The sequence below is a fragment of the Dipodomys merriami genome, unplaced genomic scaffold (assembly GCF_024711535.1).
Source record: "Dipodomys merriami isolate MVZ:Mamm:240054 unplaced genomic scaffold, mDipMer1.0.p SCAF_353, whole genome shotgun sequence".
Lineage (NCBI taxonomy): Eukaryota > Metazoa > Chordata > Mammalia > Rodentia > Heteromyidae > Dipodomys > Dipodomys merriami.
In genome coordinates this window covers 984574-1128752 of record NW_027205082.1, presented here as the reverse complement: position 1 = coordinate 1128752, position 144179 = coordinate 984574, and the positions used below count along the sequence as shown (strand labels likewise).

Here is a 144179-nt window from a genome sequence, read left to right as displayed (position 1 = left end):
CCTCACTCTTAATTTTGCAGCAGATGCATTGGATTCTTGACTGCATTTCCCCCCATTTTGCTATTTGTTCACAATTTTCCTCTTGACTCCACCCATTTTTTCCAGTACCTGCTTCCTAGTATTTCATTTTGCTAAAATCTGGCTATGCCTTTCTAAGGAATTACATATTTGAGTTCTCCCTTCAATCCATCATATTTCAGTGAACACATTTGTATATACATACATACCACCAACCATATTTACTGATGAGTTTACAAGCTAAATCTACCATCCACAATAGAAGGGGAAACATGCATTGACTTTACTAATTTTTTTAATGTAACTTAAATCTCAATTTTGGTGACATTAGATGGCAGCTCACAAGGAGTTCCCCACCTTACACACACACTGAAACAGGAATTGACCAGAGTAAGAATCTCTTCTTCAGGTCTGAGAAGGTGGCTCAGTGGTAGAGTGCTTTCCTTGCATGCATGAGGCCATGGGTTCGATTCCTCAGCACCATATAAGCAGAAAAAGCCAGAAGTGGGACTGATGCTCCAGTGGTAGAGTGCTAGCCTTGAGCTGAAGAGCTGTGGGACAGCGCCCAGGCCCAGAGTTCAGGCCCCATGACCGGACCCAAAAAACAAAACAAACCAACAAAAAGAACCCATAATCTCTTCCTGCATTTCCAGAGTAAAAGACAATTGCATGATGCTCATTTTGTCTTATTCTTAGCAAAGGTAGCAAAATGATCTTTGTTAATGCAACCTGCAAAAGCAGATCTGTGCATCAGTAGAGTGCAGCATTGAGAAATGGTTCCATGTACCTCTGTGACATTCCAGCTCCAAATCTCAGCATCCTAGCTTCAGAAAGCTCCATGAACTCATCTCAATGACACTTGGGATTGTTCAGCTGTGGAAGGAGGACAAGCAATGAGTTTGGGGGCACTGGGAACACAGGAGCCTACTTCTTATAATGAAGGGCACGGTGTTTAGAAGAAAAGAAAGGGGAGAGTCAACCAGCATCCAGGAAATCAAAAATGATTAGGTTTATGGGAATAAGGGACAAAAGGAGCAGACAAAAGACAAATAACTCAATTGGGGTTGAACAATTTCACTCCATATGGTGGAACATTTTGGGAAATGGTTTTTTCTGAGGGCACAGCTTGTGTATCAGTATTCCTGAGGAACAAGTGGAAGACAAGAAATGTAAAAAAAAAAAAAAAAAGCAAGCATTAGCCTGTATTTCTTTTCACCTCTTCAATTGCTGCTTTTTGCCACTAGAACAAACATGGCCCCTTGGGCACTGGCCACAGCATCTATATCCACACTGGAGGCATGAATTCTAATTGAGCTTTGCCACCTATGGGAGAAGGTTGCTCTGGAAGCAAACATATGGGTAGAAAAAGCCTGATGAATCCAGCAAAGATAAAACTCACAATCAGTACTGTCATCTTCCCAGCACTCTTTCCATTCTCACACACTTTGGAATTCTTTATTTGCTTTTATGCTTTATCCACGCCATCACAAAATACCACCTGTTAGGCTGTTAAACTGCATGCAGAATATACCACTGTGTCTACCTTAATGCAATCCACATGAATGCAGTGCATCCTTATTCCCACACCTGCAAACTACAGTCCCTAAATAGTCCCATTCCTACTCTCATTCAAACACTATCACACTAAGAAGTATTTCTTGCCTGGAACTCCACAATGGCTTTCTACTCATTTCAGAAGGAAAATGAAATGTCTCTGTGTTATGATACCCTTCCTTACCGCCAGTTCTCTTGGTTATTCTCTTCTAGCTATTCCTGTCTTCTTAACTGAGTCACCCACACCCCCAGCACCCATCTCAGGGCCGCATACACTGGCACTGAATTTTCTCCTAGATAAAATCATGTCTCTTTCTCCAAACTCTGGTTTCAATAAAACAACCACATAGTTGAGAGAGTTGCTCCCAGATGAAAACCTTGTTGTTTTTCTTTAATAACATTTCTCATGACCTAATAATACTCTGTGTGTGTGTGTGTGTGTGTGTGTGTGTATGTATACTAGGGCTTAAATTCAGGGCCTAGGTGGAGTGTCCTTTAGCATTTTCACTCAAGACTAGTGCTCTAAGCCTTGAACCACACACGCCAACATTTCTGGCTTTTTGATGGTTCATTAGAGATGAGAGTCTCAAGGATTTTTCCACCTGTGCTGGCTTTACACTGGGATCCTCAGATCTCAGCCTCCTCTGCAGCCAGGCAAGGGCCACCAGCACCTGGAAGTAAACATATTATTTTCAATGACCTTTGTCCTCCTGCAGACTGATGCTTCTTAAGGACTCAATTTGTTTTCTACAGTGATTCTACATTGGTACTCAATGTGTCATGGTTGAATAAAGACCCACAGAGTGTTCAACACTGGTGGTTCATGCTTGTAATCCTAGCTGCTCAGAAGGCTGAGTTTTGAGGATCATGCTTAGAAACCAGCCTGGGCAGACAAATCCATGAGACTCTTTATCCCCAAGTAGCCCACAAGAAAAACAAAATTAGAAAATGGTCAAATAGAAGAGAGCTGTCTTGACCAAAAAAGCAAATGAGAATGTGAGGCTCTCAGTTTAAGCCCCACAAAAATAAAATAAAAAAGACCCACCAAACAACCTTTATGAATCGAATGTGTAGTTTATTTCTCCAAACATCCAACTTCATCCTCAGAACATTGAAGACCTACCAACCATGTAATGCAAAATTCTATTTTAAAATATGGCTGTTTATTGAATTAACACTAAAATGGCATGCTAAGGAACTGAAATGTTTATGTACAAATCAATGTGAATCAAAGCTATGACATTAAATACATGTTATGGTATTGAGTTTTATAAGACCTATGCTGATTTATTTTTTCGTCGTGGGGCTTAAACTCTGGGCTTGGGCGCTGTCCTTGTGCTCTTCAGCTCAAGGCGAGCGCTCTACCGTCTGAGCCACAGCAGCACGTCCGGTTTTCTAGCGGTTTATCGGACATAAGAGTCTCATGAACTTTCCTGCCTGGGCTGGCTTTGAGCCGCGATCCTCAGATCTCAGCCTCCTGAATAGATAGGATTACAGGCATGAGCCACCGGCACCCGGCTTGTTTGTTTGTTTGTTGTTGTTGTTGTTGTTGATCTTTTTGTCAGTCATGGGGCTTGAACTCTGGCCCTGGACAGAGCTGCCCCTCAGCTCTTCAGCTCAAAGCTGTAGGTTAGATTACTTTATACAAGTCCATTAATTTTATGACTGGATGGTTAAAAACCTATAGCCAAACTACACTGAGATATTATTCTATTTATCACACAGTAAGGAAATGCATTATTACCTTGAAATTAGATTTCTACAAGTATTTCCTTGACTGAGAGCAGCAAGGTAGATTGTTCAGACTGTTCAGATAGTTTTAAAAGTGAATAAAACAAGCAAATAACAGGTGATATTTACTTAAGTTGTTACCTGGATATGTCAAACATTATGAGAGTTGCTTGTGAAGAATTCAAGAAAAGAAAATACTGATCTGTAAACTAGGCATATTAGTACATGCCTGTAACCCCAGAACTTGGAAAGCTGATGATACAGGAGGATCATGTGCTTCAGGCCAACAGAGGTCAACAGGGTGCTATACTATCTGTCAAGAAAGAAAGAAATGAAAAGAGAGAAAAGAGATACTGACATGTATTTCATTTTAGCCTTGAGGCAGTCCTGTGAAAAAGCACTATTAGCATCATTTTTCTCCACAGATAGAGTATTGATACTTAGAGAAGTGAGGTCTCAGAACTCGTGTCATATAGAACTGAGACTAAAATAAATTCTCCTGACTACATATGTGTCACGCTTTCTTCTCAAACGAACCCTACCCACCAAGGATTAGATTGGGATTATCAATTCATCAACCATAACCTGATTCTGGCTACACTATATTTACCTAAGTCTACTCTTGCCACCAATATTTTAGGGAAACCAGTGCACATCTACATTAAAAATAAATAATGTGTTGAGCTTTACTTGAAATAAAGAACCCAGAAAACCAAGCAACAAATGGAGCTTGCATTGAGGCCCAGAAAGGTGTCTACATTCTCTAGAGATGGATAATATTCTCTACATACCAGCTCCAGTTGGGTACCTGACTGGCAGTTATTATAGCTGTTTTAACCTTTGAGACTAATAGGTTATAGGAGAATTATTTCATAGTCAATGAGATCTGGTTCTATTAAAAATTGACCCATGTATCTTTACAATAAATATATATTAAAATGATCCATGGTTTCCCTCATTTTAAGAACCACAATATGTCTATGATACTCTTTAACAATCTCTCGATACCGAAACTGCTAAGTGCATAGGACCATACATAATGAAGCATAACAACATGAACCCCATGAATCAGAAACAAGAGGTTCTTTTTATATCTTGTATGTAGTTATTCTTTTTTTCCTCTTTTAATTTTCTGTACCTTGTGTATGTATATAAGTTATTCAGTCTTTGGAAAAGAAAAGGAATTATATAAATAGCAGGACAAAGGATTAAGTAATGCAACATCCATACTCATTTGACACTAAGTTAGAAATGAATTTTACAACTTGTGGGGAAGGGGAGTAGGGATGGGTAAGAGGGAGAAAATAGGGATGGGGTAACAGTGTTTAAAAACAAATGTACCCATTACCTTACTTATATAGTCATCTCTTTTCAATAAAGATAAAACATTTAAAAATGTTTTCCTAAAAAATAAATTAAGCCAAAGGACAGTGGATGGAATCTGCTCAAGCTAAAGTAACAAGAATATTTCATGCTCAACTCAGTGACAGAGTTAAAACAGGTACTAAGTAAGTGGGGTGCCAGTGGCTCACCCCTGTAATCCTAGCTACTCAGGAGGCTCAGATCTGAGATAACTGTTCAAAGTCAGCCTGGGCAGGAAAGTCCATGAGACTCTTATCTCAAAAAAAAAAAAAAACAAAACACAACAAAAACACCAGAAAATGGGAAGTGGCGCTGTGGTTCAAGTGTTAGAGCCCTACCTTTGAGCTGAAGAGTTTGGGGACAGCACCCAGGCCCAGATTTCAAGGCCCACTACTGACAAAAATAAAAAGGAAAAGAAAAGAAAACAGAAAACTGGTACTAAATAAATGCTAGAGCCCCTAATTCCTTTGATTTCCTCTTGTTACATGCAATCTTTGGGGAATGACACTGTTTGCCAAAACAGTGGCTCATGGGTCACCTAAATCAAAATCATATGAAAAGCTTGTAAAATGAACATTGTCTGAGTCCCAGACAAGAGATGCATTTTCTGAATCTAGAGAAATAACCTCTCAGTAACAATCTGGATCTTAGACTCCCTCTGAGTTCCATTACTTCTTGTTGGAGCTGTACTACAAAAGATGCCATTTGCAGAGCAAGCAATTAAGAAAAGCAATTAAGAAAAGTGTCTTTGAATTCACACTTATGGCTGCCCCCATGAGCTACACTCATATGACTGGGATATTCAGAGGTCAGAGAGTGGCTAAGATACAAAAACAAAAATATTTGTCAGGGAAAAACTCATAAACACACAAAGTCATCTACAGACAGACAGCAGGAAAGGCAGGAAGTGGGAATACTGGGTAGGGCCTTGGTCCTTTGCATCTCATGATCTCTTCCCAAGGTTCATACTTAGCACCATCTCAAATTCAACCCTTCAACTACCTTGGTCACACAGTGAAATTATCCCTTCTGTTGTTTGGTTTGGAAATACGAGAAATAATTTCAATTTGACTATGTATAATTCCAAAGCAAATGAACAACATTTGAAGAGCCAAAGGGGAGAATCTTCACCCACCCTGACTCCAAAGGTCATGAAATCAGTTGTGCCACAGCAAGGAAGAACACAGCCAAATAGACACACAAGTCTATTTGGGGAAGAGAGGGAAGAGAGGCCTCAACCCAGAAGTAAGGTTTAGCTGTGCTCCTGAGACTCTAGTCTCCCATTTTCTATTTGAAAAGTAATTCCTTAAGCCTGAAAAAGAAGAAATTCCTAATGCATGAAGTCTGGTGCTGTTCCTAGGCCAGTCAGGAGCCTTCCATGCATAGATGGGTTTTACCCAACTGGACTCTTAAAGAGGAAACTGTAAAACAGGTCTTCCTACCATGGTGCATGATGTCAGTGTCAGCTCTACTAAACTGAACCCAATTCTCAGCCTCACTGTTTAAATATTCAGCAAGAACAAGAATGCAATTAGTGTTCTATGCAGTACTTAGAAAGCAATCTCATTCCATACTCATAAGCACCATAAAGACATCTCCGAAGAAGAAGAACAAGCAAACGCTGCCAGAATGCATTGTACAGAATAAAATCAGCTCCGGGCTTGAAGGACCATGCACTGCCACCTGGTGGTCACATGTAGGCAACAACAAACTCCCCGGAGGACCTGAGACAGGGCCTGACACAGGGCTTTTGGTGTGACCTATGGTGCTGCTTCATGAAGCTCTTTTCTCCCTGCTCACCCAGCGATTGCAGGGACTTTGAGTCCTAAGTTGATTTGGCAAAGAGGTAGGTCTCAAAACACATATGCTGCCTTTAAGACATGTACAATCTCTCCTGTGTTAAAACATTCACTTAGTTATATTAAAAACATATATTTAGTTGACAAATATTTTCAAATTGCCTACTAAGTGTGCAGATTTTTTTTCTGGTCATAGGGTATTGTCTATAGCAAAGACAGACATAATCTTTGCTTTCATGGTATTTATTTTGGGAGGACTGAGAACATCTATGTTAGTAATTAGGGCCACAGTTTACCAGAGGCAAGCAAGAGTGCCAGGTTCATACTGAATTATCCCCATAGATGTGGAAAGTAACGCCACTCTAAATAAGATGCTATCTGTGTTGGAAGTGTTGCAAAGGCCATGGAATCAAGGCCTCCATTTGTAGAGGTGACAGAAGGGGGCTCCTGTGTCAGGATGACCCTTTATGTCTATGATCTCTACAAGTGATTTAATCTTTCTGTGTCTTTGGTCCTCCTCCTAATGAACATTGTAAAACTAGTTGTGATCCAGGTGCTGACAGCTCAACCTTGGAATCATGGCTACTCATGAGGCGGAGATACAAGGAACAATGGCTCAAAGCCAACCTGGAAAGATAAGTCCGAGAGACTTAATCTCCAAAGCAACCAGCAAAAAGCAAAACAGGGGATAGGTCTCAACTGGTAGAGCACCAGTCAAGTGAACAAACTGGATAAGCATTTATGAGGACATGAGTTCAAACCGCAGTACTAGCAAAAAAAGAAAAAGAAAAAGAAAAGAAAAGAAAAGAAAAGAACTCTGTGGATTTGTGGTGGCTTGGCAGGCTTGTTTCAGGTTGGCAAGAGAAGGTGGAGTTCATTTAGAGGTGGCAATGGGGTATTGCTCCATAAACCACTGCTCCTTGTCCCTCTGCTTCTCATTTTTATCTAGAGAAGGTAAAATGTGATCTTCACACTGCTACAGAACACATGGATCTGTGTTTTTGCTTTCGGGTTGTTCTTTTGTGTTCTTTTGGAAGATGGCACATTCCACATTGTCACATTTCCCTCTCCATTAGCACATCAAGGAACAAGCTAAGATGTAATTGTCATGCTAAGTCACTGGGAAGGGCATGTGAAGACCCCTGCAACCTGAGTGATAAGGCATGACCGTATCCAAGAAACATTAGTTGTTCATTCAAACATTACTGTTCATCCTTCACTGTGACTTCTGATTATTGATTCATGCCTACTGATTAATAACATAATTACAAGTACAACTACTACTACTTTGTGTGCATTTAGCCTCAGGCAACAAAACCCTAAAACTCATGAGCTTAGTTTACCATGAATCATATGCAAGATATTTGGGATACTGTTCTGAAACTGGTCCTATTTGGAGTCAAGACATGTAATGCAAGTAAAGTGCCCCCAAGATACTATGAGTGACTGAGTGAGGGTTCTGGCACTCTGCTCCCTTTTCCCTCTCCCTCAACAATACTGTTGTTTGGTATGCCAGTACTATGACTTGAACTCAGAGCCTCAAACTCTCACTTGACTTTTCTCCTCACGACTGGCACTCTACCACTTGAGCAATACCTCCCTTCCACATCTAGCTATTTGCTGGTGAATTCAAGAGTTACTTGGGATTTGCCTGCCTGGACTAGCTTTGAACCATGATCCTCAGATCTTAACCTACTGAAATAGCTAGGATTGGCTATAAGTGGCTGGTGTCATCACACCTGTTCTGTTCCTTAAATGTGGGAGATGTTATAAAGATGGAAGGAAGAGGCATCAAATCCCAGGAGCAGAGAGTAAAGAAAGGTGAAGGTCATGGATATAATTAATGAGCCAGGCAGAGAAGACATATGAATGAACAAGTATACCATGGAAGTGATAGAGGCCAGCCCTGAGAGGACAACCACCAATCACAGCCCATTATTTTTTAGTGGACTACACACATGCTAGGACCACCACCAATCACAGTGCAATACTTCTTAGGGCAATGCTTACATGCTGGCCAGCTCTGCAGATATCCCAAGAGAAGCCAAAACTCTACAACTCACACTACACTTCCAATTTCTCCAGCCACGCTTTGTAGACACAAAGCAGGTAAACTAAGACTGTTCAGTCACAGGTTTCCTGTTTGACACTCTCATCTAATTAATCATCCAATTGTCTCTTTTAAATAAATAGTCACTTTTAAAATAAAATAAAAAGGAACATCGAATTTCATAAGGAAAATGACACAGTCAAACAGTTTATAAAGCAGTCTGAAGAACAAGATGCATATTAAATCACAGAAGTGCTAGGTATTTATTTTTCATGTACCATTTTTTAAATTCTCATACAGCTTGCTATAAAGCTGGTATTTGTGCATAGCCTCAACCACAGTGGCATGGCAGAAAATATCTCACATATGATTAACCTCTATAGTTTTCTAGACAGCAAGTGACAATGTCAGAAACAAATAACATAAATAAAACCACAGCAACAATACAAACTGAAGGTGTTAGTTTAAGAAAGAAATACAACCCTGATGGATGGATCAAAAGGCACTGTGGAGGGACTGGGAATGTGGCTTAGTGGTAGAGTACTTGTCTCCCATTCATGAAGGCCTGGGTTCAATTCCTTAGCATCACATAAACACAAAAAGCTAGAAATGGTGCTGTGGCTCAAGTGGTAGAGCCCAGAGAATAGCTTTGAGCACAGCCCAGGTCCTGAGTTCAAATTCTAGGACCAACAACAACAAAAAAAGCACTGTGGAAAAAAACAAAAGATACATTTAAAATGCATAATTATTATTAGTAGTAGTCGTAGTAGTGATTCTACAAGGAACTTACAGATGGAATAGTTATGCAGTTAATGTAATGAGATTTGGGACCATAATTATCTTTAAGTAGGAGAAAGGAATTCTGGAGGAGCTTAATTACCAATCTAAAACTCCTGCTGGGATTGAGGAAGTTTGCCTTCTAGCCCCATCTTGAGAGCTAGCCCATGACTTGGAAAAGTTACTTTGTCTCTAAATTTCCCTGGTTGCTTAATCTCTCCTTGCAGGTTGTTTGTTGGTGGTTGTTTTTCTAATGATTAAAACAAATAGCTAGCAAATCTAACATGTAGAATAAACAAGGAAAAGACTCAGTGTGACACTGAAGAAAGCCAGGAAGGAAGTGACATTCTGCCACTGCCTTCCACCTGGGGTATTGGAGTCCTTTGTAACAGCTTTCAAGAAATTGTCCAGGGACTGAAGACCTGAGGCTGGAGACCAGGGACTGGAGCCTGTTTGCTGAGCCTGTATTTGCACTTGAGGAGCTCATGTGGAGAGAAAGGGACAATTTCCATGAGAAGCTGTGCATTCATACTTACCATCTCATTTAAACTTTTCTTATCATCATGATCATTTTTCAGTACTACAGATGGGATTCAAGGACTCTCCTACATTTCTACTTTGAGCTACGTCCCACAGACCCTTCTGTTTTCAAGAACCTTGCTATTTCTATATAGAAAGGCATCAAACTTGTGATAGTGCTCTCTGCCTGCTGAGTAACAGTAATAACAAGCATGAACATTTATTTCTTTTATGCCTACTGGGGCATAAATGCCGCATCCACCTCGACCAGCAAGGAAGACACGACCCGGGATTCTTCTCAAAGCAGTTTATTCAGGAACCTTGTTTGCTAGCTTCTCCTGCTTCTCCCTCGCCCCGCACCCGCACTCCGGTTATAAGCCTCCTGGATGGCCAATCCCGAAGTGCCACGTGGCAAATACCAATAGGGTCACAAACACAGAAGCAAGCCAGTAGCCAAGCCATAGCCATATAAGGAGTTGTTTTTCACAAAGAGCACTCGCCATCGGGAAGGCGGAAGGCGGAAGCCAGCGCCATTTTAGGTCATGGCCGTGCCATGCGGCCCCGCCATCTTTGGTCGGCTCCCGCAGCTCTCCACACATGAACTCAGAGGTTCATGCCTAGCTTTGTCTGCCAGGTTTAACCCTGAACCGTGATCCTTTCAACTGATCCTTTCTTGCTCATAGCTAACATTCTACCACTTGAGCCAGTCCTACAGCCTAGTGTTTTGCTGGTTAATGGGAAATTGAGTATGGAGGACTTTTCTTTCCAGGTTGATCCTGAACCTCAATTCTCTAGGTCTCAAACTCCTGATAGGTAGGGTTACAGGTGTGAGTTGACAGTCTGCTTAGCTAAATTTTTTTTGGTGCCAGTGCCAGGACTTGAACTCAGGGACTCGGCATAGTACATGAGCTTATTTTGCTCAAGGCTATCATTTCAACCACAGTTTTACTTCTGGCTTTTTTCATAGTTTAGTGGAGATGAGATTCTCACAGACTTTCCTGTCCTGCTGGCTTCGTATTGCAATCCTCAGTTCTCAGCCTCCTGAGTAGTGGGGATAACAGACATGAGTCACTGGCACCTGGCTGTAAACATACTATTTTTTTTTAAAAGAAGTCTGTATCCTCTTGATTTCTGGGTCCTAGGTCTCCAAGCCAGTTCATCACTACCTTTGAAAGAAACCATTTTTTAGACAAAGAATGATGCTTTCTTTGCCATTCTAAGTAGTGCCACATAGAATTTTCCTCTGAGATAAGAGCAACAGAGCCCTGGGAACTGGAAAAGGTGGAGACACAGACACACTAAGCAACATACCCCAATCATGGAGCTAGGCAGATGGCTGCCACAGTCTGGCTGTGACACCAACACCACACCCAGCTCCTCCCTGTCCAAGAGCAAAAACTCCCCTCCATCTCCCTGAGATCAAAGGGGTTTTGGTGTAATTGTTCTAATTTCTCATGGGCCACTTTTCACCCTACTGCATGTGTCTAATTAGGACAAGAAGGAAGGAAAGAAAAAAATGACACTTTGCAGCTGGCGGAGAGGAAGGGGGAATGAGAGAAGGGTTAATTGCCTCCTAGCTGTCAGACCTGTAATTATATTCAGTTTGTGGATTCCAGCCTTCTTTTGATGATGTGAAACAAATCTCCAAATACAGCCAAACTTCTGCTGCATGTGCCTTTGTGTTAAAAGTAAAGTGGCCTCGACACAGCCTGGGCTAAACTGCACATTCTTGGCTAGTGGCCAATTGTAACTAAGTTTCTCATTGCTGGGGTTAAACTGCTTGCTTCAGTGTTCTAAAAGAAAGTGAATGGGGCTGTGCAATTGGGCCATTAGAGTGATCTCAACCCACACCGCAGGAATCAGAACAAAGTTAAGTCCAGTAAACCCACAGAGTCATGAGAAATAGTACTTGATGCTCTAAGAAGCTAAGTGCTTAGAGAGTGCATTGCAAAAGAGGCAAAGATTGCCTCTCAAGGCCATGCATGCTCACCCACTTCTCCAGGCTACTTACATAAGGTGGTGCCTGCACATGTGACTCTAGGTTACATGTAAATGCTGAAACAGCCGAATCCCACTGTGGGACAAGTATAGGCCCCAAGCCCCTGCAGAAGCTGTGGTGAAACAGCTTGGCTTACTCCACTTACTCTACAGGTGGCAAGAAATATCTAGTAATCAGAGACCAAACAAAGGATCACTAAGCCAACACTGTCCACACAAGGACCTGCCACTCCTACGAATAAGAATATATTTCAGGTTTTCTTCCCTCCTGGTTATAGCCAAATTCCATTTCCTTGCCCACACTGTGGAATGTTTTCCAAATTCCTTTATTTCACTTCAGAACTTCCCACATGGTGTTGACCTGACTTCTTTGTTTTGTTTTGTTTTTTAATAAGCTTTTTTTTGTGTGAAAATACTGTACAGAGGTGTTACAGTTACAAGAGCAAGGTAATGAATGCATTTCTTATCAAGCATTGTTGCCTCCTCCTTTGTTTCCCCTTCCAATACCTTCCCATACACCCCCCAACCCCCGTGCCAAAGTTGTAAAGTTTGTTTTTTGCAATAACGTCTTGTACATCTCATTGTTGCAATGGGTCCACCTGTATTATTATTTAAACATTTCGTTTTTTCCTTTCCCCTCCCCAAATTATATCAACATCGAATACAGTGAAAACAGGGGTTATACCATGGGGGAGGAACATACAAAGCAACAAAAAAATCACATGGTACCTTAAACTATGTTAGAAACAATAGCAAGAAAGAAAAAAACCACTTGTGTCCATATCTTGGGGTTCATTTCACTTAACTTCATCTTATCTGGTCATATGTACATAGCTTTTGACCTTTTCTACTTGTCCCAGACATTTACTAGTTATTGTAAATAAGGGAAACCATGAGACCTATGTTTCTTTTGGCCTAGTTTACTTCACTTAATATAATTTTTACCAAGGCTTTCCATTTCCTAACAAATGGGGTGATGTCATTCTTTCTGATGGAGGCATAGAATTCCATTATATACATATTATATATTATATATGTAATATATAATGTATATAATATATATCATACTTTCTTGATCCATTCATCCATTGAGGGGCATATGGTTTGGTTCCTGACTTCTTGTACTATTTTCTCCTTAGGCTACTTGTTCTTCCCCTCATGGTTATGATGATATTCCATTTCCTTGCTCACACTCTGGACTGGTTTCTAAACTCTCCTTTATTTCGCTTCAGAACTTCCCACATGGTGTTGCTCTGACTTCTTGCACTACTTCCTCCTAAGGCTACTTGTTCCCAGTTACTAATGTCTTTTTATCATTTAGGTCTGGATCCTGGCAGCTCATTCTAGCTAATCTTCCCTCCTTTCTCAGTCTGGTGTAGGTGCCTCTGCTATGAGCTCTGGGGTGTCCTAAATTATTCTGTTTCTGTTCTGTGCTATCTGTTCTCTCGGGCTCTCTGCATAACTCTACCAGTGTCTTCACAAGCACATGTGCAAGTGTCCACACCTGGAAGTGAGCATCTCTTGAGGTGGAAGAGGCAGCATGCTGTAGAGTTGGAAGTGCCCCATTCCTCAGCCCCAACTTCTGTGTGTGTGTGTGTGTGTGTGTGTGTGTGTGTGTCTCATACTAAAAGTCAGTATCGATTCTTCACATGGCAAATGAGTAACTTAAGTGGGTTCACTACCTCCACCTATGTTCTTCTGCAACTGATTATCAATGGCTGAATGTCAGGATGATGCTTTATAAGAGCGGTCTTGTCACCACTCTGCTCAAGGCTCAATGGTGTTTTAGTTTATTAGGAGTAATGCCCTCAGGATACCCTATGCCTCCAGGATCCATCATAGCATACTCATCTCTGCCCTCGCATCCCTTCCATCCCTTTCCCCTCACATTCACAGGCTTTGTCCTATTTTCATAAACCCTTCTTCCCTGATAGACACTCTCCCCAATCCAGTAGTCACATGACTCATGCCCCTCTTTTTCATATCTATGATGTGCCTCTCTCAAGAAGCACTACTGATATCTGGCACCAGTGTCTCATGTACCTAATCCTAGCTAATCCTAGGGAGAAAAGCTCCAGAGAGAAGAGTATCATCTCCAATTAGCCAACCAAATGCTGGAAGTGAACATGTTTCTCAAATGCTATACTATCAGCCTTGAGTAAAAAACCTAATGGACAGCACATGTCCTAGTTTTCAAGCCCCCAGCACTAGCAATAAAATAAAATTAAAATAGAAAGCCAGGTACCAGTGGCTCATGTCTGAAATCCTAGCTACTCAGGAGATATCTGAGGATCATGATTTGGAGGTATCTGAGACAGGAAAAAAAGTCCATGAAATAATTATCTTCAATCACCCTCCAAAAAGGCAGAGCAGATCCTCTAAGGAGGATCCATCTCTAAGGCAGAGTACAAGGAGAAAGTTGAGGAAGAGAAGTAAATGCAGCTGGGCACCAGTTGCTCATGCCTTAAATCCTTGTCCCTCAGGAAGCTAAGATTTGAGGTTGACAGTTTGAAGACAGACTGGGCAAGAAAGCCCATGAAACTCTTATCTCCAATTGACCATAAAAAGCTAAAACTCTGCTGTAGCTCAAGTGGTAGAGCTGCAACCTTAAGGAGTGAAGGCTAAGGGACAGCACCTAAGCATGAGTTCAAGCTCCAATATCAGCATGAAAGAAAAAGAAAGTAAAGGACAGGAAAAAAAAAACTGTTAAGAATACCATTATGTGGTCAGCTCTGTGCACACATCATCCACTGACCCAAGGTAGCAGAGGTGGCTTCAGGTTCTCTGTGAGAAAGAGAAAGATGAGCTGGGCACTGGTGTCTCACCCCTGTAATACTAGGAACTCAGGAGGCTGAGATCTGAGGATCACGGTTCAAAGCCAGCCTGTGCAATAAAGTCCATGAGACTCTACAATTAACCACCAGAAAATCAGAAGTGGGGCTTTGGCTCAAGTGGTAGAGTGCTTGCCTTGAGCTGAAGAGCTGAGGAACAACGCCCAGGCCCAGAGTTCAAGCTCCACACCAACTCCCCCAATGACAAAACAACAAGAACACCAACTAAAGAAGCAGATAAGGCCCCTACCACTCTCTGAGACTATTTCAGGGCTATGCAATGATCTGTTGCTTGTGGAAAGCTTGAAAGAACTGTTGGCATTACAGTGATCTCACAAAACACTCTGGGGATAACAATGCAGTCTCTTGTAGAGACCAGAAAAACACATCATTCACAGAGAATAAATGTGCTGGCCTGGTGCTGGAGTGGGCAAGGTTGGAAAGGGTAAGCAGTCCTTCCATCAGCATTAGTCATTACAGAGTAATAATCAGCACCTCTGTCACACACAATGCCATTTCACAAGGAAGCAAAAGATTTTACACTTTCACTTTCATTTTAAACATGACATTCCTGGATCTGAACCCAAAATAACATGCTGGGATTCTATAGACAAATACACACACACACACACACACACACACACACACACACACACACACACACGTATTCAAAAATTACACATTAGGAACTCAAGTTCTTGACCACTTCTAAATTGATGAAGCCAACAAAAGTGACAACCGAAAAACAAAGCTCTCTGCCTCCAGCCCCAAACTGAGCAACCCAAACTGCAAAAGTCCTGGTGTCACCACCAAACATAGCATGTGTGCAGTCTGCATGCCTACCCTCTTACACAACTCCACAGCAAGAGGTGTCAGATTTACAAAGTCAAATTATTTTATTTTATTGTCAGTTGTGGGGGCTGAACTCTGGGCCTGGGTGGTGTCCCTCAGTTCTTCAGCTCGAGGCCAGTCCCCTACCACTTGAGTCACAGTGCCACTTTTGGCTTTTTTCTGCTTATGTGGTGCTGAGCAATCGAACTCAGAGGCTCATACATGAAAGGCAAGCACCCTACCACTGAGCCAACTTCCCAGCCCAAGTCAAGTTATTTTTAAGGTGATATGTCAGCTCTTTTCTTTCAAAAGCTTTCAGTAAATAAACATTCTGGGAATTTTATCAGTTAGCTATATTTTCTAGTAAGATGTGTGTATATAAACACATATGTATATATTTTCATATGTGTTTATGTTTACACATATGCATATATTTACACAAGAACAATTGCCTATAGTTATGTACATATATGAAAAAATAACTGCATATATACAAGCATGTAAACTTACATATAGGTGAGTTTATATATGCGTATATAAATAGACACACATATGAAGAGAGAATAATATACATACCAAGTGAATATTTTTCTATTTTCATCATTTATAATTGATTATTGCGGTATATATACACATCTATTAATTATTATTATTACTCTTTTTTTGGGGGGGATGGTCATGGTGCCTGAACTCTGGGCCTGGGTGGTGTTCCTCAGCTCTTCAGCTCAAGGCTAGTGCTCTACCATTTGAGCCACAGCGCCACTTCCAGCTTTTTTTTTGTTTTTGCTTATGTGGTGCTGGGGAATCGAACCCAGGGCCTCAGGCATGCAAGGCAAGCTCTCTATCACTGAGCCACCTTCCCAGCCCTTATTATTACTCTTTTAGGGAGGTGGTCATGGAGCCTGAACTCTGGGCCTGGGCACTGTCCCTCAGCTCACTGGAGCCACAGTGCCACTTCCAGCTTTTTCTGCTTATTTGGTGCTGAGGAATCCAACCCAGGGCCTCATGCATGCAAGGCAAGCAATCTACCACTGAGCTACCTTCCCAGCCCCTTATTACTCATTTTGCTCAACTTTCTTTTTCTTTTTCCTTTTCATTGCCAGTCCTGGGCAGTGTCTCTGAGACTCTGTTCCCAAGGCTAGGGCTCTACCACTTGTGCCACAGCACTACTTCCAGCTTTTTCTGAATAGTTTATTGCAGATGAGAGTCTTGTGGAATTTTTTGCCTGGATTGGCTTCAAACTGTAATCCTCAGATCTCAGACTCCTGAGTATTTAGGATTATAGGCATGAGACACTGGCACTTGTCTCTTTTGTTTTTGAATTTTGTGCCAGTATTGGGGCTTGAACTCAGAGCCTCATTCTCTCCCTTGGCTTTTTTGCTCAAAGCTGACTCTTACCATTTTACCACCTGGACCATGGCTTCTGAAGAGATTTTGCTTGTAAATTGGAGATAAGGCTCTCACAAACTTTCCTACACAGACTGGCTTTGAACTGCAATTCTCAGATCAATTGTAGCCTTCTGAGTAGTTGGATTACAGGTGTGAGCCACCAGCATCCAGTTTTAGAATTTTGTAAGTATCAATGTTTTCTAGTCATGGGTGCTAGAAAACACTTGCAATCCAAGCTACTCAGGAGGGTGAGATCTGTGGATGTGATTTAAAGCCAGCCTGGGTAGGGAAGTCTGTGAGACTCTTACCACCAATTAACCACCAGACAACCAAAAGTGGCACTGTGGCTCAAAGTGAGAGAGTGCTATCATTGAGCCAAAGAGTTCAGGGAAAGCACCCAAGCTGATTTCAAGCCTCATGACCAACAACAACAACAACACAACAAAAATGTCTAGCTGAAGATTTTGCTCCATGGTAGACACTGATAAATGATGAATCAAATAAATGATGAATCATATAATAGAGCTGGCAGGTGGGTGTATATAGATGGCAGTTTTTATGTTGCTTTATTGGCCTCTCTCTATGGGAAAAGGTTGATGAAGAGATGACCAGTGCAGTTTTCAGCACAGGGCTTCTTGTTGTGGGCAAGGAGGAGGAGGCCTGACTTCGGCCTTCCCAAACAATGACCCTTACTAAGCCTTTATTATGGCTTCCACTTCCTTCTCACTGTCTCCACCTACCTGCTCTGCCTTTAAAACCCATGCCTATGAAAAACTCCTTTTTTTGCTAAAGCAATTTAGACTTGAGTTTCTGTTGCTTGCCACCAATTCAGACCAAGTTACAGATAAACCTACTTTGAAAAGTGTCAGGAGAAGACTCCTATCCAACAGATTCCTAACTTAAAATCTAAGTGTCACTTTCACTGAATTAGTGACTCTAACTACAAAGAATAGAGACTTGGTGATGGAATAATTTCGAGGCAATTTAAAACAACAACAACAAAAACAACTATATCATCTATCTATCTATCTATCTATCTATCTATCTATCTATCTATCTATCTATCTATCTATCTATCTACACATATATATGCTCAGAAGTCATCAGTTGCAGCCAGGCACTGGTGACTCATGCTGTAATCGTAGCTGCTCAGAAGACTGAGATCTGAGGATCATGGTTCAAAGCCAGCCTGGAAAGGGAAGTCTATGAGACTTCTATCTCCAATTAACCACCAGCAAGCTGTTAAGTTGAGTTGTAGCTTAAATGGTAGACCTCCACGCTCAAGATAAAAGCTGAGAAGTGGTGTCCAGGCTCTGAGTTCAAGCCTTAGTTCTAGCATCAAAAAAAATAAAAAAAGGAAGTTAGGAGCTGGAGGTTAAAAAAAATGGAGCTTGGGCAAGAAGTAAATGTGTTCTGAGAAAGCTCTCTTAAGAGAGTAACACATCCTTAAATCTAAAACAATTTTTGGTCATGGGCTGCTTTTTTACACTGAGTGCCCAAGGTCTAATTATGGAGGATTAAGCTTCCAATTTAAAGCAGTGCATTCCACTTTGTGAAAGAAACTGCTGGTTTCTGAAAGACTCACAATGAATAACGCCACGGTGAAATTTTCTTTGTAAGGAAATGCCTGACTCCATAGGGTCCATGGAATAAAATTAATTTCCACAATTGCTACAAGCACTTAACAGACACACCTTTCAAGAGGAAAGTTTAGCAATTATGAAGGGAGTGCCACTTTTATATATTGAGTCTGCAGGTCTGCAAATTTCATGTTGGAAATGTTGACATAATTTTGCACAGATTATAGTTATGTGGCCTATTTTGTTTACAGGTTTCTGGCATAAGAAATTTTAAAAATAGTTTTACATATGACTTCCAAAATAAAATGTGGATTCAAGTATGGTTTTGAGATGGGTCCTCTGTGCAGATTTCTGAAAACAAGATGGTAAATAAACAACTGAACAATTACTTGGTAACTGAGTCAGAACTGAGAACAGGAATGCCTCATCTGAATTCAATGAGGAAGTGCATCATGGTTGATTATTAATATCTGTCATGTCATAGAAATTAGAATGCAACTTAGTTCTTGCTATCCTATGTCATCCACAACTAATAAAGGCTTGCAGGTTCCATTTCTGCACTTGCACAATCACTCTTACATATTCTCAAATAATTACATTGACATTTGGCCATTATTGTAGAAATAAAAAGCAATGACTTGGCATACTTTGAAAAATAATGCTTACTTTCTGATGGCTGTTTTGATTGATACCTAAGCTGCCAGTGACTTTTCCAAGGAAACTGCTATTTACCTCAATCTAATATAGGTCAATGTGGTGGGTGATGACTTATGACTTTTATTCTTAGGGAGATAGATTTTGTGTTCACGTGCCAGTACTAGGGCTTGAGCTAAGGGCCTGGGTGCTGTCCATTAGCTTTTGGTTTAAGGCCAGCACTTTACCATTTGAGCCACAGCTCACTTCCTGCTTTTTACTGGTTAAAGGGAATAAGAGTCTCATAGACTTTCCGGCTCTCGTTGCCTTCCAGCTACAGTTCTTTGATCTCAGCCTCTTGATTACTTAAGATCACAGGTGGAATTAGTCATTAGTGAAGCATTATTGAAGCACTTTTTTCTGAGAAAAACTGTTATATAGACTTTAAACTTCTTAGACATTCCACGTTCTCCCAACCCTTGGCTCTGCACTCAGGTACTAATGATTTGAGCTTCAGTGTCTTCATCTATATTCTGAAGAGACCTGGTAGCTCTGATAACACTCCATTGGAATAATGTATGTTAAAAAATGCGTTGGAAATTGAGAAGTACTATAAATATGAAAAACTTCTGAATGACTTGCTGAATAAAGTTAAGAGATCACTCAATTACAGAGTCCCAAAGCAACATCTATTTCACTTATAATTAAGTGAACTCAATTGTGCCATAGAAAGATGAAAATTCAGCCAGGCTCCGATGGCTCATGCCTGTAATCCTAGCTACTCAGGAGGCTGAGATCTGAAGATCATGGTTCAAAGCCAGCTCGGGGAGGAAAGTCCATAAGATTCTTATCTACAATAAAGCACTAGAAAACCGGAAGTGGTGCTGTGGCTCAAGTGGTACAGTGTTCGCCTTAAGCTGAAGAACACAGTGACAGTGCCCAACCCCAGAGTTCAAGCCCCATGACTGAACAAAAAAAAAAAAAAAAAGGAAACATGAGAACTCAGGTCAGCTTTACACCTTGGACATGCATAATGCCTTCAGCTTGACTATATGTATGGGCTTATCGAACCACTGTATGGGCCTCTGAGAGCACTATTCCTGAAACTTTTTATACTCTTTCTTTTATAAAAATGTTCTTAGCTGAGCATCAGTAGCCCATGGTTATCTCAATAGATGCAGAAAAGCAGTTGACAAGATCCAACACCCCTTTATGATGAGGGTTTTGGAAAAACTAAGAATCCAGGCAACATTCCTCATACAATAAAGGCTGTATATGACAAACCTACAGCCAGCATTATACTTAATTGTGAAAAACTAAAGCCATTTACTCTTAACGCAGGAATGATACAAGGATGTCTACTTTCTCCACTTCTCGTCAATTTAGTATTAAAATGCCTACCTACAGCAATAAGACAAGATGAAGACATAAGAGGGATCTAAATAGGAAAAGATGAAGTAAAACTCATCCACTTTGCAGATGACATGATCTTGTATTTAAAGAATGCCATGGACTCCACTATCAAATTACTCAAGCTGATTCAAAACTTTGGCAAAGTAGCAGGGTATAAAATTAACCCTCAAAAATCAATGGCTTTTCTGCATGCCAACAATGAGAAAAGCATGGGTGAAATCAGGAAAGCAACTCCATTTGTAATAACCCCACAAAAAATACCTAGGAATTAACTTAACCAAAGAAGTGAAGGACTTCTATGATGAAAACTTTAAAAACCTGAAAAAGGAAATCAAAAGAGAATTTAAAATGTGAAAAACCTCCCATGCTCCTGGATTGGAAGGATCAACATCATCATCGTGAAAATGGCAATACTTCCAAGGCTATTTTCAAATTCAATATGATACCTATCAATATTCCAACCTCATTCTTCAAAGAAATAGAAGAGGCAATCCAACAATTCATATGGAACAATGAAAGACCCCGAATAGTCAAAATGATCCTTAACAGAAAGAACAATGGTGGAGGAATATCAATACCAAATTTCATTCTCTACTACAAAGCCATAGTAATCAAAACAGCTTGGTACTGGCACAATAACAGACGGCAGGCCAAATGGAATAGAATTGAAAACCCAGAAATGCACCTACAGACCTATAGCCTTCTAATCTTCCATAAGGGAACTAAATAAATAGAATAAAGACAGCCTCTTCAGTAAATGGTGCTGGCAAAATTGGTTACTCACTTATGGAAAACTAAAACTAGCTCCTTATATATCACCCTGCTCTACAATCAACTCCAAATGGATCAAAGACCTCAAAGTCAAAGCAGACACTCCTAAAACATTACAGGTTGGAATAGGAGAAACCCTAGGTCTCCTTAGCACAGGCCAAAATTTTCTTAGTAGACACCCAGAAATACAACAAATTAAAGAAATGTTGGACAAATGGGATTGCATGAAATGCCAGAGCTTCTGCATGGCAAAGGACATAGCTAGTAAGATCAATAGAAAGCACACAGATTTGGAGAAGATCTTCACTAGCCATACAACAGACAAGGTTTCATATCTAAAATATACCTGGAACTCAAAAAATTAAATCTCCCAACAACAAATCCTTAAAGAACGACTGCACAATATATAAATGGGCTAAAGACTTACAGAGAAACTTCTCTGAAGAGGAAAGAAGGATGGCCAATAGACACATGAAGAAATGTTCAACCTCCCTAGCCATAAAAGAAATGCAAATCAAAACAACATTGAGATACAACCTCACTCCAGTTAGAATGGCTAAAATCAAGAACTCTAATAAAAACAGATGCTGGAGGGGATGTAGACAGAAGGGAACCTTACTGCATTGGTGGGAGTGTAAACTTGTTCAACCACTTTGGAAAGCAGTATGGAGGTTCCTCAAAAGGCACCACATAGAGCTTCCCTATGACCCAGCAATCCCACTTTTGGGCATTTACCCAAATGTTCACAAACAAGACCAAGCTAAAGCTACCAGCACGACTATGTTTATTGCAGCATTATTTACTATAGCTAAGATATGGAGCCAACCCAGATGCCCCTCAGTAGATGAATGGACAAGAAAATGTGGTATATATACACAATGGAATTCTATGCCTCTATCAGAAAGAATGACATTGCCCCATTTGTTAGGAAATGGAAAGGCTTGGAAAAAATTATATTAAGTGAAGTAAGCCGGGCCCAAGGAAGCGTATGTCCCATAGTTTCCTTTATTTGCAATATCTAGTATATGTCTGAGTCAAGCAGAAAAGGTCAGATAAGTTGATGTTAGGGAAATGAATCTTAAGATATGTATTCACATGTTTTTTTTTCTTTCATTCGATTGTTTCTAACACATTTATAAGATTATTTCTTTGTAGCTTTGTATGTCCCTTCCCCACAGTATAACCCCTGCTTTCACTCTATTTGATGTCGGTATAATTTAAATAGGGATACAGGCGGACCCATTGCAACAATGAGATGTACAAGTCATTATGTCGAAAACAAACTTTACAACTTTGGTGGGGGGGGAGGGGAGGATTGGGGGGAGGATGGGAAGGGATGGGAAGGGGGAAAAAAAGAACTAACCAGCACTATGGTTTGGTTGTGTGCTCACTGTGTGGAGGGGGTGGCCTGGCCTTGTGCTCACACTCACTGCCTCTCCAGCGCGGGTGAAGCCTGGATTCTACTCCAACAAAGTGAGAAGGAACCTAGGAAGGAGACAGTACACATCCTGACAGCTTCCTAAGCCAACCCACCCCCTGATGGGCCAGGTCAGTGATGAGAAGGAACGACTGTCCACTGCCTAGCAAGGCAGTGGAAGTGGCTCTTCCCCGATCTCAGCGCCATGGCCAGCATATCATGGGTAGCTAAACCCAAAGGTGAAAAATTCCCCTCATTTGCAGGGAGTAGTTTTTGAGACAAGGAAAGATGGCCAGATGCAAAGTAATGAAGAAAAGATTTCTGCATTTCAATAACTCCCTTTCCTTCTTCTCCTGCCCCTCCCCGAAAGGACTGAAACCTTTCCAACTGGAATGGGGACCTGTCTCTACTCTGAGCCAAGGCAGAATTAAATAAGCCATTGTGCCATGTGCTCATGGGTAATTAGGCATGCAATTAGACATTTCCTGTCTGGGCTGGTGTTGAACCATAGTCTTCAGATCTCAGCCTCTCTGAGTGGTTAGGATAACAGGCAGGAGCCAACATACCCAGCAGAAATATGTTATTTAAAACACTGTGGACAGCCGTTCCTTCTCATCACTGACCTGGCCCATCAGGGGCTGGGCCTCTGATTGCAGCCAGTGATCCCTGATTCAAGCTGTAGCCTAAAGTCTAACCTGAACTGAAGACTTACAGACACTCCCTCACTTACCAAAGCTACTTACCACTGTCCTCTCAGGTGATTCTCATATATAGTAAAGTTAGAGACCTCCTGCCTTGAATAGCAAATGGATGGATGTGGTATTGATTGTGAAAACTGCTCTGAAAACCTTACAGCCCCTATGTTCTCAGTTTTAGCTACACAGTCAAGTTACCTACTGGGGAGATTTTAAAAGCTTCCCACTGCCAAGACCCTATCCCAGGCTGTGTCATCAGAAGCCCTTGGGCTAGGCCGAAGGTAGCTATGTTATTTGAGGGCTGTCTGGTGGATTCCAGCATTTGGCCAGGTTGGGGAGGTTTGGTTTTATACTTGGGTATAATGTGGTTGCAGAAATTGTGTGTGTGTGTGTGTGTGTGTGTGTGTGTGTGTGTGTGTGTGTGTGTGTGTGTTTCTGTTTGTCTGTGTCTCTGTGTTGGTCCCGGGTGCTATCACTGAGCCTCTTTGAGCTCAAGGCCAATGCTCTACCACTTGAGCCATAGTGCCACTTCTGGTTTTTGAGTGGTTAATTGGAGATAAGAGTCTTACAGGGAATTTTCTGTCCAGGCTGACTTTCAGACTTCAGTCTCCTGAGTAGCTACAGGCAGGAGCCAGTGGTGCTGGCTGGCTGTAGAATTTTAGGAAGGAGGTAAGTAGCTTTGGTAAGAACTAATAGTTCTTTGTGTTCCTTGCAGGTCAGTCTACTGCAAATATTTTTTTCTCCTTGTTGAACTAAGGGCAATCTCTGTTCCTTTGCCTCTTGTTGTTGTGGTTGTTGTTGTTGTTGTGTGTGTTGATCCCAGTGCTTGAACTCAGGGCCTGGGAGCTGTCCCTTTTGCTCAAGGCTAACACTCTACTTCTTGAGCTCCACTTCAGGGGGGTTTTGTTTTGTTTTGTTGTGGGATGGGTTTTTATTTTGGCAGTGAACTATAGATAAATGTTTCATGGACTTTTCTAACTTTGAACTCGTATCTTCAGATCTCAGCCTCTTGATTAACAAGGATTATAGATGTGAATCATTGGTGCCTGGGTCTATAAAAACATAGACGATCCTCAATGGATAATGTGATTTTCTTGTCAGCCAGAGAATTCTCCTGTTCTATCAAGGTGGGCCTCTGATTGCAGCCAGTGATCCCTGATTCAAGCTGTAGCCTAAAGTCTAACCTGAACTGAAGACTTACAGACTCTCCCTCACTCCGACCCAGGCTCACTGAGGCCTCTGTCAACTGGAGGGAACTTTCTGGAACTTTCTAGAACATTCTGACATCATCGAGTCTGTGTGACCTGAAGCAAGCAATCTTGAAGCTCCCTTTTCTTTGAGATATGGAGAGCTCTAAACCAGACCAAGGCAGTTTGCTAAGAATGGACTTGCTTTTCAATACTGTAGTCTACAACCAGGCCCCAAATGAACATCCAGCAAATACTTGATGAAAGAACTAATTGAACAATGCAAATATGAATATCATGCCATCATTTCCCCTGGTTCATCTTTTCCCTAAATGATTTACACATTAAATCTTGTGTTCCAAGATTTGCTTGCAGTGAAAATTTTTGGATAATCTTATCCATTTCCAGCTTTAGTCAATGATGGAGATACTTGACATTTATTTTTCATAGCCGGGTTTTTTGTTTGTTTTCTGTTTTGTTTGTTTTTGTTTGTTTTTTGTTTGTTTGAACTCAGAGCATAGGCACTGTTCCTAAGCTTTTTTGCTCAAGACTAGTGCTCTACCACTTGAGCCACATCTCCACTTCTATCTTTTTGCTGATTAATTGGAGGTAAGATTCTCACAGACTTTCCCTCCCAGGCTGACTTTGATGAACCATGCTCCTCAGATTTAAGCCTCCTGAGTCACCAGCACCCAGCTTATACCTTCATTTTCTCTCACAAACATGTGCAGGACTATGATTAGCATAAGCAGGACAGTGGAGGAGCAATCCATTTTCAGTGGACCAAACGTGTCACCTCTGTGAACAGACAAACATGGGATTGTGCCTGGGATATCAAATAGGAGAGAGATGTTGTTCACACTGTCTAATTTCTCTCAAATTCACTTCTCTCAAAAGTCAGCTAGTAACAAAGGAGGCTTCTGAGGTGTGAATGGTTAGTGAGTAGAAAGTAGGGCTGGACTCATTATTTGCTATGAGCTTGATGCAAAGCATCTGGAAACTGTAAAGCAATAATAATAATAATTATAACGATAATAATAATAATGATAATAATTCAATATTTTTGTGTTTAATTCTAGGTTTTATCCCAAAGGAAACTCCTGCAAAGTCCCAGAAGGTACTAGAAGGGAGGCAGGGACTTTTCCTGCCAGCTGTGGTATGCACCCAGGGGCTCTGCTGGCATCTCCTTGTCCATATAGACACTAGCTTGCTGTTGGCTGGCAGTGTGGCAGAGAGCCAATCGCTGCACTTACATAGAATCTTCTTTAAAAATTGACAGAGCAATGAAATTACCACCTGGCTAGATTTCTCTTTCCAAATACAAGACTGACTTTTAAGTACATTATACTGGTGTAATTGAAAATCAGAAGCATGGGAAAAGAGGTGCTCTAATTTCTTCTTGACTGTTGGGTGGGGCCTAGATGATCTACTGACAGAGCAGGGAGGCATGGGAGAAAGAAGGATGCTGGGGAGAATGGAAGGCCAACAACAAATCGGTATACCACATCCTTAAATGGAGCAGAATTCCTAGAAGAATAGTAGTTTACCACTCTGGAAATCTAAAGTCTGTGGGTTTTCTCCAGTGATGTGCATAGTACAATGTGGGTTTCAATTAATTCTGCTATTCCTGTTTCTGTCCCTGTGATAAGAAATTTTCTTTCTCTCCTTCCTTCTTTCCTTCTTTCCTTGCTTCCTTCATTCCTTGCTTCCTTCCTTCTTTCTTTCCTTCCTTCCTTCTTTTCTTTTCTTTTCTTTTTTTCCCCCATCCCAGGGCTTGATCTTTGGGCCTGAGTGCTGTCCCTGAGTTTTTGTGCTCAAGGTTAGCACTCCACCATTTAAGCCAGAGCTCACTTCCAGCTTTCACTGTGATTAATTGGAGATAAGAGTCTCAGAGCTTAGATTATAAAAAAGAACACAGTAAAAGACAGATTGCCCATGCAAGCCAATCCAAGATGGTACCCAATATTAGCACTTGTTCTTTGTTCATTTAACAGTGTCCTGTGGCAAACCTGGCAGCAGGGGGTGCTGTGCCCCTATGATTGGTCTCTCCCTGTTTTAGGGCCTGATGTGAGGATGGACAGAAGAGATCAATCATAGTGATAGATGGTTGGTGATTCTAAGTGGTTCTGAAAGAATGTTAATTTTAGGTGCTGGATCTTGGTAAATGGAGTATTACAGAATATGATCAAGTGACAATTGAGGGCTTTTGTGATATCATGTTCGAGATTTCCTCTGCCTGGGGTTTGCAGTGTAGAATTTTCTCTTGAGAGATTTCTTTAGTCTGATATCATTCCTGCAGATACCAACCAATGCTGCTTCAGATGAGTTTGGACTTCCTTGTCATGTCTATCTTGAGTTGAAGAGTATCAACCTTGGTGCCCTGGTTTAATGAGTCAGATGACACTGGAATTCAAATGTGTGTGTTTTGATCAGGGAGCACATTATACCCATACAGTAACCATGACAGGATATAGCACTTCACTGCCAAATGCCTGTGCTTTAGAATAACCATCCAGGCACAGATGAAGAATCTCCTCCTTACTGTCGGGGATTGAGGCTGGCATTCCAACCCCTCTAAGAAACTCCGAACCTGTCTTCTTCACATTAGGAAAAAAGCACTGGGGACAAATGCTGGCTTTGGTCCTTGCTCTGAGAAGTTCTGACAGGAGTGACTATGTGTCTTAATTTATTCCTCTGTAAATAAGATTCAGAGCTAGGCACTAGTGGCTCATACCTGTCATCCTACTTACTCAAGAGGCTTAGATCTGAGGATGCATGTTCAAAGCCAACCCTGGGCAAGAAAGTCTGCAAGACTCATCTCCAATGAACCACCAGAAAACCAGAAGTGGTGCTGTGGTTCAAAATAGTAGACCACTAGCCTTGAGCAAAAGAGCTCAGGGACAGCACCCAGGCCCTGAGTTCAAGCCCCTGACAAAAATATATTAAATATATAATAATAATTATTATAAATAAATATATAAATAATAAATAAATAAGAACAAAATAAGTAAGGTTCCAGTACAGTAGCATAAGATTTAGGGTTGAAATCTACCTTTAACTTGGATTGGGTAAAACCTGCCTCTTCTTGGAACTCAGCTTCCTAATCAGAGGCAAATGTTGTATGTGTGCCTGTACTGGATCTTGAACTCAGGGCCTGCGCATTGCACTCCACCAATTGAGCCACAGTTCCACTTCCTGTTTCCTGGTGGCTCATTGGGGATAAGAGTCTCATGGACTTTCCTGAACAGGCTGGCTTCAAACTACAGTCCTCAGATCTCAGGGTCTTCATTAGGAATCTGCAGCTAGGATTATCAGTGTGAGCCATCCCGGTGCCTAGCTTTGCCAGGTTCTGAGGTATCTTTTAGACAAATCAGAAGGGCCGTTAGCCACCTCGGATCATCTGAGGTAACAGCAAAAAGCCAGGAGAGCGAGGTGGAGCTACCCAAGTTTGGCAAGGGGGAAACCCCCAAATGGCTTCTTTACTCTGGAAGTTCTCAATATTCCACCATAAATGTTTCATAATTTTCTCATGGATTATTCAGTTGCAACTTAATAACCTTAAATTTTATGAGATTGTAGGGTTTTTTTTTCCTATATGGGAGTAAAACGTTGCCAACCTGGGATCCAGCTGGGAGGAGAAAATGCTGACATTGTCCATTTATTTTCATGATGCAATGGAATCCACAATAAACAACAAATAAAAAAACAAAAAGAAGAGGAGTAAAAATAATCCTGATGTTGCTCTTTCTAAAATATTTCATTTCATAAAACTCTCCCTCTTTGCAGATGACATGATCTTGTATTTAAAGAATCCCATAGACTCCACTCCCAAATTACTCAAGCTGATTCAAAACTTTGGCAAAGTAGCAGGTTATAAAATTAACCCCCCAAAATCAATGGCTTTTCTGTATGCCAACAATGAGAAAAGTGTGGCTGAAATTAGGAAAGCAACTTCATTTGTAATAGCCCCACAAAAAATAAAATACCTAGGAATTAACTAAAGAAGTGAAGGACCTCTATGATGAAAACTTGAAAATCTTAAAAAAGGAAATCAGCACAGAACTTAAAAAATGGCAAAACCTCCCATGCTCCTGGATTGGAAAGATTAACATCGTGAAAATGGCAATACTTCCCAAGGTTATCTACAAATTCAATGCAATACCAATCAAAATTCCAACCTCATTCTTCAAGGAAATAGAAGAGGCAATCCAAAAATTCATATGGAACAATAAAAGACCCCGAATAGCAAAAACGCTCCTCAATGGAAAGAACACTGCTGGAGGAATATCAATACCAAACTTCAAACTCTACTATAAAGCCATAGTAATCAAAACAGCTTGGTATTGGCATAAGAACAGACCTCAGGACCAATGGAATAGAATTGAAAACCCAGAAATGAACCTACAGACCTATAGCCATCTAATCTTCGATAAGGGAGCTAAACCAATAGAATGGAAGAAAGACAACCTCTTCAGTAAATGGTGCTGGCAAAATTGGTTAACTACATGTAGAAAACTAAGGCTAGATCCTTATATATCACCCTGCACCAGAATCAACTCCAAATGGATCAAAGACCTTGAACTCAAAGCAGACACTCTGAAAACATTACAGGATGGAATAGGAGAAACCCTAGGACTCCTTGGCTCAGGCCGAAATTTTCTGAATAGAGACCCGGAAACACAACGAATCAAAGAAAGGTTGGACAAATGGGATTGCATGAAGTTGCAGAGCTTCTGCAGGGCAAATGACATAGCTAGCAAGATCAATAGAAAGCCCATGGATTGGGAGAAGATCTTTACTAGCCATACAACGGACAAGGGTCTCATATCTAAAATATACTTGGAACTCAAAAAATTAAACCACCCAACAACAAATACTCAAAGAAACAACTGCCCAATAAATAAGTGGGCGAAAGACTTAAAGAGAAACTTCTCTGAAGAAGAAAGAAGGATGGCCAAAAACACATGAAGAAAATGTTCAACATCCCTAGCCATAAAAGAAATGCAACTCAAAACAACATTCAGATATCACCTCACTCCAGTTAGAACAGCAAAAAATCAAGAACTCTAACAACAACAGATGCTGGAGGGGATGTGGACAGAAAGGAACCTTACTTCATTGTTGGTGGGAATGTAAACTTGTTCAACCACTTTGGAAAGCAGTATGGATGTTCCTCAAAAGACTTCACATAGAACTCCCCTATGACCCAGCAATCCCACTTTTGGACATTTACCCAAATGTTTACAAACAGGACCACACTAAAGCTACCAGCACAACTATGTTTATTGCAGCATTATTTACCATAGCTAAGATATGGAACCAACCCAGATGCCCCTCAGTAGATGAATGTATCAAGAAAATGTGGTATATATACACAATGGAATTCTATGCCTCCATCAGAAAGAATGACATTGCTCCATTTGTTAGGAAATGGAAAAACTTGGAAAAAATTATATTAAGTGAAGTAAGCCAGGCCCAAAGAAACATAGGTCCCATGGTTTCCCTTATTTGTAATATCTAGTATATGTATGAGTCAAGCGGAAAAGGTCAGATAATGTGATGTCAGGAAAATGAACCCTTAGATGTGTATTTTAAAGTTTTTTTCTTTCATGCATGTGTTTCTAACACATTTATAAGATTATCTCTTTGTTGCTCTGTATGTCCCTCCCCCACATTATAACCCCTGCTTTCACTATATTTGATGTCAGTATAACTTGTGGAGGAGATGGGGAAAAACCAGTTGTTTAAGGATACAGGTGGACCTGTTGCAACAATGAGAAGTACAAGTTGTCATGTCCAAAACGAGCTTTACAACGTCGCTTTGGGGGGGGAATGGGGGGGAAGGAGAAGGATTGGGATTGGGGGGGAGGGGGGAGTCTGGGAAGGGATGTGAACGGTAAACAAAGGAGGAGGCTGCAATGCTTGGTAAGAAATGTACACATTATCCTGCCCATGTAATTGTAACTCCTCTGTACAGTATGTTCACAAATAAAATAAAATAAAATTTAAAAAATTTCATTTCAAACCTGTGTTTGCAATATTTATTTTTCCCTATCACTAAGGAGCTGAGCTAGCTTTTTGGTAGGTAACAGGATTCATTTCTCTTTTTATTCTGTATCCATTAATGAGTTACACAGAGTATTCATTTTGGAATGAAGGCTTCTGTGGTACCTGAGGAGTATTTTAATGTCATGAAAGAGTGACACTTGAAAACTGGAGTCTGACTCGAGGCTGTCATTTAATTTATGCACATACTTCACAATCCCAATTAAGTGTTCTCAGCCTTGGATTCCTTATTATGAATGAAGCAACTTGGTAATACATTACACAAAACATGCAACCAGCACAGCAACCCAGGTAAAGAAAGATCACCTCTCATCCTAGCTACTCAGGAGGCTGAGATTTAAGGATTGAAGTTCAAAGCCAGCCCGGGGAAGGAAAGTCTGTGAGATTCTTATCTCCAATAAACCACTAAAATAAAGTCAGAAATGGAACTGTGTGGCTCAAGTAGCAGAATGCTAGCCTTGAGTAAAAAAACTCAGAGACGGTTGCCTAGGCCTTGAGTTCAAGCCCTAAGACTGGCACAGATAAAATAAAAAATAAAAAGCTGATCTCTGTGAAAGGATGAACAGAAAAATCCAAAGGAAAAGCTGGACATTTCAGACAGCTGCCAGTAATGTCTGCTCCTTTCCGTGAGTTTAAATGTTTTCTAGAAGCTAGAGAGAACAAAGCAAGACCACCCTTTCCTCTGGTGCTTGGTAATGTCATTTTATGAGCTGCTACTAAAGCCCTTTTATTGAACCATGAATCATGAGTGGAGGTGTGGTTCAAGTGGTAGAGTGTCAACCTTGATCAAAAAAAAAACAGCTAAGCAAGAGCACAAGGCCCTCAATTCAAGTCTTTGTACCATCACACAAACACACACACAAACACATAGTACATGATTTCTGTGTGGGTGGGGTGGGGTGGGCAGGAGCTTGAACTCAGGGCCTGAATGCTGCCCTGAGATTTATTTGGCTCAAGGCCAGCTCTCTAGCACTTGAGTCACAGCTCTTCTTCCGGTTTTCTGGTGGTTAATTGGAGATCAGAGTGTCACAGACTTTCCTGCCCGGGCTGGCTTTGAACTGTGATCTTCGAATCTCAGCCTCCTGAGTACTTAGGATGACAGGAATAAGGCACCAGAACCCAGAAATGGGCTCTCTCTTGTTTTTTTGTTTTCTGTTTTTTGTTTTTTGTTTTTTGTTTTTTTGTAGAATCAAAGAAGAGTAGGAAGATGATAATAGAGACTGTGGCAGATGTATTCCAATACACCCATTTTCCTGATGCAAAACTGAGACCTGGTGAAGATGGTAGATGTGACCAAGATTTCCTAGTAGGATATGACAGGACCTGGGACTCAAGGCGAAGTTCTTTGGTTCCTGATCAGAAAGTACCAGAAATGTGCAACCAGTTTGGTGCACATCTGGTCTGAAGGGAACGAGTCTGCACAGGTGCAGGGCAGGCAGGGCTGGATAAGGCAGAACTGAAACTCGTGGGCTTGCTATATATAGGCAAAGGACCATGACTGTGGCAAACCGGGGCGGGGGACGGAGTGGAGGAAGGATGATGGGGGTGCTGAGTTGGGTGCTCCTCAGATGGACGGACCTGAGTCATCCAATTAAAACTGAAGCTGATGCCCCACAGGCTGCACGCAACCCAACATTTGCATTGACTTGCAATAACATTTTATTAAAGAAAGAAAGACAGAAAGGAAGAGAGAAAGGAAGGGAGAAAGGAAGGAAAAGAAGGAAGGAAGGAAGGAAGAAAGAAAGAAAGAAAGCAAGCAAGCAAGCAAGCAAGCAAGCAAGCAAGCAAGCAAGCAAGCAAGCAAGCAAGCAAGCAAGAAAGAAAGAAAGAAAGAAAGAAAGAAAGAAAGAAAGAAAGAAAGAAAGAAAGAAAGAAAGAAAGTTTCAAATATAACAACCTTGTTACAGGCATCCTGACAGCTGTCTGTGGCTCTCCACTGCCCCCTAGTGGCCAGTGCTTTCAAGTGTCTAGAGCCTTGGTTTCTTCAGGGCTCTTTCACAAGCAGCCCAGCGGTTCCTTGTTAATGTCTTTAACAGTATTCAGGGGGACTAAAAAAAAAGTGATAGAGTCTACAACTTTGACCAGGGAGACACCACATATATTTCAAGGGCATGCTGCCACTAAGGACTATGAGATTGCTAATAAGTACTGCTGAGCTGTAAGCTTAGCTTTTGTCCATGGCCTTATGGAACCCAAAGTATTTCTGAATCCATCTCACCCACTATCAGAGAAACATGCTCTCCCCAAGATATGTGCCTATGAGGATATCTCTAAGAACTGTACACATGTGTTCCAAAATTCTTCCAAATAGACACTTCCTTTGATCCAGAAGTGATATTGCCTCTAATTATTTAACTCAGGAAATCCTTTGAGAAAGAGTATAGCTCAAGAACATCCATCGTGGTGTTTTTGTTTTTGTTTTTGTTTTAAATAGGATAACAGACATGGAGGAATTCTTTCCCTTTCCAATAAAAGGAAACTCTCATTGTGTTATGATATTTCAGTCTGAGTGATTCAAATCCACCAAATAATGAAGTACTTAATCACATGAGAAAATATCCCAGTTATGCAGTGATTAGAAAAAAAAGTGAGTTGCCTAACAACATTGTATATAATAGTACATGGGTTTCTGAACAAAGTTAGTGATTGGGGATTGGAAGGCTGTAGAAAGGGCAGGAGATGAGAGGCATGGAGGCTCATGTCTACTATGATCACTCAGGGTGGGTAGACGGATTCATCTGTCTTTGCCTGAGAGAGGATGGCCGCCATGTGTTTGAATGGTCTATGCTCTGCCTTGTCCCAGGTGAGCACATTCTCTGCACTCCTGAGCATGGTAGCTCCTTGGATCCATATGGAAGCTGAGAATTCCTCACTTACTGAGATCATTCAGCACAGGCTGGCTTCGCCAAGATCAAATTACACCATGTCTATGGGTGAATTGAACATGCAAATTAATTCTGTCTTGTGTTCAGGGGGAAATTAAAAAGAAGATCATCTGAGCTGAGAGGACACAAATGGAATCATCACTTTGGTTTACAGGGAAACAAGATGCCATCTCTGGAGAGCCCTAACTTCACCATTTGCTTTCAGTCTACTGATGCTTGATACTTCCCATCCCAGGATGAGGCTTTTGATCACAGGCCAAGCAGGTCATCTGATCACACCTCCTTTAAGAGTAAGTTCTCCCTAGAGGTTCCCAGGCCCTTCCCCACCAGTGTACAACCAGTGTGTGTATGTGTGTGTGTATGTGTGTGTGTCTGTTTGTGTCTGTGTGTATGTGAGAGAGAGAGAGAGAAAGACAGAGAGAGAGACAGAGACAGAGAGAGAGACAGAGAGAGAGACAGAGAAAGAAAGAAAGAATATGCAAGTGTCCCTCTCTATCCTCACCCCCTCAAGTCTGTAGTCAGTGCACTGGTCGGGGTATATGCCAGACCTGAGGCACAGAAGAGCCTTGTTCCTATCCTGGCTTATAGGTTGCTGAGGTCCATGCCCCAGCAGAAGCAGGTGGTCCGGGGGAGGAGCATGTGTCTGGGGGAGGCTTGCTGCTTCTGTTCAGTCTGTGCTTTTACCTGATTGGACGAGGCTTATCCTGCCTAGGGAGCAAAGTCTGCTTTGGAGAGTCTACAGAGTGTTAATCTCATCAAGAAACCTGGATGACAGAATGCTTGAACAAGTATTTGCATTCTCCAGGGCCTGGTCAAGTTAACCTAGCATTAGTCACCACACATGGATTATAGAATTTCCCCAGTGATATTGTGTAAGGTCCTTCTTTCTTTCCTTCCTTCCTTCCTTCCTTCCTTCCTTGCTTCCTTGCTTCCTTCCTTGCTTCCTTCCTTCCTCCCTCCCTCCCTCCCTTCCTTCCATTCCTCCTTCCATCATTCCTTCCTTCCTTGCCACTTCTGGGGTTTGAACTCAGAGTTTAGGTGTTATCCCTGTGCTTTTTTGCTTAGCACTTTACCACTTGAGCAACAGCACTGCTTCCAGCTTTTTGTTTGGTCTTGGGGCTTGAACTTTAGACCTGGGCACTGTCCCTGAGCTCTTTTGCTCATGGCTAGTGATCTACAACTTGAGCCACAACTCCACTTCCAGCTATTTTGGTGATTCATTAGACTTTCCTGTGCAGGCTGACTTTGAACACCAATACTCAGATCTCAGCCTCCTGAGTAGCTAGGGTTACAGACATGAGCCATCAGCCCCAGATTTCCACATTTCTTCCCTGAGAATATTTGTTTTGCTTTGGTTTTTGTTTTTCTTAAGGCTAATGTTCCATCACTTCAGCTACAGCTCAACACCCAGTTTTTTTTTTAATGATTCCATGGAAATAAGAGTCTCACAGCCTTTCTTGCCAAGGCTAGCTTCAAAGTCCAGCCTACTGGATGTAAAGAGTATCTCTCAGAACAAAATCAGTGAACCTGGTAGAGACGTTCTGAAAACGTGTCTTGGGTCATACAAGAGGCACCTGAGGAAAAAGAATCAGTTCAAAAAGTGTAGAGAGAAGAAAGATTCTCAGCCCCAAGATTCTGTGTGGTGGGATGAGGAGGCCAGCATAGCCAGAGCACGGGGAGATGAGGCTCTCAGGAGGAAGAGCACAGTGAAATCATGTCCTAAGGTTTGTCTTGAAGGTGTTGGAATGAGGTTCAAGTCATGTGATCAGACTTCATGGCCTGACCATCACTAGTGACTTGTCTTAGAAATAAGACTCACATGTATCAACACTGCTTTTCAATTGCCTTCAATTCTCCAGGAGATCCTGTATACCATATTTCCCCTCCCCTTTACTCAGTTTCTTTTCTGGGTAGATCTTTTTAAAATAAATTCCTATCTGTAGAGGAAGCCTGAGTGCTAGTCATATGAAAAGCAAATAGACGCTCACGATTGACCACTGAAATATTTTTTTTCAGTTATAAGTGAATTCCTTAGAAATTTTATTATAAATAAATTCCTCATTCAGGGCACATCTGGCTTTAGAAGAAATCCCAGGATAACAGCTCCATTAGGATGATGGTCTGCCTCTTAGCAGACCATCACTCAACTATTTAATAATCAGCCAAATAGATATTAGATAGTTGATTTAATTCTTTTTTCCAAAAGAGCCAATAAAGCTATTTCATTTTTTGCCATTTATTTTCCATTTAAATCTACAGGATGGAGGAGGTGGTAAAGATGAGAAAGTAAGTTTGCTGAAAGATTCTTATAATTTGGATTGACTCAGCTGAGTGGAATGTAGAGATTTTTATTATTGTTAATTTGCTTTATTATTCTTTTAGAGGTGATGTACAGAGGGGTTACAATTACCTGAATCAGGTAATGAGAACATTGCCTATCTTTTTTTCTTTCTTGTTTTTTTTGGGGGTCCGGTTGTGGGGCTTGAACTCTGGGCCTGGGCACTGTCCTTCAGCTCTTCAGCTCAAGGCTAGCGCTCTACCACTTGAGCCACAGCGCAACTTCTGGTTTCTTTCTTTTTGCTTATGTGTTGCTGAGGAATCAAACCCAGGTCTTCATGCATACAATGCAAGCACTCTACCACTGAGCCACCTTCCCAGCCCCAGAACATTGCCTTTCATACAGTGTCTTCTGTTCCCTTTTTCTCTCCCAGGCCCTCCCTCTCATCTCCATCTGTGAATTGTATAGTTCACTTTCATCCGTGTCCAGTGAGTTCTATGGCTGCACTTTTCACCCCTTTTCTCTTGAATTTTGTACCCTCCCCCAACACTTACGAAGTTGTACACTTGAATCCACCATACATAAGATAAAGAATATAGAATCATCCATAATTAAAAACAAAAAATCCTTTTTTTCCAAGTCTTAGAGTTTGTTTCATTATGTATATTATTTTATATAAATATGGAAAGGCACTTATGCATTGTGCCTTTGAGTTTCTCTCCTAAGAGTAGCGTCTTTTGTTCTCCCTGTATGTGCGTCTCTAGAATCCTGTATAATTTGTCATATTCCAGTACATTTTAGGTCTAACTTCAGCATATCAGAGAGAACATGCAACTGTGTGTTGACTTACCTTACTTAACATGATTTGCTCTAGATCCAAAAGACACCTGCACACCTATGTTCATTGCAGAGCTATTCACAGTGGCCAAAATATGGAAACAGCCCAGCTTCCCCACATTAAATGAGTAGATCAAAAAAAAAAACCCAATTGTACTTACACACAATGAAATTTTAAACAGGCCTTAGGAATTTCGAGATTTTTCTGTATGGCCCAGCCCTGGTAAAGAACCATCTGGATCTTGTGATAATAAACCTGTCCTCCATTTGTGGTAGCTTTTAGGCTAAAAAAGGACCAATGTTTACCATTTATAATCCATTGTAGGCAAATATTTTTGTTTGTTTTCTTGATCTCAAATTGAAAAGCCAAGTACTGATTATTTGGTGGTCCCATAAACAGATGGCCTTCCTTGTACTAGTGAATCTTTTGGTGTTTGTTTGCTGTGATTTACCATGGCTCACAGGCCAAGACATCTCTCTCTGGCTTTGCTCCTTTAATAGGGACTATGCGTTGCTCTGAGCAGGACTTCTATAACTCTATATGAATCTGTTTCGAAGAGAAAGATCAAACATTTGCTTGTATATATTTGACACTTTGTAATATTTTATTATATAACTATATATACATATGTATGCATATAATTTATACATAGTAGATTAAATATGTCTGTATACATATATATGTATATATGTGTGTGTATGTATGGTGTATGTGTGCTCATAATAGGACTTAAACTCAAGGGCTATGTGCTTTCTTTTTTCTTTTTTGTTCAAGGCTGGCACTATTCCAATTGAGCCACAGCTCCACTTTTAGCTTTTTGGTTCTTAGTTGGAGATAAGAGCCTCATGGTCTATTCTACTTGGTCTAGCTTGGAACTATGATCCTCATCTTTCAGGCTCTTAAATAGCTAGGTTTAAAGGCATGAACCACTAGCAGCAGTCCTATTATATTTGAATTGAAATATAAATGTAAAGAACAAACACTTGTAGTATTTTCAAATCAGTATTTTTTCTTTTCTTTTTTTAAAATTTTATTTTTTATTGTGAAAATATCGTACCCACGGTATAACCCCTGCTTTCACTGTATTTGATGTTGGTATAATTGGTGGAAGGGAAGGGCAAAAACAAATCGTTTAACTAGGGATACAGGTGGACCCATTGCAACAATGAGATGTACAAGTATCTTTTCATTTACACTAAAACACACTGCTTTTCAAATTGATTTGTTCTGCTATTCCAACTCACTTACCAAGGAAGGAAAGGAAATGGAAAAGGAAACATTGAATACCAATGAACCTCTGAATATACCAAGGCTCAGGCCTGCTAGCTATTATTTCTTTGCTAGGAAATATAACAGGATATAGTCTACAGGTAAAGCAGGAGAACAAGCTCTCCACTGAGGCTGCAGAAAGGCTGATGAGGATGGGGCAAACAACTTTATCTAGGAAGTTTTAAAAAGTGTTGGATGTGGTAGGCTGACTCTGGTGGATGTGTAGTCAATGTTAGAGGACATCCATTGTAAAAGGCCATATAGAGATGAGGAGGATAACTGAAGGTGAATATGTGGTTAGAGAGGCTTGCTTTCTTGAATATAGATGTTTATAGAGTAGGTTTTATACTGTTGAAAATGAGACAGTTAAGGAAGGGATGCTTATTTAATGTTTTAGTTCCAGGAATTGGAAATATTTAACATTATCTTTGAAAATTGATAGTGAGATAAGTGCATTTACAATTTCAATTCCAACATATAGTCTTTCCCAATAAGTGGTTGTTCATTCTGAATCAGTTTAGAAATGAACCACCATAATATATTTGAACACACAAAAATAATGACCTAACAACTTGCCATGCATGGAATTAAAAAATATGTAACAAGGCTCATGTCTGAAATCCCAGCTGCTCAGGAGGCTGAGATCTGAGGATAGCTGTTTGAAGCCAGCCCAGACAGAAAAAAAATTGTGAAACTCATATTACCAATTAGCCTCCAAAAAAAAAGTAGGAGATTGATGTGTGGATCAAGTGGTAGAGTACAAGCCCTGAGTAATATGGTTCAGGGACAGCACCTGGATCCTATTTCAACCCTCCGTATTCATGCAAAACAATAAATTATGTGACTAAAGCATGTGGTGTATATTAGAGTTCTCATTTCTTATGCCATTCGTAGTATATATAACACAAAATTCAGTTTTGTACAGGTATTAATTATAGTTACTATAGTAGTATCAATTATTATAAACATATTATACATATATTACTTATAGATTACATAACATTAATGATATTATAATATATTATTCCTACATTATTAATAGTAATTATAGTAATATCAGTAAAATAGATATATGTTTTAGAAAAGGGAGTAAGTTTTCTTTGGTATAATGAGGAAGTAACAGTCACAAAAATTTTTCCTTTTAGATTATATTTGTATAATTATTTCTTTTGCATTCAAGATGCTGAATGTTAAAAGCATGTTTTCTTCATATGCACTGGTGTCATTGGCATGGAGTTGTTCTCCTAAAGCATTTACTCCAGGCAGCATAAACAGTGGAAGCTTGAATGATGGTCATTCAGGAATTTCTTTAGAAAATTAACCAATCTTGATTTGATTACTAACAAATTTGTACCCAATACCTTTTTCATTTAAAAAATATTTTCCTTCTATAGCAATTTCATTGCCATTATAGCTATAATTAGAAAAATAATGTAGATTCTTCTGTTCCTTATCTCTTAAAAGGTAATGTGACATTCACAGAACATCCTCAGATAAGCATGATGGAAAACTGGATTTGAATTCTAGGTCTGCAACTGGTCAGTCTCAAGTATTTGGGAAATTTGGTTGGCTTTGCCTGCCTAGTTCTTTAGATAGATAAATAGATTAGATAGATAGATAGATAGATAGATAGATAGATAGATAGATAGATAGATAGATAGATAGATAGATAGGTAGGTAGATAGATAGATAGAGCTATAGATATAATGAAGTATTTAATAAAAAGCACAGAATCTTTTCTCAAGTATGTATATTTACATTTTGAAAAAGTAATATAAAAAGGGTAGACATTATTAAATGTATTTCTTTAAAAAAACGAGTGCATGTCAGGAATAACTTCCCTTCAGCTCATATAAGAAGATGAGTAATTGTATCTTTTGTATGTTTGCCATATGGTATTGCATGAATTTTCAAAAATTCATGTGCATTTTAAATAATGGTATTTATTTCATAGTCACAAACCAAATAATTGGAGTGGATGACCCAAATGTCTTATTTCAGTTTCCTGAATCAGATTCACAAGAGTCTAAATTTCCTAGTTATGAACATTTCTCCATGCAAACTTAACAACATAGAATGGAGTGTGAAGGTAGAGCCTTTATATATATTAGAGTAACATGCACCTACACTAGTCTGCACTCATGAAACACTGATATATTACAATTGTGTTCATATCAGAAATATACTTTAGCTTAAAGTAAAATGAGATGGACTGTATACTCTCAACCAAAGAGCAATGATCACCCACTGCAATTTTTCTCAGTGGGTAAACCCTCCCATGTATTTTACTGACTTAACTTCTATTTTGTGCTTTACAATTATTGGAGAGGTCACATTATGTCTACATACAATGCTGTAGCAGCCTTAGCTGACTTTCAGTTGTACCTCCATTCTTACGATCATGGTCAGCTCTGTAGCTGTAATCACATATTTAGTGGACATTTGATCTTGTCAAACCCTGATTTAAAATCCAGCTTTCACGTCTCATTGTCACAGTGTTAAAGATATCCCTCCTGTAGATTTATTTTATCTCCTTGTATTCCAGACACTGCCTTAGATGTTAGATTTTAAAGTAGAATTTTTGTACATTTTTATTGTAAAAATACTGTACAGAGGGGTCACAGTTAAATGACCAGGGTAATGAGTACATTTCCTATGGAGCATTGTTGCCTCGTCTTTTGTTTTTTCCCCTACGATCCCTTCCCTCCCACCTCCACAGCTACTCCCTCCCTCCCCCTCACCAGTTTTAAAGTTCATTTTCAATGGAGTGTCTTATACATCTCATTGTTACAAAAGGTCAACCTATATCCCTATTTAAGCAGTTACTTAATATCATCTTATATGGTCATATATCCATAGATTTTGACCTTTTCTGCTTCTCCTAGAAAGAAGTAGAAATTTGACTTTGCATTTGATCTGTTGAGGTATAGTGATGCCTGATGAACTGCATATATATATATATATATATATATATATATATATATATACATATACATATATATAAATAATGTTAATAATGTGATATTTTGACATATATTTGTTTAATTTTACAATTGAGGAAGTAAATACATATCACTTACAAAACTTTTCATGCTGGAAGTGGCACAGTAGCTCATGTGGTAGAGCGCTCGCCTTGAGCAGAAGAGCTGAGGGACAGCGCCCAGGCCCAGAGTTCAAGCCCCACAACCGACAAAAAAAAAAAAAAGAAAAAAAGACTTTTCATGCACTTTCGTATTGTTTTATTTTACAATTGAGGAAGCAAATGTACATCATTTACAAAATTGCTTTCATGTACTTTGTTATTGCTTTGTTGTGAACTTCCTAAATGCCAGGCATGGCAGCACATATTCAAACTCCCATCACTTCTGTGGCTGAGACAAGGCTGGAAAGTTCCAGGCCATCTGGGACTACAGAGAAAAAAGAGAAAAAGAACCTTCCAAAGGTTTTATTACATACTTTTTACACTTAGCCATTATGACCACCATAATGGAACTCCACTTCTTCACTAAGGACTCACAGGATGACTGCTGATGATTGGTATCTTGCCAGGTGCTCATATATGTTTGTGTATCTTCTTTGATAAAGTGTGTTTCCACCGTTTGTATTGAGGAGCTCAGAATATCAGTTCTGTCCACAACTCTGGAACAGCAGAGATGAAGGGATACCTGGCCAATGAACTGAGAAATTACAGAGAGGGAAAGGAAAGAGGGACACCAGGGGACCCAAAGGCTCACCACCAGTTTTTGGTGGTCCTGCTTAACAAACTTTTTATCCAACTTAATATAGGGGTGTGGCTAAAGTTATTTGCACAAACTAGGTCATCAATCTATCTTGTGGTTACAACCACTAACATGAGGTATACTTTGTATAAATAGTGACAATTAACTCTCTTACTGTTAGGGAGCAGAAGGGAGGAATACATATTTTAGCCATAAAATATCTTGTCTCATCTCCAAGATCTTACTATTTTAGTGTCCTAACAGCTGTATCTTAAACACACTTAAGGTAGTAACTTATAGCACTATCTTGCCTTGATGATTTGACTTTTCCAGGGTACATATCTCAGCCTTCTGAGTCTTGTTTAAGATGGCTTTCTAATCTTTTATCTCTTTCCAGATCTCACTGCTCAGCTCTAGAATCCCTCACAAGTAATCTTACAGTTGTATATTTTTGGAAAGGATTTTTTTTTCTAGGATAGGCTTCACTTTTTAAACTCTTAAGATTCCCTTTCTCTCCCTGTTCCTGTATCTTCCCCTTTGTGTGTAGGTTGTGACTGTGTGTGTGGGGTGTAGTAATGAGATTTGACTCCAGCCTTGAACTCTTGGTGTTTACACTCATGCCTGATGCTATACCATGTGAGCCAATGTTCCACTAGGCCTTTGACTGATCAATGGAACATCAATGTCTCATGGATTTGGCTACCCCAGCAACCTGTGAGCCATGGTCCTCCAATCTCAGCCTCCTGGGCATTTAGGAATAGGGATGAGCCACTGGTATCCAGATCTATTGCCAAGTGGTTTTTGGTTTTGTATTGTTGTTGTTGTGTTCATCCAAAATCTGTAAGGAAAACAAATCATTTATCATCAGGACTATTCACATAAAATATGCAGTGTTGAAAGATTAATTATGTTTGTCATCCTGTATGATTTTTATCAGTTTACAGATACAGTATGTAATTTGAATTTTTGAATTCTATTGTTGGAAACAGTTGAGTCACATATATAATTTGATTGTTCTTGATTTGGTTTTATAATGTGTTGTTTCAGAACAGAGTGTATTAAGGCTTAATTTTGCACTACTGAAACAAGACTTTTATGATTATTCAATGTCTTGTAAATTATAAGTTAATCATTTCTTGGCATCATGTGAGTGCCCGGTAGTTTCCTGTAGTCTTTCCAAGTGTTTTAGGACACAATGCCAGACACTTTTCTGAAAACATTTGAATTTACTGTTCTGACAAATATGTAAGATTGTACTTTATAAATCTCCTGGGATTTTCACTGTACTTCTCTGTACTCTCCAGTGATAAATTCATGTGACAGTTATGTTGATTTTCTCCCATGTTACATTCATCATTGCATCTTGGGAACTACTAGAATGCACTCCTGTTCTTCAGTCCATTCACGCCTTGGCCTGTATCCCTCTCACAGCAGAGAGCCATAGATTGGGAATATTGGGAATATTTCCTTTGCTGTCTTTATTTTCTAGCAATATATTAATTGAATTCACTCTCTAAAGTCTAATAATGCCTTGAAAATACTGTATTTCCATGGTTTTTTTCTTGTTATTTGGCTTCAGGGAAGAATTTAGGTCAAGCAGATTGCAAACAAGTCTCAATAAATGTTATTCATTAGATAATGTTAACTTGATGGTCTGACTGCCTGCTTCCTTTTCATTGTTTATTTTTCAATGTAGCCGTTTATTGTAGAAAATATTTCTGTGCCTATTTAATATTAATTCCTACTGTATGCAGTAATTAATTTTATTTCAACATCAACTCACAGTACCCTGTGAGTTTCTTCAGGGTATTTTTTTAGGGTACTTCACATTCTTGGATATCTTTTAACCATCAATGCGTCCAATGATAAAGGCATATTGCTTAAATCACCATTTTGATCACAAAAGGAAACCATACTGCAATCTCACTATATGGCAAGCAATTTTCTGGTTTTAAATTATTTTAGATTAAAATTGCTGTTGCAAGAATGAACATTCTGTGTATAATTTTATTATATTTTCCTAATTATTTAGTGTTAGTATATGTTCCAATATAGAAGTATAAAGTTAAAGAATTACTATTACTTTGTTTAGATTAAAATTTCTAAAATGTTCAGAGGAAAATTTCTATTTATTCACAATTTTAAGTCAATAGAGTGTCCATTATGACTAATGGAGAGAGTTTAAATTTTTGTGTTCCTTAAAGGAGTTGCTGGGTAATCAAATCCAGTGATTCATGTGTCAGTCTACTGTGTGCCTATGAGCCTGACGTGGCCTGTTGTTTTATTCTCACTCAATTAGAATAAAGAAAAATTTCAGTAGGAAGAAATTACTTGGTTAGTTTATCCAATATCTCTCATACATACAGAAATAGAATTAATTCTACACTGGCTGAAAATGGTATTCTTGCATTATTTTTATTAGTAGTTGCTGTTTTTTTATAGCCTCTCCCTTCCCCCTTGAACTCCTGCCTCTATCCTATCCCCTCTCACAAGCTCAACTTGACCCACTTCCATTCAGCCCCTCTTTTGAAACCCTGTCCTGCTACACCTGAAATCCCACCCTCAATTAACCTACACCGTAGTAGCCCTGCTATAAACTTTCAAAGCTCTGTTTGCAACCAGCCTCCTTCCTCAAATCCCTGGTCTGCTACTTGGAAATCCCTCTTCCACTCCATCTACTCTTTTCTCTGCCCCAAAGAAACATATCTCCTCCCTCAATACCCAACTTGTTCTACCCAGAACTTCACTTCCATCCGGCTCCTCCCTTGAATCCCCACCCTTATTCTCTGGATGCCCTGCCCCTACCTAACCTAGTCCCTCCAAACCCACCCTTCCCTTTAAGCCTACCCGCAACCAGCCTTCTCCCTCAAGCTCCTTAGAGGCTCCAGGGAACATTTCTCCCCTTTGCCCTTCCCCCACCCCATAACTAGCCTACTCCTACAGCCCAGACAACCCTTTCAAAGCCCTTCCCTGAACTACACTCCTCCCATGAAGCCCTGTCCTGCTACATCAAAATCCATCCGCCACCCTATATTTGCCCTTGAAGCCCTGCTTTGTTTCACTAGAAGCTACTGGCACAGCCCACCTCATCCTTGGAAAGCCCGAGTACTTCACCAGATACCTCCCTACCTTTCCATCTATTCTCTGTAAGTCCTGCCATTCTCCCCCAATAATCCAACCCTCAGCTGAGCTCCTCATCCAACCCCTAGTTGGGGTTCTCTCTGGAATCCACACTCCACTCCACAGGATACCCTGCATATAATTATCCTAAACCCTTGTAGCCTTACCACCTTCTGAAAGCCCCACCTCCAACTAGCCTCATGGCTCCAAGCCCTGCCCTTCTCCACCAGAAAATCCCACCATCCTTGCTCATTCTGGAAGGCCACATTGTTCCACTGGAAACCATTCCACCAGTTGGCCTCCTTCTGGAAGGCTTACCAGGCTTGACTGGAAGCACCTGTCCATCCCTATCCCCTTCTTTGAAGGTTTGTCTTGCCCTACTGGAAACCCTGCCCACAATAGGCTTACTCCTTAGATATCCTGCCTCCTAACACTGAAGTCCCCACTCAATCTTACTCCATCTCTCCAAGTCTTGGCTGGCCTCACCGAAAACCCCACCCTAACTAGTCCTTTGGATCCTCAACGCCCTGTCCTGACAAGGCTCATTCGTCCATTGCTGCCCCCTCCTGCTCTGCCAGAAATCCTTCCATCTTACCACATGCCAGAAAGTATGGGGTTTTCCACCAGAAATGCTGTCCTTTACTAGCCCACTTCTTCATAACACTGCTTCCCTCTCAGAGCCACACCCCTCAATAAGCTTCTCCCCGTCAGCCCAGCCTTCCTCCACCAGAAAGCCTGCATTCCATCAGCCTCTTCCCTCAAATTTCCCACCCTGCTCTACGGGAAATCCCATTTTACATATCCCATGCAGGCCCACAGCGCTCCACCAGTAACCCCTCCTCTAAGTAAACTCTGTGAGAGCTTGAGGGTCCGGGAAGTCCTGCCCCATGCTGATTCCATCTTCATGCACGCCAGGCCACTTGGGGGAGAGGGGTCAAAGGGTGGCTTGGGGGACAGGCCACCAGATGTAGCAACAGGGGTTTCTGGGCAGGGGATGGAAAGAAGGAGATGCCACAAGAGACACATGAGAAGAGACATGGCTCCTGGACCAGAGCTGTGCCCAGCTCTCCTCAGGCTTGAGGAGAATCTGGGATGGCCCGAGGAAGCTGGATCAAGGAGATATCTGGGAAATCCCAGGCTGTCAGAGAAGGCTGGAGGAAGTCCGGTCAGGCAGGGAGACCTGGGGAAGCCCTAGACAGCTGAGAGGACTGCACAGAGTTGAGAGGCCTGTGAGGAGCAGGGAGGCCTGCAGAGAGCTGAGAGGCCTGTGAAATGCGGAGAGGACTACAGAGAGCCCAGAGGTTTGTGAAGAGGTGGAGAGGCCTGTGGAGAGGTAGAGAGGCTTGCAAAGTGGCCAATGGAGAGTGGAGAGGCAAGGCTTGCAAGGAGGAGGAAAAAGGAAAACAACTTGCCCCCTGGAGGTTGCAGTTGCTCCTAATTCTAGTAACCTAGGGCAGGGTTGCAGACACATTAGTAAAACACCTTTGACATCTTTAACTGTGCTTATGTGTATTTTCTCGCTCACAGGTCATTACATCTCCTCGCTTGCAGCCCCATTCTTCTCTTAGCTGGGCCTGAAAACAATATCTTCCCTGGTAATCCTGCCGTTTTCCTCTGAACATGGCTATCTCTGAACTTCCTTCCTAAAGCCTTGTCCTGTTCCACTGGAAACCCCGCCCTACAAATCCAATACTTCCTACCTCCTCCCAAATGTCTCAAAGCCCTACCCAGACTGGCCTCCACTCTCAAAACCCTGCCCTGCTCTACCACAGAGGCTGTGGCAAAGCAAGCTCCTTCCTGGAAAACTCAAGAGGGGTTGACTGGAAATCCCACACCACCTCAACCACGAAGGTCTTACCTAGTAACTGTTTTATTTCAAATGTGATTTTAAGTTGGTATACAATTCATATTACTCAACACGATAAAACAGTTTTACAAAAAGGAAACATCCAACTGTGATAGCTATTAGATGCCTTAGTCTAGTTTGGGGTTATGGTACCAGACAGATACATATTGTGTGAAGGAATTATCTTATATTGTAAAGCTTTCTTTGCAGGTATTATTAATGTTTCATAAGTGATCATTTTATTTCTAGAAAATTTATGCACATTTGTGCCCATTAACTTTAAGAATATTAGTTATTTTGGTTGAGGAAAGAGTATTAGAGTGCAAAATCTGACTTTCACCTCATCTGTTTAATGAATAATTTCAGAGTTCCATTCCATACTATGTACTGGAGTTTTAATAACAGAAGTTCTCTAAATACCAGAATGAACTTTCAGATTCTTCCTTCCACTAAGGTTCCCTTTGGGAAAAAATGAATTGGGATTATACAGCTAAAATGTTAGAAATAAAAAAGTATTATTATATAATTATATAGTTATATAATTATAACAGGTGAAGAACCACCCAATGTGTCTTTCATTTTCTAACAAAAGGAACTTAAGGATATTTAACTATAGACCTTCTGAAGGCTAAAATACAAAAATATAAGATATGCCCTGTGTATTTCTGAAAACAAAACCAAAACAAGGAAAGACAATAATGAAGCAGAAGGGAATTAGGAACGTTGTGTGTGTGTTATATAACTGGAGACTGTAAGAAATACAATGAATCAGGTAAAAATACCTTTGGTCAGAATGTCTGTTTCATTGTAAATCTTACTTTTGTTAACCTCTGACTGAATATTTGTTTCAGCAGTGATATGCCCAGGAGCTGTGTGGTTAGGCAGTTTCATCATTGCAAGATCATCAGAATGCTGGTCTCCCACACACTTTACCATACCTCCTAGATATGCAATCCTGTTGGTCCAACACTTTAAGCCAGTCCTGTGTTTTATCAAAGTATGTATGTTATTGGTTTATTTAGGCTTTATTTTTGTTTATTTAGATGTCCTCTGGTCCAGGAGGAGGCATCAATAACAGTTTGTTAGTGGTGAACACATGTATGTATCCTTGGCTGAAATCTGCTCTTGTTTTATCTAGGCTGCTCCTAGAAATAAATAATGACAATTATATCTAACATGGTACAGTGTCACTATTAACGTCTATCACATGTTGACTATATGTTTTTTATATTTCTTTTTACCACTCTCTCTCTCTTTCTCCCTTCTTCCTTCTTTCTTCCCTCCTTCCTTATCTCCTTTACTTCCTTCCTTCTTTTTTCTTTCTTTCTTTCTTCCTTCCTTCTTTCCTTCCTTATCTCCTTCACTTCTTTCCTTCTTTTTTCTTTCTTTCTTTCTTTCTTTCTTTCTTTCTTTCTTTCTTTCTTTCTTTCTTTCTTTCTTTCTTTCTTCCTTTCTCTTTTAATTTTAATTTAGATACGTTGTTTGTTAGACAGATATTCTACAAATAAGGACACATCAACAATCTTTTTTATTTACTGACTTTGCTCATACATTATCAGTTTTGTTGATGGCAAAACAGAGACTAGGCTAAGCTCATTCTTACCTTGGTCTGCCAATTAGCTGGGATCACAGAATGCATTTCAACCTGCCTGGCTTTAGGGAGATATGGAAATCTTATTACCTCCCTTCCCAGACTGATTCTGAATTGTGATCCTCTCAAATTCTACTTCTTCAGTTAACTATGTGACCTTCAATAGCCTGCCCTCTCTATAGGTGATCCAAATGAATGGTTAAAGGCAATAATAGTCTCTTTGTGCCAGTCTTGGGGGTTGAACTCTGGGTCTAGTCAATGTCTCTAGGATCTTTTGGCTTGACACTTGATCCACAGTGACACTTCAGGTGTTTTTCTGTGATTAATTTTGGAGATAAGAGTCACACAGTCTTTCCTGCCCTTGCAGGCTTTGAACAATGATCCTGGGGTCTCTGCACCCTAAGTAACTCGGATTACAGGGGCAAACCACAGTTGCATGCCTGCAATTTGAGTTTAATCACTGGCATAAATATTAAATGTAGGGTAAGATTGAAAATATAATTACAATAGTCAAATATTTTAGAAAGTAATTTTGTTTCTCATTAGTAGCTCATCTTTACCAGAACTAAGGGATTATTTTTCTGTTTGTCATCTTGTATGTCATTTGGAAAATTAAACTTCATGTCTTCAAAGTGGGATAAAGGATTATGAATGGCCTTATGTACCAGCTCACATCTATGATCACTATCAGAAATCAGAGATCAAGAGTATCACACTTTGGACATAATCTGGACAAAAGTTTACAAGTCCCAATCTGCACAAATAAGTGAAGCATGGTGACTCATGCCATTAATCTCAGCAACACAAGAGACATAGGTAGGAGTATCATGGTCCATGCATTGTCCACACAATAAAGAGATTTTAAGATAACCTAAAAGCACAAAAGGCAAGAGGTACCAAAAGATTAGAGTTATAAACAATAAATACATGTAAAATTAAATGCATATTTAAAATCATTAATTTTAATTGGAAATTTGATTTCATACCTATTTCTCCACCATTTTTGTTATTTATGGGCCTGAATTCTAGGCCTAGGTGCTGTCCCTCAGCCCTTCAGCTCAAAGCACCTGCTCTACCACTCGAGCCACAGCGCCATTTTCTTTTTTTTTTCTGCTAATGTGCTGCTAAGGAATCGAACCCAGGGCTTCATGAATGCAAGGCAAGTACTCCACCACTGAACCACCTTCCCAGACCCTATTTCTACACCTTTTATGTCTTCATTAGTTTGCCTTTCTGCTCTTGATTTCACTTCCACATATGATTACTCGATTCCTGGTGTTTATTTTATTGGACTATAAGTTAGTTTTCCTAATAAATTATATAATTTAATTTCTAATATGAATCTATCATATTTCACTCCTTACAATTATGTGCACCAAGTTTACCCAATTGTCTATTGTATATTTATAGATTAATTCTGTCTTCCTCAGGTGAGAGAAAACACACATTCTTACTTTCTTTTGGCTTAACTTAATCTAGTTTTCACCAGGTCTTACCATTTCTTAAAATGATGCAATATCATCCTTTCTAATAGATAAGTAAAATTCCATTTTGTATATATTCCACCTTATCCTGGTTTATTTTTCAACTGAGTGAAAATGTCTAAATGTCATTTCTTGTATTTGGTGTGATCCATCTCTCAATGTAGCATTTAAATTTGCATAACTTTTGTCTTTTTGTGTTTCCATGTGTTTAATGTTTTGCTTTTTATTCTTTATGCCATTTCTGGCATTTGCGTTAAGGGACTTGCACTCTCCTTTGACATTTTGCACTCAAAGCTGGCATTCTACTACTTGAGCCAAAGTTCCGTTTCTGGATTATTGCTGGTTAATTGGAGATGAGAGTCTTATGAACTTTCTGTCCAGCCTTGCTTCACACATCAGTTCTCAGATATGCATTCAGAATATCTAGGATTATACACAAATGTCAGCCTAACCAGGGAGATTCTCTGTGTTTTACGTTATTCCTGTTATCTTACTGATATTAAGTAAATGGCAGCAACTTGTTATTATTTCCTTAATATTGTGCATGCAAACTATTCTATAACAAAAACTGCCTTTATTCATTCCTTGGCCTGATGCCTTACATTTTTATATATGTCATTATATAAACCATTAGTTCAATATGATACATAAATCTGCTTTTTTTTCTGTCAGTTGTGGGGCTCTCTCATGGACTTTCCTGCTTGGACTGGCTTTGAATTGCGGTCCTCAAATCACAGCCTCCAACGATTATAGGTGTAAGCCACCAGTGCCTGGCTTAGAAGGACTTCTTTTTTTTTTTTTTTTACTCTCATTTTGATTTCTTTTTTTTTTTAATTTAATTTTATTTTATTTGAGAACATACTGTACAGAGGGGTTACAATTACATGGGCAGGATAATGCATACATTTCTTACCAAGCATTGCAGCCTCCTCCTTTGTTTACCCTTCACCTCCCTTCCCAGCCACCCCCCTCCCCCCCACACAATCATACCCCCCTCCCTCCCCCACACCGACATTGTAAAGCTGGTTTTGACATGACATTTTGTACTTCTCATTGTTGCAACAGGTCCACCTGAATCCTTAAACGACTTGTTTGTCCCCATCTCCTCCACATGTTATACTGACATCAAATAAAGTGAAAGCGGGGGTTACACTGTGGGGGAGGGACATACAAAGCAACAAAGAAATAATCTTATAAATGCGTTAGAAACACATGCATGAAAGAAACGAAAACATTAAAATACATATTTAAGGGTTCATTTTCCTAACATCACATTATCTGACCTTTTCCGCTTGACTCATACCCTATACTAGATATTGCAAATAAGGGAAACCATGGGACCTATGTTTCTTTGGGCCTGGCTTACTTCACTTAATATAATTTTTTCCAAACCTTTCCATTTCCTAACAAATGGGGAAATGTCATTCCTTCTGATGGAGGCATAGAATTCCATTGTGTATATATACCACATTTTCTTGATCCATTCATCTACTGAGGGGCATCTGGGTTGGTTCCATATCTTAGCTATGGTAAATAATGCTGCAATAAACATAGTTGTGCTGGTAGCATTTTTCGCAGCCCCCAAGAAGGTGGATAACATGGCAGGAACTCCCAAATACCTCTCAGTCCTATCTCTTAAGGTTAACGGACTGAACTCTCCAATTAAGTGACATAGACTGCCTAGTTGGATTAAAAAACAAGACCCTTCTATCTGCTGCCTGCAGGAGTCACATCTTGCCCGTAAAAACAAACACATTTTCAATGTTAAAGGCTGGAACAAATCTACCAAGCAAATGGCCCTCATAAACAGGCGGGAGTTGCAATCCTAATATCAGATAAAATAGACTTCAAATTAAAATTCGTGAGAAGAGATAAAGAAGGTCAAAATAGCTTTCAAAGGACATGACCCTGTGCTCATTTCCAATCTGTATTGTATAAGCTTTTTTGTCACAAGTCACAGTTTAATCTCCAGCTTTATGACTTGCTTACAAACAAATTATGAGAAAATTTTAAACAAATGCATAAGTAAAGTTGGCCAGGCGCTAGTGGCTCACTCCTGTAATCCTAGCTACTGAGGAGGTGGAGATCTGAGGACCGTGGTTCAAAGCCAGCCCAGGCAGGAAAGGCCATGAGACATTTATCTCCAATAAACCACCAGAAAATTGGAAGTGGCACGGTGGCTCAAGTGGTAGAGCACTAGCCTTTAGATGAAGAGTGGAGGGACAGTGCCCAGGCCCAGAGTTCCAGCCCCATGACAGACAAAAAAGAAAGAGGAGGAGGGCTGGGAAGGTAGCTCAGTGGTAGAGTGGTATCCTTGCATGTATGAGGCCCTGGTTTCAATTTCTCTGCACCACATAAGCAGAAAAAGCCAGAAGTGGCACTGTGCCTCAAGTGGTAGGGTGCTAGCCTTGAGTTGAAGAGCTGAGGGACAGCACCCAGGCCCAGAGTTCAGGCCCCATGAGCGCCAAAAAAAAAAAAGTAGATAGTTGTCTCACCCCCAAGTTTACTCATTACTTACCTTCAATGATAATAAGCTTATCTTGTTTCATTTATAATATACCTCACCTACTCTTCTCCCTCCTTCCCAGTATTATTTTAGAGAAAGTATATGACCATTTTATTCATTAATACTTCAAAATATAGATGTAAAACAATATTACCAAGTGTTGTTTCTCCAGTTTTTTTTATTGCTCAGTTTTTAGATACTGTCATGTTACTCAGACTAAGTAGTGGAGTAGAAGGGTGCTTTAAGTATTTACAAGTACTCTGTTAGCAAATGGAATATTGTCCCAATTCTTTGCATTCACCAGGTAGCTGATTGACTAATTTTTACTTCATCCTACACAAAAAAGTAGAGGGCATATGGCTTCTTGAATAACACTAGTGACTATCAATAGAACAACCCTGTGTCATTTGTTTTTATCATCCCTTCAGAAAGCTATGGTGAAGGTTTTTGTTTTCCTTCTTATTCTAATGAATTGAACTTCACTAATATTTTACCTGACTAAGCCATTCTTTGTCCAGCATCCTTATGTTCATGTGACCCACGCCCCTGTCTCCCTTACTGTCTCTGTCATGTTGGGTCTTCTTTTTTTTTTTTTGTCTTTGGTTGGTCGTGGGTCCTGAACTCTGGGCCTGCGCACTGTCCCTCAGCTCTTCAGCTCAAGGCTAGCGCTCTACCACTTGAGCCACACCCATTTCTGGCTTTTTCTGTGTATTGGTGATGAGGAATTGAACCCATGGCCTCATGCATACAAGGGAAGCACTCTACTACCACTTAGCCACCTTCCCAGCCTTCCTGTTGGGTCTTCTTGAACCCTCCGTCAAATGCCTTGCACAGCATTAACTATTTGGTACATTTATTTTAAAACAGTAAGTTTCTTCAAAATTAACTCCATAACCCTGTCTGGAGGCCTGAATCCTATGTTTGTAAGCATAGTCTGTAAATCTACATTATAAAGGGAAATCTTTAACATTGTTTAAGCAACAGAAATCTCACAAAAAAATTCTCTATCCCTGCCTTTGTCTCTTCATCTGATAGTGCATATCTTTTAGAAGTCAGCTTCTTCAACTATTGGGTCAAACCTTCCAGAAGGAAAACTTGCAGATATTACTTTTGGGCATAATCTAAACTAATCTGCCAGTTTTGTTTAAGTAGTAGGTTCTTCCCTCTCCTGATACTGGACAAGGGTTTAGTTCACTGCCACAAAGTGGTCTGCTGAATCTGCTCTTCTCATACTTGGGACAAGTATGTGATGTTATTTCATGGTACCATATGTCTGTGGAGTGTCATGAAGTAAATTTTCTAAATGTCCTTTTCCTGGCTTTCTAGAAGAATATCACTGAGAAAGATCATAAGCAGTCCCTGCAGCTCACATTCCATTCACTGTTCACATATTTTAGGTAAGTTTGATTCTCCTCGATTATTGAATAATTCTAACCTCTGTAGTTATTTTTCTTTAATTAGTCCTTCCTTCTGTGCTTTTGGAGTAGTGCTTCTTCTACCCAGAATTTAGAGAGTTTCTCGAGTTCCTACTAGGCATGAGAATGACTAAAATAGTGATAGACTGATACTCTTCTCAAGACCTTAATCCAAGGCCCTTATAAGACAAGGTAGTATTGAACCCAGTGAAAACTTCTTCAGACCTTCAGTCTCTAATTAAATATCAAAGACAAAAACTAAAACCAAAAAAGTTTGGGGTCCTCAGTCTTCAATTACAACAACTGAAAATGCAGAGTAGTAATGTGTAGAAAGAAACATTCCAGGAAGAGAGTATATGGAGACTTACAGTCCCATCAGAAAAGCAGATGGGACTGTAGAGTTCCTTAATGGAGGCACAGACTCTTGAAAGAGGGAGGGAACTGAGCATCTGCTTACAAGTTGGACTATCTGGTCTGGATGACAGATTTAGGGCTATTTGTATAAAATGCTTTCAGAATCAGTTAACGAAGATGATGATAGGTCCTGGAGGTGTTGCATGAAGAACATTTGAAGATACAGGGATTGTTAGCCTGGATTGTTGAGTTACCAGTCATGATATCAGATATATTGAACACTGATATCAAGGTAATTTATGTGCCTGTGCTTTTGGAAGGATATATGGACAGACAGTGGCATAGTCCTAGTTGTAACTACGATTTGTCTTCCTGACCCAGACCCCTCTATTTCATAGAACTGATGCTGACACCTCTCTGTGTTCTTTATTTGAACCTGACCAGGAAAAGCCTCTTCCTACAAACAGGTGTGAGTTTGTGTCCTTTCAGTGATAAAGATCCAGGTGGCCTTATACTTATACCTGAGAAAAGTGACCTTGCTGGCATGAACATTGGTGAAGTCCTAGCTGTCATGAATACCCTCCTTTGTGTGGCTGCTCGAGAGGTACATCCTGTTTTCTTCTCCATTCTTTACCTCATGCTTCTTTAAGAGTATTTGATAAGACATTTATTGTAGGGGTTTTTTGGAGGGTGGGTGGGATTGATGGTACTGAGTTTGAAATCACTGCCTCATTCCTGCTAAGCAAGTGCTCTACCACCTGAGCTGTGCCTCCTAGCCCTTTTTACTCCTGTCATTTTGCGGATAGTGTCTCAGTTTTTGCATGGTCTGGCCTGAGATCCTCCTGGTGCTGGTCTCCAAAGTAACTATAGTGGCAAGAGGTACACCCCAAGCTATCCTTTAAGGTAAGATGTAGTGAACTTTTTTCTGAGTGTTCCTTGAACTACAGCTGCGATTATAGCATGATCTACCATACCTGGCTACAGTCTTAACTTTTTTAGTATTGTTTTTGCCATCACATCAGTTTTCTCTCATATGTCTAGACTATTCTGCCCATCTCTGTGTCCTCCTTAAAATTCTCACTACAAGATCATTGATATGTGCTGTCTTTCCAGTTCACCATATCATTCTGATCTCCATTTTTATTTCTGCCATTTTCTATAATTTCTCTTTCTCTTGTAGCACATCTAAATCCTGCATATTCTTCAATCTCTAAAAACTTCTTCAAGCTCTTACCATTCTCAGTCAAAGCCACTGGGTGAAAACTTCAGGGTTCTCACAAGTTGATAGAAACAGGAGCTCAACATGCTGGAACAAAACTGAAACCTGGCTCTTCAACTGGGCCATTCAACTCTGAAATCTCACTGACTGTCCAAGAGAGTTTCCCATAATCCCTTACCACTGGGACATCAAGTACTTGACCTTTCTTCCCTTTCTCTCATCTGTGATACAGAGGACATTGCATATACAATTAAACTTTCTAGGCCAGAGATTATTGCAGTCACTGAATTATCTTCTTGTAAAAGCAAGCATTTATGGTTATAGGGAGGGAGATAGAGTTACATTAGGAGAAAAAAAAGTAAAAATGGTCTAAATTACACCAAGTCTGAGCTTTTTGCTCATGTCTGTTAGCTCAACAATGCCTACCCAATGCCTGTTGTGTTTGAGGCCCCACGTTAGATACAGAGGATACAATGATAGAGGAACCCAAACAAATGTGTGATTACATAGTTTTGTACATAATTCAGGCTGTCAAAGGATGAGCACAGGTCTAGGGAGAGGGAATGCAACTAGGGAAAAGCATTTTGGAAAAGAATTGCTGAGCTCAGGGAAGGACTTTGAATAGGCTTAAACAAGCAAAGAGGAAGTTAGAGACATTTCAAATGGAGGGAGGTACACCTACAATGGGCCTGTGATAAATGGGAAGGAACAAGTTACTAAAAAGGGGATGATAATGGGTAGATTCTGAACACGAGGTATTCATGGTTTTATTGGCCTTAAGGTGGTAAGACCTAGTTGCACTCTCAAGATAGAAATTGTGGCTAAATTGAGCTGCAGAGTTGAGGGATAGCGCCCAGGCCGAGAGTTCAAGCCCCACAACCAGACCCAAAAAAAAGAAAGAAAGAAATTGTGGCTAAAGATTTGTAACCAGTAACGAACAGGAAGTCATGATTGGGGACTGCCTCACATCAGTCATGGGCATCTTGAGCAAATCTACAAGGAAGGTAACCAGGACAGTAGGAAGGAGTATCAGGAAGAAATTCTGGCAGAGAAAGGGAAAGAACTTAAAGAGGGCCAGAGTTTGCAGAGCCTGAGTTTCAGTGGAGGGGCTTTGCTCTCCAAGTGGTAACTGGGGAGTGATCCAATAGAGACAGTAGAATGGGACTGAAGGAAAAGCAAAGCCACAGCATGAAGGGACTATTTCAAAATGTGGTTCACATACAAAAGAATAGATATGGAGGGACAATAAGTGAAAACAACTCTCTGTAGTATCATTCTTCAGTGTGTGTTCACAGGTTCCTTGTTTTCCTTTCTAGTTATCCCTGTACAATGTGTTGGTTATTGCTTGTTTTTTTTTTTCACCTTGATAGCATACAATCTTCTGTGAAATATTTGATTTGTTTAACAATGTTTTGGAGTTTCATTCATGTGTTGTCACTTGTATTCACTGGTGTACCACAATAGTCTCTTTATGGCATACCATAATTATCTGCTTAACTTGGAGAGGCATATGGGTTGATTCTAGTTTAGAGGAATTAATTAATTACAGACAGTGCTAATATTAGCATATTTCATAGTTTTTTGTTTTGTTTTGTTTTGTTGGTTGTGGGGCTTGAACTCTGGGCTTGGGTGCTGTCCCTCAGCTCTTCAACTCAAGGCTAGCACTCTAACATGTGAGCCACAGTGCCACTTCTGGTTTTCTGGTGGTTTATTGGAGATAAGAGTCTCACAGCCTTTCCTGCCTGGGCTGGCTTTGAACCACAATTCTCAGATCTCAGCCTCCTGAGTAGGTAGGGTTATAGGTGTAAGCCACCAGCATTTGGCACTTCATAGTTCTTCTTCTTCTTCTTTTTCTTTTTTGTTGGTCGTGGGGCTTGAACTCTGGGCTTGGGCACTTTCCCTGTGATCTTCAGCTCAAGGGGAGCACTACCACTGGAGCCACAGTGCCATTGCCGCGGACCGGGTTCTGTCGGGACGACGGAGGATACCTAGGGGAGGAACCTGGAATAGGATGGGGAGATGGCAAACAGACATCTCACACACATTAGGAGTGGATGCTGAGTGCTGAGTGCGATTTAATGCAGAGGATAACAAACTTTTATAGCAAAAAGTCTCCAAAAGAAAGGGCAAAAGGTTACATAATCTTGCTGCAGGGCTTCATTCTTGGGCAGTCACCAGCTGGTTGCCTGAAAGGGCAAAAGGTTACACAACCTTGCTGCAGGGCTTCATCCTTGGGTGGTCACCAACTGGTCGCCTGATAGGCACTTGTTTCCGGCTTTACCTCTATTTTTAAGAAATACAATGGGTTTCGATGATTGTCACCAATTAACCACTACTTTTTTCTATAGAGGCCTTAACTGTCCCATTAAGATCTTTCCTGTTTCTTCTTTAATAGTAAACACCAAGGAGACTTAGATTTGGCAAGTCTCTTAGTAAATGAGGAAGTTCTTTCTCCTAAGTAGTTATCTCAGCAATTGCCATACATTCTTTCTGTTCTAGCTGAGCCTACAGCTTCTTGTAAATTTCTTACAATTCCTTCTGCTGAAGTGACTTTGTGAAACCCCCAATACTTTTATATTTGCTTATGGCTCGTCTACTAGCTTCCATAAGAGGGGTTTCAGGGTAGCACTTAACTCTGGTGAGTTAGTCATATTTTTAAGACACTCATCAGATATTGGAGTCGTCAAACACTCTTAAGAGCTTTGAATAAGGGAAAGTTGACAATGAGTAAGTACAATGAGCAGTAGAAACAGTAAAAGATTAATAGGCACTCGTATGAGGAAAAGATAGGCAGAAACACATATTTTCCAGGGGTTTTGCCAGCCTTTTCCCAGGAGTAGGCCTCTTAGAAGCCCTATTCTCCGAGGTAGACTTCGGTGAAGTCACAAAACTTGGAGATAGGTTTCTGTAAAGCCCCATTCTCTGAGGTAGACTTCGGTGAAGTCCCAAAACTCAGAGATAGGTCTCGAGGCCCCTATCATGGTCTGATAGATGATTTCCCATGCTAAGCAGACTCTACTGGGGTAGGCGTGGCATGCCACTTCTGGTTTTCTGGTGATTTATTGGAGATAAGAGTCTAACGACTTTTCTGCCCAGGCTGGCTTTGAATTGCGATCTTCAGATCTCAGCCTCCTCAGTATCTAGGATTATAGGCCTGAGCCACTGATGCCCGGCTACTTATAATTCTTCTTCTTCTTCTTCTTTATTTTTTTTGTATGTCGTTCATAGGGCCTGAACTCTGGGTCTGGGTGCTGTCCTTCAGCTCTTCAGCTGTAGACTAGCACTCTACCACTTGAGTCTCAGCACTACTTCCAGATTTTTCTGCTTATGTGGTGCTGAGGAATCGAACTGAGGGCCTCAAGCATGCAAGGCAAACACTCTACCACTGATCCACCTTCCCAGTTCCAACTTCATAATTCTTATGTGACAGACCCTATGGAGGTTAGATGCCCCTTCAGAGAAAGTCCAAAGAACAAAGATGACAAAGAGTTACAAAAAGATCATGAATTATTTTCAAGTAGGTTTTTAAAATAAAATAAAAAAGTGAGAAAATCCCATCTTCCCTTCCAACATATAGGCACAATTTTTTTTTCAGGTACACAAAAAATCAGACACAAATTGAATGGGCATTTCTAAAGTTTGGGCTCATTAGTATACAGGTTCATCTTCAACAGACATCTCTAAGCATTTTCAATGGTAGGAAGATTACAAGCTACTTGGCTACTTCTTTCATTTAGAAATTATAAATTCTGTAGTCATTTAGTCAATTCTCCTAACTTAAAATATTATGTTTTCTAAAAACATCCTCCTTATAGAGAGATTCCACACAGTGGTCCAATTTCAATCCTTTGTAAATTACGCTTTTAAAAATTAAAGGTTGGGCTGGGAATGTGGCTTTGTGCTAGAGTGCTTGCCTAGCATCCAGGAAGCCTGCCATTTGATTCCTCATTACCACATATATAGAAAAATCCAGAAATGGTGGTGTGGCTCAAGTGGTAGAGTGCTAGCCATGAGCAAAAGAAGCTGTGGGACAGTGCCCAGGTCCTGAGTTCAAGCCCCAGGACTGGCAAAAGTAAAAAATTTTTAAAAAATTAAAGGTTTCACCAGGTGCTAGATTACAGCTAATCAGATAGCTGAGATCCAAGCCAGTCTGGGCAGGAAAGAATATAATAATTTTTTTTTTTGGATCCGGTCATGGGGCCTGAACTCTGGGCCTGGGTGCTGTCCCTCAGCTCTTCAACTGAAGACTAGCGCTCTACCACTTGAGCCACAGTGCCACTCCCGGCTTTTTCCTTTTTGCTTATGTGGTACTGAGGAATTGAACCCAGGGACTCATGCATGCAAGGCAAGCGCTCTACCACTGAGCCACCTTCACAGCCCAGAATATAATAATTTTTTTTATCTCCAATTAACCACATCTTTTCCCCCCACTCCCCAGAAACGCCAGAATTGGAGATGTGGTTCAAGTAATAGAGCAGTAGTAGCCTCAAGCAAAAAAGCTGAGGGACAGCACTCAGGTCTTTAGCTCATGCTCCAGAACTGCCACCAAAAGAACAAATAAATGCTTCTGTTCTTTTTAGTGATATATATTTACCATTTAAAAACAATATGTAGCTCCTAGTTCTTCAAGTACCTTGACACTGGTCTTTAGCCTGAAATTAGACATGCTTTTCCAAAAATGAAGAGCTAACATTTAGTGAGATCACTGCCCCCAGTCACACAATATCAGTGATATCACAAGCAATGCTGTTTTTGTTGTTGTTATTGTTGTTTAAACCTAATAAAGAGGTCACATGACTATAGCATAACAATTTTTGATGTTTGAATTTATATTTTCATTTTCAAATGAATTGCTCGAAAATGTGATTTTCCTATTGTCCTTCAATGATGGATTATCTTTATTTTTTCCATATTTTATTATCAATTTATGGTACATGGTAGATTTATTTTGACATGTCCATATACTCATACAATGTGGGGGCTGGGAAGGTGGCTCAGTGGTAGAGTGCTTGCGTTGCATGCATGAGGCCCTGGATTTGATTCCTCAGCACCACATAAGCAGAAAAAGCCAGATGTGGCGTTGTGGCACAAGAAGTAGAGAGCTAGCCTTGAGCTGAAGAGCTGAGGAACAGCGCCCAGGCCCAGAGTGCAGGCCCTATGACTGACAAAAACAAAACAAAATAAAACTCATGCAATGTACCTTGATCAAACTCACACCTTCTTTTCAACTCTCCCTCAACTCTGCTAGCGAGAGATTTGATTGAAGACTCAGGAGAAGGGCCCAGAGACAGAAGATTCATTACAAGAAAGAGATGAACAATAGGGTGGGCGTCTTGGGGTGCAGAAGATGTCTTGTGGAGCAAAAAGAATATTTATAGGTTCCACAAAACTGCAGAGCAATAGGGAAGTTTTCCTAACACCATTTTTCTTGGTTCAATTCTGGATTGAAAGCTCTTTCATAACTTTGCCCCATACACATAGTATTTTTTTGTTTTTGCTTTGCCAGTGACCGCTGCTTCTATAGAGATATTTCCTGCCCAAGTTCGGGGAACACCTTATTTGGACATTTCCTGTTTGTCTGTTTCTTTGTAGTGTGAGCTGATGATGCTCAGTGAGGCACCAGGGGAAGTTGGCTCTGTGCTCTTTTTTCTGTTCTGATCTGTGCAAAGTAGCCTGTTCTCCTGGTGCTATCTGCAACTGAAGAGCAAAGATCTGGAGCCAAAGATCTTACTGTGGACCTTATAGAAAAATGTGAGTATCAATACACAATCCATGAAAACAGATAATTATAACTCATGCATCAAGGATGTATATGGCTTATTTCAGTTCAGATCTATAGTTATTTCTGCTTTTGTTTTTTTTATTTGGAAGGTTTTGTTTTGTTGAGACCATATCTCACTATGTAGCTGATGAATGTCCTGAACTTGTGACTCTCTTGCCTCAGCCTCTCAAGTGCTGAAATTACAAGCCTGTGTCACCACCTTGTTCAGCTTATTTTTGTCTTTTTTTGTGCCATTTCTGGGTCTTGAACCTAGGGCCTGATTGCTGAGCTTTATTACCTAAGGCTAGTGCTCTACTTGAGCCACAGCACCCCTTCCAGGTCTTTTGCTGGTTAATTGGAGATGAGAGTCAAGTTGGCATAGAACCCCAGTCCTCATATCTCAGTCTCCTGAGTATCTAGGATTACATGCATTAGTCACCAGTGCCTAGCCTTCTTTTCTTTTTTCTTTTTTTGCGGGGGGAAGGAGGTGCCAGTACTTGAACTTAGGGCCTAGGCACTTTCCCTTAGCTTTTTTGCTCAAGATGAGGACTCTGACACTTGACACAGTTCCACTTCTGGCTTTTTGCTTGTTAGCTAGAGATAGAGTCTCATGGACTTTCCTGCCTGGGCTGCCTTCAAACTTTGATCCTCAGATCTTAGCCTGCTGAGTAGCTAGGATTACAGTTATGAGCCATTAGCACTAGTGTTTTTATTTAGAATTTGGTCATTCTACTGCCTAGTCATTCTCTTTGCAATCATACAGCACTCTTAAATGATATTATTCCATGTCACGGGAGTCTTCCATCTCTGTTAATCATCACCCAGAAAAGAAAGTATTGAGCCTTTAAAATCTATGACTTTTATAAGTCACTGAAAATATTGATACTTGTTTCCTGTAAATCGACCGAAAATTGTATGAAATCCAACAGATGGTGAGAAATTGACTGTTCACTTCTGCCAAATTTGGTCTCAGCAATTATGACAAAATGCTTAGAGTTCTGGATCAGGCCACTTAGGCCTTGGCTTTAGATCAGAACCCTTGATTCATGGACACATTGTAAACTAAAGGAAAGGGAAGGGTAAGAGCTGACTCATTTGGTCATTTTTTCTTATTTTTCCCTTTTCCTTCCCCCCTCCCTTTTCTTTTCCCCTTTTCCTTTTCCCTTCCCCTCTCCCTTTCTCTTTCACTCCTTCACAGTACTGGTATTTGAATTCAGGGCTTTGTGTTTGCTAAGCATGTATAAGTCAGCCACACCCCTTTTTTTACTTAACTTATTTTTCAAATAGAGTATTACACTTATGTCTGTGCCAGCTTGGACGGCAATTTTCCTATTTGTACTTCCCAAATATCTGGAACTACAAATATATAATCATATGTTCAGATTTTTATTGGTTGAAATGTGGTTGCTCAAGATGAGTTCTCTGAAACTTCTTGTCTAGGCTGACCTTAAACTGGAGTCCTCCCAAGTAGCTAGGACTACAGGCAGCACCACTTCTTTTTAGATAAGTTTTCACTGTGTAGCCCATACTGGCCTTGAACTTGCTGTCTACCCAGACTGCGCTTGAATTCTCAGTTCTTCCTCAGCCTTCTGTGTGCTGGGATCAGATATAACTTAGAGTGATATCTCCACTTCATTGAAAAGCAACACAAAAAATCACCTTAAACTTAACTATCACTCATACCAACTACTGAAGTTTTCACTGCTTTTCCCTTTCAGAGGTAATTAGATTGACATTGTTCATTAGGATGATGCTTAATGTTCTTGTGATCTGCTGTTCCCTTCTCCCTGTTTTGGTAGTCAGCTTCTATAGCCCTCCCTAGCTTTGCCCTTGGTAATAATGTAGTAAATGATGTTTTTACCATATAAAATATTAACTACTTTATGTTTTGATAGATATGTAACAGTTTCTGGTAAGCATGAGAGTGATTTTGGAATCCCTTTTGTCACAGTATAGTGGAAAAAACATAGTAGAAAAACTGTGTAAGGCTGGGAAGGTGGCTCAGTGGTAGAGCACTTGCTTGCATGCATGAGGCCATGGGTTCGATTACTCAGCACCACATAAGCAAAAAGAAAAAAATAGCCAGAAGTGGCGCTGTGTCTCAAGTGGTAAAGTGCTAGCCTTGAGCTGAAGAGCTGAGGGACAGAGCCCAGGCCCAGAGTTCAGGCCCCACGACCAGACTCCCCCCCCCCAAAAAAAAAAGAAAAACTGTGTAATTCAGTGTTTTCCATGGCAGCTCATGAACTGGTAAGGAGAAGTGGCTATTTTCAATAACCAGGAGGGGGCTGGTGGAAATACCAGCATGTGCAGTGAATACTGAGTACTTCCTTCATCTTCCTTTAGGTCATCTTTCTCCTAGACTTCTGTTCTTTGGACATTTCACAATGTACTCTCTTGAGAGAGTTCAGTACCTTAACAGAGCTGTTGAAGAAGCTCTACAATGACCCTGAAGGAGGACTGAGCAAGGTAACTTCAGTTGGCCCTGAACCTATTTTGCTTCCTCTCTTCAGAGAGATATGACTCTACCATATAAAACCTACTGGACTACAGATATATACAAATAAGTTGCCTCTAGAAGCTTTATTGGTATTTTTGCCAACAGGGATAGTAAATATCATCTTGATTTGTCATTAGCACAAGAAAGGAGGCCAAAAAGCTGTATATCCAATCATTTTATCCAATCATTTATCCAATCATTTTAGGTTATATTAAGTTACATAAAATCTATGTAAATAAAGACTGTAACTTTTGTCTAGCCAGGTGCTTGTAGCTCATACCTGTAATACTAACTACTCAGGAGTTGAGATCTGAGGATCTCAATTTGAAGCCAGTGCAGGCAGGAAAGCCTGTGAGATTCTTATTTCCAAATAACCAGTTGGGGGGGAGGGGGGCTAATGAGGAGGGGTAGGCTTGAGCTGTGGCTCAAGTGGTGGAGTGCTAGTCTTGAATGAAAAAGCTCAGGGAGAGCACCAAGACCCTGAGTTCAAGCCCCATGACAGGCACACACACACAAAAAATGAAGTCTAAAAGAGAAAATGTACATGGAAAGACAAATAAGAAGGTTTAGTATTTAAAAGAATTATCTCCCATACTTAATTTTTATTATATAAGATTTGTTCACAGTCTTTTTGAGTTTCATAACTGCCTGATGGTAATAGAAAGGGCATGTACATTTAGCAGATCTTTTTTATTTTCTCATTTTGTTTTTTGGTGTAAGACTGGAACTCAAACTTAGTACCTGTTGCTTTGGCTCATTGGGTAGTGCACTACCAACCAACTAATCCATGCCTCCAACCCTGATGTTTTTGTTGGTTGTGGGGCTTAAACTGAGCCTGGGCACTGTTCCTGAGCTTTTCAGCTCAAAGCCAGTGCTCTACCACTTGAGCCACAGCATCCAATCTTAATCGTTTTTTTTTTTTTTTTTGCCAGTATTGGGGCTTGAATTCTGAGCCAGGGCACTATCCCTTAGCCCCTTTTTCTCAAGACTAGCATTCTACCACTTGACCTATTTCTGGCTTTTAATTACAGATAAGACTTTCCTGACAAAGCTGACTTCAAACTGCAATCCTCAGATCTCATCCTCCTGGGTAACTAGGATTAGAATCATGAGCTAAAAAGAAAACTTTATTTTTTAGAGGAAAAAAAGAGTGGTCTTAGACATGCCAAGGTCCTAAGTAAAAATGTGAGCTCTTTAAACTTTTAATTCAGTGTTTTTCTCCAGTGGAATTCATACTAATACTTATTTTTAAAAATAGTTGTGTCACTGCTAAAAGATAAAAGCATGAGTCCCTAAAGTATAATCCTAATGCACTTCTGCTAAGTGATAGATGTCTATTGATCTCTGCGTAGACAGGAAAATCAGATTAGCCTGTATAAAATTTCATCAGGGCTGTCAAAGCCTGTGATCTACAGCACTGATAGTTTATTTTGACAGTTGGTTGTGTAGTAATATCTGGAATTTTCTCTTACTCATTTGTCTGCCTACTGGATGTTGAGACCTGGCAGCAGGAACAGCCTGTGGTATTACATATATGGTCCAAGAAATCTGCCTATAACTATGAAAATAACTGCCATGAAGTATCTGTCTTTGTTAGCCCAAGGGCAACCTATTTTGAAGTGGAATTTGATGAGAGGTGTGAAACCAAAAAGCGCTAAGACTCACATGTTTTTTCTTCCAAGCAATAGTGGATCAAAAACAAGAGAAAGAATATAATAGAGATTATGCCTTCACAGGTATGATTATCTAGAATTTACAGACTCTAGAGGTGGGAAGACACACTGACACAAAGTTGGTACTTATAAGTGGCCTAAGGTAAGTCATATTCCCCAAACAAGGTAAATAAGTACTTCTGTAGCAATTCTTGTCCTTTTTCCAACTTTAGAGCAATAATGGTATGGTGTGTAGAAAGAGAAGGACTAGCTAGGCTCTGGTGGCTCATGGTCATATTGTTCAAAATCCTAGCTACTCAGCAGGTTGATATTTGAGGAATAAGATTTAAAGCTAGCCTAGGTAGACAAATCTAAGATAGCCCTATCTCAACCAGCAAAAAGCCAGAGTGGAGACATGGCTTGAATGGTAGAATGACAGCCATGAGCAAAATAGCTGAAAAATACTCAAAGCTCTAAGTACAAACCTTAATACTGGCACATTTCTAGAATGTAACCACACCCATATTTCTAAGGGTTGCTTTGATACTCTACTTGTAGAAAGGAACAGTTGCAGTAGAGATTATGCAGCCTACAAAAGCTAAAAATTTAACTATCTGGCTCTTCATAAGAAATTTGCTAATACCAGTGTTGTCCAGAATAAATTAAAGAGCTGTTAATCTCTGAGTTCAGAAGGGCCAGTGGATCCAAGAGAAAGACTTAAACCATGGTGAAAGCTAGGAGCCCGGCTGACAGATCTGTTTAATATCTGGGCTGCAGCCTGCTTCAGACTGTTTACTTCTCTCTCCTATCAAGGGTCTTGGTTGAGAACAAAGAACTGAGCCAGTGATCACTGGTTGAGCAGATAGTCACTTGAGTTTTAGAAAGCTGAGCAGCAGTTTTCTACTAATTCTGCTTTCTAAATGTAGTTGTGAGTTTTGTGTTTTGGTATCATCTGTGTACATTTCTCCCTTAATCATTTTGAACTTATAGAAATGGAGACCGCTTTTAAGATTTTTTTGAGTCAAAAAGAATATACTTAACTGCTGAGTTGTTGCCTCCTTCCATCTTGTTGACCACATGACTTTTTTTTCTCTCTAGAACGTGACGTTTAAGGATGGTGCTCTTTCATTCTGACAGCAGTAATAATGAATGGGGCTACAAATTCACTGTCACTGCCTATGGCCTGCCTGATGTTGCCGTGTCTTGTGGGTTAGACTTGCAACTCCTTGTTTCTCGACTAATGGTCCGCCTTGACTCCGCATGGCACTCAACTCTGTGCATCGTAAGTTCACAGTCTTGTCCCTTCCTTTTTCATTACAACTGTGTTGAAGAGCAAGGTAGGAACTCTTTCTCATAGGTGGTCTCCACATCACGAAAGAGCAAGGTATTAATAATGTTTCTTTTTAGTTTTCTTTAAACCAAATCAAAACAGTTTACCCACTGGGCACCATTGGGAAGTTTCTTGACTCAGGCTTTGGCCCTATCACAAAGTACGCTGTGGATGCCCTCTGTGGAGGACAATTGGGGAATTGCTGTTTATAGCAGCAGCATAGTCATTTTTAGAGATTTAAGTATACTCCAAGTAGATGGTAGAAATATAGTCATTTAATTGTTGTTTAAGTGAAATTTATGTGAACATAAATAGGTATGTGAATATATGTATTATCGTAAAATACATTAATCAACTTCGTATCATTTGTTCCAAGGGATAGATTCATAGAATAAATCTTTTGGAGTATTTTATATCTATATAATTTTTTAAACATTTTTCTGATTGTAAAATCAAATATCATTCATCCTAAATGGTCATTTTCTGTTAGGATTTTAAAAAGAGTTAGCTAAGGAAGAACAGCAGCATGTACGTGGTATTCAGGTAAGGAGTAGGTTTATTCATCATTCCAGCTGACACCAGACCATCTTGGTCCTCAACGTGGTGGGGAAAGGCCTGGGAAAGAGAGCTTGAAGAGCTGAGAAAGAGAGAGAAAAGAGCTAGAAAAGAGCTAGAAAAGAGCTAGAATAGAGAGCATCTGGGAAAGGTGGGAAAGAGAGAGCGAGGAAAGAGAAGAGACCTGGGAAAGAGAAGAGAAGGAAAGAGATGAGAAAGAGCTATAAAAGAGCAGAGAAAGGTCATCTGGGCCTGAGCTAGACCTTATCTAAGTTATGGGCGGAGAAATTTGTGGCCACATCAAATTCAGATGTCACCTCAGCAGATGCAGATGTGACCTCTTCCATTTGTGCCAGTTGCCTAGATAACGCAAGTACTGGGTACAAAATTTGCTGCGAGGAGGGTGGAGTCTGCTTGCCATCTAGGAGCAGACCTTACACTTTCCAAAGCCTGTGTGTCTAATTTCCCTTAGTTTCTTTTTTAAAAAATTTTATTGTGAAAATACTGTACAGAGGAGTTAAAATTACATTGGCAAGGCAATTAGTACATTTCTTATCAAGCATTGCTGCTACCTCCTTTGTTTCCCCTTCCCATCCTTCTACCTTCCCTACCCTGCCAAAGTTGGAAAGTTCGTTTTTCAACATAAGGATTTGTCCAACTCATTGTTGTAATAGGTCCACCTATATCAGTATTTAAATGGTTTGTTTTTGCCCTTCCACTCCACAAATTATAACAACATCAAATACAATGAAAGCAGGGATTATACCGTGGGGGACAGACATACAAAGCAACAAAGAAATCATCTTATAAATATGTTAAATACAATTGCAAGAAAGAAAAAAAAAACATTTGACTACTTATCTTGGGGTTCATTTCATCTAGCATCAACTTATCTGACCTTTTCTTCTTGTCTCAGACATAAACTAGTAGTTCATAAACTGACAAATAAATGTAAGGAAGCCAACAAAAAAAATCAGTTCCTCTCATCTGATGATGCCTCTACAACAATGAGGAAAGAGTTCATCCTGCTAAGGAACTATGATAGGATATCAAAAAGAGAATTCATTCTTCTAGGTCTTCCCTATTTTTTCAATGTAACTTAAATGATGTAAAACACAATATACCGCTCATCAGTTTTGCACATTTTTATATGGACTTCACCTCAGTCTACAACATTCCTTCATTATTCTGTTCCTGATATTTTTACACTACCAAGACATAAGAACATTTTCATACAATTTTTATTATAAAAAAACTGTACAGAGGTGTCACATTTATGGGAGCAAATAATGAGTACATTTCTTAACAAGCATTGTTCCCTCTTCCCACCATCCCTTCCCTCCCACCTCCACAAATACGCTCCCCTCCCCCCTCCCCCTGACTAAATTGTAAAGTTCATTTTTCAACAGAGTGTCTTGTGCATCTCATTGTTACAATGAGTTAACCTGTATCCCTATTTAACTATTTTGTATTTCCCTTCCCCTCACCAAATTAGAGAAACATATACACAGGATGTAGGTGTACCAACTTCAAATACAATGAAAACAGGGGTTATAGCATGGGGGAGGAACATATACAGAAAGAAAAAAAAATCACATTGCACATCATAAGTACGTTAGAAACAATAACAAGAAAGAAAAAACATACTTGTGTCCCTGTCTTAGGGTTCATTTCCCTTAATATCATCTTATCTGCTCATATGCACATAGCTTTTGACTTATTCTGCTTATCTCAGACATATATTAGTTATTGAAAATAAGGGAAACCACGGGACCTATGTTTCTTTGGACTTGGCTTACTTCACTTAATAAATTTTTTTCCAAGACTTTCCAATTCCTAACAAATTGGGTGATACTATTCTTTCTGATGGAGGCATAGCATTCCATTGTTTATATACACCCACATTTTCTTGATCCATTCATCTACTGAGGGGCATCAGGGTTGGCTCTATATCAGCTATTGTAAATAATGCTGCAGTAAACATAGCTGTGCTGGTAGTTTTAGTATGGTCTTGTTTGTGATCATTCGGGTAAATGCCCATAAGTGGGATTGCTGGGTCATAGGAAAGCTTCATATGGAGTCTTTTGAAGAGCCTCCATACTGCTTTCCAAAGTGGTTGAACAAGTTTACACACCCACCAAGAATGCACTAGAGTTCCCTGTGGCCAGATACTCTCCAGCATCTGTTGTTGCAAAAATATGGAACATTTCACTAATTTGCATGTCAACCTTGCTCAGGGGCCATGCTAATCTTCTCTGTATTGTTCCAATTTTAGCGTATTTGCTGCCTAATTGAGCACAGAACATTTTTTATATATAAAGTGTAATTGATTTTCTCAAACTAGACAATTCAAAAAAAAAGTAAGTTCAAAAGAATTCTTGTGAAATTTTAGAAGCATGTATTTCTTTTTTTTTTTTTGTTAGCAATACAACAAACTGTTAGTACCATGCATTTCTTACATAAGCACACATTTAAGAATAAAGTCAAGACTGGCATGTCAAAAACAAAATAATTCCAGATATTTGTTGTTCAAGAGATGTGTAGGAGGAGGAATTCAATTGTTCTATACAAGGCACCTGTCATAATGAACACTGCAGCAAGTGTTAAGGTTGTTAAAAGTTTTAAATTTTAAATGTATTTAATTTTGGGAATTTGCATATATATGCCAAAATTAGGACTGTTTGGCAGGTGATAAACTTTTCTATAAAGTATTTAAGGTTTATGGTAGCAGACATATGGTACTAATTATGTACATTTCAGAGTTTATAGAAACATTACCAATAAGAAGTTGCAAAGTCTTTGCGTAAAGAAGCAGAGTGAAGAGTTAAGACTTTGTTAACTAGATAGTTTCTGTTTAATTTTTAGGGCTTCCTTACTTTACATGTTAGTGAGAAACAAATGATGATATAAGCCATATACAAATGATGAGATGAGCCATAAAAAGTAATCTTAGTGGGTAATTTTAAAGACTACTCATAGCCTATAAAACTCTTTTTAAGGGGCTGGGAAGGTGGCTCAGTGGTAAAGCGCTTGCCTTGCATGCTTGAGACCCTGGGTTCGATTCCTCAACACCCATAAACAAAAAACAAGCTGGAAGTGGTGATGTGGCTCAAGTGGTAGAGTGCTAGCCGTGAGCTGAAGAGCTGAGGGGCAGCGCCCAGGCTCAGACTCCAGGGCCACGACCAGACCCAAAATAAAAACCAAAACAAAATCCTCTTTTTAAACATCATAATCTTAGCCAGTTTTAAATGTACAGGAATATGAGAAAGTAGTAAAATCTAATATGTAGAACACTGGTAATTGTTTGTTTTTTTATTTGATTAATCATTAATATTTAATTGTCCATTTTCTTTATTTGTTGCATTGTTTTCCTTTTTGTAATATAATACAACTTTTTATAAGTCGTCCTCAGGAGGTACTTTGAGAAGCTTACTGGGATGGCCAAAGCATTTTTTATAGGTGCATGTGAGTTTACAAAGAAGAAAATTAAGAACAAATTATTTATTATCAAGTACAGTCTGAATTAGGAGGGATGATAAAGGTCCACACCCAAAATCTTAGCCTTCGTCTGAAGCGGCGGTATTACAGAGTTGAGACCACAAAAGTGAGAGACTGTTTTTGTGTTTTTTGTTTTTGTCAGTCTTGAGGCTTGAACTCTGGGCCAGAGCGCTGTCCCTGCACTCTTCAGCTCAAGGCTGGCACGCTATCCCTTGAGCCACAGCACCACTTCTGGTTTTCTAGTGGTTTATTAGAGATAAGATTCTCACGGACTTTCCTGCCTGGGCTGGCTTTCAACCGGGATCCTCAGAACTCAGCCTCCTGCATAGCTACGGTTACAGTCCTGAGCCACCGGCACCCAGCAGTGTTTTGTTGATTTTTATTTTGTTGGTCATGGGGCTTGAACTCTGGGTCCTGGGTGCTGTCCCTCAGCTCAAGGCTAGCGGTACCATTTGAGCCTTCGTCTTTTTCTACTTCTGTAGTGCTGAGGAATCAAACCCAGGGCCCCATGCATGCAAGGCAAGCACTCTCCCATTGAGCCACCTTCCCAGCTCCAGAAAGACTGTGCTTTAAAAAATCATCTAAACAATATTTGCTTTCTGCTTTGGGTTATATAATGAAATATATGAATATCTTTTTATATTTTTGTGAATTGTCATACTTCTAAATTTATGCTAACTTGAGCCACTTTATCCTTTTCAAAGTCATGAAATATCTCTGAGAGTGTTCTTCTGGGAAGATTATATTTGCACTTATAATTTCTTCTGAGTCATTTTTATTTTTTTATTGTGAAAAAACTGTACAGAGGGATTACTATTACATGGGCAAGATAATGAGTATATTTCTTATCAAGCATTGTAGCCTCCTCCTATATTTCCCCTTCCCATCCATTCCAAGCCTCCCCCCCACCCAATCCTCCCCCCACCCCCCCACCAAAGTTGTAAAGTTCGTTTTCGACATGACAACTTGTACTTCTCATTGTTGCAACGGGTCCACCTGTATCCTTATTTAAACGACTTGTTTTTCCCCTTCCCTTCCACAAATTATAACAACATCAAATACAGTGAAAGCAGGGGTTATAATGTGGGAGAGAGACATACAAAGCAACAAGGAAATAATCATATAAATGCGTTAGAAACAAATGAATGAAAGAAAAAAACATTTAAATACGTATCTTAGGGTTCATTTTCCTAACATCACCTTTTCTGACCTTTTCTGCTTGACTCATACATATACTAACTATTGCAAATGAGGGAAACCATGGGACCTATGTTTCTTTGGGCTTGGCTTACTTCACTTAATATAATTTTTTCGAAGTCTTTCCAGGCCCATATCAAGCATTGAAATAGAAACAGCAATAAGAGACCTTCCATCTAAGAAAAGTCCAGGACCAGATGGTTTTGCAGCGGAATTCTACAAGGCCATCAAAGCAGAGCTCACACCAATACTCCTCCAACTCTTCAATGAAATTGAAAGAGAAAGTTCACTACTGAACACATTCTATGAAGCCATCATAATCCTCATCCTAAAACCAGGCAGGGAATCATCATTTTTATTTTTTATCAAAATCATTTTATATGTTATATTGATGGGTTATCATACATCAGATACCTTCAAATGTACATGAAGAGTCTAAAGATAGCAGTATGAATATTCTCATACAGCTCTTGTTTATCTGTTATGTACTTTCAGTATTATTGTACTTCTCTCTTTCACCCTTTTTCATTCATGGTCTTTCTCTTTCAGGCTCCATGTCTGCTACTTAGAATTTCAGCTGGTCTATTATCCTTCAGGATCCACTGGTTTTGTGGGAACATGATAGGGACCAACAGTTTCCCTTGCAGTTTTTAACAATTATAAGATTGGCGTGATATTATTCTTTGCCATTCTAAATGGCAAAACAACAGATCTAGGAATTCCTTTTCACTTTTCTTCTGTTATAAATTTTATCTCATAGGAATCATTGGGATAGGTAAGATATTTTGACTTGAGACCTAAAAGTTCTTTTTCTTTTACAAAAAACCTTTGTCTTTGATTATCAGTAAGTAACTACATGTAATGAAAACAAAACTATCCTATTGTAAGCAGACCGAAGTTGTTCACGGGGATGAAAAACAAGGTAATGGGGCAAGTGAGAACAAAGGATACCCATCATAGAGCACAGCTCCTCAGAGCAGTTTAACATGTACACTTTGTGAGAATGACAATGTGCTGGGAACTATTGATTAAATCACTGAACACTGATTTATATATATGTACATATATTTGCATATTTATATTTATTTATATATGCATATATGTATGTATATGCCCTTATATATGTACACATGTATGTTACTATACACACAAATTCACACATACATATACACATGTATACATGCACACATGGAGAAAGACACATATTTACAGCCAACACAAGTTTCACTAGTTGTTGACTATGCCTTAGATGGAATGCTTGGAACAAAATATGTTGAAAATGTATTTGTCTCCATGAGTTCTTTTACCACTCCTCTTATCTCTTACAACTGGTAGGTTTTGACAGATTCGACTTGCAAAATGCAGTACAAGTCACTTAGGAATCTCAGTAAGTAAAGAACATATGGTGTCTCCCAGCTCCCTACAGAATGCTTGCTCTTATAGACACTCTTAACAACCAAAGTAGCAGGAAAATATCCTTGTAAAGAATAAAGTTATACATCTCATTGTTGCAATAGGTCCACCTATATCCCTAGTTAAATGATTTTTTTCCCTTCCCCTCCACAAATTATACCTACATCAATACAGTGAAAGCAGGGGTTATACCGTGGGGGAGGAACATACAAAGCAACATAGAAATCATCTTATAAAAATGTTAAAAACAATTTCATGAAAGGCAAAAAAACATTTGAATACTTATCTTGGGCTTCATTCCCCTAACATCAAGTTATCTGATCTTTTCTGCTTGACTCAGACATATACTAGTTATTGCAAATAAGGGAAACCATGAGACCTATGTTTCTTTGGGCCTGGCTTACTTCACTTAATATAATTTTTTCCAAGTCTTACCATTTCCTAACAAATGGGGCAATGTCATCTTTTCTGATGGAGGCATAGAATTCCATTGTGTATATATACATTTTCTTGATCCATTAATCTATTGAGTGGCGTCTGGGTTGGTTCCATATCTTAGCTGTAGTAAATAGGGGTGCAATAAACATAGTCGTGCTGGTAGCTTTAGTATGGTCTTGTTTGTGATCATGTGGGTAAATGCTCAAAGTCAGATTTCTGGGTCATAGGGGAGCTCTATGTGGAGTCTTTTGAGGAACCTCCATACTGCTTTCCAAAGTGGTTGAACAAGTTTACACTCCCACCAACAATGTAGAAAGCTTCACTTCTGTCCACATCCCCTCCAGCATCTGTTGTTATTAGAGTTCTTTATTATAACCATTCTAACTGGGGTGAGGTGGAATTTCAATGTTGTTTTGTCGAAAAACGAACTTTACAACTTTGGTGGGTGGGGGGATGACCGGGTGTAGGGGGAAGATGGGAAGAGATGGGAAGAGGAAAGAAAGAGTAGCCAACAATGCTTGATAAGAAATGTACTCGTTATGTTGCCCATGTAATTGTAACTCCTCTGTACAGTATTCTCACAATAAAAAAAATAAAGTTATAAGGCGCTAAATAGCATCCTTCCTTGAGCTCTTTTCCAAAAGACAGCATCAATTCCTAAGCAGATGAGTGAGTCCTCAGAAGACTGGACCTCAGACCAACATTTAACCAACCCATGTGAAAAGTCCTATGAGAGAAATGCTGACTGAGGTCTGGCTGATTTCCTGGCCAAGAAAATAAGAAAAGAAGAAAGTATTTTTAATGTATTAAAGTTTGAGAATAATTTGTAAACTGTCAATAATTGTGTAGAAAACAACTATACCAACTGACAAAAAATGATGTGCTCTTGGACTTGGTGAGTGATTTTACATGTGTCTACACAAGTAGAATCAGCATAAATCAAGCCAGTATTTCTTCATTTAAGATATGAGGAAAAGATACAGGTTGACCCATTGTAACAATGAGATGTACAAGACACTCTATCAAAGAGGGGGTGGAGGGATGAGTTGGGGAGGTGTGAAGAGAAGGGATGGTAGGGGCAAAACAAAGGGGAGGGTGCTCAATAAGATATATACTCATGCTGGGCGCAGGTGGCTCAGGCCTCTAATCCTAGCTACTCAGGATGCTGAGATCTGAGGATCTCGATTTAAAGCCAGACCGGGAAGGAATTCCAAGAAATTCTGGCTTTTTTCTTTTTGCTTATGTGGTGCTGAGGAATCGAACCCAGGGCCTCATGCATGCAAGGCAAGCACTCTACCACTGAGCCACCTTCCCAGCCCCTGAGAAATTCTTATCTCCAATAAACCACCCAAAGACAGGAAGTGGCACTGTAGGTCAAGTGGTAGAGTGCTAGCCTTGAGCTGAAGAGCTGAGGACAGCGTTCAGGCCCAGAGTTCAAGCCTCATGAACGACAATAGAGAAAAAAAATGAAATGTACTCATTACCTTACTTATGTAACTGTATCCCCTCCATACAGTATTTTTACAATAAAAATATATATTAAAAAGATACAATGAAAACTTCTGTACTTATAGGAAGTTGTATTTGTCACTTAATATCAGTAAGGTATTGGTTTTAGGACCACAGGCATATTAAACTTTGGATACTCTAATTCTCTACGCGAACACAGTATATTATTTACATTAGAATCTGCCCACAAACTAGTGCAGAGTAATTGCTATGAAAATTTTTACTACATTCTATGTTTGTAATGAAAAATAAAAGTATATGCACTATCAACAGATACAATTTTTTCAGATAATTTTTGTCCACATTTTGTGGATGGAATTGGGAGAGCAATTTTGAAAAGCACAAATTTCATCACCAAGACCGGTCTGCAAAACAAGGAGCTAATACAGCATCACTGAATAGTATGGAACGCCAAGGAGAAGTACTTGAATTGAGACAGTATCAGAAAGTGTAAGCACACAAGAACTTTTTAGAAATGCAGCTGCTAGATTTCTCATGGAGAGCTTTCATAACACTTTGTGAAACACAAGTCAGAACCTTACTGAAGTGTAGATAGTTTTCCCTCAAATTTCTCTCATGCTCGGTCATTATCAATCAACATATAGCTAATCATGAATAATCCTCTAATAACAAAATATTGATGGAGTATTTATATTCAGAAAACCTGGGAAGGCTAACTTTTTTCAATTAGGACAGTTGTATTCTATGATCCAGCAGAGAGGAAACTAGGTAAGCATCCATTTACAGTCTTCTGAATAATTCTGCTTCTGACAACATCAGTTATTTATCCATACCTGTGCCGGAGTGAGAGGCTTTTAAAAGACTTTAATGATTTTAAATTTAAATTTAAATGTGGAATGAAATTAGTTCCAATAGTGCATTACATTAAGATATTTAGAAACAACTGAGAAACCTAGAGATCTATAAGATTTTTTTGGAAGTGAATGGATATTGGAATTTGGTTCTTTATATTTTAAGCAATTTGCAAAAAGAATTGGCAAATAAAATTTACATTTGCAGCAGACTTGACACTTATTAAATTTTGTATTGAAAAGAGCGCAGCCTCAACAATATATTAATGCTATCCTCTTATTTATCTTTAAAGGTTTATGCTTCTGGTCTCTTAATATTAAAACAAAACTTTTTTTTTAATCTTTAGCTAGTAGTCCAAAAGGGTTTTGCTTCATCATGTCAGTGTTGAATAGAATGTATTTATGTATGTACGTATGTTGAATAGAGTGTATGTACATTTCAATGTACAATACATCTGGATCATTGTCAAACTTTCCACTTTTCTTCCTTCCCTTACGCCAACCCAACCTGTTTTCTACTTATATTCTCACATATATACTGAAGTATGCCCTGACAGGGACTCGAGCTGGTACAGCTTCTTTCCTGGCTTTGTCTTTGTTTTAGGGATTTTAGAGAAAAAAAACCCTCTAAACAAGGTTAACTCGACCTTGGCTCCAACCAGCCCATTTCTTGCAATGGAAAGAATGCCTCTATGCTCCTCTCCCCTTAACAACCTTACCCACCTTGATTGTTCAGTTAAGGACTGACCCATAAAACAGATAGGTTGTAATCTGGCTCCAGCTGGTGACACCACATGCTTTATGATAAACCCTGCCTTTTGCACATGCTTACAGTAAACTCCACCTATTAGCCAACTGTGTGTGGTCTGGTATGGCCGTACAATCCTTTGTGTGTGTTACGATCCCATTGGTCACCTGCACGTGACAAGGCTTGACCTCATGGATTTTGTCTTTAAAAACCAAAGAATGGGGGCCGCTCCAGGTTGTAGTATCAGCTTCCGAGCCTGTGCTGAGGCCCTGGCTGGTCAGTGTAGGAACCTCAATAAAGTTGATTCCTTATAAACATCTTTGTTGCAGTGGAATCTGTCACTCCAGAAGATTAGGTGGGCTTGCCTGCCCTGAGTAGGGGGTCTTCCTACTACATTTAATGAGGGCTTGTCCAGGATAGAGCTCTTAGCCACTCCAACCTGAGGGGGATTGAAGTCGCTGGCTGGTAGGACAGTGTGTGAGCACTTGGCTGTTGGAGAGAAGTTCCGAGAAAAGCCTCAAGGTAAGCGGGGTCGACCTAGGTAGAGAAGGCGCCAGAGTGAGGCCAAAAGTAGGGTGAAGCTGGACGCAGCAGAGTCCCCTATGGCTGAGGAGGTCCAGGGACGCCTCAACCCCTCAATTCTACCTGTCCTAGCAGTCCTAGTTGGACGGGAGATTGCTTAAATATTTGTCAATTATGAAACTGCCACTGACCACCTGCAAGTGGCCCCAGTTAGATCTCAGCCTCAGGCCTTGCTCAGGGGGTCTGAGCATAGGGGAGAACCTGTCAGTCTTAGGGACCACTGCTAAGGACATTTTTTTCCTTGCCTGAAGATGACTGGGAATTCTTCTCCACCTTGGAATGCCCCTAGGTCAACTTTTGCAAGAATCTAAAAGAAAAATCCTCCAGAGGTGAGTGGAGGGGGGTGGGGTTAGAGTCCTCTTTTTAGTGAATGGTGGTGAGATGTTGTCCCATTCACTGAGAATTGATTTTGTTTTTGTGGCCACTTGTCTGTCTTGTTTACTTCAGTGTGTTTTCTGTTCTATGTTTTCTGAGGTAGGGAAGTTCTGGGTGAGCATGGCAGGCTCATTCAGCAGACTCTGCATTCAGCTTGCTGAGTGAGAACAGGGCAGAATTCTGGTAGGGATTACTGGGGACCCGTTAGTCCCCAACTCAGCCTTTGGTTGTTGTCTACTTTTGTTTTAAAATTGGGACCAGTTTTAAGTGTGGATCCTTCGTTTTTGTGTTTATTTGTGTTTTTGTTATTATTTGAAGAAGAATGGCCAATAGACACATGGAGAAATGCTCTAGCCATAAAAGAAATGCAAATCAAAATAACATTGAGATACCACCTCACCCCAGTTAGAATGGCTATAATCAAGAACTCTAATAACAACTGATGCTGGAGGAGATGTGGCCAAAAGGGAACCCTACTGTATTGTTGGTGGGAGTATAAACTTGTTCAATCACTTTGGAAAATTGTATGGAGTTTCCTCAAAAGACTGCACATAGATCTCCCCTATGACCCAGAAATCCCACTTTTGGGCATTTTCCCAAATGAACACAAACAACACCATACTAAATCTACCAGCACTACTGTTTATTACAGCATTATTTACCATGGCTAAGATATGGAACCAACCCAGATGCCCCTCAGTAGATAAATGGATCAAGAAAATGTGATACACACACACACAATACACATATATGTATATATATATATATATATATATATATATATATACATATATAATGGAATTCTATACCTCCATCAGAAAGAATGGCATTGCCCCATTTTTTAGGAAATGGAAAGACAACAAAATATAATAAGTGAAGTATGCCAGACCCAAAGAAACATAGGCCTTACGGTTTCCCTAGTTATTTGCAATAACTAGTATATGTCTGGGACACGTAGAAAAGGTCAAAAGCTATATACATATTACCAGTTAAGATGACATTAAGCAAAATGAACCCCAAGATAGGGACATAAGTAATGTTTTTCTTTCTTTCTATTTTTTTCTAATATATTTATAAGGTACCTTGTGATGTTTTTTGTTGCTTTGTATGTCCATTCCCCACTGTAGAACCCCTGTTTTCACTGTGTTTAATGCTGGTATAATTTCAGAATGGGAAGGGAAAAAACAAAATGTTTAAATAGGAATATAGGTTGACCCATTGCAACAATTAGATGTAGAAGACACTATGTTGAAATATGAACTTTACAATTTCAGCAGGGGGTGAGATGGAGGGGAGTTGGACGAGGAGTCGTGAGTGTAGTTGTTGAAGTAGGAGGGAAAGATGGTAGGGGGAAAAAAGGAGGAGGCAACAATTATTGATAAGAAATGTACTCATTACCTTGCTCATGTAACTGTAACCCCTTTGTACAGTATTTTCACAATAAAACTTATTAAAATAATAAAAAAAGAACGGCTTTTGCAGAACTCTGCCAGGTGTTTCAATAAATCATCATTCCTCAGTTGACTGGGGACTGATGATAAACTGACTCTGGGCTCTTCTCCTTGTGATTCTCTCTTCTATTCATCTTTTCTCTCTTTTCCTCTGCTGAAGTAGCACGTGACATTCTATGTTTCATCTTTTGATTTCTGTCCTTATAAAATGATAAACATTGGATTATGCTACACCCCAATGGGCAGTATAAATCCTGGCTGTAGCTCATAAATTTGTAGTGGAGACAGACACACCAGCCAATTACACTAATGCAATGTGAGGTTTTTGTTTATTCTTGCCAAATTTTGATGTTTCTGTTTATTAAATCTTTTTCAGGTATTTAGTTGATTCTGGTATAGGTCTATTGGATTAGAAAGATATGGACCTTGCAGTTCTGAATGGTACACAGGTAGTCACAGGCCTGTGAGGGTGTTGTTCAATGTGCCTTTACACAGGGAGCTGTGTGCTAACATTCATGGACTAGGAGAGAGTGCACTTCATGTGAGAAGCATCTTGTGGACAGAAGACTCACAGCACAAGAGTGAAAGTCACTCTGGCGAGTCCATGTGCAGGTAAATTATTAGAGAACCATGGAGAAACAAGAAACCACAGCTTAGGGCTGGGAATTTGCTTTCCCAGACCCTATTCTGTGATTAATAAATGTGTCAAAGCAATTCTCACACAAGTAAGTGAAATATTTGCATAAAATTTCCAGCCAGAAGAAAGCCACAAATAACATCAAACCAAATGTGCACAAAAAATGTCCAGACAAATTGCAAGTCAAAAACTTCTTCAGCAGGTTGCAGGGCTCACATCTATAATCCTAGCTACTCAAGGGACTGAGATCTGTGGATCTTAGTTCAAAATCAACACAAGCAGGATAGTTGGTAAGACTCTTATCTCCAATAAACTACTCAGAAAAAAAAGCAGAAGTGGCACTTTGGCTTAAGTGGTAGAGTGCTAATCTTGAACAAAAAGAGCTCGGGAACAGTACCCAGACCCAGAGCTCAAGCCCCATGCCTTACAAAAAACAGAAAAGAAAAAATCCCCACAACTATTCCATTGAATTTCTCATTGAGGTGAGACACTGGAACAATGAAATACTTCGAGATTTAAACAAAGGCATGCACCTTCCAGGAGAAATGGGGATTGAACACCTACTTACCAAATGTGAGACTTGCCAGATACCATTACGAAAAATTGTGTCAAGACTTGTAAATAAATGGGCAAATACAGAATGTAAGCAAGCAGGGGAGCACAGGGGAACATGAAGATCCTGAAGCTTGCACTAAGTGAGGAATTTATACTTGTTTGCTTCCTGTCACTCTGGTGTCAGCAAGTGACAGAGGTCAGTCCATGCTGACAGAGTTGTGACTCCAGGCTTAGATCCTTCTCCAGAAAACTTTTCTTTTTGTGGGGCTTGAACTCTGGGCCTGAACACTGTCCTTCAGCTCTTCAGCTCAAGGCACAAAAACATGTACAAGAGAAGAAAGTTAGGAAGTTAGGAAGTTGGAAAGAGGGAAGGAAAACTCTCAAAAGAAGATCAATCACCTAAACAAAGGAGGAGGCTGCAATGCTTGGTAAAAAATGTATGCATTATCCTGCCCATGTAATTGTAGCCCCTCTGTACAGTATGTTCTCAAATAAAATAAAATTAAATTAAAAAAAAAAGAAGATCAATCATACAGTACCTTAGAATGCTCATACAAAATAATTGCGGCAGAAGTGGGGAAGATCGCAACGGGGCAGTAGGGAAACGCCACAGCTCTCTCCAACCAAAAAGAGAGTTCAAGTTCCAACGCTTAATCTCCCCAAGAGACCGACAACAACAAAAAGATGAACACTCAGAGAAAAACCAGAGGTGGAGAATAACAAAAAAAGAAAGAGAGGAAAAGAAGAATTTCAGAACAGAGAAAAGCAAAGACCCCTCCCCAAACCTTTACTGGCCGCGCGGCAGTGTGCCAAGCCGCCGGCCAGCCTGCCCGGCGGGGGCTGCCGGAGCCCGAGACACACAGGGGGCCACTTTCAGATCACCAGGTACCGGTTTGCAGAACAGCGGATCGCCAGGAACAGAGAGTCTCCGGGAGTCTCCACGAGGATCCCACCCCCACCCCTCACTCTCCACCGGAGCAGAGAGGCTCCATCCCACCAAAGCCGCTCGGCACCAGCAGCGCCACAAAGGGACCTGTCGGCAGACCACCTGCCCGATCGCGATCGCAACGACCTGGCGGGGCCGCCCGGGCCCCAGAGGCACCGCGAAGAAGCTGCCTGAGCATGGACACTTTTGACCCGACAGCTTCGACAGAGGCAGAGACAGAAAAGAATCACACAGAGCCACCACCATCCAACCCAGCCCGCAACCACCCCAACTGAACTCGGATTGCAACAAGAACTCACACAGAAACAACCAGCTCCAGGGTGAGTATCCCACAGGGGAAGTGTATCCCTCAAGGGAGACCAGAGCTGGAGCGAATCCCCAGACCCTGACCTAGACTCCCTACCCCAACACCCAGACCACAGGACCCACTAAAACTGGGAACTATTTGAGAGCTCCACCAGCCCATGGAGCACACTCAGCTGGCCAGGCTAGAGCAAGAGTGCCCTGGAAGGGAGCTTAAATGCCCAAGCCAGGAACAGGGCCCCTGGGTCAAGACTACCAACAGTAGAAGAAATTTGAACTGTGTCCCCCAGGCTGTATAACCTAGGTGGTATACACATCAGCACAGGCCTAACAAGTGCGCTCCAGGCTGCATAACCTAGGTGGTCTACACATCAGCACAGGCCTAACGAGCGCGCTCCAGGCTGGGGCCGGAACCAGGCCCCGGGATCCGGCGCCTGAACAACACGACCAACTCCTCCCAACTGAAGTAAAAAGCTGAGCATATGCCTCAACAGAGGGGAGAAAACCAGGAAACAACACTCCCCGGGAAGCACGCCTGTGACAACAAAAGACCTTGAGGCCCAGGACAAGAGAAGCCCAAACCCCACCAAAACTCCACCCATATATCCTAGACTGGGAATTGGGCAACACAGGCTGCCAGCACCTGATAGTAAGCAGGAGGTCAGACTGTTAAGGTGGCTCAGCAATAGAGTGATAGTCTTGGATGTATGAGGCCCTGGATCTGATTCCTCAGCATCACAAAAGCAAAAAGGGTCAGAAGTGGTGCTGTGGCTCAAATGGGAGGGTGCCAGCCTTGAGCTGAAGAGCTGAGGGACAGCACCCAAACCTAGAGTTCAAGCCCACAACCAGCCCAAAACAAACAAACAAAAATGCATCAGGAGCCCATAGCAGACTCCAGTATTTGGGAGAGTGCATCTAGAGCATCTGTTCTTCACAAGAGCACCCGTAGGAGCAAACACAAGCAGTCTAGGCTGCTCTACCCTTCCAAAGGCGGGAACTGCCAGCAATCTACAGCGGAGAGCTGAGAATCCTAAGTAAGTCAGAATAGCAGCTGGAAATAGGCTCCCAACAGAACCCAGATCAGGCACAGACTCTCTCTACCAATACAGAATCAGCAACCAAGCAAAGACAGACACACCAAAACAAAATTGAAGAGCAGTCTCCTGAACCTCCATGCGAAAATCACAGAGAAATATCACAAGGTTTACCACCACCCAGGACAGCAAGCTAACCTCAAAAGCCAGCAGCCACGCAGGGGAGAGCCCCAGTGGGAGCAAAGCATGAATGGAAGACAAAAGCTACATCCAAGGGTTGCTGGAGGCAATGACTCAAGAAATAAAGCGAGAAATTGATCAGAAATTGAAAGAGCACATGGATGAACTAACAAAAGAGATACAGGGTATCAAACAAGAGATGCATGCAAAAATAGAAGCTGCACAAACCTCAGTAAGAAGTGAGATAAACGCCAAATTAGAGGTAATGCATACCTCATTGAGAGGTGAGATCAGTACTCTGAGAACCAACATTGAATCCATAAAGGGGTCCATTTCCTCCATGCAAACCACAATAGAATGAACAGAGTGAATGAAATGGAAGGTAGAGTGTCAGATACAGAAGACAGAATACACCAAATGGACCAAAGAGTGACAGATATGGCAAAATCACTCAAATTAAACCAAAGGGAAATTCAAGAGCAAGCAGATAATGCTAAAAAATTTAACCTTCGCATAATCAGAGTGGACAAAGGTGAGGAATCCCAGAGCAAGGGAATGCAACACCTATTTAACAAGATAATCAATGAAAATTTTCCCCACCTCAAAAACGACCATCTTAACTACATCACAAAAACTTATCGAACACCCAACAAGCAAGACCCCAGGAGAAACACTTCTAGACACATTATAGTAAAAATGATAGATCTGAATAATAAGGAAACAATCCTGCATGCAGCAAAAATGAAGAAGGAGCTATACTACAACGGGAAAAAAAATTAGAATCACTGCAGATCTCTCCACACAATGAATGCAAGAAAAGCCTGGGAAAGCACCATACGAGCCCTGAGAGCCAATAACTGCCAACCCAGACTAATATACCCGGCAAAGCTAGCATTCACATTCGATGGAGAACTGAAAATTTTAATAGCAAAGAAAAACTAAATGAATACATAAACATTAAGCCAGCATTACAAAGAATTCTAAGAGGGGGGACACAACCTGAAGAAAGCAACCAGGAACTGGGGCCTGCCCCAAACAGGCGTTACTCAAAGTCTAACTGAGCAAGCACAGGAGGAAAGGAAAGAAGAAAAACTTAGGAAAACGGAATGGCAGGGACAACAATGCATCTCTCTATACTTTCTCTTAATATAAATGGGCTGAATTCGCCAATTAAAAGAAAACGAACTGAGGACTGGATCAGAAAACAAGACCCATCCATCTGTTGCCTTCAGGAGACCTACCTCTCAGCCAAACATACAAACTCAGAGTGAAAGTGTGGAAAAGGATCTACCAATCAAATGCCCCCAGTAAGAAAGCAGGTGTAGCTATCCTGATATCTGACAAAATAAACTTTTCATTAAAATCAGTACAGAAAGACAAGGACAGACACTACATATTAATAAAGGGAACAATCCAAGAGGAGGATATAACCATCATCAACTTATATGCCCCAAATATTGGTGCACCCAGATATGTCAAAAAAATGCTCTCAAACTTACAGAATAAAATAGATCCCAATACAATAATACTAGGAGACTTTAACACACCACTCTCACCAAAGGACAGGTCTACCAACCAGAGGATTGGCAAAGAAGCTACCGAATTAAGAGAGGCCATACTCCAAGCGGAATTAACTGACATCTACCGAGTATTTCACCCTAAAACAACACAGTAAACATTCTTTTCAGCAGCTCACGGAACTTTCTCCAAAATAGACCATATCATAGTTCATGCAAGGAACTTAAGCAAATACAAAGGGATCGACATAATCCCCTATATCCTATCTGACCACAGTGGAATCAAGCTAGCTCTCAATAACAAAGCATACCACAGAAATTTCTCTAATACATGGAAATTGAACAGCACACTCCTTAACAATGCCTGGATAACAGAAGAGATCAGAGAAGAAATAAAGTATTTCCTACAACTCAATGAAAATGAAAACACCTCACAAAGAAACTTGTGGGACACAGCAAAAGCAGTCCTGAGGGGCAAATTTATTGCCCTCAGTGCCCACATCAAGAGAATGGAGACAGACCAAGTAAATAATCTCATGTTGCAATTAAAACAGCTAGAAAAACAAGAAAAAATGGGACCTAAAGCTACTAGACGAAGCCAGATAACCAAATTAAAAGCAGAGATTAACCAATTAGAAAATCAGAAAACCATAACCAAAATAAACCAAACAAAAAGCTGGTTCTTTCAAAAAATAAACAAAATTGATGGCCCATTGGCTAGATTAATTTAAAAAAGAAGAGAGGAAACCCATATAAATAGGATTAGGGATGCCACGGGAAACATCACAACACGTACCCAAGATATCCAAACAATTCTAACAGACTACTTTCAAAAGCTATACTCTCTAAAGGAAGAAAATCGGGCGGAAATGGATGCATTTTTAGAGAAATACAAGTTGCCCAAACTGAGCAAAGAAGAAGTTAACCAATTAAATAAGCCAATATCCTATAATGAGATACAGGAAGCTATCAAAAGTCTTCCAACAAAAACAAGCCCAGGACCAGATGGATTCACAGCAGAATTCTATAAGACTTTTAAAGAAGAACTAATACCCATACTCCTCAAGCTCTTCAGAGAAACAGAGAAGGAGGGAGCTATCCCAAACTCATTCTACGAAGCCAATATCACACTCATCCCCAAACCAGGCAAAGACCCAACCAAAAAGGAGAATTACAGGCCAATCTCCTTGATGAACACAGATGCAAAGATCCTTAACAAGATTCTAGCTAATAGAATCCAGAAACACATAAAAAAAATAATTCACTATGACCAGGTAGGCTTCATCCCAGAGACACAGGGATGGTTTAACATACGTAAGTCAAGAAATGTAATCCAACATATCAACAGAGCCAAGGTCAAGAATCACATGATTATCACCACAGATGCAGAAAAGGCCTTTGACAAAATTCAACATTCATTCATGCTAAAAGCTCTGGAGAAAATAGGAATAGAAGGAACATTTCTAAAAACAATAAAAGCCATTTATGACAGACCAATAGCCAATATTATACTTAATGGGGAAAAGCTACAACCAATTCTCCTAAAATCAAGAACAAGGCAAGGATGTCCACTGTCTCCACTCCTCTTCAATATAGTCCTAGAACCCTTAGCCAGGGCAATAAGGCAAGAAAAAGACATTAAAGGGATCCGCATAGGGAAAGAGGAAGTTAAACTATCACTTTTTGCAGACAACATGATACTATACCTCCACGATCTCAAAAACTCTATCCCCAAACTCTTAGAAACCAGAAATCACTTCGGCAAAATAGCAGGATACAAAAGAAACCCACAAAAATCAGTTGCCTTCTTATACACTGATAATGTACAGGAAGAGAGGGAAATAAAGGGAGCAACCCCATTCACAATAACCTCCCAAAAAATAAAATATTTAGGAATTAACCTAACCAAAGATGTAAAAGAACTATTTAATGAGAACTATAAAAAGTTAAAGAAAGAAATTGCAGAAGACACTAGGAAATGGAAAGACTTCCCATGCTCCTGGATAGGCCGACTTAATATAGTAAAGATGGTAATACTTCCAAAACTAATATACAAATTCAATGCAATTCATATTAAAATCCCAATGACGTACATCACTGAAATACAGAAAACAGTCCAAAAATTCATATGGAACAACAAAAGACCTAGAATAGCCAAAACAATTCTAGGGGATAAAGACAATATTGGAGGGCTATCCATGCCGAACTTCAAACTCTACTACAGAGCTATAATAACAAAGACAGCATGGTACTGGCACAAAAACAGACCCGAAGACCAATGGAACAGAATAGAAGATCCAGAAATAAATCCACAGGCCTACAGCCAGCTGATATTCGACAAAGGAGCCAAAGACATACAATGGAAGAAACACAGCCTCTTCAACCGCTGGTGCTGGGAAAACTGGGCAGCCACATGCAGAAATCTAAAAGTGGACCCCAACCTATCACCATGCACCAACATCAACGCAAAATGTATTAAAGACGTTAACATTAAACCTGAATCTCTGAAAGTACTGCAGGACAGAGTAGGAGAGACACTTGAACTAATAGGCACAGGAAGGAACTTCCTGAACAGAGTCGCAGGGTCACAACAAGTTGGAGAGAGACTCGACAAATGGGACTACCTTAAAATAAAAAGCTTCTGCACAGATAAAGCTGTCGCAACCAAGCTAGAAAGACAACCAACTAATTGGGAAAAAATATTTACCAGCAATATATCAGACAAGGGGTTAACATCCTGTATATACAGGGAACTCAAGAAACTAATCCCTCCCAAACCCAACAAACCAATTACTAAATGGGCAAGGGAACTAAAGAGGGACTTCTCAATTGAAGAAATAAAAATGGCAAAGAAACACATGAGGAAATGTTCATCATCCTGGTGGTGAAGGAAATGCAAATAAAGACAACCCTGAGATACCACCTTACCCCAGTCAGAATGTCCCACATCCACAAATCAGCCAACGACAAATGCTGGAGGGGATGTGGAGAACGAGGAACGCTATTGCACTGCTGGTGGGAATGTACACTTATACAACCACTTTGGAAAGCAGTCTGGAGGGTCCTTAGAAAGCTAAAGATTGACCTCCCTTATGACCCAGTCATACCACTTCTAGGCATCTACCCTGAACAACAGGAACCAATATACAAGGACACGTGCACCTCCATGTTTATTGCAGCATTGTTCGCAATAGCTAGGATATGGAAACAACCTAGATGCCCCATCACAGATGAATGGATCCAAACATTGTGGTATCTATACACAATGGAATAATATGCAGCCATTAGAAATGACAAAATAATGGCATTTGCAGGGAAATGGATGGAGCTAGAAGGAATCATGTTGAGTGAGGTAAGCCAAAAATGAAGAGACAAACAGTACATGGTCTCCCTGATAAGTGGATGCTAAATCCAAAATGTTAGGTGATATGACAAAACTAACAGGACTTAAGAAACAAAGAACTCCCACTCATCTGGTTGAACCACTACCAAATATCCCCATGCTGCTGATCACATATATGGTATATAACATGTGAGCACCGTTATATATTACAGACTGTGATAGACAATTTGCTCCAGGAAAGTTAGAATGAACTTGTGACTTTAAATGAGCATCATTATTCCACAATACTGTGAATTTCCGGAAATTATGTAATCACTTAATCACAATCAAAAAAAAAAAAAAAAAGAACCTCGGGGAAGGGAGGGAGGGAGGGGATAGTAGGGGGAAAACAATGGAGGGGGTAACAATGTTCAAGAGGAAGTGTACTCATTACCTCACTCATGTAACTGTAACCCTCTGTATAGTATCTTTACAATAAAAAAAATAAAAAAAAGAAAAAAAAATAATTGCAAAAATAGCAGGATACATCACCAAGAGCCGTAAAAAAGTCCTCTCAGTTAATAATTTATTATTCTGTAATTGCACAGATTGTGTTTTCAAATAATCCGCTTTTCAAATATAATGCAGCCACAGAGGGCCATGACTTCATTTTTTTAAGACTAAAACGTCTCATTCCTGTATAATGTCCCATTCATAAATGAGTGGAATCAAAGTCTCTAGTGCCCCTGACGATGAGGCCCTCCCTTGCCAACAACTGGGAAAAATAAATACTACAAAATTCAGTAGGAAGCCACCTTGTTTGGCCAGCTTCACTCTTCCTAGCTCTAAATTTCCCAGGATTTTCCATTTCATGAATCTCGTATTTTCTCCCATAAGCCCAGCCAAGATGGTTACACCTTCTCAATTCTCTTTGCTCACATCCTTATAAAAACAAGTCATTTAAGGATACAGGTGGACCCGTTGCAACAATGAGAAGTACAAGTTTTCATGTTGAAAACGAACTTTATAATTTTGGTGGGAGGGAGGATTGGGTGGGGGGCAGAGGGAGACTGGGAAGGGATGTGAAGGGTAAACAAAGGAGGAGGCTGCAAGGCTTGATAAGAAATGTACTCATTATCTTGCCCATGTAATTGTAACTCCTCTGTACAGTGTGTTCACAATAAAAAAAAAAAAAGATTTTTAGCATACGTTTCCCTGAAGTATCTACATCATAGGAAATCTATGTGTGTGTTTGTGTGTGTGTGTGTGTGTGTGTGTGTGTGAGAGAGAGAGAGAGAGAGAGAGAGAGAGAGAGAGAGAGAGAGAGAGAGAGAGAGAGAGAGAGAGAGAGAGAGAGTGAGAGAGAGAGAGAGAGAGAGAGAGAGAGAGAGAGAGAGCACCATTCCAGCATTAAAAATCAGTCATAGATCCTGGGTGCCAAAGGCTCATACCTGTACTCCTAGCTAATCAGGAGGCTGAGATGTGAGGGCCACAGTAAGAAGCCAGCCCAGGCAAGCAAGTCCATGAGGCTCTCCAATAAACTACTCAGAGAAGGCCAGAAGTGGCACTATGGATTAGGTGGTAGAATGCTAGCCTTGAACACAAAGAAACTCAGGGACAGTGCCCAGGCCCTGAGTTCAAACCCCACAACTTGCAAAATATGTCATACAAAAGTCAAACAAATTCAGTAGTCATACAAATTCACTGAACACTATGTTGAAAATGAACTATACAATTTGTTGGTGAGATGGGAGAGAAAAACAGAGAAAGTAAGGGAAGGGGAGATATTGTCCAAAAAATGTATCCATTATCTGACTTATACATCTGAAACTTTTCTGTACATCACCATTATAATGATAATTTTAAAAAGGCATAGACCTAAAGATATAGAACTTATGTCTCAGTTAAATAGAATCAATAACTTCTGGCATCAATGAGAACATATAAAATCCATATTACAGTTTCACAAACTGTTTTTTTAATGGGGGAGAGCCAGACTCCTTGTAGAAATGACTAGGTCTAGGGCTGGGACAACACACACACACACACACACACACACACACACACACACACACACACACACACACACACACACACACACACACACACACACACGATCTTAGCAAAATAATAGAAAACTCCAGGAAGTCAGTGGGACACAGGACCCAATATGCAGACTTGCTACTGACCAATAGACAGAATTTTCTAGTGATAAATAAAAAAGACAGCAATGTCAGGTTATAACCCACAGCATATCCAATACATAGGTAAAAATACAGAGAAATAAGTAATGGAATAGGTAAGTAATGAGGGAGAAAAACATATCTACATATAGAAGAGTCCCTCCTAGCTCTGCACCTTGAGTAGTGGGATTACAGTTATGCCCCACCACGCCAACTCCCTGGGTTCATGATACAATGGATTCTGAAAATAAGTATTGCTGTGACTTTTTTACCCAACACACAAACTCAATCAAATTGTAACAAGAATATTTGATAAATTCTAATTGAGGGCAGTGCTATAAAACCCATGACAAATATGCCTCTGAACTGTCAAAGTTACCAAAAGCAAGGAAAGTCTAGGAGACTGTCAAATAAAGAAAGCACGATGCTGAACATAATGTAGTCACCTAGATGGGTGCTGGAGTGGAAAAGAATCAAAGAAAATGTGAAGAATGGAACTTAGTTAATTAATAAAATAGGTTTTCAGCATTCTGGTTCTTCAGCCAAAGACACAGAAGCATTTTCTAACTAAAAACATTTCAAGATACTGTGATATAAATGACCAAGATGGCATGTGTGTGTGTTTTGTAGTAACATCGTTAGGTGAGACAGCCCAAGAGTGCACTGTTAACTTGGAGGGAGATTCAGACACTCACCCTCTTCCAGAAAGCTTCAAAAATTATTTCTCAAGTGATTTGCCTTTGCACTTCTGTGCTTTATTACCTTTTAGTGCAAAGTACCTTTCAAAGTTTGAACATTACATTTCTTAAGAGTTTCTGCACATTGAGATATTTATTTCACCCAAAGTGAGCAAGCTAATTACTCCCTGTTCCAGCAATGCTATGGCTAGTGCAGAAACATTAATGCAGGCAACAATGTGCAGGAGACAGCAGGAAAGATTAACTGACAATCTTCAGTTGGAACAACAAACATGTTTACATATACATCTATAAATATGCATATATAATGACATGTATGTGAAAACACAGGAATATATAACCAAACCACAATCATGGTGATGCATTCACTCACATGGTATGTATGTGTGCATAATAATAATTTATACACACAAACGCATATAAATACTGACACACAACCATGTATGAACCATGAATGAGCCACACATATACAAATTCATACTCACACACAATGTATACATAGTCCTATGGGTCATGTGTGCATCACTTGTGTCATGTAGGTCTGAAACAGACAAGCCTTGAGGATACTTTGTCAATGTACTAAGCTTGAGTTACTGTATGATTTCACTCACATATGGTAACTAGCATTGAAAAATTCTTAGAAAGTGAAATGGTAACTGTCAAGGGCTGGGGAAAGGGCAGGAGGTATCATTATTTAGTGAATTTTGATTTTCTGTTTAGGGGTAGAGGAGAAGATGGGAAGGGAGGAGAGAGGGAGAAGAAGAAAAAGAAGGGAACAGTAAAGAAAGGGAGTGGAAGGAAGAGAAAGAAAAGGTCAGGGCAGCACAGGGCAGGGGAGGGAAGGGAAGCAGAAAGCCAACATCTGGGAAGTCCACTGGCGCGGATCCCTAGCCTTTCTTCATGGAACATACCAAGTTCCAGACTCCAGAGGAAAGTAAGCTTCCTCATGGCCACATTCTTTGGACATTCAATTAAAAACATGATGAGCTATGCTACAAGCAAATGACTACTAGGAAGACATAGTTCCCTGGAGAATTGGACAAAGCTCTCCCAAGATCCAGGATCCCAGATTATAGCCAATGCTGAGCCTGCAGTAGGCCTGCTTTGTTAGCTCTTCCTTGCTGGCAGCAGCCTTGCTAAAAGGCTCCACTATTTCTCTGAAGCTCACTTCATACCAGAGAGAGGTGTGATCTATAGATTTGGTCGGCAGAAGGGTAATGCTTGATGCATCCTGTAGAGGTGGGACCTCGATGGACTGTTAACCATCAGTTCACCTGCACACACCTTGCCAATCACAGGTGGCATAAGTACAAAAATATCTACAAGCAAAGGTAATGTTGAAGGGGATAATGCTGTATAACCTGATGAGTATCCCTGCTAGTAATTAATCAGAAATTTATGTTGTAATTAAGGCCCAAACTGACTTGAATAAGCAATCATTACATTATTACATGAAAAATCATTACATTAGACACAATGAAAAACCGCTTCCAGATCATTTGCCTAATTGAGAAATGATTTGCTCTGTGTGTCTATTCCCTATGGATGGCCAATTATCATCCAGTGTGGTGGCTGGTTACACTGAACACAATCCAGGAGTGCCAGGTTTGTGTCTCTGGTGCCGCCTTCATTCCACCTGCCTCATTCAGTCCAGCAGAGGCCTGTAGTGTTCACTGGGTTCCAAGGCAGGCAACATGGAGGGAAATGGTTTCCATTTTGCATAGACCAGGCCTTTCCACTCAGTGAGCAGACAGATGGAAAAGGCCTGCCACTGATTAGGCAGAGAGGAATGGCTATCCCCTAGAGGAAAGAGCATGGTTCTCTTTAGAGATAACAAATAATAAAGAAGGCCAGAAAGAATATGCCTGGGATTAGGAGTAGACAAGAAGGAGCTTTAGGCAGAGTAGCGTGGGTCCCTACAGATCTGAGCCACTCAATTATAATAGGGGCAGAAGAGCAGAGAGAAGTTGGGGCAGGCCTCTTGCCCGCGGTGGAGCACACACTGGGAGAAGATCCCCAAAAACCCAAGGACAGAAGGACACTAGACAGTTTAGGAGGTATCCCTTGCCCTATGGGGTCCCACTGGAACCAACCTCAGCTACCCATGTTCGTCTTAACCTCACCTTTAGCTTGCTCCTTTTGCTCCTTCTGTCTGCTTGGAGGCTCTAGCAGAGCTCTTCAGGGATGTGTCTAACACAACGTGGGCAGCTATTGCTCCTCCCATGCCCCTCCCTGCCTGATCCCATCCATCTTTTCTCCAGCTCCTCCAGGTAACCTATCAGGATCAGGGAGGACAGCAACAAATCCATTTCATTGTTACATGCATGATGCACCACGTGAACTGAGGCAATAGATTTGTATTTTACCCTAGTTAAGTAAATCAAGTGATTTTCAGCTTTTCAATTCCAGACAACTTGAGTAGGTATGTGAGGTTAGGAGATTGTGGGAGAAGCCAGCCTGTAAAGACACAGAATCCACCAAAGCCAGCACCAGGAAATTTTGTACACAAACTTGCAAGAACCTGTGCTAATGTCCAATAAAAATGGCAAAGGAGGGCTTGACCTTTACACAGCATGGTTTCCTGGCAGACAGTTGGCACTGTGCTTCCAAAAGTTGTACATATATATGTATAAAGCGTATATAAAGTATATAAATAAATCTGTATAAAATGTGTATATATTATATATATGTAAAATATATAGTACATCTGAAACATTTTAATATATATTTTATAATATATAACTAGTATAATAAAATATATGTTATATAATATATAAATATATTTTCTACTATTTATTTTTCTAAATTTTTTATTGTAAAAATGCACAGAAGGGTTACAGTTACATGAGTAGGGTACAGAAGGGTTACAGTTACATGAGTAGGGTAATGAGCACTTTTCATAGTAAGCATTGTTACCTCCTCCTTTATTTTCCCCCTACTATTACTTCCCTCCCCGCCTTCCCAACTCATCCAGCCCCCCCACCCTGATCTTGTAATGTTCATTTTCAGTATAGTGTCCTATACATCTCATTGTCACAATGGGTCAGCCTACATCCCCATTTTAAGCGGTTCTGCAATATCCCTTCCCCTCCCCAAATTACAAAAATGTTTATACAAGGTGCAGAACACCAGCATAAAATCCAGTGGAAACAGGGTTTATACCATCGGGGAAGGACGTAAAATAGAAACAAAAGAATCACATAGTGCATTGTAAGTACATTAATAACACTTGCAAGAAAGGAAAACAAACCTCTTGACCCTGTCTTAGGGTTCATTTTGCTTAACATTATCTCATGTGGTCTTATGTATATAGCCTTTGATTTTCTCTGCTTGTCCTAGATATGTACTAGTCACTGCAAATAAGGGAAACCTTGGGATGTATATTTCTTTGGGCCTAGCTTACTTCAGTTAATACAATTTTTTTCAAGTCTTTCCATTTCCTAATGAAAGAGGCAATGTTATTCTTTCTGGCTGAGACATAGAATAACATTTTATATAATTATATCTATATATATGTATGTATGTATCTATCTATATCTATCTATGTATGTATCTATCTATCTTCTGATAGATAGATACATACATACATAGATATAGATCTATCTATATAGATAGATAGATACATACATAGATAGATATAGATAGATAGATCTATATCTATATATAGATAGATATATAGATAGAGATATATCACATTTTTATTGTGAAAATGCCATACAGAGGTGTTACAATTACTTGGGCAAGATAATGAGCACATTTCTTATCAAGCATTGTTGCCTCCTCCTTTGTTTACCCTTCCCATCCCTTCCCATACCCCACCAAACCCCATACCAGATCCTGCCCCCACCCCCGACCAAAATTTTAAAATTCGTTTTTCGACATAATGACTTGTACATCTCATTGTTGCAATGGGTCTACCTGTATCCCTAGTTAAACGATTTATTTTTCCCCTTACCCTCTACAAATTAAACCAACATCAAATACAGTGAAAGCAGGGGTTATACCGTGAGGGAGGTACATACAAAGCAACAAAGAAATCATCTTATAAATATGTTAGAAACAATCACATTAAAAAAACTTTTGAATACTTATTTTGGGGTTCATTTCCCTAATATCAACTTGTCTGACCTTTTCTTATTGACACAGACATATACTAGATATTGCAAATAAGGGAAACAATGGGACCTATGTTTCTTTGGGCCTGGCTTACTTCACTTAATATAATTTTTCCCAAGTCTTTCTATTTCCTAACAAATGGGACAATATCATTCTTTTTTTCTTGATCAATTCATCTACTGAAGGGCATCTGTGTTGGTTCCATATCTATGGTGATTAATGCTGCAATAAACATGGCTGTGCTGGTAGCTTTGGTATGACCTTGTCTTTGATCGTTTGGGTTAATGCCCAAAAGTGGGATTACTGGGTCATAAGGGAGCTGTATGTGGAGTCTTTTGAGGAACCTCCATACTACTTTCCAGAGTGGTTGAACAAGTTTACTCTCCCACCATCAATGCAGTAGGGTTCCCTTTTATTACAAGATTTCTTGATTATAGTCATTCTAGCTGGGGTGGATGGAATCTTAGCGTTGTCTTGATTGGCATTTCTTTAATGGCTAGAAAGGTTGAGTATTTCTTGATGTCTATTGGCCATTCGTATTTCCTCTTCAGAGAAGTCTCTCTTTATGTCTGTAGCCCATTTGTTAATCAGACAGTTGTTTCTTTGAGGATTTGTTGTTGGGGGATTTAGTTTTTTGAGTTCTATGTATATTTCATATATGAGACCCTTGTCCTTTGTATAGCTAGTGAAAATATTCTCCCAGTCCTTGGGCTTTCTGTTGATCTTGCTAGCTATGTCCTTTGCCTTGCAGAAGCTCTGCAGTTTCATACTATCCCATTTGTCCAAACTTTTTTTGATTTGTTGTGCTTCTGGATCTTTATTAAGAAAATTCTGGCCTGTGCCAAGGAACCCTACAGTTTCTCCTATTCCTTCCAGTAATGTTTTCAGGGAGTCTGCTTTTATTTTGAGATATTTGATCCATTTTGGAGTTGATTCTGGTGCGGGTGATATATATGGATCTAGTTTTAGTTTTCTATAAGTGTTTAACCAATTTTGCAAGCACCATTTACTGAGAAGGTTATCTTTTTTCCAATATAGTTCTTTAGCTCAATTACTGAAAATTAGGTGGCTATAGGTCTGTGGGATCATTTCTGGGTCTTCAGTCCTATTCCATTGGTCCTCAGGTCGGTTCTTGTGCCAGTACAAGCTGTTTGGATTTCTATGGTAGAGTAGAATTTGAGTAGAGTAGAGTTTGAGTAGAGGAGAGTTTTCTATGGTAGTTGAGTTTGAATTTTGGTATTGATCTGCCTCCAGCACTGCTCTTTCTACTCAGGATTTTTTTTTTTTGCTATTCGGGGTCTTTTATTCTTTTTTTATATTTTTATTTTTTTATTGTGAAAATAGTGTACAGAGGGATTACCATTACATGGGCAAGATAGTGACTACATTTCTTATCAAGCGTTGTAGCCTCCTCCTTTCTTTACCATTCCTATCCCTTCCCAGCCTCCCCCGCTCCCCCACCCAAACCTCCCCCCCCACCAAAGTTGTAAAGTTCGTTTTCGACATGAGAATGTGTACTTCTCATTGTTGCAACGGGTCCACCTGTATCCTTATTTAAATGACTTGTTTTTCCCCTTCCCCTCCACAAATTATACTGACATCGGGGTCTTTTATTGTTCCATATGAATTTTTGGATTGCCTGTTCTATTTCATTGGAGAATGAGGTTGGAATATTCATAGGTATCTCATTTAATTTATACTTAGCCTTTGACAGTATTGTCATTTTCACGATGTTAATCCTCCCAATCCAGGAGCATGGGAGGTTTTTCCCTTTGCTTAGTTCTGCTTTAATTTCCTTTCTCAGGTTTTAAAGATTTTGTCATAGAGTTCCTGTGAAGGTGACTCTTTTGTTAAGTTCACTCCTAGTATTTTATTTTTTGTGGAACTATTACAAAAGGGGGTGCTTTCCTAATTTCAGCCGTGCTCTTCTCTTACTGCTGTAGCTAGGCATTCTAATACTAGTTTAAAGAGGAGTGGGGAGAGTGGACACCCTTGTCTCATTCCTGAATTTAGAGGAAATGGCTTTAACTTTTCACCATTAAGTATAATGCTGGCTGCAGGTTTGTCAGATATAGCCTTTATTATATTGATGAATGTTCCATGGATTCCTAGTTTTCCAAAGCCTTCATCATAAAGGGGTGTTGGATCTTGTCAAATGTTTCTTTTTTTGCATCTATTGAGATAACTATGTTGTTCTCATCCTTGCTCTTGTTAATGTGATGAATTATATTGTTTTGCATATATTGAACCAGCTTTGCATCCCTGAAATGAATCCTGTTTGATCATGGTGTATGATTCTTTTCATGACTTGTTGAAGTCGATTGGCCAACATTTTGTTGAGAAGTTTTCTGTCAATAATCATCAAAAAATAGGTCTATAGTTCTCTTTTTTGATGAGTCTCTGCCTGGTTTGGGGATGAGGGTTATGCTGGTTTCATAAAAAGAGTGTGATAGTGAATTTTTGCTCTGCATTTCATTAAAGAGATGGAGAAGTATTGGTGTCAGTTTTGCTTTGAAGGCCTTGTAGAATTGAGCTGTAAAACCATCCAGTCCTGGACTTTTCTTGTGTGAGAGGTCTCTTATTGCTGCTCTATTTCGATGCTTCATATGGGTCTGTTGTTTTAAATCATCTTGGTTAAGTTTGGGCATGTCAATATTTGCTAGAAACTAGTCCGTATCTTTTAGATTCTCAAACTTATTAGTATAAAGGTTTGAGAAGTATCCTTTTATATATTATGAATCTTGGTTGTTTCTGTAGTTATATTTCCATTGTACTCTCTTGAGTTTGTTTATGTGGGTGTGTTCTCTTTTTTCCATTCCGTAGGATTTGTTAAGGGTCTGTCAATTTTATTTTTTGAAGAGCCATCTCTTTGCTTTGTTAATTCTTTCTATAGTTTTTTTTTTTGGACTCTAATTCATTTAGTTCGGATTTAATTTTATTTGCTTCTATCTACTGGATTGGGGTTTGGCTTGTTGTTCTTTTTTCAAAAAGCTTTAGTTGTCTCATTAAATTGTTGGTTTCAGATCTTTCCAATTTGATAATGTGCAAACTCAGAGCTATAAACTTGCCTGTGAGTACTGCCTTTTCTGTGTCCTAGAGGAGCTGGTAATTTGTGTGAACATTTTTGTTGAATATCATGAACATTTGATTTTCCTTTCTAATATCTTCCATGACCCACTGGTGGTTCAAAATTGTGTTGTTCAGCCTCTATGTGTTACAGTATTTACTTTGGTGGCTTTTGGTATTGAATTATAATTTTTTTCCCTTCTGGTCTGAGAGAATGCAGGGTATAATTTCAATGTTTCTGAATTTGGACAGATTTTCTTTGTGGCCTAGAATATGGTCTAATTTGGAGAATGTTCCATGTGCTACTGAGAAGAAGGTGTAATCTGATGGGGCTGGGTCAAATATTCGGTAGATGTTGGTTAAGACTAGTTGATCTATGCAAATTTTAAGATCCGAAGTTTCTCTGGTGACTTTTTGCTGGGTGGATCTATTTAGTGGGGATAGTAGTGTATTAAAGTCTCCCACAATTAATGTCTTTGGATTTGAGAGAAAGTAGCATTTCTTGTATAAATTCTGGTGCTCCATTATTTGGTGAGTAGATGTTTTAAATCATAATATCTACCTGAAGGAGAGTTCCCTTAATTAGAATGCAGTGACCTTCTTTGTCAGTTCTCATTGATTTTAATTTAAAGTCTATTTTATCTGACATTAATATAGTAACTCCCATCTCTTTATGGGGGCCATTTGCTTGATATATTTTATTCCAGCCTTTCACTTTCAGAATGTTTATTTTTGTGGGTAAGTTGTGTCTTTTGAAGAAAGCAGATAGAAGGATCTTGCTTTTTGATCCAACTGGACAATCTATGATGCTTAACTGGAGAGTTAAAACCATTAAAATTGTGAGTTAGGACTGAGAGGTGTTTGTCTGTCCCTGCCTTCTTATAAATTTTTTGGGGGAGAAGCTGTGTCTTGGCTGTTCTTGTTGTGATTACGTACGTGTTTTGTACTATTTATAATGTGTGTATATCATACATAATGTATGTAATACATACTATATCTATAAACATATATAAGAAATATATATATATATATATGAGGAATTTTGCTGAGTGGCTTCATTCAAATGGAAAAACCGTTAGTGCATTTCATGTGTGCAGCAGCTTGATGAGAGCTGATTTCATTTTACAAATCATTGAGAAGCCAAGGAACCTCCTCTATGCACACAGAATAATAAACAGTAGGGCCAGTTTTCAAGCCCAGAGGCTGGATCCTCAACTATTATACCATCTTGTCAACCAAGGCCAATCTAAGCAAAGGAGTGGAAAGAAGGGTGCAGCTGTAAGGGATGCAGCTGGTGCTTAATGCAGGTATAAATCAAGGTGTAGACTAAATATGATGCCCTTTTCCACTGTGTTTCTCCTCCCACCAACTCCTACTTCTCAGGAATTAGGTAGTGATTCTTGCATTCAAACCTGCTCTGGAACTGGAGCAAGTGTCAGGCTTGACCACATGCCCAGGAAAAGAATAAAGACTGGACTTTTTTCCCACACCGCCATCCCCACCCCCTTGCCCTCTGGCTATTACCTTTCATACAGGTAATTTCTGTATGAAAGGTAATTCCTGTATGGATAATTCTCAGCAGCAACGCTAGACGACAGTCAAGTTCCTTCTGGCAAACCACCAATGGGCATGTATAGCTTTGAAGCCTCTGCCTCGCAAAGAGGTTATGTTTTAGCTTCATGACAAAAATCAGCATGTTAACATTTTGAAGTGTTTGACATTGAGGAAGCACTTACTCCTGTTTAACCCGACGCTTCCCAAAATTATTTGAACACAACACACTCATTTTGTGATTCTTCCTGAATTGGACAGGATTATTCAGGACAGCCTAAGTGGAATGCCTGAGGAACCCATACTTCCTGCTTCCTGGTGGCCATCCAATGGAATTCCTGGAATTCTGAAGCAGAGAAGCCTCCATTGTGTAATGGACAAACCCTACAGACCTAGCCCACCTCAAGAAAGCAGGTGATCTCCTTTGGTTGACCCTATATCTAGTAACTGGCTCCAAGATGGGCCTCCCCTCCTTCCACCCCACTCTTCCTTTCTTTTTTTATATTTTAAAAGTGCCAAAATACACAGATTATCAATTCAGAACCCACCCATATCCTCCCATATCTAAAGAAGTTAAAATGCTCCATATTATATAAATGCTTCACAAGTAGTATTTTTATTGTTTAGGAAACCCTGAGAAAAAGAAATGCATGTACAGTTTCCTGACAGATCAAATCACTCTCTTAAATAATTGTGATCCAAAGTGAGTTGAATTCATGGATATAGAACTTGTACATGAAGTAGCTAAATGTTTTATCAGAATATTAAAGTCAGATTTATTTTCTATGTATTTGAAACTTATAATGGGACTGTAAGCTGAGTACATCTGACAAATTATACACACCAGGAAAATAAACAGTCTCACAAGAACTACATGACACTGCAAGAGCTGACACCTGAGATTTGCAGAATCAAAGTCTGCAACTTAAATGGCAAGAAATCTTAAAGTTAATTAATTTTCAAAGGTGAGTCTTAAGGTGAGTTTTAGAAGAGAGATTGGAAATGCTTAGCTATGTCCGAGTTCAATATTGAAAGAAGCAAATTCAAAGAGGCACCACCTCTTTCTCATGAGTCATTCAAAAGAAAAGACATAGTCAGTTTACAAAATGCAAAAAAAATCTATTAAAATGATATAGAATTGTTTGTAATGTCCAGCACACTTGACGATATAAAGAAAATTATTTTAATTCTATAAAGACAGGAGTTCTTATATTAAGCCTAGTGATAAACTCCTGAACTATTAAAGGACTATGATAACTAAATCCAGAGACATTTAAAATGGGCATAATCATATTGCTATTGCTTTCATCAAGAGGAAAGTAAGTCATCTTGAAAACATACATGTGAATTTCTGAAAATTATTTTCCTTTCACATTTTTACACACTGCCAAACTTTCCATAATCTGTGTGTGTGTGTGTGTGTGTGTGTGTGTGTGTGTGTGTGTGTGTGTGTGTGTGTGTGTGTGTGTGTGTACAGAGACTCGAATGCAAAAACACAAGGCCTAAGGTTATCTATTGACTTTTTCCCTCAAGATTGGCACTCTACCCACTTGAGCCACATCTCCACTTCTGGCTTTTTGCTGGTTAACTGTAGAAAAGATTCTCAGATTTTCCTTTCCAGGCTGACTGAATCTAAATCCTCTGACCATAGCCTCCTTCATAGTTAAGATTAAAGACATGAGCCACTCGTGCCTTGCCATAATCTTTTTATACACAGACACTGAGACATTTGAAATTGTTGAGTAAGAAACTTTACCACAAGGCACTACTTTTCTTGTAACTTTTAAAACTGCAAATGTATCTTGCTGGATTGATTTTTGTTTGAACCTGACATTTTTTACACATTTCACTTTGCTTTTGTCAGGGTGAAATAGGAAATAGGCTTGATTAGATACATAAAAAAGTCTTAAAAATCTTATGATCTTTCCTGCCCACCCTGGCTTTGAACCATGATCCTCAGTTCTCAGCCTTCTGAGTAGCTAGGATTACAGGCATGAGCCACTAGCACCCAGCTGAAAATTACTGCTTTAAAAAATGGCAAAACTATTCTTGACAAATATAATGAACAAATGTGGCCCCATTGGGAAGAAGCCCCTTTGCCTCCAACCATTGTCCCATTCGTTGTAAGTGGATCCAACTACAGTATTGAAACCCACCTATGTAGACTAGACTGAAGTGCACAATAATTGCTGTTACTCTAATCAACCATTTTGGGATGCCACAGTCACTGTGCTCTGCCCAGTGCCTTTCCGATCCCTTCACTCTATATCCTGGGTTTAGGCCCCAGGTCCATTCTTCTCAAAAAGTCATGGGCTCTTGTTAAATTAGTCATTACAAGGGATTTCATGCTTTGCTGGCTTTATACTTCATGCCTGGAAAATACACCAATGGTGTATTTGTGGGTGGTCACATGAATCAAAATTGGTACTGTTTCTGTGAGAGGTAATAGCAAAATCAACAGTTACCAGAACTTTTCTGCACCCCTCTTCCGGTACCTGATGGAGAACCAAGGCTTCCTCTAACCATCTGGTACTCTTTGGTCTTCAAGATGCTTAAGCAGCCCTCCAGTGCTCCTCCTCTGCTTTCCCAATAGATGTAACAACCATTCTTAGGACTGGAAATGTCTAATGATGAGTATGCCACCACCTACCCCAAGTGGTATATCCCAAAGCTAAAGGTTTTAAGTCTTGATGTAACTTATTTTCATGTATGGAAACAGAACAATGAAAACTGCTGAATTTTTTGGAAGACAAGGGAATTGATTCTCATGGAATGAGAGTTATATGAGAGAGAGAGAGAGAGAGAGAGAGAGAGAGAGAGAGAGAGAGAGAGAGAGAGAGAGAGAGAGAGAGAGAGAGAGAGAGAGAGAGAGAGAGAGAGAGAGAGAGCTCGGCTAGATGAGGAAGCAAAGGCAAGAAAGGGCAAGGCTCTGATTTCAAAAACTGGTATTTGTGGGGGTGCAAAGAGCTATTTTTGGAGCTGCAAGAATTGTATGCATTGGGTATCATTTCAAATCCAATTCATAATTTAAAAGTTATATTTTATCCAGTATTATGAGCTGTTTTACCTTGTGGGATCAACTTGCAACAAGAAAGTGTGATCTCTCATCTTCTATTTATTTGACTGTCTGCCTAGATGTCATCTACATATTTTGCAACCACTTAAACTAAGAACATGAACTCATGTTCTTTAGGATTTGTTTGCTTGCTCACAGCTGACACTCTTCCAACTGAATCAGGCCTCCATTCTGTACTATGATTAGTTAACTACAGATGGAGTTTTGTGGACTTGTTTTTAGGAGTTTCTTCAAACCATGATTCTCCAGTTCTCATCCTTCTGAGGTAAGATTATAGGAATGGGACAATGGTGGAAAGCAAAGGGGCTTCTTTCTGATGAGGCCACAGTTGTTTACTTGTCAATAATATTTGCTATGCTTAAAAACCCCAGTAATTTCCAGCTGGATGCCAGTGGCTCATGCCTGTAATCCTAGCTACTCAGAAGGCTGAGAACTGAGGATCACGGTTCAAAGCCAGTCTGTGCAGGAAAGTCCGTGAGACTCTTATCTCCATTAAACCACCAGAAAACAGGTGCTGTGGCTCAAGGGACAGAATGCTAATTTTGAGCTGAAGAACTGAGGGACAATGTCAACCTAGAGTTCAAGCCCTATGACAAACAAACATTAATTTTCAAATGCAAGATTATAGTGATGGAGAACTAGTCTTGAAAAGAAAATTCAGGACAGCACCTTGGACCTCAGTTCAAACCTCAGGACATACAAACAGGGACACACAGGCATAACTTCAAAGTCATAAACACTATGCAACCCATCTCAGGACACAAGGCTCTTTTACATAGCTGCTCACTGTTCCTCTCATATACAAGCATCCAAAGAAATTATTTTCTTTTATTCTACAGTCTTGGCGGTTTCTTTGAATAATCAATTCAAGGTTGGAAACCATACAACATAGAAGATAAACAGATGGATACACACCTGTAATACTTTCATTCAGGTGTTGGTAGGAAGCTTGGAGGTATGACTCAACTGTGGCTGGCACAGCAAGACCTATGGCAGAACAACACTGAAACATCAAAAATGAATGACTGAATGAATGAATACATTTATTGTCATAGTCTGAAACCTTATGGCCCTCACAATTGTCCTGATCATGATAAGCATCAAAGAAAGTGTTTTTGTTATGGCACACAATGAAACTAGTATACTGATAGCAAAGAGCCTAGCATGGCTGACCTGAGACTGAGCAATCTGAAATAAGCCAGTACTCTTACCCCTGCAGGAACATTCTGGTGACAAACCAAACCAGTCATTGTTCAAAGTAGCTTGGCCTATAGCTTCTGTAAGCACACTTACCTTGCTGGGCCATTTCCTTCACAGCCTGCAATTGCTGAGAAACTGTCACAAATCTCTAATTTTCTTAGGTTGTTCACTTCCCTGAACATGCCCTTTGCAGAATTACTTCTTCCTAGAAATTTATTCCATACCACTATCTCTCTCCCCATCTAAATTTGCTTACAAATACCATGTACAAGTCTACATTGGGTGATTAGACTCTAGAGGGGGATGCCTCTGTGTAAGAATATTTTACCTTCAATAGCTATATACACAACAACACATCCACATGTGTCTTTCCTCATGGCTATTTCTACTTCCTGTGCAAACCACATGTTTGGGACCAGCCTAGGCAGAAATGTTTGCAAGACCTCAGCTGAGAAATGAGCACATTTGGAGGAATTACTCTAGTGGAGGAACACTAGGAGCACAAGGCCCTGAGTTCTGTCTCCAATATCACACACACAAAAAGGCAGAGGTTTGTTTGTTTGTTTGTTTTAGAAAATTGAGGAAATACAGGCTTAAATGACAATATTAAAGAAATGCTATTAACTTAATAGAAAAGACGAAGAATAGTAAACTTATAAAGAAAACATCCTTATTTCTTGGAGACTTATACTGAAGTGTTAGGAGTGAATTCTTTAATTAAATTTAATTAAATTCTTTAATAGCAACAGTAAAGTGGATAAGAAAGAAAACAATAAAATTTGCACAATTTTAAAATGTGCCTGCTGATAGGTAAATATTCCTTATATAATTTTTCTCTACTTCTGCTAGGCTAAATTTTTTTATAATATGTATGCAAACATCTCTAAACATCCAGGAAAGCCAGAGAACACACCAAGAATATTCTTGGTGCAGAGGCACAACACCAAGAATGAGTCTCCACATCTGCAGAACTGGTGTCAAGAAGCAACCGATTGCACAGTGCCAGGGGCAGACACCTCAGCTGGAGCTGCCACCCACATCTGCCATGGTAGCCATCATTAGGAACACTGCCCACTGTCACTGCTGATATCTTTGCCAGGCAAGAGTCTAAATGATCCCTTCCTGAACTCTGATTCAAAGGAAAACTGAAAAGCCTTTACCTGACATTTCAATTGTGTAGAAAACGAAACAGGCACAGATTTGTTGATGTTAAAATTAAAGTGTATCTTTATCATCAAACACTTTCCAGAGAGCAAAATGCCAAACCATGATTTAAAAGAATGACCATAAAACATATTTAACTGGTACTGGTATAAGCAATGAAAACATAGATCTAGAAATATAAAACAAAGAATTTAAAAATCCATGTTTGAGAGTAGATTCCTTATATAAGTGCTGAGCTTCTTTGAGAGTGTTATACAACTTGATATATAGCATTATTGGTCAAGAATTAAATTTTACTATTTGAAACAGAACATAAGGACTAACACGTGGATACTATTTTATAGCTTATCAAATACTTATTAAGGTATTAATATTAATCCTTTAATCCCTTTACACAAGTTTAAACAAGAGGTGTGAAGCTTCAACAGTTTTTTGTAAAAGATATAAGAAGATAGCTAAGTGACTAGATATGCTAATCATTAACATTAATAAAATGGCTTTTATCTTAAATAGGTACTGCTTTAAAATGTTGATCTTCTCTAAGAATAGGGGACTTGAAAAGCCAAAAAGAATGGCAAATGTAAGACATATATGTACAACAAACACAGACAATTTAGTGACATTGAGCCCTCTGTGGTCTAGTTCTTGCTACTAATAGCCAGGACACAGTCTGCTATAGAACCCACACTCCAAAATGTTACCCCAGTAGTTAAACACTGAGCTGAAGAACAAAATGGCTTCTGACATGGAGCCTCATCATTTTGACCTAGTAAACTCAGACTTCATTCAGAGAAGCTTCCTAGCAATAAGCCACTAAGGACAAGAGAGTCTTGAGCTGAACTAAATAGAAAAGAATGGGAAAAGAAAGAAAAGGGAACAAGAGTGAGATATACCTAAAATGATCATGTGTTCCTGTCCTCTGAGTCCAACCAACTTGTGCCATTGTCCCAGAATAATTATTAATAGGGTCCAATTTTCAGTATTTAAGTAATTCTGATTGGGACAATGAATACCGTGGAGAAAGCCTAGAAACAATGAGAGTCTGAAGATGTGTGCATGTGTGTGCGTGTGTGTGTGTGTGTGAGTGTGTGTGTGTGTGTGTGTGTGTGTGCGCACACGCGTGCGTGTGTGCGTGCTTGTGTGTGTGTGTGTGTGTGTGTGTGTGTGTGTGTGTGTGTGTGTGTGTGTGTGTGTGTGTGTGTGTATGTAAAGGCTAACCTTAGCCAAACAGGGCCCAGAAGCCACAGGGAAGAAATTTACTTCATCCCGTGTGTATAAGGGCTCATTGACAATTCATAAGCTCAATAATCACAGGAGTAGGAAATAGTATTTTATAGCTTGTCTTTAAGCAATAAGACAGAAAATGTGAGGAGAACAGGAAAGAATTCAGGTGTCAAAAGGTGTTCTGTCACAGGACTACCAAAGGCAACAGTATCAGATGTAGAGTGAAGGATTGACTCCCACCCTATTGTCCCAGGTCCATACAGATGCCAGACAAATTCCCAGGTATGTTTGTTTGATGTGCCTGAACCCAGCTGTGAACATCCCACGTGAGCTCATTTGAAAGGCACAATTCACTAGACTAGGCCCTTTCATTCATCTCTGCCTCCTTGCTCAGATGAAAAGCCCAGCTCCTACCCACAACCTCCAAACTGTAGGAAGGTCTGTGCCCCTTGGTGTTCCTCAATAAACAGTCCTCACCTATTGACAATTGAGTCAAGCCTATCCCCTTTCAGTCCTCCTCCCTTTTCCCAATATTGAAGGTCTTAATAAGAGCCCATAGAGGGTCCAATGAGAAGGAAGTTGTACAAACAAGTGACTGGGAGTCACCTCTTTGTAAACCAAGTCTGCTGCACTCCTGATTAACTGTACTACTGAGTACTTACATGTTAAGACTTGACATTGAGAGAAGAAAGACAAAAAGCCAACATAACAAAACACTCAGAAAGTGCTCAGAATTGTATGAACATGATCCTGCCCTTAGGAAACTTACAAAATTCACTCCAAAGATTCCCTCAGTGGGTTTATAAGGCACATCTCTAATAACAAGAGGTCTTTGAAGGTAGTTGTTCTTCATAATTACGGGACTGTATCCATTTTGAAGGCTATGGATTATTTTGCTTTTGAGACCTCAATTTATATGCAACATTGATCAGTGACTGACAACAATTTGAACAGAGAAGAATGAGATCATTAGGAAAAATGAATGTAATACTTTCAGCTTATCACCAGAAGTATGTTGTTAGATCACAGAAAGTTTGTTTATTCACCCATTTATTTATCGAAGACCACTCTAAAGTCCCAGTAAAATCAAAGGAAATGCATAACAGAATTACCTATTTTGTAATTTCTAAGAAAGGAGAGAATTCAAAATTTCAGAAATCCTAGAAACAGGAGACCTGAATGAAATAATTTAGAGTCTGTGGTAAGCTGAAATGCTGAAGATTCTGAGCTTCTAAAACCTGCCAGGAAATATGCATATCCAGATTGTCATAGATAAGCATTTATTCAAAAAGAATATGGATGGTCTCTCTAAGATATAGCTCTTATTCCTTCAGTAGACATTAATATCCTTTGTTGAAAAGCAGAAACTTTTAACTCCACCCAAGGAAAAGCTAAGCAAAAAAAAAAATCAGACCAATATTAAACACCTACACACAGGTGAAAATGAAATACTACCCATTTGTTCATTCCCCCTTAAAAATGTCTGCTGACACCTGGATACTGATGGTTCATGCATATAATCCTAGTTACTCAGGTGGCTGAAACGTGAGGATCATGGTTCAAAGCTAGCATTGACAAAAAAGTCCATGAGAATCTTATCTTCAATTAACCACCAATAATCCAGAAGTGGTGGTATGGCTCAAGTGGTAGAGTACTAGCCTAGAACAAAAAAGTTCAGGGACAGTACTCAGGTCCTGAGTTCTACCCCAAGACTGCCACACACAAAAAAGTTTGCTGACATCTTACATGAACCTAACCAGAGAACAAAATGAATAACATCTCTATTCATTAAGAAAGAGGCACGGTGGGGGAAAATGCCCCCAGAAACAGACAATAAACACATAAAATGAAGAAGTTTTCAAAGCCAAGGATGGGATGGTGCATGTCTGTCTCCCCAAATACCAGCTACTCAGAAGGTGGAGATCAAGATGATCAAAGTTGGAGGCCATCTTGCACAAAAAATTGAAACATCATCTCAATAAACTGGGGATGATTGTGCATGTATCCCATCTCAAACTCCAGGAAGCTGTGGACAGGAGGATGTTGGTTCTGCCTAGTTAAGACAAAAAACATGAGGTCCTATATAAAATATAACTGAAGCTAAAAAGAGTAGAGATGTGTCTCAAGTGGCTGTGTGAGCATGTGCCCAGCAAACTAGTCTTGAGTTCAAACGTAAACAAGATAAACAAGCAAACAAATATGCAGATGGGAAACACATAAAATATTAAATGATTACCTGCTGTAGCATTTGGGAGAAAAACTATCTTCACACTCAGAAGACAAACGTGAAGTAAACACAGATTACAAGGCAAGAGTTCCTATAAGGTCAAAAACAAGAAAGAAAGGAAGGAAGGAAGAAGATAGGGAAAGAGAGAAAGAGAGAGAGGAAGGAAGGAAGGAAAGAAAGAGAGGTAGCGAGGGAAGGGGAAAGAGGGAGGGAGGCAGGAAGGAAGGTAGACAAGACTGGGAGCTGGTCACCTCAGCTGTGGAATAAAAAGGTTGACTCTACCATAGCATGGGGTGTGTTTCTGAATGGTTGCTTGAAGTCCTAGGGATTGAACTCAGAGCTCTATGATTGCTGGAAGGCCACTCTAACACTTGACTCATGCCTCCCTATAATCTTAATATGCTTCCCAATTAATGGGATGACAGGCATAATACAAAATTATGAGGTGATCACTGCACACAGCTGAATGTTCTGCCAGCTTCATCATGGGGTGGCCACAAAGTCTATAACACATGGGCCTTTAGGGAACATTTCAGACTCAAACTTCAAAGATATACCGCTTGGTATCACAATAGCTGAATATCACCAGCATTAAACAAATTAATCATTACTTCTTTTCTATCAGAGAAGTAAAAGGACACAGGGAAAATCCTGTTCCTTTTTATGACACTGGAAGTACCTGGGTATATGCCAGTTATTGGCAAAGTAGCTGAGCCTCACATTTCCTGCCCAAGTCCTGCAGGGGAGAGGTGAGGTGAGCCACAGACTCTCATGCCTTTAACTTGTCAAGATGAACAGGTGGTACCTGGGTCTTGGACTCCAACTAAGAATGGAGTCCTCGGCAGACTTCAAGAACACACTCATCTCCCCCTTCTGGAGTGGCTGGATGTGAGAACCTGGACACTGAGCAAATATTCTTTTGTAGCAGCAACAAGATGGAACTTTTTGACACTCATTATGAGAGGCAAAGAGAAAAAAAAAACTCTAGGTTTTCTTAAAATCAGGAGAAGACACAATTTTTTCTGGTCCCTTCTTGTGTAATTTTACTTCCCCACACTGACAAGAAGGTCCACAGAGCCAAGCATTTCCCATGCTATTTCCCAAATACTGCATGTTCTGATGAAACTGTTTCTATAAACATCACTGGAGCCATCTGCAAGCAGTGAAAAGCATCTTCAATGACCCACAAAGTGACAAGTGACAGAGCTGGAGACATAGCACAACTCAGTCCTGACTGTCCTAAAAACTTAGGGTAAGCCATAAAGGGGCCTATCCAATAGCATTCCACCAAGGACTCAGAGAAACCTGGTATTTCCTAAGTGACAGAGCCATTCCAACTCCTGTCCTGGGACTAATTAGAAACCCTACTCTAAGGGCCACAGAGCTGTAACTCCTGTGATAACCTCACCCCCACAAGTTATGTGCTCTTAGTAAGGCTAAGAATATTTCTTATTGGAAGGGTGATGACAACAGATCAGCTAAGACTATGGGAGAGTTGTCAAGTCAATGGGCAACCTGGTGAACCAGAGAGAGACAGTGGCTGTGATGAAAATAAAAAGAAAATACACTTTTAATGCCCTTCTTTTAAAAGTGTTAGTAGGTATGCTAAAGGTAAGATAGACACACATGCTTAGAGACATTTAAAACATTGTACATTAAGGTGTTGGTAGTGTTCCATTTTTTCTGCTGAGATATGGAATTAGTTTTTTGGGGGGATTTTTTTTTTGCATTTTCTTTTTTTTTAAATTTAATTTATTTTTATTTGAGAACATACTGTACAGAGGGGCTACAATTACATGGGCAGGATAATGCATACATTTCTTACCAAGCATTGCAGCCTCCTCCTTTGTTTACCCTTCACCTCCCTTCCCAGCCTCCTCCCTCCCCCCACCCAATTATACCCCCCTCCCCCCCACACACCGACATTGTAAAGTTGGTTTTGACATGACATTTTGTACTTCTCATTGTTGCAACAGGTCCACCTGAATCCTTAAACGACTTGTTTGTCCCCATCTCCTCCACATGTTATACTGACATCAAATAAAGTGAAAGCGGGGGTTACACTGTGGGGGAGGGACATACAAAGCAACAAAGAAATAATCTTATAAATGCGTTAGAAACACATGCATGAAAGAAACGAAAACATTAAAATACATATTTAAGGGTTCATTTTCCTAACATCACATTATCTGACCTTTTCCGCTTGACTCATACCTATACTAGATATTGCAAATAAGGGAAACCATGGGACCTATGCTTCTTTGGGCCTGGCTTACTTCACTTAATATAATTTATCCCAAACCTTTCCATTTCCTAACAAATGGAGAAATATTCTTTCTGATGGAGGCATAGAATTCCATTGTGTATATATACCACATTTTCTTGATCCATTCATCTACTGAGGGGCATCTGGGTTGGTTCCATATCTTAGCTATGGTAAATAATGCTGCAATAAACATAGTTGTGCTGGTAGCTTTAGTGTGGTCCTGTTTGTATAAATTTGGGTAAATGCCCAAAAGTGCGATTGCTGGATCATAGGGGAGATCTATGTGAAGACTTTTGAGGAACCTCCATACTGCTTTCCAAAGTGGTTGAACAAGTTTACATTCCCACCAACAATGAAGTAAGGTTCCTTTCTGTCCACATCCCCTCCAGCATCTGTTGTTGTTAGAGTTCTTGATTTTTGCTGTTCTAACTGGAGTGAGGTGATATCTGAATGTTGTTTTGATTTGCATTTCTTTGATGGCTAGGGATGTTGAACATTTCTTCATGTGTCTATTGGCCATCCTTCTTTCTTCTTCAGAGAAGCTTCTCTTTAAGTCTTTCGCCCACTTATTTATTGGGCAGTTGTTTCTTTGAGGATTTGTTGTTGGGGGGTTTAATTTTTTGAGTTCCAAGTATATTTTAGATATGAGAACCTTGTCCATTGTATGGCTAGTAAAGATCTTCTCCCAATCGGTGGGCTTTCTATTGATCTTACTAGCTATGTCATTTGCCCTGCAGAAGCTCTGCAACCTTATGCAATCCCATTTGTCCAACCTTTCTTTGATTTGTTGTGCTTCCGAGTCTCTCTTCAGAAAATTTCGGCCTGAGCCAAGGAGACCTAGTGTTTCTCCTATTCCATCCTGTAATGTTTTCAGAGTGTCTGCTTTGAGTTCAAGGTCTTTGATCCATTTGGAGTTGATTCTGGTGCAGGGTGATATATAAGGATCTAGCTTTAGTTTTCTACATGTAGTTAACCAATTTTGCCAGCACCATTTACTGAAGAGGCTGTCTTTCTTCCATTCTATTTTTTTAGCTCCCTTATCGAAGATTAGATGGCTATAGGTCTGTAGGTTCATTTCTGGGTTTTCAATTCTATTCCATTGGTCCTGAGGTCTGTTCTTATGCCAATACCAAGCTGTTTTGATTACTATGGCTTTATAGTAGAGTTTGAAATTTGGTATTGATATTCCTCCAGCAGTGTTCTTTCCATTGAGGAGCGTTTTGCTATTCGGGGTCTTTTATTGTTCCATATGAATTTTGGGATTGCCTCTTCTATTCCTTGAAGAATGGGGTGGAATTTTGATAGGTATCGCGTTGAATTTGTGGATAGCCTTGGGAAGTATTGCCATTTTCACGATGTTAATCTTGCCAATCCAGGAGCATGAGAGGTTTTGCCATTTTTTAAGTTCTGTGTTGATTTCCTTTTTCAAGATTTTCAAGTTTTCATCATAGAGGTCCTTCACTTCTTTGGTTAAGTTAATTCCTAGGTATTTTATTTTTTGTGGGGCTATTACAAATGGAGTTGCTTTCCTAATTTCAGCCACACTTTTCTCATTGTTGGCATATAGAAAAGCCATTGATTTTGGGGGGTTAATTTTATAACCTGCTACTTTGCCAAAGTTTTGAATCAGCTTGAGTAATTTGGGAGTGGAGTCTATGGGATTCTTTAAATACAAGATCATGTCATCTGCAAAGAGGGAGAGTTTTATTTCTTCTTTCCCTATTTGGATCCCCTTTCTGTCTGCATCTTGTCTTATTGCTGTAGCTAGGCATTCTAATACTAGATTGAAAAGAAGTGGAGACAGTGGGCATCCTTGTCTTGTTCCTTAGTTAAGAGGAAATGGCTAGTTTTTCACCATTGAGTATAATGCTGGCTGTAGGTTTGTCATATACAGCCTTTATTGTATTGAGGAATGTTCCATGGATTCCTAATTTTTCCAGAACCTTCATCATAAAGGGGTGTTGGATCTTGTCAAATGCTTTTTCTGCATCTATTGAGATAACCATGTGGTTCTTATTCTTGCTCCTGTTGATGTGATGAATAATATTAATTGATTTGCGTATATTGAACCAGCTTTGCATCCCTGAAATGAATCCTGTTTGATCATGGTGTATGATTTTTTGGATGAATTGTTGAAGTCGATTGGCCAAAATTTTGTTGAGAAGTTTTGCATCAATGTTCATCAAAGAAATGGGTCTATAGTTCTCTTTCTTTGATGAGTCCCTGCCTGGTTTTGGGATGAGGGTTATGATGGCTTCATAGAATGTGTTCGGTAGTGAGCTTTCTCTTTCAATTTCATTGAAGAGTTGGAGGAGTATTGGTGTTAGCTCTGCTTTGAAGGCCTTGTAAAATTCCGCTGTAAAACCATCTGGTCCTGGACTTTCTTAGCTGGGAGGTCTCTTATTGCTGTTTCTATTTCAATGCTTGATATGGGCCTGTTAAGCTGGTTTAACTCATCTTGATTTAGTTTTGGCATGTCAATATTTGCTAGGAAAAGGTCCATTTCTGTCAAGTTCTCAAACTTATTAGCATAAAGTTTTGAGAAGTATTCCCTTATAATGTTCTGAATCTTGGTTGTTTCCGTGGTGATGTTTCCATTCTCATCTCTGAGTTTATTATTTTGGGTGTGTTCTCTCCTTTTTCTGATAAGGTTTGCTAAAGGTCTGTCAATTTTGTTAAGTTTTTCGAAGAACCAACTCTTTGTTTTGTTGATTCTTTCTATAGTTTTTTTGGATTCTAATTCATTTAATTCTGATTTAATTTTGATTATTTCTTTCCGTCTACTGGATTGGGGTTTATCTTGCTGCTCTTTTTCAAGGAGGTTTAGATGTGTCATTAAATTGTTAGTTTCAGATCTCTCCAATTTGTTGATGTAGGAGCTCAGAGCTATAAACTTGCCTCTGAGTACTGCCTTTGCTGTGTCCCAGAGGAGCTGGTAATTTGTGTGTTCATTTTTGTTGAATAGCATGAACATTTGAATTTCCTTTCTAATCTCTTCCATGACCCACTCATGATTCAGCAGTGTGTTGTTCAGCCTCCATGTGATACCGGACTTTCTTTGGTGGCTTTTGGTGTTGAGTTCTAATTTTATTCCCTTGTGGTCAGAGAGAATGCAAGGTATAACTTCAATGTTTCTGAATTTAGACAAGTTTGCTTTGTGGCCTAAAATGTGGTCTATTTTAGAAAACGTTCCATGTGCTGCTGAGAAGAACGTGTATTCTGATGCTGCTGGGTGAAATGTTCGGTAAATGTCTGTTAAGTCTAGTTGATCTATGCAGCTGTTTAGATCTGCGGTTTCTCTGTTGAGTTTTTGCCGAGTTGATCTATCTAGTGGGGAGAGTGGTGTGTTAAAATCCCCAACAATTAATGTCTTTGGATCTATATGGGATTTGAGGGAAAGTAGTGTTTCTTTGATAAATTTGGGTGCTCCATTGTTTGGCGAATAGATATTTAGAATTGTAATATCCTCCTGAAGGAGAGATCCTTTAATTACTATGTAGCGACCTTCTTTATCTCTTCTCACGAATTTTAATTTGAAGTCTATTTTATCTGATATTAGGATTGCAACTCCCGCCTGTTTATGAGGGCCGTTTGCTTGGTAGATTTTGTTCCAGCCTTTAACATTGAAAATGTGTTTGTTTTTACGGGCAAGATGTGACTCCTGCAGGCAGCAGATAGAAGGATCTTGTTTTTTAATCCAACTAGACAGTCTATGTCGCTTAATTGGAGAGTTCAGTCCGTTAACATTAAGAGATAGGACTGAGAGGTATTTGGGAGTTCCTGCCATGTTATCCACCTTCTTGGGGGCTGTGAAAACTGGGTTCTTCCTAAGGTTCTTGGATTCTCATTTTTGGTGCAGTTTCTTGGCCTTTGTTGGGGTCTTGTTGGTTTTCTATGTGTAGGACATCTTTAAGAATCTTTTGTAGGGCTGGTTTGGTGGAGATGTATTGTTTCAATTTTTCTTTGCTATGGAAGGTTTTTATTTGGCCTTCAGTTATGAAGGAGAGTTTAGCTGGGTACAGTGTTCTTGGTTGATAGTTGTTTGTTTTTAGGGCATGGCATACCTCATTCCAGGCTCTTCTTGCTTTGATTGTCTCTGCTGAGAAATCTGAGGTAAATCTAATTGGTTTCCCTTTATAGGTGATTACCCTTTTCTCCTTGACAGCTTTAAGGATCTTTTCCTTGGTCTGGGTTGATCCTGTGTGGATTATAATGTTACGGTGGGATGTCCTATTCTGGTCTGGTCTATTTCGGGTTCTAAAAGCTTCTTGTATCTGAATAGTCCTATCTTTTTGTATGTTTGGGAAGTTCTTTGCTAGGATCCTGTTAAACAAATTTCCTAGACCATTAACTTCTGTTTCTAGGTGCTCCTCTACACCCATTATCCTTAGATTGGGCCTTCTGATGGTGTCTTCCAGGTGTTGGATAGACCTATCATATTTCTTGGACTTGTCTTGGATGGTTGTATGTTCTTTCTCTGTAATATCTAGGCTGTCTTCAATCCCTGAGATTCGATCTTCTGCATGGTCTAACCTGCTGTCAAGACTCTCTACTTTGTTTTTTATCTCTTTTCCTTCTAATTGGTCAGCTTTGATGGCTTCAAGTTCTTTGTTGAAGCTCTGTTTTAGGTCTTGTATGAATTTCTTTACTTCCTTAATTTGGTGTTCAGTGTTTGCTCTCAAATCACTTAGTTGATTGGTTATGGTTTCTTTGGACTCCCATTCCTTCTGTTGGGTTCCATTCAGCATTCCCTTTGTGGTCTCCGTGACTTCCTTCAGCTCTTTGTTAATGGATTCCATGAATGCCTTTAGTGATCTTTGTGTATTCTCTACCTGGTCTCTCAATTCCTGAATTACTCTTTGATTAGCTTCCTCCCATCTGTGGGATTCCTGCAGTTCTCTTTGAGTGTTCTCTGCCTGCTCACGCCATTCCTCCCTTTCTCTTTGAGTATTCTCAAGTTGTTCACGCAAATCCTGTATCAGTTTTTGAGTAGCTTCCTCACGCTTGTGATATTCCTGTATAAACTTCTGGGATGTCTCCTCTCTCTCCCTATCACGCTCATACAGAGTCCTTTGTACATTGCCAAACTTCTCATTTATCATGTTTGCTATTAGTGTTTGTAGAGCTATTTGGGAACTCTCCTCTGGATTATTCTTTATCTGTTCTAATCCCTGATTATCAAGATTGGGAATTGAGATACCCGAATTTGCCATTTTTCTTGTGTTTTCCGGCTTACTCGGCCCATTTGAGATGAAGATTGCACCAGTTTTGTGCTAGAACACTATCTTAAGGCAACCATCAACCAAAGTTTGCGTTTGTACAGTCAATAGTCTACAGATACAATCTAGTTCAACGGATACATCTATTCAACATCAAACAACTATATGTTAAAGGACTTCGAACCACAGAAAAGAATTTGGAAAACCAGAAATTATTAGGATTAAGGAGAGATGTGGGTAAAAAATAGGAATAGATTGGTGTGGGGAGGCACAGGGAGAGTTAACTATGTCCTAATCACAATGCAGGAAATGGGTTGGGTAGGATGCAAGTAGAGAGAGAGAGAAAAAGAAGAGACGGAAAGGGGAATGAAGAGAGACCAGAAAAAAAATAGAAACGTAAAAATTAATGTTATTATAGAGGTTAAAAGACCGTCTATTTAGAGAGGAATGTGAATATGTTCAGAGAAGGGGAGGGACATAGAGGAGATGTGAAAAACTTTAAGGAAGGGAAAGGGAGAAGAAAAGATCAGAAGTTCAGTAGAGCTAGACAAAAAACAAAAAGATAATTAAGAAAGAAAGAAAAAGAGAAAGAAGACAAGAAAAGAAAGGAAAACGCTCATTCACATATTCCTAAAATAAAAATTATAAGATGAGAAAAAAAAAGTTACTGGAAAACAATTATTTTTTCAGAAGAGGCAAAAATTAAAGATTAATAAAAGTTTTAGAAGGGAAAAGAATTTATATATATATATATATATATATATATATATATATATATATATAAGATAACAAAAAACAAAAAACAAGCAAAAAAAAAGAAAAGAAGAAGAAGAAAAAAAAAAAGAAAAAAAAGTCTTTTGATTTTTTTTTTTTGGGGGGGAGGAGTGGGAAGAATCCTGTATCTCTCTTTTTGTCTGTAACCAGTCTCTTGTTGGAGTCTCTGGTCAGCTTGAGGTCCTGTGGCTTGATTGGTTTCTTAATTCGGTTGGTTGGAAGAGGCAGAATAATGCTCTGCTTTACCCAAGATTTTGAGATCCCCCTCCCAGGTTAGTTTTCTGGGAGGGTGATCTGCTTTGAGAATCACAAAAGAGGGGGATGTGGTGATGAGGCTAGGTTCTGGGTAGAGTTGAGGCCTTTCAACAAACAGTAGCTTTTTCCTGGGGCTATTTTGTGATAAAGCTCACAGCGCCCAGCCTGGAGCCATTCTCAGGGTTTCTGTTTTTCAATTGATTGTTGAGACTGCTAGAGGGAGGGGCAGCCTCTGGCTCTGGTTACCCAGTGAGGCAAGGCACTCCAATGGCTGGCGCCTGAGCTGGGTGACTTTTCCCTCGATGGAGCTGAGTCTGGCAGGTCACTTCGCCGTTAAGTTCTTGTGACCTGCTAAATGACTCATTTTATTCCAAGGCCTGAGCTGGAGCTAGCAGCTCCTCCGAGCTTTGTCGGTATCCAAGATGGAGATCACCGGTGCTGGGGGGGAGGGGTGGCCTTCCCTCCTCTGCTCCCTGAGAAGGAGTGAGGACGTCGGGCTTGTACTCACGCCGAGTCTTGGATCCTGGTCGTCTCTGGTCTGCAAACAGCAGGATGAAGATGTCCGCTCCTTGTTGGTTCTTGTTGGTGTTGAGTAGAATCCGCTCGTCTGCTGCGTCTGGCTCCTTCGTCCCGGACTCTCTGTGTCTCAGGTATGACCCCGCTGAGGTGGTCGCCGCCGCGACCCTGCCGCCGCAGCGGCAGCTGATGTGTTTCCTTGGCTTCCCCTCTCTTGTCTAACTCTCTGTCCTGTGATGGCACACTTGGTGTGATTCTCTGGCTTATTCCTGTTCACTGGAACTCTAAAACTGCTTTCTATGCGAGAGCTTGTTCAGATTCCAGCTTCTCCTCCGCCATCTTCCCGGAACCCCTGGAATTAGTTTTTCATCATGCTTTATCTCTATTACACACATTTTCTACAATGCACAAATTGTATTTATTCTGAGGAATGTACTACTGATTTACTTATATGAATACAAAAAAGACTCATATCTATGCAAACACTCTCAAGAGTTTGTGCCCTATTTGTAAAGTCTTTGTAGCAGTTTTGATTAAACCCATCACACCCACAGCTAGCTCTGTTTTAGAGCCCCATGGGAACAGTGATCCTTCAGAACTAGAGAAGACAATGAGCCATTGTTCCTCCTTTCCGGCCAATACTGTGGCTCCAAAACTGCTATATATCCCTTTATGAGTAAGCAAAGAAAACAGGCTTCATAAATAATTTGATGTTTCAGCACTTTCTTCCACAACAAGCATGCAGGCTTCACACAAAAGACAGATTTACTAACTAACTCAAAGAGCTCAGCTAACTGAACAAGGAGCTTTTGATGCTGGAACTCAAATTGCACTAGTATAATAGGATCTGATTGGAGCTAACAGGAACCATTTAGTATTAGACAGGCAATTTGGCACCAAGGAACCAAATAGAATAGTGCACAGCTTGCCAGGGCCTCAGACTCTTCCCAGAGACCACCAAAGAATATCTCATCCCCCAATATTCAGAACCAATATCACCTTCCTGTGAAGACCTAAATATTTCTCATCTATTTTTGGTATGAACTCAAGCTAACCAATCCTTCTTCCATGTGCCCTCTTAACTCACTTATGAATCACCTACAGTAATTGAGCACTATGTCTACTACTGTGAGTACACAGAGCAGTTCTGTACTGGGCGCCATTAGGTACTCACTGAGTACTCACTCTGAAGTCCTCAATGCTCCAGGGTAACAAGGAAGCTGGACTTGTAGGCTCCAGGCACCACATCAACAAGTATGCACAAATGAGCACTAAAGGGCTGATGAGTTTGTCAGGCACCCTAATGCAGCAGCTGTGTGCATGCTATGCTCAGGCTTTAGTTCCCTAGTAAATCAAATGCCCAGAGGGGTGACTGGTCTGGAGCTTCTTGGAGATAAGTTTACCCCCAAGTGAGATAGGGTTCTCAGCCGTCAATCAGGATGCCGGGTTAGTATACCAACACACAAGAGACAAGGAACATTCAAGCCGAGCCCATACTCTCTGCAGCCAACGGTGCCATCCAGTAAAGCCAGAGGCAGGTAGCAGAGGCTCTGACACAAAGCCAGATTGGAAGCACTATCTACCACATAGACAGACCTCCTTAGGACAAGCTTAGAGAAGGATTCTGTTTCTCACACTCTCTTCTCTTCCTCCTGCCTTCCTTGCCCAGATGAGGGAATCACAGCATCACCTTCTCAGCAAGACTTCCAAGTGGATCTCATAGACACAAAGCAAGACCATCAGGAAAGAAAACCATCCCAATTTCTCAGAGGAGGAAATGCAGGCTGAGGCCTGGACATGTTTAAAGGAGACACATCTGGTACCTGATGTTGTCCCTGCCTTCAATGCCAATATTCATTGCCCTGCACTGCACTGTAGAAGCTATAGGAGTCTTCTACAATTACAAGGAACATCTGGGATTCTGGCACATGACCTGAGCCACTCCTGCTTGACCTACAGCTTCATATCTCCCCTATTCTCCATCCATCCATTCAAAGCAAGACCTGGGAACTGGGAGAGGTTAGCTCTGTCTTCTATTCTGCCTAGGCTTTAAGAGCTACTGAAATATCAAATCCCCCATGAGGGCTGGGTGCTTCATAGATAAAGTCACAAGAGAGCCAGGCCTCCAGAAAGGACATATCTAGGTGGGCCAGGGGTATGCATATCAGGAGCAATGCAGATCTCTCCTGAGACCTTCCTAGAGCTAGTTACTCACAGAAGACCAGGGACCTACACTTTGGGGTCACCCAATGCCTTTTAATGGTCCCTAAACACTTCCTTACAACTCTATACATCCACCATCTCATTTGCACTCCAAAACTCCACACGCAACCTCATTAAGAGTCAGTAATTGGTGAGAAATATTGATACTTCAAATTAATTGTGTTATTAATACTATAACCAATCATAGGGTCCTAAAATAACTCTATTTTCTCTATATAAACTATACTATTAGTGCCATTAAAAAACAATTGCAAATAGACTTGTACTATATGTGGGCAAAAAAAGCAATTAAGTGAAACTCTTGAAAACTAAATGTATAACCAACAGCATATTATCAACATTTACATAATTCACATTAAAATAATGACATCCTAAAATATATTACTTTTTTTGAGGGGGGTCCCGTCGTGGGGCCTGAACTCTGGGCCTAGGCACTGTCCCTCAGCTCTTCAGCTCAAGGCTGGCGCTCTACCACTTGAGCCACAGCGCCACTTCTGGCTTTTTTCTTTTTGCTTATATGGTGCTGAGGAATCAAACCCATGGCCTCAGGCATGCAAGGCAAGTGCTCTACCACTGAGCCACCTTCCCAGCCCCAAAATATATTCATTTTAAGGGATAGACTTATCAATAAAATATTATATACCAGGCTGGGAAGATGGCTCAGTGGTAGAGCGCTTGCCTTGCAGGCCCTGGGTTAGATTCCTCAGGATCCCATAAGCAAAAATAAAAAAGCTGGAAGTGGTGCTGTGGCTCAAGTGGTAGAGCACAAGCTTTGAGCTGAAGAGCTGAGGGACAGTGCTCAGGCCCAGGTTCAGGCCCCTCGATGGGACCCCCCCAAATATATATATATATATTATATATTATATATTATATATATTATAAATTATATAATATATATATTACATTCCTTTTAATACTCTGCTACAGTATCTCAGGGAAATAAAATGTAGGTCTATTCATCAACTAAATACACAATCCTTTCCCATTAGCTTTTATTAATAAAGGAACTACAATTCAGTCATAAATAGGCAAATTATTACATGATTTGAGGATTAGGATGAAAAATTTGATACATAGCAAAGGTATATGATGCAGTAAAACCAGCTGGTTTATATTTTGGTCATGTGTGAACTGCCCATAGAGTAAAAGGAAGAACTTTTAGTGATGGAAGTTAAAATAAACTCTATTTTGGAACTTATTTTTCAAGAGGAAAAAGGGAAAGTATTTCAACAGAATTAAAGAGTACCAGACCCAATGAAAGGCTCCTTAAATCATGGAGGCTCTATGTTTGCTGTGTAGAAACCTCACGCCTACCATAACAAAGACCTGATACCTGCAAACTTTCCCATAATCCCTCTTCCTAGAAATGATTAAAGAATTCATAGTACTTTTCCAACTCTCTCTTTTCCAGCTCTCTCTTTCCCAACTCTCTGTCTTTCCCAGCTCTCTCTTTCCCAGCTCTCTCTCTTTTCCAGCTCTCTTTCCCAGCGATCTTTCTCAGTTCTCTTTCCCAGCTCTTTCCCAGGTCTTTCCCGGCCTTTCCCAGCCGCGTGGAGGGCCAAGATGGCCTGGTGCCAGCCAGAACAATGACTAAACCTACCCCTTACCTGAATACCAAGTGCGTGGTGCTCTTCTTACTCAGCTACCTCTTTTTAAAAATCTAACATAAATGGTGTCGTGACTCGGATAAAGGGCTTAAAGTCAGGATAGGTGGGATTCCTCTCTGTTTTTTTCCTCTTTTTTTCTTTTTTTGCTAGTTTTTCCCTTTTTGCTCTGAGGAATACCCACAGTTCTGATGGCCTTTTGCGAATTGGTCTGTCTGCTGTGGACACATCACACCGATACCATTGCTGGCCTTCACATCCACGTCCACACCACTTCTCTACTCTGGTGAGTGAAACTACTCTCTACAATTCTCATTTGCTCAGTCTCTGTCCAGACATGGCACCATGCCAGAGAGCTCCTACAGCCTTTAGCTGAAAAAGGCCACTCACCTCTGAAGCCTAGGATGCTTGGTTTTGGGACTTGGCCTTTTTTCTCTAGAGGGCTCTTGGGGAAGTGGGGAAGCCACACATGGTGGGTTAAGGGTTTGGCCCCATCTGACCCTTCAACTTCCACCAAGCTTACTACTCCATCCATCTATTCTAAGGTATCTTGCTAACAAGTTGCTCTTTTTCAGGCCCTGGTAAGTGAGGCCCAACCATCTGATGTGCTTTGTTACCAAAGATGTCTACACACTGTTGTTAATGCTTGATAGGAAATGTACTCGGTATCTTGCCCATGTAATTGTAACCCCTCTGTACAGTATTTTCACAATTAAAAAAAATTCAGGTTTTGAGTTTTGCCTTTTTTGTTTTATGTTGTGTATTCTACTACTAACTACGTGGTTTTAAAATACTGGGCCTATCTGTGCTAAAATTTTCATCACATCTAACAAGTTTAGTCATTGCAGAATATTTGTTGGTCAATTCTTGATAAGGACCAGGTAAGCTCTATTCTCTATTCTATTTGATCTCCTTGTTGATTTATTGGAAATAATAAAGGGCCTTTGTGGCAAAGATTGCAGTTCAAAGGCAGCCTGGGCTGAAAAATCCCTAAGACTCCATCTCCCAACTAACCTGAAAAGAGCCAGGTTGGAAGCATGGCTCAAGACTCTTATCTCTAACCAGCCAAACACTGGAAATGGTACTTTAACTCAATGTGATAGAGCACTAGCCTTGAGTAGAAGTGCTCAGGGATAGTGCCCAGGCCTTGAGTTCAAACCTCCTTGAATACCAACTGGGACAACCATCCCAGCAACGAGCACCTAGACTCAGCCAGTCTGGGGAACAAGGGACCATGGATAGGTGTAAGAGGAGATGTTGTCAAACAGCTACTTTGTGCCTGCCCTTTCAAAATTAACCACAGTTGGGAGGTCAATAGAAGTAAGAAGCCTGCCCATCCAATGTCTATACCTGTCTACCTATTAACTGAACAGGAATTTATATTCTTGTCTTTGTCACTTGACTTATCCTCTACCTAGTTGCCAGATATCATAAGTAGCTAGAGACATTTCAACCAACATTTTCAGTCCTTCCTCTTGCCATTTATTTGCTCTCTAGTATTTTTTTCCAGCCCTTCAATGCCTCATGAGACCTCTCCAGAGTTCATCTAAGGACTCACACCACCAAGGGACAGCAGCTGCTCACTGCCTTCTCTGGGAGGGGACCAAATTTCAGACTTTTATCCCTAATGTCAATGCCCCTGTTCAGCAGGAAGTAGCCAGAGAGAATCCGTGCCCCATTTCATGATTATTAAAAGACTGGAATGTAAGGTCTGCTCCTGGATGGAGAGCAAAGTCTCCACTGAGTACCTGCATTACCTAGGTGCCTGGAACGCCTGGAAGAGGTCACATCTGCATCCACTGAGGTCACATCTGAATTTGATGTGGCCACACCTTTCTCCACCCATACCCCAGATAAGGCCTAACCCAGGCCCAGATGCTCTCTTTCCCAACTCTCTCTCTTTCCCAGCTCTCTCTTTCCCAGTTCTCTTTCCCAGCTCTTTCCCAACTCTTTCCCAGGCCTTTCCCAGGCCTTTCCCAGCCTTGTGGAAGGCCAAGATGGCCTGGTGCCATCTTGAATAAACCTACCCCTTACATGAATACCAAAAAAAAAAAGAATTCATAGTAGTTCTTAAAATCTAAAAACATATGGACAGGTTTCTCAGCAGAGGAAGCAGGAAAACCCAGACAGCCCTTCCAATATTCCCATGTGGTGTTTCAAAAATCACTAATGATGAAGGAAATGGTGGCCTTGAATTTCATGAAGGCCATTCAGTGGGCATGAGGGGTTTATTTAGATTCATTCTCTTAATTTGTGTACTTTTGGCATTATTGGCATCTGACTCAGTGTTTCATTCTTGATAATCAAGTGCTCTACCACTGTAGCCATGCCACATCCCTTTGTGTGATGCTTTATGCCAAGACCAGACATTCTGGGATCCTCTTACTTGCATGTCATGCCACACTTGGATGACAGATGCATGCCACCATCCTCAGCTTTTCAATTTTTCTCCCCATGCTATCCTGAAAGGTCAATGCTCCTGATTTTAGCCCTTCCCTGTAGCTGGGATGAAATTTTTATTAAAAACAAAATTAAGAGCCTAAATTTGGTTTTTAAAAAGTTCAATACATGTGTTACAATTTTCTCCCAAAACATAAAATCCTGTGCTTCTAACTTTAAAATACTTAGCCAGCTAAGGGGTATTATGCATTTTGAATGTCTAACAACCACCCCAAAGTAGGCTGGCTACACACATTCCCATCACATCTATGTTCATGATTTGCCCAATAGTGACTGCTCTGACCCTGCGCCCCTTCACTTTCTCACAGTCCATCTCTAAGCAACTCTCAATAAAATCTGCATGTCAAGTACCCCATTTCCCAAACCCTATCTGCATCATGACATATAGAATCCACCTCACCTGAGAACCTGAAATCGTTCTCACCAAATACCTGGCAAACTCATCTATGAAACCATGAGCCTGGTTTGGTCATTCACTTACATAACAACGTGACAGCTTCCTGGCTTTGTGGAGGGAAGCTACACTGAATCATTGTGAAATAGCAGTCAAAACCGTGAAATCAACAACAGATACATGCTTTGTATCTGGTGAAAGACTGTGCTCAGGGAAGACTCAAAACAGTCCCTCCAAACAGACAATTCAATGTGACAAGTGTAGTGACCATTGGATTCACAATCCTGTGTGCACATACTGAGTTGGAATCTCCTTCTCTACAGGCTTGATAGGCAAATAGTCACTACACCCCCTAATATGGTGACACCTTCTCTGAAACCATTTGAGGTCTGAGCGACATGGGAAGGATTGGACATGAATCAATGGAAGCCACTGCACAGCCCAAAGTTCCTCAGGGGTCTGGAAAGGGACCTCTCCTGATGGTGAAGGATATCAAGGCCTTTCTTTCAGGAGCCAAGGCAAGATAACCCTAACTTCCCTGCAGGTGCAGACACTTACTTTGAGATACTCTTGCTGAATGACACCACCACACAAGAGGAAGAGTGAGGTCTCCAGAGAACGCACTTAGGGAAGAACAGTTGCAAATCGCACCATAGGTTGGATCTGACAGGAGCCTGCTGTTCACTGGCACCAATGTGACAGGATAGCATCCCATTTTCCAGGCCATATGGTAGCACAGGAGGGGGCTCTGCCTTGGAATGCTCTGTCCCCCATACGTTATTGGTTCAACAGATGTGAAATCCACGAATAGAATTCCTCAGAACCTTCTTGAAGGCCCTTGGTGCCTTTCTCATCCAATCGCTGCCTCCAACAGTGACTGGAAGTAGCCTCAGCTTCTGAAGGACCCCCCAGCTTCTGTCTGACTGGTGGCTTCCAGTCAAGCACACAGGCACTGGCCCTCTTCTTGAATTAGATGGGCCTCACTTGTCTCATCTGAGGGCAAGCCACAGAATTATGGCTTAAGTCTGAAGAAGGTCTAGTCACTGCCACCTTTGAGCTGCTGCAGTTATGAGCTGCCATGTGTTGAGGCCACCAGAGACCATGTATACACGACAGTCTCTGAGGACTCCACACACAGATGCCCAGTCATTCTAGCATTTCAGGTGCCCTGCCAAACACTTAAGGGAATGGCTACAGGAAAAGCAGACCAACTCAACAGAACCAGCTTAGACTAACTTGTGATATTTCAAGATCATGATGCTTCCTTTGCTCTAGACACAAGATAATTATGCCAAATGCAAAAACAGAGCAACTGCTATCCTGTCACAACTAAAAGTGTGGTGTTCCCACTATCTGTTTCACTGGTGCTGTCCTGGGACTGGTTGCTCTGCCACAAATTGGGTGTCTCATGCAGTCCCTGACATCTGCTCAGGAGGTGGGAAAATACAACCACCTACAAAAAAGGGAAACAAATCACACTACTTTGGCTGAATTTGAACCATGATCCCTCACATCTCAGCTTTCTGAGCAGCTAAGATTATAGCTATGAACCCCAGCTCACAAGAAAACACCGAGTGTTTATTCTTAATAGCGAAGTGTATGCCCTTAGAGCAAGGCATGCAGGCTGGTGGTGAGGGCCTGGCTTTGAATCCTGGCTTGTTTGATCTCATTGTTAGAATATGGTGGTAATGGGATTACCTTCCTTAGCTGGGTACTGAGGGGGAACTGTGGGAAACTTAACATATTAAGGACATTTGGGACAATGACCAATGTCAATGGTCAATAGACAATGGCCAATAGACAATGGCCAGGGCATGTGGGCATGATCAGTTTGAAGGGCAAACATTCTGCAAACAATTCTTATTGCAAACACATTGCCTTCAAAGCCATTGCATGATTTATTAAAAAGGGAGTAAGGGATGCTAGTCTGGTTCTGGAAACAGATGTAACCCAAATTGCTGCCAATTCCTCAGTGAGACCTGGGAATGCATGATCAATAGGCAGAAAGTGGACCACAATATGTGGGTATGGACAAAGTTTGTTGACATATCACATGCTGATTTACAGCATACAGACCTAAAAGTAGATCTTCAGACAAAGAGAAGAAAGTTAACTTTACAGAATTTCATACGAACACAGACAATTAGAGGTAATTTTAAGTCAGTAAGCAGGAAGAATTAAACCTTGTCAACAAATGTGAAGTAGCTCCAGTGATCAGAGGTTGCAAAGAGTAAGCAAGGCACAGGTGAGCTTCCTTAGACACACAAAGAGAGTCTCTGGGCATTGTCCTATAGAATTAACAGGGGAGAATAATCGCACTTCCTGCAAACCTTCACCTGAGTCTGGCAGCTGGGCATCAGGCCTTTGCCCTGACATGGAGAAAGGGGAGTCCCTCTTATTTCCCCCAGAGGGAATACATGCAGGCATATGCACACTCATGGCACGTAAGACTTCAGATGGGGTCATGAGAATCAATGCCTCCAACTAACTTGCCTACTTGGTTCCTACAGCTGTAGAGCTCCATCTTCCTCACACCAACATTTTGTCCTTGTGACTGCCCAGAGACAAGAAAGTTTCCAAACAACTGGAAAGGGTTGCCTTCCTGGAGGGCTCTGATTGGAGAAGAGGCTTGGTCATGAGGACTTCCCATTGGTGGGTTCCAGTGCTGATGTTCTGTGACCTTCCCAAAAATCTTACACCTTCCCTCCCCTACCTTTCAGAATGACAGCACAAAAGCCATTATAAACACCTGTCTCTACTTTACCCTAACCCACTTTCTTATTTCAAAGGGTAGGGGTTGGGGGCATAAGTTTGCATCAGGAAGCTAAGCTAACAAACAACAAAATAACTTGAGTTTAAAAAGATCTAAACCCCAGGAATACCTCCCTGAGAAGGAGGAGTAATGCTTTTATGGACTTCTTCAGAACTGTGGTATTCAAAATGGAATGCTACAGACAAACCAATGGGGTTAAGAAGTAAGATGTAGGCTGAGCATCTCTAATCTGAGGATCTTGTGTTGTGATGCTGTCTCAAGTGAGAAGATTCCACATTGGGCTTCCTGTGACTGTGGCCATCAAAATAGGAGCACGCTGCTATGGGCTCATGCCTGTAATGCTAGCTGAGATATAAGGATGTCTACAGTTCAGAGCCAGTGTAGGTAGAAAAGTCTCTGAGATTCTGATCCCCAATTAACCACAAAAATGTAGACATGGAGCTGTGTCTCAAGTAGTAGAGCACTAGCCTTGAGCAAAAAGCTCAAGGTAAGTGCTCAGTTCCTTAGATCAAGCCTCAGGTACAACACAAAAGGAAATGAAAACAAAAAACATCAAGGCACACTAAAAGTATATAAAGTTATCTTCAGTCTAGGTATATAAGTAATGAATGCATTTTATGTTTAGAATTAATCCCAGCACGAAGTTACCTTATCACATATATGCAAATGTTCCAATATCTGAAATTCAAAATATCTCCTTTCTCAAGTATTTTGTAGGAAGGACAGTCAATCTGTTTTAAATTTTCTATTATTAAACCATTCTTTAAATTTTTCCACATTCTATATGTCATATAATTCTTAACATTACTTAAATAGAAATAAGCAAACATCTAACTGCAGACGACATGTGCCTATTGTGCTTTCCATGCTACCAAATTCCTTAATCCTTGTCCACAGTACTAAGAAATGGGTACTACTGAAGAAGAGATTAAAAACATTTCTCTATTTCAGGTGGTGTACAGTCTGAGTATTCAAAGGTAAGTCAGGATATGTCGTATTTCTTAAAGCTATACCCTTAAAAAGCAGACATCAGAATACAACACAGGAGGTACTTCCTAAGTACCCATTGGATGAGTAAGTGATGGGCACTCAAGACTGCTAGATTCTCTTTCCATAGAAGGGATTATTATGTTATATTAAAAGATAAGAAGTGAAGAACAGAACACATGGGAGAACTTTTGCAGCCATGCTCCTTTTTAACCTCATCTCCATATACAGTACTGAAGATCCCTTCAGATGTTAAAAGGGAAGGCAGAGGAAAAGAGAACAATCACCTGGAGATTACAGAGTTTCATCCAGTCAGGACTTAATCTGTTTTATGTCCCAAGTTCTATCTGGAGGCTGATGAATATCAGTCCCAGATGAATGTCAATCAAAATGTAGCTCTCAATTACAACTCCCCAAAGAACTTTCAAAATTATGCCAATTGTATTATTCTATACTCTGTAGAAACTAACCCAAATGTCACCTTTCCCAGGTCAGAAAGTATGTGCCCAATGGCCAAGTTCACCAAACTCCATGCTAGACAGGCCTTGTTAATATTGCTCTTAGAAACATGTACATCCTGAATTACCAGAAAGAAACAAGAAAAATGATTCAGAAACCAGCCTGTTGGCATAAACTGCATCACATCAACACCTAAGTAGTTTCTTTATGTGGCTCCATTCTCTGCCCTTCCCAGGGCTTTACCCAGGGACTCTGAGCTAAATTTTTAATATATACATACACATACATATGTATGTACTTATGCATATATGCATATATATGTATGTACATGCATTTAAACACATATATAAATACAAATACACACAAATTATCATAACAAATAACACTGACTGCCTCCCCATAAAAGAAGTAAGGTTTCCTGAAGCTGAATTCCAGGTCTAATAAACAGAACAAGAAAACTTCTAGATGTAAAGTGAAGGCTCTCAACCTGTAGAGATATTTTTCTATGAAACCAATCAAAATAAGAATCATACCCTTCCAGTCTTCAAAGACAGTTCTTTTTACAGGAATTATGCATAGAGATGCAAAACATAAAGTTGTCTTTTGTCTTAGCTCATGAAGGTAAACTCCCTCTAGAATAAACTACTGAGCCTAGATCATACATTGTATGTTGAAGAATTTAAATACTCAATGCATATTATTGAAATTAATTCATAGTCATGCCTAAGAAATTAATTTACCTCTGCCCTGTTTTCCTTATGTATAATGTACCATGAAATCAAAGAAATAATAGTACAAGTTAAAAAAAATACCTATTCCAATGTGGGCAATATGAAAAAAAAAAATTACTAAGGAAAATAGAGATACTCAAAAGTAACAATCAGTATGGAAATAAATCAATAGTCAAACTTGTGAGTAGCTGTCAATTGCTTAAAACATTACACCCAGACCTAAACCATTTTATCTTTTCAGAAGGTTCACCATCTCTATAGTAAAATAACCATTTACTCCAATATCCCCCAGCATTTTTTGGGGACATGAAGGTTAACAATACATTTTAGAGCTAATTGTCTCTCTGGAGCATTTTTCTCATCAGAGGACTTTTCCATTTTCTACTCAGCACAACCCGCTCTGTGCCCTGCTTGTCAAAGGCAGACTCCAATCCCACAGGCATGCCCATGCCTGGAAAGTCCATCACTAATCCCCAATGGCTGAGCTCACACTCAACACTCTCCATTTCATCTGCAGTTTCTATTGTAACCAAAGGAAAAAGCCAAAGAGCAAGACACAAACAGACCAGAACAGCAGCCACAGACAGTGCTGAAGTCTGAAATGGGACTTAATATTTATGAAAAAAAAAAAATTCCTTAGGTTGAATCAATAGCTCCAAGTTCCCAGCTGCACCTGGGCATGGGCAACCCCTCCTGCTGCACAGCATGCCCTCTTCATTCATTGGTTCAGCATCTTGCATCATGGTTGAATCAGTCTTACCCAAGGAAAGGAAGAAAAGGAATGACATCTGCTCTGTTCTCTGCAATTTATCAGCTCTAGTTTTCTCATCCAAGAAACACATATGTCCAGTCCCTTCCTCACACACAGTCTTTGTTCTAGCACTGCAGAACTGCAATTCTGGGGGAAGAGAGAGTCATACAGTGTTATCTTAGCTCTTGCTTGTTTATGAAGTGTTCTAAACCCAAGGAAGAAACATTTAGATTGGAGACATGTAAAAAAAAGATTTCTGTTCTAACTAATTTGTTTCAAATTTTAAGGATACAGTGAATTTGGAAGCCTGCTAGCAGAGACATGGTTTTTTGCAGTTTGCTCTCTACATTTTGAGTCCCCCTGTATCCTGGTTAGAAAGACCAGAGAATTCATATAATCCATTCTATCGCTTGTGTCAAAATAGCCCATTTTTTAATTAGTTTTTTTTTATTGTGAAAATACTGTACAGAGGTGTTACAATTACATGGACAAGATAATAAGTACATTTCTTATCAAGCATTGTAACCTCCTCCTCTGTTTAACCTTCCCATTCCTTCTCATCTTCCCCGCCCCCTCCACCAAATCCCCCTGCCCCCCCAACAAAGTTGTAAAGTTCGTTTTCGACAAAACACTTGTACATCTCATTGTTGCAATGGGTCCACCTGTATCCCTATTTAAACGATTTGTTTTTCCCCTTCCCCTCCACAAATTATACTGACATCAAATACAGTGAAAGCAGGGGTTATACTTTGGGGAAGGGACATACATAGCAACAAAGAAATAATCTTATAAATGTTAGAAACAATCGCATGAAAGAAAAAAAAACATTTGAATATATATTTTAGGTTTCATTTCCCTAACATCACCTTATCTGACGTTTACTGCTTAACTCAGACATATACTAGATATTGCAAATAAGGGAAGCCATGGGACCTATGTTTCTCTGGGCCTGGATTACTTCACTTAATATAATTTTTTCCAAGCCTTTCCATTTCCTAACAAATGGGGGCAATGCCATTCTTTCTGATGGAGGCATAGAATTCCATTGTGTGTGTGTGTGTGTGTGTATATATATATACCACATTTTCTTGATCCATTCATCTACTGAGGGGCATCGGGCTTGGTTCCATATCTTAGCTATAGTAAATAATATTGCAATAAACATAGTCATGCTGGTAACTTTAGTGTGGTCTTGTTTGTATACATTTGGGTAAATGCCCAAAAGTGGGATTGCTGGGTCATAGGGGAGCTCTATGTGGAGTCTTTTGAGGAACCTCCATACTACTTGCCAAAGTGGTTGAACAAGTTTACATTCCCACCAACAATGCAGTAAGATTCCCTTCTGTCCACATCCCCTCCAGTATCTGTTGTTATTAGAGTTCGTGATTTTAGCCATTCTAACTGGAGTGAGGTGGTATCTAAGTGTTGCTTTGATTTGCATTTCTTTTATGGAGAGGAATGTTGAGCATTTCTTCATGTGTCTATTGGCCATCCTTCTTTCCTCTTCAGAGAAGTTTCTCTTTAAGTCTTTAGCCCAGTTATTTCTTGTGCAGTTGTTTCTTTGATGATTTGTTGTTGGGGGATTTAATTTTTTGAGTTCCAAGTATATTTTAGATATGAGACCCTTGTCCGTTGTATGGCTAGTTTATCTTCTCCCAATCCATGGGCTTAAAAATAGCCCATCTTGAAGGCCAAATCACCTTCAAGACTTTGCAGGGAAAAGGAATGATATCCCTTATCCATTCTCTTGTTGAGAGTTAACATAATGTGGCAAATTCCTCCCATCCTTAGCCTCATTTTCCTTAGTCCAGAATTTCTGTTTAGCAGACCACTGTTAGGCTCACTTCCAGCTTCATGAAAGATACTCTCCTTACAGGCCATCTAAGTCAATGTTAACACCTCCTTCTTTAGGACAATAGTCTAGATTATTGGGATTGGAATTCAAATTCAGGAACGCTATTTCCAAAATGGAACATCTGGTTTACTCACGCTCCTGAGACCTACACCAAGTATTAGCATTGAACCTTAGCTCAGTCCCCTGCAATAGCTGATCATATACCTCATCCTACCAATGGCTGGTCACTTTTGGTGGGAGGATCATTCAAGCCCAGGAGTTGAAGGACATCCTGGGTAACACACACAGGAAGATTCAGTCTCAAAGAAACAGGTGCAGAACTTCTCTAACAGAGGCTCTGCTTTTAATCCCAAGTACTAAAAAAACAATACTAACCTAATGCATAATAACTTTTTACTAATAATCAATCTCTTTTAATGCACAAATTATAAGTATTCTTTTTAAGCATCAAACTTTAATCTGCAAGTTTATAAAGATTCCAGATTACTGTAGAAGAAAGGCATGCTTAGGTTCCTCGCTCAGTGAAGTAAGCTTAGAAGTAGGAAGCAATTTCAAGTCATTTCTTACCTTAATACAAGGACATCAAAGTCATGTTACTAACACTCATTAACTTTGCTATGCCTGTCATCCACCTTGAAAGCTTTTGTGTTGCTGCTGAAGATTTTCCACTATTCACTCATTTGCTTCAATGGGGACTTCTTTTCACATAACAGGATTATTTCCTCCATGCAGTCCTGGAAAGGTATGAAAACAGGAAGCTCCATTATTACTCGACCTCGCTGTTTTCTTTTTTTTTTGTGCTTGTATGAGAACTTGAACTCAGGGCCTGGGTACTATCCTCTAGTTTTTTTCTGTCAAGATTGGTGTTCAATCCCTTGAGCTAAGGCTATATTACCACAGTTTTGATGGCTAAATGGAGATAATTGTGTGCTTTCAAATTCAGTCTTCAGATAGCAGCCTTCTGAGTAGGATTAGAGAGGTGAGACTATAGTGCCCAGCCCCCAGAAGCATTTCTTCCTTAGAAGTGGTGCTGTGGTTGAAGAGGTAAAGCACCAGCCTCGAGAACACAAAGGGCCAGGGCCAGTGGCCAGGCTCTGAGTTCAAGCCCCACCACTGAGAAAAAAAAAACACTTAAATGAAATGAAACTATTATTTTAGATATGAGACCCTTGTCCATTGTATGGCTAGTGAAGATCTTCTCCCAATCCCTGGGCTTTCTATTGATTTTGCTAGCTATGTCCTTTGCCATGGAGAAACTCTGCAATTTCATGAAAGCATATTTGAACAAACTTTCTTTGATTTATTGTGTTTCTGGATATCTATTAAGAAAATTTTGGCATACACTAAGGAAACCCAGGGTTTCTCCTATTCTGTCCTGTAATGTTTTCAGGGTGTCTGCTTTGACTCTGAGGTCTTTGGTCCATTTGGAGTTGATTCTGGTGCTGGGTGATATATAAGGATTTAGCTTTAGTTTTCCACAAGTAGTTAACCAGCTTTGCCAGCACTATTTACTGAAGAGGTTGTCTTTCTTCAATTCTATTTTTGAGTTCCCTTATCGAAGATTAGATGGGTTCATTTCTGGGTTTTCAATTCTATTCCATTGGTCCTGAGGTCTGTTTTTGCGCCAGTAACCACCTGTTTTGATTACTATGGCTTTGTAGTAGAGTTTGAAATTTGGTACTGATATTCCTCCAACATTGTTTTTTCTGATAAGGATCATTTTTGTTGCTGCTTAGTGGATAGTGAAGTTAAATAATTACTTGAAATTTAATTATCTTATATTTATAAGGTTATACAAAGTGAAACCTCATTTTAAACTGAGAAATGCATTCTTGCTAAAGTAGCCATTGCATAATCATTTCTCTTCTACTGGAGTTATTGTTTGGCTTTTTATTTTTATTTTTGTTGTCCATGAAGCTTGAACTTTGGGCCTGGCCCCTGTACCTGTGCTTCTTTGAGCTCAAGGCTAGCTCTCTATCACTTGAGCCATAAGGCCACTTCCACTTATTTTTGAGTAGCTTATTGAAGAGTCTCAAGAACCACTATCCTCAATTCTCAAGTTCCTGAGTAGTTAGTATTACAGGCATGAGCCAAGCCACTAGCACCTGCCTTGGGCTAACTTTCTAAATGAAATTGTGTAAGAAAAAAAATTGTCTGTTAGTAAGGATCAGTAAAAAATTCCCTCTGACTTTGGAAACATTTTTTCTTGGTTTGTGTATTTTTCTTGCTGGTGGCAATCAAATTCAGAATTTCATGCAAACTACGCATACTATCACTAGCCATACCTGGAGTTATTCTGTGTTCTATTTATTTTAATTTTGGGGGCTGATTCTGGGACTTGAACTCTGGGTCTGGGCACTGTCCCTAAGCATTTTTGCTTAAGGTTACTACTATGCCACTAAAGCTACAGCTGTGTTTCCAACTTTTTGGTTGTTAATTGGAGATAAGACACATAGATTTTTCTCCCTTGGGTCAGCTTTGAACAGAGATTCTTAAACTTCAGCCTCTTGACTGGCTAGGATTATAGACTTGAGCCACTAGCATACACTTATGTCTTTAAAATATATCCATTAGTAACAATAATAAATGACTTATTATTACTACAGGATCACACCTACAATGCTACCTACTTGAGAGGCTGAGATCTGTAGATCATCGTGTAAATACATCATGGTTATACAATTCAAAGTTCATTAATTTTTGTATGTGCTGGCCCTAAGGATTGAGGGCTTCAATTCAAAGCTTGAGCACTATTTTTGAGCTATAGTACCACTTCCAGGTTTTTCATAGTAGTTTTTCAAAGTAGTTCTTAGGACTACTGGACTTTTCTGCCCAGGCTGGCTTTGAACTGCCATGCGTATCCTCCTGAGTAGGATTTAACCAGAAAAGCCACACTGAAGGTGTATACATGCTCAAATGGTAAATGCTAACCTTGGCTGGAAAAAGTTAAGAGGATTCAAGCCCCAGTATTGGCACATATACACTTATATGCATGCATGTGCATACACACACACACACACACACACACACACACACACACACAAAAAAAAAAAAAAAAAAAAACCAGACTCCTATACTCAGTTCCCCAGGATGAAAAAAAGGTAAAAATAACAAATTATAAGATGGATGATTATTTTAAGTAGCTTCAATAGTTACTAACATGGCTATATTGTGGCTTAGGTGGTAGAATGCTTTCCTCCCATACACCAGTTCAATTCCCCACGTTGTTCAAACCAAACCACACAAACAAAAACACACAAAGAAGCATATCATACAAAAGATATATAATACTATGTAACAAACATTAATCATTAAAAAATAACTGAAAAACAGCAAAATACAGCCATGTCAAAATCATGCATGGGGGGCTGAGAAGGTGGCTCAGTGGTAGAGTGCTTGTCTTGCATGCTTGAGGCCCTGGGTTCGATTCCCCAACATCACATAAGCAAAAAGAAAAAAGCCAGAAGTGGCGCTGTGGCTCAAGTGGCAGAGCACTAGCCTTGAGCTGAAGAGCTGAGGGACAGTGCCCAGGCCCAGAGTTTAGGCCCCATGACCGGACCTCCAAAAAAAAATCATTCATGGGAATACTCAATATCTAAAGAATGTATTGTTTTCTATCAAATCAATCTATAAATTGAATGGAATTTTATGAGAAGTCTTATCAGGACTTTTTATAGTTTCAGGCTGCATAGCTTAGAAAAAATGAGACCTGGAAAATGACATCTAGGAACTCTGATAGAAATAATACATTTAGAATAATGCATGCACTATCTTCTTTGCTTCTAACTCAGGATGCATTCATCATCTTAAGGATGAGCATCTGTTCTATGGCAAAAATATATGCATTCTTTCCTGTAAGAAATTCACTAAAGGGGCTGCGAAGGTGGCTCAGTGTTAGAGTACTTGCCTTGCATGCATGAGGCCCTGGGTTCGATTCCTCAGCACCACATAAGAAAAAAGAAAAAAGCCAGAAGTGGCGCTGGGGCTCAAGTGGTAGAACACTAGCCTTGAGCTGAAGAGCTGAGGGACAGTGCCCAGGCCCAGAGTTCAGGCCCCATGACTGGACCCTCCCCCCCAAAAAAAGAAATACACTAAAGACTGAATCACCAAATAACCAAGAACTCAGATGGTATAACCCCAGAGTGATTAAGAGCAAAGATAAACACCTATATATATGGCTTTATGACAGGACTTGCTTTTATTATATAAATGCCACTGATGTCAAAGAGCTCTTTGCGCCTACTGTTAAGAGCACTCACACTCTGAGTGTGCCTCTGTCTTCCTGTTTATCTGCTTATCTGTTTGTTTGCTTGCTAACTCAATAAAGTATTGCCAAGTTTTCTTACCATGGTGACTACTCTGCAAATTTTTATTCTGTGACCAAGGACCCTAAGTCAAGAGTTTCTACTGATAGAGGGAAACTTCCCCAAACCTCACCTGGACCCAGTGACTGTTGTTCCTCAAAGTTATGAGGTGAGTTGCTGAGTGGTAGAGTGCTTGCCTTAAATGCAAGAGACTCAGTGTTTGGTCCCCGCTAACAGAGGAGGGGAAGGATTTGTAAAGATCAAAAGACACAAAGAATATGAAAGAACAATTTTGGGGACACACCATAACTCAAAATGAGGATTTGTTATACTAAAGCCTAGTAATCAAGACAATCTGGTATTACAGCTGAAGAAAAAGAATTACACAGGGTAGAGAATTGAGTACAAGCCCATGTAGAATCCTGAGATTTGACATTAGACTATTCAACAAATAGCTATTTGGATGAGCTATCTATTTATATGGAATAAGATACAAAATAGACCTTAACTTAAAGCCGTAGCAAACAATTCCTAAAAACAAAGAGGCAAAGGTAGAAAGCAACACTTAAAAGCTTTAAGAATGAAATAAGAGTACATTTTAAGAATGGAGATTTTCCCCAAGGAAATGAATACAAAGGTCAGAAAATATCAATAAGTTTACATTACAGCAACACCTTTGGTTGAGTAAGTAATATCAAGAAAAATATAAACATCCTCTCTTAAGGCTGAAGACATTTAAATAGTATGTATTCAACAAAGGAACATTTCAATCAAGAAGATGACAGATAGGATACATGATATTGAATAAAATATCTGAGCATGCAATTCACAAGAAAAGGCATATGTGATGTGGCAAGATTTATGAAAAATATTCTATCAGGAACAATAAAGAGATATCACACTTGTCAGACTAGGGAAAAGTTAAAAATATACTGGACAATACCAAATGATTGGATAAGGATTATATAAGAATATATGTGGATATTGATACCAACTTTATCATTATGCAAACTGCATATAGAGGAGTAAAAGTTATCAAACACCACTGACTAAAATTCATGAAGAAAATTTTCATACATAATATGAAGTACATCACAATTAATATGCACTGTCATAAGTATTTGTGATGATTTTTAGTACACTGGAAAATTTTTCAAGGAAGAAAAAAGGGGGTAAGAAGCCTTAATAAGGACCCTCATTTGTGAAATAACTTCAAGTACCCCACTACTTACTAGTTCGTAATGTTTTCTTTTTTGTTTTGCAATTCAGTTCCCACAGGGCAAGGGCAGGAGAGGAACAGCTTCCTTTGAATTGGGGTCATCTGCAAATGGTACCTGCATCTAGGACAACACAAATCATGAAGCTAGAGGTTTGCAAGATTAAGAAAAACAGGCTACTGGGCATGACCTGTTTGTGGAAGGGGAAGCACTGGATGGGGTGAGCAACAGTATCCCCTGCTCAGGGCTCATAATCCCAGTATATAGGCTATAGTTGGGAAGGGTGGTGGACATACTCCAAGCTCCAATGTGCCATCTCTTCTGCCCGCTAGAGCCCACCCTTAGTTCAACTGGCACCACATAGACACAATCATGTGTCCACATTCCATGAATGGGTTCCCATAGAATGGCAGGGTAGGAGCAATCTTTACATGAAAATGGATATATCTCAGATGGCACTGTCTCTGAGGCTGACAAATCATGAATAAAGAGTTCCTTTACATGAACAAGAAGAGGTCCTCACTATGAAGTCACTGTACCAGGTAAACGACTAGTTAGGGAGGTAGCAACATACCCAGATCCAAGTTAATAACCCCAGGCTACAAAGGAATTACAGGGGTATGGACACAGGACCAGGCCCAATATGCCCACAATCAGGCCTATCTGGCATCATGTATGTGCCCTCTTATGAAAGTGTGTACTGGCGCATAGGCCTATCAGAAGGGACCAGCAAGACAGTAGTCCACATGGTGAAGAGCAAGCTACCAGGCACGACCTCTCTTTAGCAGGAGTAAGCACATTTAGGAAGGTAGGCAGCACCCCAAGTCCCAAGCATATAAGCCCGGCTCCACAGGCCTGTGAAAGGGATGTTTTACAGTCTCCAACCCCATCCTTTTTCTCTTGGGTCCAAAAACACCTAGGACCTATCTAATTTAAAAATAGGTTAAGTGCTTTCATGGGAACATGTGTATACACATGCACAAAATCCCTGACCCATTATTTCATTTTCACAGGACAGAGGAGGGAATGGAATCACTTTGAATTGAAGGCCTCCCAAGGCTACACTGAAATTAGCCAGCTAAGGAAAAAGGACAAGCTATGGCTTCCCTTCTTCTGGATCCAATATATTGCACAACAAGGCCACTATGGCACCACATTTGTGCCCTCCTGTGAATGTGTATACACACATGCACAACACATATCACAACTGGATTCCCACAGTTCCAACCGGGAGTGGAACCACTTACTGAGAAGGACATAGGCACATATAGCTGCACATGGGCTGACTCATACCAGGAAGCCAGAGGTCCCAAAGTGAAGAAAAACTGGCCGCCTTGTATGGCTTCCCTGTAACAGGATAAGCCCTGGTTAGAAAGTGCAGCACCATGCCAAACTCCAGCCCGGTAATCCCAAGCAGCACAGGCCATACTCTGCAAGGGAGACATGAAAGACCTACTCTCTATGCTTTTCTTCCCTTGGGCTGGCATCAGCACCCAAGTGGGAAAATCTTGCCACAGGTCCTTGTGTTCCACAAACTGGTGTATACACAAGCACAATGATATACTCACTCAACCCCACACAAATATTCAGTTACCACAAAGGGAGAGTGGTCCTATTTGCATAGAAACTAGGGCATCTGGAATGGCACTGTCACCTCGGTCTTCAGAGAAGGACCTGCAAGATGTTAGTCCAAGAGGGAAAGAACAGGGTTTTGGGTATGCTCTCCCTGTAGGAGGAGGAGCACTGGTTGTGGAAGGTGGACGCATGCCCACTTCGAATCCCACAACCCTGGGCTATACAGGACACAGCTAAATAGCAAAACAGGACAGCTCGTAGTCAAGGAATCTCCAAGTCTTCTTTCACTTTGGTACTATAATATATAGTATACAACCAGTCAAATCTGACACTATGTACATGCCTTAGTGAGAATGTGTGTACATACATGCACAACTGCTCACCAGTGATTTGGTTCCCACAGTGTGGCAGGAGATGTCTAACATAAAATGAAATGGGGGCATGTGGGATGGCATCTGTTGTGGCCTGGCACAGATCAGGAATTTAGATTTCCTTAAGGTAAACAAGAGGCTCTCAATCATTTATTCACTTTAGCAGGTGAAGCACTAGTTAGGGAATATGTTGGAAGCATCCCCTGCTCCAGACCAATAATCCTAGGATACACAGGCATATGCTGGGTAGGTATGTGGGGCCACTGGAGCACCGTGTATGTACATTACTTCAAATGTCTGCAAACCCTCTCACACTTGACTCTTTTGGCATAGAGGATGAGTAGAATGAACTTACTTCAAATCACATGTATCCAGGATGGCACCCCCAACTGGGCCCACAGGACCATGAAGAGGTCATGAAGCTGTAGTTGAAGGAGCCCTTGGGTATGACTGCCCTGTTAAGAGGTGAAACACTGGTTGAGAAGGGTATCAGCATCTGCAGCTCCAAGCCCATAACCTCAGCCTACACAAGTCATAGCCTGGGAGGCATGAAAAACCATGCCTCGACTGAACATTAGATGCTACATGAATGAGAAAATTTCCATCCATCATAAGCACAGCCATGTAATGTATATTATCTAACTATTTGAAGTAGGTGGAACATGGGTTTTTCTTGTAATTTTCAAAAATATAAAAATTAAGATCTTTTTTGTTTTTGGTTTGTTTCTTTTTATCTTTTGATTTGTTTTGTTTTTGTGCCTGTCTTGGCACTTCAAATCAAGATCAAAATGCTGTTCCAAAACCTCTCTGTGCTGAAGGTTAGCCCTGTACAACTTGAGCCACAGCACTATTTCCAGCCTTCTCTGAGTAGTTTGTTGGAGATAAGAGTCTCATGAACTTTTCTGCCATGGCTGGCTTCAAACCACAATCCTCATTTCACAGCCTCCTGAGTAATTAGAATTACAGGCCTCATGGATAGTTTTTTTAAACAGTTGTACAATGTATCAATTGGTTTTTACAATGCCTCTTAGACTTTGTCATAGTGTCCATCGACTCTTCTAGTCTATAAAAACCCCACCCATCCCCTTTCTTTCCTAGTTCCATTTTCACATATGTGCATTGAATCTTATGTTGTATTTTCCAAGCCATCTACTCCCTATTACTTTGCCTCTTTCCATTTCTCCTTTAACACCTACCCAAGGACAAGATATGCTTCATCTTTTTACTGTTCACATATGATACTGTTATGTCAGAGAGGTTAGAACATAAAATTGAGTCATTATGTCGAAAATGAACTTTAAAACTTTGGTGCAGAGGGGTGGTCGCCTGGGAGGATTGGGGGGGCGGGGGAGGATGGGAAGGGATGGGAAGGGGACAAAAAGAAGGAGGCTACAATGCTTGATAAGAAATGTACTCATTATCTTGCCCATGTAATTGTAACCCCTCTGTACAATACTTTCACAAAAAAATTAATTCAACATAAAATTTTACTGCTTTCTGTACTATATAGTCTGAACTCATATATAATTAATGGACATGTGTTTTACTTTTTTCAAATTTCATGGTCATATTTTAGATTTAATATACATATGAAAGGACTTACACTCCATTTCTCTTTCTGAGTCTTTCAACATCCCTTGCACATGAGCATGCATGTGCGTGTATGTGTATGTGTGTGTGTGTGTGTGTGTGCGCGCGCGCACACACACACACACATGCTAGTTCAGGTTGACAAACTCAGAGCCTTATTCACTTTTTGCTTTTTTCCTCAAGGCTAGTACTTTACCACTTAAACTACAAATTACTCCCTGCGTTTTGATGGGTACTTAGAGATAATTTTCCTTAGTAACTGGTATTATTATGTATGAACCACCCAGTTCAACATATTATCACACTCTAAAGTCATTTTCAACTTCCCAATTTTTAAAGGAAATTATTGATAGGGCTTAAAATTCCAAATAAACCAGTAATCTACTGTAACTTTTGCATTCCCTTTTTCAAGCCAATTAGATTATAAGTAGCCTATTATCTTTGAATGCATAGTCTTTGATATCACAAAAATTATGTTCCTAAATACACCTTTTTCCTATCATACCTTTTCCTTTTTGGCTGTCATTTATGTGGCATTTATTATTATTTGTACCTGGAAGAAACATTGCATACATGTACTTTTGTTTTCCAAAAGTCTAAAATATTTGTCTAAAATATTTGTAAGTCAAATACAACTGAGTTATTTCTAACTGCCTTTGGAATATAAAGAAAACTTCATTGTATGTATGTTTATATATGTATATATAGTATGTATGTATGTATATGTATATATGTATATATATATATCTATATCACATTTTCTTGATCCATTCATCTATTGAAGGACATATGGTTTGGTTCAATATCTTAGCTATGTTAAATAATGCTGTTATAATCATAGTTGTACTGGTAGCCTGAGTATGGCCTTGTTTGTGATCCTTTCGTAAATGCCCCAAAGTGGGATTTCTGGTTCATAGGGGAGCTGAAATGTACTCATTACCTTGCTCATGAACTGTAACCCCTCTATACAGCATTTTTAGAATTAAAAAAGTACAAAAAAGACAGAAGCAAAGCCAAGAATGTGCTGAACCTGACTGTCACTCATGAATGCTCACAGATGGCTAGGAGAAGGGCCAGGCTAGTGCTACTATGACAGGCTTGGCTTTGGCTTCTTCTTCAAAATAAGAAGTGAACAATAGGAGACTATTTTGTAACTAATCAACACTCAATTAACTAGGGGTAGAAAACAAAACAATAACAAAAAAGAAATATAAAGAAAACTAAAATATAAAGAAATCTGTGTTTAAGAGCATAGGGAGTTTTAGGCTCATGATTTGGGTATGATGTCAACTTAGCTCATCTCAGAGAAAACAAATGTAAAAACCCAATGAATTTTTTTTAACATACCTCTTAATTTTTCTATCCCCAATTTTCTTGTCTTCTGTTCTTGATTCTTGAACAGATAACCACTTGAGGGGATGTCGTGCATAGATGGGTATGGAGGAAGCATCAGCAAACATGGAATAGCAAATCCGGCCATACCTATATAGACTGTCCATCCAAACTGTTCAGCCATTTATGCATAGATAAATCCAACTATTGCAGAAAAAAGAATAAGTCCTTGAAACATCTGTTCAGCTAGCTTCTTCCCCTTGTAAACCTGGTTGTAACCCGGCGTCCAGCCCATGAGGGCTATGGAAGTGGTTGAGTCAAGGCATTGCATACTCCTGAATGGTTCGCTTTCAGGGTAACCGGGGGCAAGGAGCCACGGTTGAGATCTGGTAAATTGTTCTAAGCCTTACTTTTGAGGGTTAATTGCTGCCCATACTGGCTGCGTCTCCATGGTGACTGCATTTTCTCAGCCTCTTTTCATTCTTTTCTAACACCTGAAACGGCACCAATTTAGACATTTTAAGATATTACTTCACTCGTCCCACTTTCACCTATGCAATCTTGTAGAGGTCCAGTAGTGTCCCAATCTGGGCAGATTTTAATCCTGGTGGTCTTGTAAATGCTGCCATAGTCTTACAGTTTCTCATACAAGGCTGGTTAAGGATCTCGTACTTCCTAAAGAGGCAAATGAAGGGATTTTTAAATGCTGTCCAACTTCCATATTGAACCACATAAATATCAAATCCCAAGGTCAAGTTATAGTTTTTTTTTCATTTCTTCAACAGAAAAAGCCAATCCCAAAACGAATTATAGTTCTTGAAAATCAAGCTGCATAATGAGCATAGAAATTTAGGGAGTTTTTCAAAACTTAAGATTTTGATTGTTTGAATGCTTACTTCTCTGCCAATGAATATGTTAAAACATTATCTCCAATCAGGATAAATTACAAATATTATACTTATGTTTGTAAATAGGAATAAGTAAGGACATGAAGGGAATTTGTCATGCATGAGATTCAGAAACTTACTTAAGCTCTGAGACAGCTTACTTTATGCCCACTTTCACATGCACCACAGCACAAACTTGTCCCTTAAATATGAAATAGACTCTCATAAGACACCAAGTATTCAGTTGTCTTTTTCTTGGGGTAACAATTTCCATATGTGTGTGAAAATACTTTTGTTTGGCTGGGCACCAGTGATTCACACTTGTAATCCTGGTTACTCAGGAGTCTGAGATCTGACTACCATAGTTAGAATCCAGCACTGGCAGGAAAGTCTCCATGGAATATTAATCTCCAATTAACCACTCAAAATTCGGAAGTGATGCTTTGTTTCAAGTGGTAAAATGCTAGCTTTCAGTACAAAGCTGCTCAGGTACAACTCCACGGCCCCAAATTCAAGCCAGGGAATTGAAAATAAAATTAAAATTTGTGTTCGAGTCACCCAGTTTAGGTTATGTGTTTATATGGGAAGTCAGGCTAACTAAAAAAATATTTCAATTTAAGAACATCTTTCAGAAGCAAAGTGTCATTTAGAGAAGATTCCATAGTAAGCTCTGCTCACACACCCAACATTGTGAACAACACGTCCTGCAATATCAATCAGAACAAGAGCTCAAATATCAGGTGAGGGAATTGTATTTTCATTCATGTAGCACAAAGGGATTCATTCAACTCTAGGAAATCATTCTGAACAGAGGAACATCAAACATGGGGGAAGAGGAATGAATTGTGAGCAAACTCTACATTGAAATTCCAATTCCAAGGCCAGTAGGACAAAAAGGAGTAATCACTATTATATTCACAATATTTTTAGATTAAAATTGTGGATAGGAAAGAAAACAGGAGTAAAAAGGATTAAAGTACATTTCTTTCTTTGTGTACACTTTTGATATATGTATGTGTGCACATTTTAAGGAAATTAATATAAGGAAGTAAAAACGAATTGTTCAAAGGAGTAAACAATGGTAGCAACATGGAAATTCAAATGAGAATATTAACTTTTTCAACATATGGTATAATATATATATATATATTTAAAATTTCTCAATTCATGCCTGTTAACTTAGTGATGTCTTCTAAATAGAAGAAAATAGTTACGTTGAAGGAAATCTAGTCGAGTACTAAACTGAAAGCAAGGATGAGGAGACATGTGAAAGAAGTTTTGTCAAAAGTTGACAACAGTATAAATAATAGTTAATATTAGTGTTTTGTGGATTTAGGAAATGATGAGGATGCTAACAAGTTAAAATGCTTGTTCTAATAAGTAATGACAGAATTTTAAATTCCTACATACACAAGAATAAGAATACATGATACCAACTAAAACATAAAATGTTAATCAAATTTTTGACAATGACATCTACACATATATGGCAAGCTATTGTATGATCAAGCTGTCAAAAGTGAATTTTGTATGGAAGATTCTCTAGCTTAGAAGAGAAATGGATCTAATACTTAGGTGTGTCTCTGTTTCTCTAACAGTTGAGTCCTAAATATAATACACAGATGCCAGCAGGGTTTGGCAGGAAGTCTTTACAGAACTGAAAAAAATGCATTC

The 144179-nt window shown here is 40.0% G+C and overlaps 1 long non-coding RNA gene and 1 other non-coding gene across 2 annotated transcripts; both read right to left on the bottom strand.

Annotated features, from left to right (window-relative positions):
- Positions 1-41130: 41130 nt before the first annotated feature.
- LOC138804044 (uncharacterized) lies at positions 41131-136848 on the bottom strand. Its single transcript, XR_011365140.1, has 3 exons — positions 136766-136848; positions 131797-131963; positions 41131-42448 (listed from the first exon to the last, which is right to left on the bottom strand). It is a non-coding gene; the product is annotated as an uncharacterized lncRNA (long non-coding RNA).
- On the bottom strand, positions 69133-69239 carry LOC138804049 (U6 spliceosomal RNA). Its single transcript, XR_011365144.1, has one exon. It is a non-coding gene; the product is annotated as a U6 spliceosomal RNA (small nuclear RNA).
- Positions 136849-144179: the final 7331 nt, after the last annotated feature.